Raw genomic sequence first — 144,179 nt, forward strand, 5'->3', positions numbered from 1 at the left:
AGGAATGACACCAAATGTCAACATCCCAGCAGTTTATACAAGAAACATGCTCTCACATGGGCAGTGCTGCAGAGGACCAGGGTAAAACAAACTAGATGGGTCATCCACAGGGGGAAGAGGCCACTTAAGGAAGATTATATAATACTTTTTTTTGTGGAACGTTAGTCATTCACACACAGCTTTCTCCAACCAAAATCAACACTTCCTTTCCCCCTCCCCCTTTGATTTGACCTTGCTCCCCAGCACACAGCATCCCTGATAAGCAGTTCTAAGACAGCGATGCAAGTTTCATTACTACCTACAGTTTTCAACAAGGCAAGATAAATGCACAGCTCAAATCCATACTACAGACTCTTGTAAGCTGCAACAGTCCTTCTGAGGGGCTTGGAGGTAAAGCAGTGTGATTTGGAGCATCACAATTTACATAGTTAATTTAGAACCAGTGGAAGCCTGAACTTCCACAGCATCACATCAGAGCTGACAGACACAGCAATGCTGCTATCTTAACCTTAAAGTAAACAGCATGGTACTTGAAGTCACTTTAGTCAGTGGCCAAGAAACTTTGCCTGGTTACTCAAAAAAGCCTATCTGGCCACACTGTCCCATCCACTTCCCAGCAAACAGAAGCCTGTTGTGCATGGCAAAGCAATCCTAGCAGACAAGATGCATACAGCTGCTGAAAAGCCCCCTGCACAAAGCCACCAGCACTATCTTTCAGCCCCACTGCCATACACACACTAGCACATGCTGTGCTGGGCATATCAGAGATGTCACAGCACAAACACACCAGGAAAATAAGCTGCATCTTCACCACCATAATTCTTATGGGGGAAACTACACAGCCTCTGTAGAGCAGCCTCTGTGGTGTTCAGGGTGTTATTTAAACACCAATGAGAAAAATCTATTAGACTGCCTGCTGATTTTACAGCAGATAAATATCTAGAAGCTCTCTAAAGGGTAAGTTTAGACTCTTCAATAAAATCTTTTTTTAATTTGCATAGAAATGCACAAAAAATTAATCTTCAATGGATCTGACATATATTCTTTTCAGATATCAATGTGAGGAAAGAAGCAACAGAGGCAGAATATGGAAAGCTGGTTGAAGGAAAAAAATAGTCATAACTTACCAGTGCCCTGTAAAACTTAAGTGAGACTTGGCCAAATCCATATTTTTGAGACAATCAAGATGAAGACGACACCAATGTTCTAGTAATCTCATAAAAGTCTGTATTGACATTTTTACAACAAGCATCTCGATATTTCCCAACTATTTGTACAAAAATAAATTATTAAAAAATAAGACAATTGTAAAAGGAAATAATTCCTATGCCAAATTTGCTTCTGCATTGGACTTGGAGAACTTCAAACTCTGTGATCTTGTTTTAAAATAGGAATGTTGCATCCTTTGCGATGCATTCTAATCATACAATCAAGTTTCAATAATAGAGCTTAGCAACTGTCAAAAAGCAAGCCAGCAGAAAAAATATCTCCCATTAAATTGCATGGGACAGTTGCTGTGGTGCAGATCCCTGTCTGACAGCAGATGATAACCGCAAGTCCCAGTCTCAGCACCGGGCTTAACAGGGTCTCAGAGATTCACCATGTTTACCAAGTGGGGGGAATGTCCCCCACAGCAGACCTCCAGAGTTCAGGTGCCTATTCTTTCTCTATGTAGTCTAACACTTGAAATCTGTCCTTACTTAGGCCTTTACCAAGCTTCTGACCAAAGCCAACTTCTCAGCAGAGCGCTTATCACCCCACACCAACCTACAGAGCTAGGCAGGAGAGGATGCTCAGTGCTCTACTGCTCTACCAGAGTAGCAGCTTGTGGCATCAGTCACAGCCCCAATCAGCAAGTGACACTAGAAGTGACATTAGATGCAGGGTGGCATCTAAAAGGGGGAAAAACCCTTATACAGTGAGGCTCAGAGGAAGCAAGTGGTGTAAAGTGGATTTTTTTTGGCAAAGGGATGAAGCTTGCTCTTGCCACTGCTGCTTATCCAAAGGCAAAGCTCTGCAGAACAGAGGCTGACTAAGCCTCCCAAATTCTCTCTGTGACTACAGGCAAGCTTTTTTTTTTTGGACTGGATTAAGAGTCTGAACACATGGCTGTGATCGGACACCATGCAGAGGGAGTATTTGTGCCTTAGGCAGCCCAGTGTTCTTCGGGTGAACAAAGAGCAAAGAAGCCTCTGTCTCCATGCTTCAAATGGTACAAAATATGTCCCCACTAACACTTACTCATTCTGGTCCTGGGGCTAGTGGCAGAGACTGCTTTTTCTACTTTTTGTGATCTTTGGAGAGGCTTGTGCCACTGACGACTTCGGGCTTCACGTTTAGATTATCCAGAGATTGAGTGTGTACTCAAATAATGCAGCAATAGGTGCAGATGTTAAGTAGCAGTGATTGCTCTGCTGTGACCAGAAAACCTGTCTTTAATCTGAGTGCAAACACTTGGTTTTATCAGTAATTCAGTTTAGCTAGTCCCTTCCCACTCAGAGATAACTTTTTTGAAAGAGAAAGAATCCTTACAATTCGTAACAGAAGTATTGTTCTTTTATCCAGCTTGATCCCAGGTTCCCACCTACCAGAATAAATCAGGAATTAGCCAGGCCCATTGAAAAAGAGGTCAAAAAGCAAATCTCTGCCTGCTTGCATTACTGCCATGCAAAAAACCCACTATAATTAGGTTTCTATATACACACATACCAAAAGGGTGTCATTATATCTGCTCCTCCCAAGAAGCCTTGGTACTATTCACTGGTTAATTGTCCATTTCTGCCTTCCCAAAAAATAAAGTGGTGGTTATAACAAGTATTTATCGTTCACCCACGGCTGCTTGACAAGGATTACTCAGTGCTTGAAAACGCAAGTTGAAGAGAATTAACAGTTGAACACCTTTTTTAATTATTATTTTTCATGTTGAAATGCCTTTAGGAGGCCCAATCTTTTCAGACTAGCCAGATGCTGCTTCTTTACAGTGCCTCAGACTTTCACTAAGCAACTTGAGGGGGCAAGAGTGAAGGAATGAGAACTGCCCACGCAGTAGGGGAGCATGAGCAATTTAATTTCTACTTGCAGACACAAGCTTCTATCTCCTCTGCTAAATACTAACTTTTACTGTAGAGAGGCAGCGAGCCACATCTATTCTTAAAGGACTTGTTTTGTGGTGGGCAGATGCAGGCTTTAACTTTAAAGAGAGAGAAAGTAATAAATATTTAAAAGCACCCACAGGTAGTTTGTGAATAGTGGTTAACGTCTGTTCAAGCTACAGAGGATGCTTCAGAGAGAAAAGACCATAGGCAGTTTGCCCTTCACCACTTGCACAACTTTCACTTCAAACACAAGATATTTCACTTATCTTCCCGCAGTTACATCTGCCAATATAATTTGTCTGTTTGGAATAGAGAAACAGCCCATCATCAATGCCTCATTAAATATTAAGAGCTGAAACTTCTGGCATGAGCCATTTAAAATGCAATTCCTCCTACTCTTGCAATAAGATTTAGGTCTACAAATTTGAGGTCTGAAGATATTAAAGATTTACTAACTAATACTACACAGGAACACACCCAAACTAAACCAAGCCCAAGCCTTTGACATATTCTAAGTGGCACACCCTTTCAAATTTACCTTATGGCCCAATCTCTATTCCAGGGGACTGCAAAAAAGCAAGTTAAACATGGGTGAAAATGAGCGGGAGAGCATCACATCAAGTGCTCAGTTGGTTTATTTAACTTTTTTTAGAGGCAGGAGAAATGGTTCTTATCTGTAGGTCCTGGAATCTTAACAGTGAAATGTCTGAGATTTGGATGTCATCTTGTGACTCTGGAAATTGATGCCTGACAATTGAAGGTCTGCCAGGCATAAGTGAGCTCCTAATAAAAATTCTCTCAGTTGGATTTGGATGCTTAAATAGTTTGGGAATATGAGTTCGAGATGAGGCTTTAACCTGCACTTGCTCAAGAGACCAAGTAAAGCAAGAAATGTTGCAAATTTTCACCAAAACACCACCCAGCCCTTAGAACTAGCTGAATGTCAAGTGAAAGGGAAGGGACACACAAAAGAGTAGCACTGAGGGAAGCTGTAATGCTTTCAGCAACTATCACAGCACAGTTGCAAGCAGTAGTTTGCGGTCCCGCCATACAGTTTGCCTGCTGCCCAGGACCCAAACACAAGGTAGCTACAAGAGCTACTGGGAAGGAAGAAACTAGTCAGTGGACTTAGCACCTCTGACTTGAAAGCTTGTCTGTACGGCAACATGTAAAATTTTGTTTAGATATAAACCATTGCTGATGGGTTTTATATGCACAGTGAGCTTCCTCGGGGTCGTTTAGAGAGCAACAGAATTTTTATGCGTGATTTGACCCCAGTAACATCCACAGACTAGAAATATGTGTACAGAATATACTATAGTGTATAGAAATAAAAGGCTTGGTGAAAAAAAAGGAGTTGCTGATGAGGTTGGCTACGTATGACCTTGCTTCCAGACATTGCAAAGCAGGAACAATGCTTAAATCAGAATCCACGAAGCCAGGCATTCATATGAAGAAAATGAGAGAGGCAGTTCTGATAAAAGAAGCTCTGCCATGACACATGCATGAAAGACCAGCTGATCATGCACATGCCCTTCCTGACCAGGTGAGACCAGAGGCACACTGCAAGTTTGCCATGTCTTCCCTCAGGATTGGATCTCCACCTGCTCCTGCAGCTATACTTTCTTCTTTGCAGGACCCCAACATGCATTTGAACTTCCAGCTTCCCTCTCACCAACTTGTCATGAAGCCTACTAGTCCCAGACCAAATATTTACAGTAGGAAAGTTCTCTGCAGCCTGGTCCCAGCCTACAAAACCAGATTAAAACAAGAGAGAGAAAAGCTTCTAATCTGGAGTCCCCTAACAAAAGACAGCCATTGCACAGAGCCCCCCCATCACATCTCTGGGCAGCGCACTGTGGGAGGCACTGGTCCAAGCTGTTATTGTGATTGATGCAAGAAAGTCTTTCCTGTTCCTCCAGTAGCGGCACGTCACCACTCCCAAAGAGGTTTTCCTGTGTTCACTTGGCACTGGATGTTTCATAACTAAGACACAAGCAATCTAAAAGACTGCTGTTTAGGTGATGCAAAACACAGCACAGATTTTGAGCTGGTGAACAGCACACTTTACCTATCACATTGTTGTCGCATCATAGATCCACCTTTCTGGCAGACTAATAATAAAACATTTACACAGTGCTTAGAAAATATAAAACAAGAAGCTACCATTATTCTGATAATGTGTTTCATACATGTTGAAAGCCTCTTTCAAAAACATTGCTATTTTGCCCATGGAATGCAAGAGTCTTTTTCCAGTGAAGCAAATGAAGACTGAGGGCTACTCTGGAACTAGTTCCCCCCCAAAATACGTCAACCCACATACCTAGTAGATGTACCCCTTCACTTTGAATAAAATGATTTCTGTGTTATCCTACTACTAAAAAAAGCCCAAAGATGAGGATTCAGTGATTGAACAGTTCGTTTATTCTTCCAAGTCATCTCAAGAGTGAAGGAAACTATTCAATGGATAAATTTGTCAGTGTGTGTCTAAGCTTACTGTATCATCTGCTTTTGGTTAGAATCTCATACCCAAACCATCTGGTCACCGAGATATAAGGCACAGCAAGGAAAGATAACCATGGACGCCAGAAGAGAGTGTCCTGTGAGTATACAGAGATCAGGTGGATAATGCAGTACTGAGCATTGTAGAACAGAAGTCAACACAGCGTTTTCCAAAACTTTTCCTTCTAGCTTGTTGGAGATTATAGGAGAGAAATACAACAGTTAATGTTTGTCACCTGTATTTCAACATTTTGCTCTGAAATAACAGTGTGACATATTTCAGAAACTTCAAGCTCTGCAATAGCTTGCTAGAATCACGTGGGAAAATACTTCTAAGGCTTTTTTCCAGGTTATCATATTTCATTTATTACAACAAATATGCTTCTCCATTTTCAGAATACTGATTGTGAGAAAATGAAGGGAAAAGGAGGCAGGAGAAGAGAAAAAGCAACTGTGAGTTCACCATAGTCACCAAATGCAGAAAACCTCAAGTGTTTTTAATCTAATGACAGCTTGCAGTGTAATTGCTTCTTCCACATTGACGGCTCACCACAATGACAGTAAGTGATGCTGACACAAGATCATAATCCACAGCAAAAGCAACTAACAAAAACAGAAAGAAAACCCTGGAAAAAGTGTAATTATTATAGTTCATTTTAATTGAGACACTGGAGTTGTCTTTAGATGGATATCCATCCTTTCACCAGGACACTCTGTCTTTTCTAATTAATTTTCATCCCCTTTGGTCTTTCACTTGCTGTGAGCACAGTGAAACGCAGACTAAAGAGCTCCACCAGGAGCTGGATGTATCTCGCAAGCTTCAGACCTGCTGACATTACCTCAGACAATTGCTGCAAAAAGAGGGCTGCACAGCATTAGAGCTCTGCCAGGGATCCCATATGCAGATGTTCAGTCAGGACACCTGCCTCCCCATGAGGCCATCAGCACTCACAGCACACGTCTCCACCTCACTGTGACAAGAACGAGGACAAGGACTCCTTTGATGAACCCAAGAACTCAGCAGAGCTGTGGGCATTTGTTTGTTGTCATTCTATTATTGATACTAATGACAAAAGCATAGTGGGGTTTGTGCTTTAAACTACGAATGTCAAAATGAGATGCAAAACCCCAAGTTCAGGTCTTCAAAGACATTCAACCATATAATTCCTAATGAATCCTGAGGCAGGACACTTGATTTTGAGGAACTGAACCAGTAAGGCTTTCACCTGAAGTTCGAGACTAAATCCTTAAGATGTCAGTGTAGCTGAAAAGTCAAGACTTGTACAAAAAAGAGGTACCATAAAAAAAAAAAAAACCAACAAAAATCCCCAAGCAACACAAGAAAATACCAGAGGAAAAGGGACACACTAAAACTCTGAACTACTGCACTTCTAATAGGACCTGTTATCCAGAAGTACTTGAAAAGTTATTTAGTACACACTTCTTCCAAAGAACAGTTTTACACGAAACAGCAATACAGAATTAAGAGGAGAATTTTGGTTGTAAAAGGTCTTTCCTCAAGCATAAACTGTGCAGTCTTCAGAGTCTAGAGCTAAATAATCCCTTAACACTGAAAGATGGTCAGTAATGATTTCAAACAACATTTATTTTACCTTTTGCCTAAAATCTCATATCCCCCAGAGCAAAAAGGTTCCCCATGGCTGAAAGCCTTGTTCGGTGCTCTAAATCAGGGACCTAGCAACATTTGTTCCTCTATCCTTGCCTTTGAAGTCTCCCACCCAAGCACAGATCTAGGCAAGCCATGATTACAATAGCTTGTGAAACCTGTCAGATCACAGAACAGGTGGGAATGAAGGCTGCAGATTTTCCTGACATGAAAAAAAAACCCCAACTGAGGGCATTAAAGGACATTTCTGGGGTTCCTGGGAACTCCCACAAGGACAAAGAGAATCTGCATGGGGACTAGGGCTCAATATCTCCTGGCAGGTAAGTGTTATATAAAATACAAACCTGACAAAAAAAAGAACCACCCCAAAAGCAAACCCAGCTCTAACGCATACTTGGAGTAAAAATTAGCAGCACTCATACAGCAGCCAAAGAGCTGAAAAAAAAAATTCAGATTGAGATAAAGATGCCAAGTTTCCCCACTAGTACCCTATGAGTTAGTATACCAAAATGTAATTAAATGATTTAGACAAACACCAAGTCCAATTTCTACTTCTTTCTTGGCAGATTAGAGAAATCGAACTCAAAGCAGCTTGTTAAGCAGTAAGTAACATTTAAAAAAAGGCATTTAACAATCTGTTCCTTATACAACTCCTTTCCAGCCAAATTGCACCCATAAAGTTCTACTGTAACTGCTTTAGAATGAAAAATGAGTTACATATTTTTATTACACACAAGGTAATTAGTGTATTACAATTCAATTAGCACATATATACATAGTTTTCTTTCAGTGCATTTGAAAACCTTTTTATATGTTTACAGTATGAAATTACATTTCAGTTTGGTATGCCTAATGTCAGGGAATTGACGTGCAGAGAATCATGAGTTTTACAGATTCACAGAATCGTAGGGGTTGGATGGGACCTCCAGAGACCATTGGGTCCAACTCCCCTGCCAAAGCAGGTTCACTAGGACAGGTCACATGGTAGGCATCCAGATGCATCTTGAATATCTCCAGAGAAGACTGCACAACTACCTGGGCAGCCTGTTCCAGTGAAGCTTTGCTCACCATCTTTGGACTGTTCTGTTCATTTAACCTTCCCACAGGTTTCTGGATACCCATTTTTTAAAATTAGGTTTCTGTTTTGAACTATTTTTTACCATGAAAAGCTGGTGTTTTCCAAAGCAGTGTCACTCACCCAGTTCTACATGCTGAGGGCAGGCTGAGCTTTACCACAGCATCACCTGCCAGCTGAATGCACACAGTCCCAGTGGCCAAACACAAAGGCAGAAGGCATTGCAGCAAGCTCTTCCCCTCCAGTGCTCTTGTTGGCCTGGGAAGAGCAGTAATGACCAGAGGAGCAGGGCTTGCAGCAGCTCTGCTGTTTAGTCCCATGGTCAAGTACACAGGCAGCACTAAGTTACACATTCGTTAACACTTTGCATTGTTGTTAAGACTAACCATTGCTGGCTCTTTCTTTCATAAAGGGTGACTGGTACCAGTGTAGTGCAGAGTCTGCCTCATGAGTAACCAAACTTCAGTTCCGTGCTTCTGCAGGCAATGCTCACAAAGGACAAGCAAATAATTCTTCCCTTCCTGAGATTTTTCAAAACAGTTTTGAGTAAACTTCCAATTGGATCCTTCATTCCAGTAGGAAACAATTTTTATTTGTGTTTAGGTGGCCATGTAGTTTTGCTTACTCACTTCAGGAGAGTGGTTGGAGAACAACCAGACTAAATCAGACTGTTAAAATCAAAGCAATCTTTGCATTATTGAAGCTTGTTGCCGTGCTTGTATCATCCAGCATAAATTATGAATTGACATTGTTGAAGCATTGGGTCACTGTTCTCATTTGCCCCCTAAATTAACTTGCAAGATAATCCTGAATGATCTGAAGACATCAGACATGCTCTTCCTCATGACCTTGTCTGTCCCTATCACTCAGTATGTGACAGCACAGCTGTTTTCAAAAGTTAAGTAGAAAGAACATACAGCTGTGTGGACAGAAGCACAGGCACCATCTTCCTGGACAAGTATAACGTGTACTGGATCTTTTGCCTTCGTAGCAGCAACAGCCTTGCAAAGCAAGCACCAGCAATGGCTTTCTTCCCAAACCCAAAGAATCAAATTGTTATGAAAACATATAAGCAGGAATAAAACACTAGTCCTTGTCTGAAACTTAAGGACACACTCTAAAGCAAAGAAAACTTCTCTACTCTTAAACTGCATGTGTAAAAGGCTTAGGGAATTACAGGATATGCAGGATCACAAAGCAGCTGTATTAGGGCTCCTCATTAAGTCAAGTTATTATTCAGCCCCCTTCAGCTAGGAACACGGGCCTGACAGACAGGTGCTCCAGGCATCAGAGATACCTGGCTGTTGAACACAGAAACACAGTCAGCCTCATAAGTGTATCCAGTCTAGGTCAAGTTTGGTTTCCCGGCGGTGAGGAGTGGGGTTCGGAGGCAAAAGAACTTAAGTACTTGAAAAAAATAAACAGGATATAAGGAAAAGTCTGGGCTGCTTTGCTAAACTGCTTTTTCCTCTGTCTATCTGAAAGATAATTTGTAATTTCAATCTTTTGACCTGCCAATTTAGGTACAATCGCTCTAATATTAATTCATCATAATTAGCAACACTCATCCTATTGGTATGTCTGTTGACTAACAAGTAACAGGAGTCAGCTTATTACTCACCTTGCTATTAAAAAGAAAGATCCAAGTGTTACAGCAGAAGTCTGAGCATCAAAATTTCACTGTTCCACTCATTTCTGTGGTAACGCAGACAGCATGGGTCATAAACCCAACCCCTTCCCCCCACGCCCCCCAGGGGAAGGGACACAATAGCTCTAAGGCAAAGTATTTCTGTACATTTTTGAGCCACTCTGAGTTTCACATCAATGATAAGCATGGTAAATATTATTACATGTAATTGTGGGTTTCCCAATCACCAGTCAGAAACCAGTTAACTCAGTTACAAACTTATTTTTATTAATTTAGCAGGTGGCAAATAAGCTTAGGCAGCGCTGCGCGGCCGGAGCATCTCAGCTCTACCAATGGCACGCAAGGTCCCCGTCCAAATTTAGGTTTTTATAGTCTTTTAGTTCCGGGTCCCAATTGTTTCACTGAGGCTTCTTCTGCACATGTGCCAGTTGTTGTTAGGGGGTTGTCTTCTACCTCCTGGTGGTCGACGGGATGAAGTTGCTCCTCTTCCTCACTTGTCCCTTAGTTAACCCCTCTCCCATATTTGGTCATCTTTAACAGCAATCTCATTCATTGGCTACTTAATTTCTATGGTTTCTACTTCTAAGTTACCTATAACTCAATTCTGTGCTTCGTTAGCAACTTACAATATACATTGCACAATCATTCTTACAAAATCAGAATGTTACAACCTGTTTCAAGGTACATGCGGTTTACTGAACAAAGGCTCATCTTTCACATCACATATCACTGGACATTTGCTTAGAGGAGCAACCAGCGTGTGTATATCACAGGTGAATTTCCAAGTAGGCAGTACTATGAAATTGCAATTTTGGATGTCTTATTATAAATACAAAATTACTAATCCAGCTTTCTGTAGTTTAGGCCAGGCAATGTCTTCTGAGCTGGCCTACCATGCAGAATTAGAATCTGGAGCAAGCTCCATGGGAGGGTACTGTACATTTTTAGCTGGGCTGATGTGAAACACTGGTGCCAGCCAGGGTGACACTGAAATAGCAGCAAAAAGAAAAAAGCAGCAAGCTTGTTAAACTTCAGGAAGATAGAGACTGACAGAAAGCCTATCAACCTGACATATATGTAAATGCCACTGGGCAATGTTTTTTCAAAGTTCTTACTTTATTTGAGAGAGAGTTTAAGATTCACACATATAGTATAATAAGTGTTAATTTGTTAGTGCTCGTCATCAGATTTTTGACGTTTATTATATTTATGATACTTGTAAGTATTTCATTGTTTTAGCCGAAAGCAGAAGCTAAGATAAAGGTGTGCAAAGAGGATAATTTGAACAAAATCCCCATTATAAAAAAGAACCAGCTCCTTTTCTCCCTGGGGCAGGGAAAGAAGACAAAAAAAATTCTGCCAGGAAGCCAGTCATTGTGCCCAAGAAGCAAACAGAAGTTCTTCATTCTCAGGCTGATGTTTCCCTAAGACTGGATACATGGCAAACGTCTCCAGCATAATTTTTCCTCTGGACTCCCATTTTAGGTTCCCTTTCCTTTACATCTCAGTATCTGACACATGGAAAAATCCAAAGTCTCATGAGATAAGAAAACAGCAGACACTGTTCCCTGATCTAGCATTGTGCATCCCTGCAGATGACATCAGGATGATTCATTTCTTGCTCGCTCAATAACAGGGGTGGAGTTTTCAGTACTCCATTATTTGACAGTGCTGCTTTACACTGTTCCTCCTGCATGAAGTTTCCCCAGCTTCACCGCCTGCAAGTCTGAGAATAGGTATTATGCCCAAAAATAGTCAGATATAATAATACATTTCCCTTGGTTCAGAACGCAAGGATGATGCTATGGACTGCATCAGTGTCCTCCCATTCTGCTCTATGCCCTACAAGAATGGCCATCACATTCATATGAAAAAGCCCTCAAACAAGAACAGAGAGAAGCAGAACTTAAAGAAATGTAACCATGTGCCTCAGTATTGTCATTGCACCCCGTTTCCAAGCAATGTCCTAATTCATCTGGAGATTGAGCACATAGTCAAGAACACGCCTACACGTCTTAATGCTTAAATGCATGCTTAAACACTGCAAAGTGACATTCAGATGAAGTTTAATTATATGATAACGCCATTTCATCACTGGTCAGAACTATAATAATTCATAACCTATATAACTTTATACTAGCATCTTCCAAACACTCCTAAGCCTTGATCCTCCAAAAGATCACTACCTTGATTCTCCAAGAGGTTAAAAAAGACAAAGGTCACATACAGATTAACACTGTTGTCTGAAAGTCTATATTAAGCCCAAGATAAGAGCAGTTCAACAGAATGCAACTACTTAAGTGAGCACCAGTTCTCTTTTAAATCAATACTCAATTAAATATTTCCTGCAGACTTAGCCATTAATCGCTTCACAGGAGAACAATTAACATTTTAACTACCTGTAGGCTGGTAACAAAACCCCACTTCCTTATTTTGTAACTTTCTTTTCCCGGCACCCTCACACTCCTTCCTTGCTCCTATCTAAACACATTGAAGGAATGAAAGAATGATATGATAACATATATAGAGATAGAAGATACACCTATACATTTTTCCTGGTTGAAAGATGTAAGTAATAAGTAGGAAAGGAGTGTCTGAGAAAGTGATAACTAATCAAAATAGCTCTTTTTTGTTGTGATTGTTGTTCTTTATCTGCAAAAGCATTGCAATCTGGCTTTCCTCCAAATTTGGGGGAAAATTATTTAGCTTTCATAACCATATTTTTTTGAACTATCGAAACTTCTTTTTATCTGGTTTGTAACTAATCTAGGGGTGATACCAGTAATATTAACTTCAAAACATTAGAGAGAGGTGGCTGGTGATGGGTGGTCACTATTCCAAAAGAAATACTTTGCATCCAAAGTTTCAAGTGCCCAAATCAGGGAAGAAGTTTGAAGTTGGCATCTTACTCCCCCAACTCACAGAAGTCAATATGCAGTGCTGGACTTTATTCACCTCCTATGAAAAGCATTAAAACATCTGTTCTGCCTGATACAGAAGGACTCTCTTTTTCCTTTAGAAAAATTTACATGTTCTCTGTGTCATAACACCACCTGTACAAACCTCTGCTTTTGGTTCTGCAGAAAGCTCTTGTGGAGGCTTTGGTTTCCCCTTTCCAGGAGCAGTTAAATACCCTCCTCTGGCTTCCACTGTTGCCATGTGCCACTCAGGCTTCAGAAACACATGGGCTAAAGCCATCAAACAGCTCCATTGCACCCTCCTTTGTTGAGATTAGTTTACTCCATGTTGTAAAGCCTGAGCAGATTTTTCGCAAGGACATCAGCTTCTGTACTTAATCCCTTCCCTCTCTGAAAATCAGCGCTCAGGGCCTTCTGCAGCCCTTATCTAGAATAACCTCTCCACAGTTCTCCACCTGACTTCATTACAGTAATAAATGAGTTGCAAACTACATTTAAAAGGACCACTCACGCTACTGCTGTTTCTTCTCTTATCCATAAAACAGGAATTAGGTTAGAACTGATGGCTTGATTTGACATTACAAAGGGTAACTAGCCCTGATAATACAGTATGCTGTTTAAATCCATTTTATTAAGAGCAGTGATAAACCGTAGAACTGATTCATAGAGCAAAGCTGCAACCTTACTCTAATGCTCAAGACTGGGCAAACTGTGACTGATGTTCCCCAGGTTTCAATGAAGACTGAGAAACCTGAAACCACCATTTATCCTACTTTAACTGATAAAGTTAGATTACAATTCATCACACTGTGTTGCAAGTGCAAGCTGCAGCACATGTGAAATTCGTATTTCTTCAAGTCTTCCTAATTAGGACTTTTTAAAGTTTCCCTGCAGCTGACATTCTTAAAAAAATAAAGTTCTACCTACTTATAAAATATTCTTGAATTAGTAATCACCAGGTAACTTCTGCACAAACACATAATGAAAATCCACTGAGCCTGCTTTCAGTGGGATGAGCTAACACAACTTTTTCCGGACTAACCTAACTTGCTTAAACTGATTGTTGCACAGTTTTCACTCCTGCCAGGTGCCGCAGCCTCAATCACATCCAAGATGAGAAAGGAAAGTTTCACATCAAAGCGCTCTTGTTGGGAACACAGAACTTATTCTGTAACTGAGGAAAGTCTGAGGTTCCAATTTAAATTTGAATTCTATTTTCTCACACTTTAAGACCATAATCAAGCATCCTCTTTAAACCTACTGATCTGTAAAACACTGGTAACTTCATAACTCTTATCCCTGGGCAGCTTTCAAAATACTTAGAACTGAAATGTTATAGAACTATTTCCATTCTCTGAAATGGCATAAAAACTGTTTTTAAATTATCATTATAAGCACATCACACAGTACACCATTTAAAGTACAAGTGACATGCTGCTATATAGCAAAAATTAAGTATAATACTTTACACAAAGTTCACACGAGCTGTTTTACAAGCAGCTAGAAGTAGGTACTTTGCAAAAATATTTTACCCTTTTGATTTTAGGGCTATTTTCCAATTATTGTGCGTAAAAAATATACACATTTTAAAGTTATTTTCATGTACAGGTTGTAAAATAAGAATAATTACAGTAAAACTGGGAAGAGGCTTCCATCTAAAGTAATCACAAAGTAGACAGCATAGCACCTGGAACGCTTAAAAGAAAAAGCAATGGCTTTAACAGAACTTCATTGTTTCTAGTGAATGCATCCTTGTGTAAAATTTAACTGGACAGACGCTGAGAGTAGAGCTCTCTGAAACCAAGAGGTAGGTACAGCTTGAGCAGCAAAAGCTTCCCATCAGCTCAACTCAGGCTCCTCTCAGGAAAGCACAATGTGTCATATAGGCTGATCTCTTAAGGCCAAAACAGAGGGGCAGATGCTTCTTTCCTCTAGATCAAAAATGCTTACACAAACAGTTCAGCTTCAAGTGCATTAGAAGTTTGTTTTGATAATATAATTCCAGATTAATTCCCCCAAAGATCCTCAAAACTTATTAAAAAAGGATTCTAAGCAAGCTGTTAGGATCAAAACCACATTTATAACTGTCCTCTATGAAATTTGCTTTGATGACTGTTTAAAAAAACCCAAACCCATAAAACAGTACATGATTTTGTAGCTACCTGGCTATGCTACTGAGAGAAAGTTTGAGTCACTGTATTCCAGTGAGCTTAAAGGAACACCTCTGACACAAGAAAGCAACAGCCTAGCTGTACTGAAAAGAAACTTACACGCTGAGGGGTTGTTTTGCGGTTTTTTACATGAAACAAAGTCTAAAAATGCGGAAATTAGAGAGGAAAAAAGGCATTGCAGTCTAAACAGGCAGCTTAATTTTCAGTGGCAAAGCACATCCTTTCAATGCAAGTTGTCACAGAAAGCTTTATTTCAGTACTTTCCACATTTTTGGGGCACAGCAGTACCTCGAGGAGCTGTGGGCTGGAAGTCCCACTCTTCAGCATGAGCAAGGCTTTTTGCTCACACCACATCTCCCACAAAACATTTTCTACTTCACAGCCCCCACGAAGAAAGAGTTTCCCACCAAGGGGGTAGTCACAAAAAAGGGTTCGGCTCAGATGGGAGACACTTCTTATTACACCCCGGTGTTAGCATACACCCTATCCAGACATCACAGGGTACCAGTTTCACACTGGTTTGCAGACTTACCTTCCTGAGGGTAAAAACCCACCCCACATTCAGAGTGAAAACTGCCCAGCAAATTTCTTACTACAAACACACTTTTGTTGGCTGAAAACAGTTGCCATGGTGCCACCTGTACTGCACTAATGCGCTGGTCCCTTGGGATAAATATGCCCATGGCTTGGGCCTCATAGCCAGGTTGTAAGGAAGAGTTATACAAGTGAAAATATTTCATCATAAAGTAATTTCACTAGTGGTGTTTTAAGATTAGAAAAAAAATTCTTATTAAACTGTACACATCACACTCGTAGGCCCAAGAACTGCCCAGGAGACAGTCTAGGTAACTGTAAGTCATCTACAATCTGAGGTGGAAAGATTTCTTAAGAATCTTTGTCCCATTACTTTTCTCCAGACCTGTGCAGGAAGATGAGTTACAATTCCTTAACATAAAGCTTACTGGATATCTGTTGGCATCTTGTCCACTCCTTCTAGTCTCTCAGATGCCCTGTGAAAACTGCAGAGATGAGCTGTCTCCACACATTGCTGCTTTTGCCAGCAAACTGACCACATGAAGCTAAAGTATTTATATTTTCTAAGAACTGGGCTCATCACTTCCTGCCCTACTCACCTACTGTTTGCAGAGCACGTCCATCCCACCTCCCAGCACTTTCTGCTCAGTGGTGAGATGTCTGTCAGTAGTGATTAGTTACATGCTGAATATTTAGACAAGGGCCTCATAGCTGCAATGGAATGTATTATCCTCACACAACACAATGGCTTTTACTGCCAGGATGGAATGCTGATTTATCACAAAAGTTTCTCCGGCCCACCACAAGTGCCCAGCCCCCAGGACTCTGTTCTGCAACAAGAGTGAGAGAGCTTTGCTGTGTGCCAGGTACATCACCTCACACCTGTTTCATGGGTGTGATTGAGGGACAATGCCCTCTGACACGCTCCTGATCGAGGACCTGGCTTACTAGCATTTTACAACTTGTGTTCACAGATAAAGGGGTACCTGGATAAAGAACAACCAGACCCCAGGGGCAGGTTTCTAATGAAAAATCCCTATGTCTGTAAAACATTTTTACAATATGTTTTACCGTGTCAGAACAAAGGGACAATAAGAAAAGTCAGGACAGATTTGCCATCCACACTAAGAACAGGATATAAAATTTTTCGATGAAAAATTTAGAGTCGATAGCTTAAAAAACAGTGTTTACACAGACTGCAAGGATTTCTATCGAAATAACCATCGGACCAATTACCACTCCAGCTTCAAAAGCAACAGTATATTCCTACCATGTGCATTTACACAACATGCTACTCATCGAGATAAACTCATTAGAGAGAAACACCTCCAGTAGTTTTCTGCAGGGTCCCACAAGGGTCAACAGTCACACAATGTTAATACAGAGTCTGTCCATGAAACACATGCAGCAGCATACACAAGGCTTGATCTAAAAAAGCCAAACAATACTTAGAGGTCAATATTCATGCTGTCTTTGCATTGACAGGTCTTGCAAGTCCCTCAGACCAGACAATTCTTCCTCATGCTCAACCTCAAAAAAACCTCATGCTCAACCTCAAAGCCTGCCAACCATAATCAGCTTGGGCTATGGACATTGTATAAGTTGACTATATCAAAAGAAGGTCATAATCACCTCCCCACTTCATAGAGTCTAATAGAAACAGATAAGTTACACAACATATTAAAGCAATTGAAACCAGCAAGGATACCAGCTACAAAACCCTGCCCAAGCTTGATACAAACCCCAGCTTTAAAGCATCACCAGCAGCTGTACTTCTAAATGGTAGCAGGTAAAGGCTTTTCAGCCATAAGCACTCTGGGGACCAGTGGCTGTGTTTTACCAGCCCCAGTTTGACACCTTACCTGGTGACCTTCCAATAACTTGGAAAGTCTTTCCCTAAAGTTTTTCTTTCATTGAGCAAGTATTAAAACAAACTTAATAACCTAGTGATCTTCCCCTCCTGCTAGCAACATTAGTGAAATCTAACCCATAATACTACTGACCTCTCTCCATCATCTTGCCATGGGGCCTGGAAATGAGAATCCAGAGGTCCCTGATATTACTCCTCCTGTCTGGAACAAGGACACACCACTTTCGGGGGGGGGGGGGGGGGGGGGGGGGGGGGGGGGGGACGGACACGGGACAGGACGGGACGGGGGGACGGGACAACACAGACAGCTTTCCTGTGAAGCTTTAAGAACTCCTTCATTTACACCCACAGCCAGAAACCACCAGCCCCATTTGCTGCTTATTTCACCTAGCCAATTAAAAAGCAGAGAACATGTACCCTTTAATTACTTAAAGCTGTATCAGGCTAGACTTGATCCCCACTTAAGCCATAGATGGGAAAGGATAATTGGTCTGCAGCTGATCAGCAGATTCCATTACTGCTGCTGGAGAGCACACAGGAATGTTTCACTTAGTTTAATTACACTAGGAATTGTACCACTGATGGAAAGGTTTTAATGAAACTTTAAAAAAAAAAGAGAGAAAAATTCCACTATGAACTTCTGAAGTCACCTGTGTGCCTGCTTTTCAAATATAAAAACATTCAACCAAAGTGTTAAAACACAAAGTCACTAATTCCAGTCCTCTGTGTCACTGTTCATCCTCACATCTCCATTACAGTTCTGATCAAAACCATACAGGAAAACAGCATTTAGCCTGTTGCTTTTTCTGGGAAGGGAAACACAGAGGAACTGACCTCCCAGGCTGCCTTTAGAGTCATTACCCCTTAAAGCTCATAAGCTTCAGAACACATTAGCTCCTTCTGGAGTGACAGACAAGCTCTGTTAGGCTGTTGACACCTCGATGTTGCCCACAAATACCCCAGTTTCTGGCTGTGGTGGGTATTTGCTGGCTGTCATCCTGAAGTTGTTCGGAGGGGATACTTGATTTGGATGCTCTTCTTAGTAACCTCTCACGGGCACATTGACAATTAGTCTTTAAGGAGGACAGTGGCATCTGCTCCTCACAGAAAGAAAGGGTAGATTGAGCAAAGCTGTAAATACTTAGCAATTTTTTCTTCACCAATTGCTAATACAAATTGTTTTAAAAGGCAATTTAAAGGTAATGGGAACCAGAAAACCTCTTAAAAACAAATCCAGCTTCACCTTTTCCATTAACTCATGTTTTTTATGTAGCTAAACCTCAGGTCACGTGCATAAGGGTAGTTAAGTAACATCAGTGAGCTGTTGGCAGAAGTGTGTCTTGCTCTTGACTGGAGAATGCAAAAATTTCAAGACTTCTTTTGGTTTTGGAGCATTGATAAGACATTGATTGCTTTCTCTTCACCTAATCTGGGAAAAATCCATCTTTGTTTTGTAGACAATGTGAAGGGAAATAAGACTTTTCTCTTTTCTAAATAATTCACCTGATGATAAGAAGCAGCCTCCAAATATTTATTTTTTTCCGCATGGAAAGTCTTCTGAGGACATTACGATGTTCTTTCTTCTAGATGCCCTATTTGTTCCATTTTGGATGGAAACCACCAGGAAAGTGCTTTGAATCCAGCCAGTACTGAACTTTGTTTACCCACAAATGTGGGAGAATAAATTCTGTATATATAATCTAGACTGTATGGTGACAAAAAGCACTCAGCATGGATTAGTTAAGAGCAAATAGGTCCAAATAAAGGTTACAGTAAGTTTTTGCTTCCGAAGAAGCTGCAGACAGCAAATAATAAATGTATCTGGTAGGCTGAAAATAAATAAATCTGAGTGGAAGATAATGGGAAGGAAGGTTTCCTACAGACAGCCTGAGAAATGCTAGTGTCAATAAATAGTAACATAATTCCGTTCCATAATGTCTATTAATACTCCTCCAGGAAGTAAGTCATGATAAATTAACATTCCCCTTTTCTAGAAAACTCTGAGAGAAATTGGTAAAATCCGTTGCCTTTTGTTGCACAGTTCCTGTTTGAATGAAGATAAAAAACCTGATACCTAAGTCAAGACTTTTACTAAATGTATTGATATTTTCTGTAGGTTTTTAGGTCTCATGAAAGGCCAATTTCTGAGAAAAAAATATAAAACCAGCCTAAACCTATGGTGTTCTGTGGTGAAAAGGAACCAAGCAAACCAAACCACAATAAATACAATGCAACAAATCAACAGTAAATCCAACCCGAAGTTACATCACTCTTCATAATGAAAAAGAGTTTCTCTAGAATAAAATGTAACTGTCTACCTTGACCATCTATTGATTAGTTTGGGTAATTGCATGCTGCCTCACTGTAGCCCCTAATATCTGTGTTCACTAGATGGCCATTCACTTTTGTATCAAAGAGTTGTCATGTTTTATCCTGCAGAATTCCTCACTTCAAGAGGGATGAACAGCACTTGTAGCGTGTGCAAATCTTTCCAAGTTTTTAAAGCTTCACAGGGCTACCTGCTCATTTGTTCCTTATAAAAGACACAAGGAAAATATATATAAAGGAAGATATACCTTCTTTGCTCAGGGATCATGTGGAAAATGCCCACTCTGCCACAATGACTGTTGCTGTATAATGTTAAAGTAACAGGTTGGTTATTCGTTCTTCCGTAGGACTGATAGTAAAGCTCCCAAGTAAACCCTAAAATGCCTCCAAATGGAAAAGATTCTGAAACTGTTCTATGTTATTTTGGATTTTTGAAACATTTCATCAACAACCTTCCCAATATAGCTTGTGGTAAATTAAATAAAATAGCCTTAGGTTTCCTGTAGTTTCATAACAGTCCCCGCCATGTCAGATCACTTGCAGCAAGAGCAAACACACGATCGTGATTTTCTTTTTTAAATAAGCCCTGACTGTTCAACAACAAAGACAGAAAAATATTTTCTATCTTATGTTTTGCAAAAAGACCAGGTTCTGATGCTTTGGCTCCTGCTAAGAACTCCTTCCTGCACAAACATTTAGTCTGACTTACATGTGGCTATGCAAACCCTTAAACTGGCAGGCAAACCTGAACTCTGGCATGTAAAGAAACCCCACTCAAGAAAATTGCCACTCTTAAATGTAAACATAGGCATAAATTTCTTGTTGATTTTTGCTTAAGATGATAGTAAGAACTGAAGAAATTAATTAGAATTGTATTTGAAGAATGTAACCCTCCAAAAGAAAAAAACACCCTTACTGTTTGTGTTTAAGATTAATAACTTGCTATCCAAAGACAATGAACCTGCATCTGGTGCTGACAAAATACTGCAATATAGATGTGAAACTTACTCTCTCTCTTAACTATCCTTTAAGAACATTGTAATTCTGAATTTAAATATTGGCACAAAGTTCTACAACATAATCCTTCTCCTAAGAACATAACTCTGGAGGGGCATGGTGGGTGTTTGGCCTCCAACCAGGGTCAAACCACCACAGGGCAAAACCATAAAATAAAAATTTATGGAGTTTTCCAAAGACTGTTAAGTGTAAGTAAACACAACCTGAGCAATGCATTGGTCATATGTAATAATTAGTAAAACTCAGAAAAAGTACATGACAGTAGACACAGTCTTTCTATTAAAGGCTATTGAACATGAGAGGTAAAAACCCTACAGTTGGGCATTAGCAGAATTTCCCTGTGGTCCATATTTCCCTTACAAATATAAGGCAGAACTAGTATTTTTGTGGCACATTGTCCCTTTCAGATGGGTGGAATGGAGAGGTACTCCCATCACAGCAGCCATCAGGCCACTGCAGAATGCGAAGGCAGCCTCAGGCCATGTTCTCCTGACCAACCTTGGGCTGAAGGAGCAAGTCTAAAAACACTTTCAAGGTGGTAGGTCTACATTTGTAAAAAAATCAGAAAGAATAATGCAATGGGCAACAAGAACAGTCAATATTCTAATAAGCCAATGTTCTTTTGCTAGCATGATATTTAGAATTTTTTAATATTTTTTTTTTTTGAGGAAAACCCTTGCTTTTCTGCCCCAGCAGTGTGGTCACTAAATCTAGTCCCTCCAAAGAGATTCACAAGCACAAGTCTTGCTCGCCTTGCTCAGCACAGAATAGCCTCTGCCAAATGCTGCCATAGGGGATGTAGCAGAGAAATCACAGGCTTGGGGACCACTTGCAGTGTCCCAGGGCAAGAGAAAATCTACCCCAGACTCTCTGATTAAGGCCCAAAAGAGGCACTTCTAATTCCTGCAATTTTTAAAATGAAACTATTCTGCCCTCTGGTCCTGAGACCTAACACAATGCTTTTCCCTTCTCTGCAGTCAGAGCACCCTGCTTCTTATCCCTTTAATGCTCTCCTCCCTGCCTCCCTCCCCCCCCCCCCCCCCCCCCCCCCCCCCCCATCCCTGGCACACAGCATATACCAAAGGATCCTTAATTTCCACGATGTCTGCACTAGCAGGAGTACCAGACCAAGGCTGACAGCATATGTATTTCGTTTCTGAGTCACATTCCGTTTCTCTCCCTGAGTTTTGACCTTCAAGCTCTCCATTAAAACTGTTGCTTTTGGCAGAAGCAAAAGCTCTTCACCACAAAGTAAGAAGGAGGAGGGAGCAGTGATGAAATGGAAAAAATAAGGCATCTGACCGGAATCTAGACTGTTGGGAGAATAACATTCCCAAGTTATTTTTCCCACCAGAAATGAGGGAAAGAAAGGCCACAGTAGCTTTTGATACTGTAAGCTGGAGGAATGGTGGGATTTGTGGTTTGAAAACAAAAAAGGAAACAGCAGTACTCGTACTTTGTCCAATGCTCCCTAAACTTTGCATGAAATGGAGAAGGGTTCACATTCCCCTAGGGATGCTCAGGAGATGAAGCAGTATCACAAACCAAGTCTGCCTGGTGATATTCTTTCATGCCTTCCCCTTCCCCACCTCATCCTGCCACCCTCCTTCTGTCCTCGTGGTAGCCAGGTGAGCACCTCCAAACATTGCAGCACCAGCCCAGGTCCCCTACCCCCTGCAAGGCACCTTCCCTGCTCACCAGGTATTCCCCCAGCAGGAGGGATGCTTTCAGGGAGTAAAATACATAGCTCTAGGCAATGCCTTATCCCAGCCTTGTCATTTCCTGACAGCAGATTCACCAAGAAGAGTCTTATGGGGGACATCAGCCAATGCCTCATTACGGTCAAATGGGTTTATCTCTGCGGGGAGAAAGTCAAGAAAGAGGAAAGGAAGGAGATCATACAAGCATGATTTTAAAAGATCACAGTCATCAGCCTGTCTCGCCAACCTCCTTTGACTTGTGCTGCTGTGGTCTTGCAGGCAGTTCTGCTCTGATCGTACCCTGCAGCGCTCACCGACTACTAAGGGTGGGGGGTGTGGACGTACCCATGTGCGTGTGGTTTCACCTTTTCAGGTGGCATGGAGCTGGTATACACACACCCCCCACACTCCCCCCCCCCAAAAAATATCCCACCCAAACAAAGCTACCAGCTAAGGAGGAACATCAGAAATAACAGCTTGGGAAAGGAACAGGCCACGCACTACTTTGAGTCTGAAACTGCCTGAAGTTAACAGCTCGCATAAGAAGAATAAACTGGCGGTGCTGTAATTGAATTTTTATGGAAATAAACAGGTGGCAGATTTACTGTGGCTGTGGGGATAGCAGGGGGTGAAACGCTGCAGTCACATTAACCTGTTTAATTTAATAGCCTCTCTACTCCAAGAGAAAAAAAAATAAAATTAAAAAAAAGATACTGTGCAGTTAGTTCAGTCAGCTGGATGCCAAATGTAAATAACTACAATTACCCTACTATGCCTATGTGCTGGATGGGAAAGGGACTGTGTGCCAACAACCACTTAGTTGTCATGTTTATTAATTAAGCTCCAGGAAGTTTCAAAAAAAAAAGCCCAAAAATTTTCATGAAAAATCAAGATGCACAGGAGAACATGCATCTGGCAGCAAACACAGGATTTACCTGGATCTTCTCTGCAGCATTTGCTCCTTAAACCCAGCACCGCAGCCTTACAGGCAGAGAGATCTGTGTTGATAGCTTCATGCCAGGCTACTACTACCTGCTGGGCTGTTGAAAACTGGTCAGCATTTAATAGCAACCTGTAATGCTCACAGAGAACCTGCATCAGGTTATCACTGGGAATCCAAAACCATTATGTGTTTATAATCAAGGTAATTGTATGGGGAGGGCTGGAAATATTAGATTTAGCTTCTTTCCCCTTAATTGCTGATGTGAAACAAAAATAGGCTGAGGCATTAGTGAAGCTATATTTGCATCCTGGCATGTTAGAAGTATACGAAAGAAATGCCACTATAATATTTGAAGAGGGCTCCAGGGCAGCCCTATAAAATTGCACATTAAGGGAACGGTGAAGCTGCACGGTTAGGCAGCTGCCAGCCAAAAATGGGTTCCAGGGCTCTGCCCCTTGTGCATATGGATGATGATGCAGTCTTTAAGTATATAATCAGCCTTTAATGGTGAAATATAGTAACAACACATTTCCTGGTGCACTGCTCTCAGTAAGTTTGTGTAACCCTCTACACACATGGATAAGTAGCCATTAAAATACTTCATACATAGTACTTCTTATAATTCCAGGAAATGAATGTACTTCTCCTGAAAACTGCTCTGTTCAAGAAAGGGAATCACGTTTTCTGTTAGTGTATACTGGCATTGGCTTTAATAAAGCTACAGCAATTTACAGGCATCAATGATCTGGTCCAAGTGATAACGTAATTAAAGTCTGCAGTGCAATTGCACCTCATTAGTATGGCTGAGATAAAGCTTTAATTTTGTCACTACCTGCATTGTGAGCAAAATATCTGGGTTTTTAACATACTCTCACTGTTAGTCCTTTTGCAATTTCCCAGCTGTCTTCAGAAGACTATGGCTGAAACCAAGAAGATCCTGTCATTTGAAACACTTCTTCAAGACACGACTGGAAAAAAGTGCACTTAGACCCATGTCTCATCAGATTTAGCTCTGTGCACTGTACAGACCACACAGCCAAGAATCTTTCCTTATTCCTTACTAATCTTCAGTAAATTATTGCCTTTTCTCATTTGTTCACGGACAAAACCCCTGCTTCCGCCCCTGAACATTTAACAGTTGACAGTCAGCTTACCAGGCAGCTTCAAAACCCTTCTCATAGCAGTGTTTTGCTACACCTGCCACTCTAAATTACCTAAAAGGGGCAGGAGGACAGCGAGAATGGGAAGGAGCTTTTAATGGAAAATGTCTTTTAAAACACAACATGTACCATTGGGCTTGGGAAACTGAAGCCCACATTTCTGTTCTTCTGGGCATCCTATAGATCCAAAGGAGAAAAGCAGGAGCTCCGTTTTAAAACTGTACTTTCTGGCAGAATACTGCTTTGGAGTAGTTGGGGTAAGAGAAGTATAAAACAAATGCAGAAGGGGGTTGGGGGGGAGGTTTTTTTGTCCCAAATAGGGACAAACCTTCACCTGAGTGAAGGTTGTGGATTGCAAACTGTAACTGCTGAAACACAGCTCGGTCTCAGACACTGGTGACCTTCCTCCTAGCTGTCATTCATCTTACACGTTGCAACACGCAATTAGGCTACGCAAAAGACAGAAGGTAATGAATCTGCCAGTAAATATCATTTTTAAAAATCTATGTTACAGAGATCATTCTTATTTCTCCTCTCAACATCCTGATTGGCATGCAGAAAGCCACCACGGCCACATCCCTCGCCCCGCGAGTCAGTCCAACCCCAAACCCCCAGTAAACGCCAGTGTGACCCTTCATGGTGCACACACCCCACACCACCCCCCTTCCTAGAAAGCACGGCAGAAGGAAGGAACCCCGACTCCTTCCTCACAAAAAGGCAAATCGTGACCACAGCGACATTTTGAAGACACACCGGGAGATGCCCACGGGAGAGCTGGAGTTCGCAGCTGGGAGGATGCTCCCACCTAGTGGGTATTGCTGGGAGAGCGGGACCGGGGCGGGGGCAGCTCCGCGAGCCCAGCTGAGCAGCAGCCCATCCCTACAAGCCTGCCAGTTGTCTGACACCACGGGGAAGAGGGTTAAATTAAAAGTGGGGGAAAGATACAGATTAGCATTCTTCTGGTGCTTGGTCCTTCTCAGGCAGGTCTTCAGCCCAGCGGTAAGACTTGCTGGAAAATGTTTTCTTTGAGCAAAAGGCTCTTTAAAAGCAGTCAGGGCTCTGGCGTGTTCTGATAGCAAAGGGTGATCTGTAGTTCTGTGTCTTTGGACTACAAGAAACAGCCTCCGGTCTGCAACCTGACAGGATCAGGATTCCTTGGCAATGAATGGCATCTCTGTGATCACGAACCTTTATCGCTGCGACCACAGACTCCGCCAGCTCATTTCTATTCCCATCAAACCTGAATTTTTAATTTTAGAAAAATTAAAAAGTGGTTTTGTTTTGTGTTTTTGTTGGGAGTTTTGTTTGTTTGTTTGTTTGTTTTGTTGGGTTTTTTTAACCCCTGAAGTTCTGCTGAGCTTCAGGAGAGTTGGTGTTCTGGAAGAAATATCTCCAGGCTCCCCAGTCCCTCACAGCACTAGGATTTAGCATGCAGGGAGAAGACATTTTTATAGGCAACGTTATGCAAAATATTGCATTGATAGGGACCTTCCTCCTGTGAAACCTGTGTCTAAACTGGCCACTACAAGCCATAAATGCGGGAAAATTATGTTACTTCTCACAGTGGTATAGGATAATGGAAGTGTTGAAGCTAGAAAAATATGATACAGGTATATATACACGTCTTGGGACTCTGAAGAAATCATAAACCACTCATGCTTTTCTCTTTTTACTATCAGAACCCCATAATGCCTACACAGTGTTTTATCACCAGTTTTTCCTCAGTTTCAGTTGGTTCTTTATATGCAATGGACACAAGTAACTCTCATAGGTGGTGGTGTAGTGTTCAGCTACGTAGTACTGGTAACCAAAATACTCATATTTTATTTCTTCTCAGGGAAAATGGTTGGGGGCTTTTTTTTGTTGTTGTTGCATTGTCATTGTTGCTGCTGCTGTGTGTTTTTAGTCCAGGTTACTCTTTGGTACACATGCATGAGAAATTAATATCCCTTTGAATGAACAAAAAATTTTAAAGTAAACCAAATAGCTTCTAAAATAATGTTGGAAAGACTCGCCGTTGACAGGATGATAAATACTGCAAAGAACCCAGCTCTACATACGTACAGGAATTATACAGTGTTCTGACATGCATTCAACAACGTAAACATAAAAAAACCCCACCACTGCAAAAACAAAAGCCAAAGGATCGTTTTTCGTTTGTGTGTATATCTATCAAATTCCTCAAATCTTTTTGCATCTTTTGTGCTGTTTTCTTGTCTTTTTCTCACTAGCTTTTTTGCTGTTGTTTCTGTGTTTTGTTATCGTCATGACAGCATCCAGGTCAAAGGAGGTGATCCTCCCCCTCTACTCTGCCCTGGTCAGGCCCCACCTGGAGTATTGTGTCCAGTTCTGGGCTCCTTGGTATAAAAAGGAGAGGAATCTCCTGGAGACAGTCCAGAGAATGGCTACAAAGATGATTAAGGGCCTGGAACATCTCCCCTATGAGGAAAGGCTGAGTGAGCTGAGACTGTTCAGTCTTGAGAAGAGAAGACTAAGGGGGGACCTAATTAATGTTTATAAATATCTTAAGCATGGGATGCAGGGGGAATTGGCCAGCCCCTTTTCAGTGGTCTGTGGAGACAGAACAAGGGGCAATGGCTGCAAGTTGGAGCACAGGAAATTCCACACCAACATGTGGAAGAACTTTTTCACAGTGAGGGTGGCAGAGCCCTGGGACAGGCTGCCCAGGGAGGTGGTGGAGTCTCCTTCTCTGGAGATATTCAAGGCCCGTCTGGACGCCTATCTGTGCAATATGAGCTAGGGAGCTGCTTTGGCAGGGGGGTTGGACCCGATGATCTCTCAAGGTCCCTTCCAACCCCTATGATTCTATGATTCTATGATCCTATGTTTATTTCCCAGAGCAGTATTTTCAGTCCAGGAAAATGTATGCAACTTATATTTAGATCTTTCGATATTGATTCTTCCTTCCTTTAGGTGGTTTTAATTTTTATTTTCTTACTTCCACAATGGCCTTTTTATAGGATTATGCTTCAAAACATGCTGCAATCTCACTTTCAGGAATACATCACCTTGCTTACATTTTTATGGGTGCACGAGGTCCATAGAATATTCTTCATTCTATCATTGTAGGAGCACTAAAAAGCTTGTGCATTTGGTTTAAGAGAGTTTTGTGTTGGTTTCACAGGGTTTTATGTAAAATGTTCTTTCAACTCTTATCTGCGTAAATGTGATATCCTTCAATCCCAAGCACATAAAGGATCTTATCCTAGTGAGATTCTGTATGAACTTGAGTCTAATCTGAATTCACACCACCTCGATCCAGAATCTTCACCCCTTCCCCCTCTCCCTGATATAGTAGTCCAAATTTTAAACCAGCTGAAACTCAACTTACACCCAACCCAACATCAGTACACAGTCACCTGAAACGTTTGGAAAACCCTTACAATGCTGAAGCAAGCATAACTTTATTTGTGGCTGTAAGCTCTATGACAACTTGAACAACAGACCACAATAAGTCCCATGGCTCTGGAACTTACTTCACAGCCTGAGTCTGGACCATCCCAACTGAAGCACTGCTGGAATTTCCATGCTTCCATTTGTTTGCAAATATATCCCACTGCTTTCCTTTTAAACCAACCCAGGTGTGTGAATGTAGGGCGTTAACTCCAAGGGCCAAGACTCCCTGCTTATCAAAATCTGTTGATGTTAGTTAAATTACACCATTAAACCGTCTGTCCCTCTGGCATTTTCTATCAACTACAGCTATAACAGCAGCTGAGTAGCTAAGCATAAAGTAATGGAGAGTGAATGCATGCAAAACAGTTGTACATTTTTATAATTAGAAAGTAAGAAATAGGTTTTCCAGGTAAAGCTCAGCTCTCTGGCACTAAAAGTGCCTTCACCTGAAACTTAGATGCTGAAAACACTGAGCTGCAATCTGCCTGTTGGCAGTAGAGAGGCCTATTGCAGGCTGGACACCCATAGACCTGCTCTGCACCCATGGCATGGCAAATCTCCTGGAGCATTCCTCATCAGACGCTTCCCTCAGCACCTAGGGACATCCTGAATTCCTCCTGCTGAAGGGATTCCACTCACAAAAATCGATTCAGTATTAAACCGATGAGGAACCGATGAGCAATCTGCGCAGAGAGTCAGCATCTCTCTTTTTCACAGCGGTGACAGAAATCCCCCGAGCCCTCAGAGAGCTCAGAGTGACACTGGTGGCCTCTCCAATGCTCATTTGACTTCTCTGTTTGGAGAGGGAGGCATTGAGCAGCCTTTGCCCCCGCCTCCTAGCCAGCCTTCACAGCTCTGAACCTTGAACGTACCTTTCCTCCCTGATTTCTGCATGAGGCATCTAAACCCTTCTTTTCATTTCTGCTGGTCAGGCTAAACAGCTCCCTGCTCAACAAGTTAGGGTTTATGAACCCCCCAGTCTTACATCTTTAGGGTGTATCCACAAAGCCGTGTGGTGATAGTCAAGTCAGCATGGGTATCAGAAAAGCTACGGCTCTGTTAGCACAGCACCCTCTGATAACTGGGCTGGGTAGTGTGTGCCCATGGAGGTTGTTGATTTAACACAACCCTGCTTCCTCTGGTACTCCATCCAGCTATCTGAGCAATGCAAACTGCCTCTCCCACTGCATCACCCCCGAGGCCTGCAAGTTTGATACAGCAGCACTAAGCCCACTGGGGAATCTAATCTTGGTTTTTTTGCAGCTGGAACAGGCTTATTGGCCTGTTGATGTGGCAGTAAGAAAACTGGTATTTTTTTGTTCTCTTTTGGGGACCTCAACCTAGACCTAAAAATCTTCCTCATGCTCCTGTCACCCCCTAAAATCTGTTCCACATATCCGCTGAAGCTGTTAGTCCCTGCTTCAGCAATGACACCAAAATACTGCCATCATCACCCAAAAGCCAGTCACTGCCGCCTTCTCAGTAGGGGAATAAAAAAGGGATCATTGATCTGAGCTAGTTATTCATCCTGCCCCACACGTACTACTACTGCTAAAAAACATAACACACCGGAGGGAGACTGCACTGTACTTCATGAGCATTCATTGCTGGCACTAAGGGACATGCATCCATCTGTTATTTGCTCTCAGCTTTGCTTACTGATAAAACAGGAAAGACAGCTTGCTGATGGGCTCTTTGAAGCAAAAGGCGTCCCTCTCTTTTTACAATTAAAGTCTATAAATTATTTTTTCAGTAGGCAGTATGCAGCCTACCCCAAATCAAAATTACTTCTATTAAAGTAAAATTAAGTATTTGGTACCTTTTGCATTTTGTTTTTTGTTTTTATTATGTGACTTTGAGTGATGGAAGCTTACAGCAGTGTAATGCTCCTTAAAATATATCGAATTGGACTTTTTCCCAGCACAACCTAGCTTTGTGTTGTCTGGGTTTCAAACATACGCTCTGGTATGTTTTTCAGCTATGCTCTCTCATAAAAACGTGCTTTCTGGCTCAGGGACCCAAGAAGGGATGAAGGGCAGAGGGCAGGCAGGAGGACGTAGCTGCTTGTAGGATTGAGGCTGTGACAGGGCTGTGTCCTCACAGAGGTTCTCTCTGCTTATTTTCTTGGACATTTCAGATCCCAAGAACATCCTGGTACTGAAGGCAGACAGGCTACTAACACATTGGGAGTGACCTTAGCTGTCGAACACGCCACACAAATCCCCTTCCAGGGATTACTGCATTCAGCAGACTATTGGAAGTTGTCTTCTATTTTGGACTCTCTTGACACAGCCAGGGACACCGGGGTATAGGAGGCCCTGTCATAGCAGGTTCATGAAGGTCCATGGGTCTTGCCATGATGAGCAGGCACCCCTGTCAGTTCATTTCTTTGCTTCTTGCTCACCATTCCCATGGCAAGTTTCTGCTCATGAAGGAACTGATCTCTACTGTGCAGAGAACAAACATAAAGGCATAAAACTGACACCACGAATGCACCTCCCAAAATACCACCATAAAAAACACCCTTTATTTTGTCATGCTTTGACTCTGCACATGCTCAGACACTTGAGTTACCTCAGGCTTTTTTCAGAAAGGCAGTATCTGAAAATTTCAGCACTTGAACAGGGATGGTTGTCACCTCCAGGAAAATGTAACCAGGGATAAAGCACAGTTGATGCACACGGGAATTCCATTTTCACAGTGAGACCCGGTCACTTCTCTTTGTTACTCATAATAATCACCACAGTGCCAACCACCATAAATCAGTGCATCAGCTCAGATTTAACACCCAAAACTATTATAAGTCCCCTAGAAAGCATCCAGTCTTTCCAAGCCAACACATAACCTGGCAGTGACCCATCTATCATGCGACACCCATGCCACCCTTCAGGTCCTGTCAATGGACTGCTGGCTGGGGACTGGTTCCTCTTTATTTGACACAGGAACATTTGGCAGTGACAGTGGTGAGGAACAGGAGCTGCTCAATGGAAAGGAACACCAGTGACAGATGAGATACAGTTTCTTTTGATATATAGTTCAAAGCAACATTTAAAGCTGTGTGTTGGAAAGTTAATTTTCTGACCGTATAAAGCCCACTGGTTTTCTACAACCAGGAGGCACAGAAAGAGCAATCCTCTGTGATTCACAGACAACATGCTCTGAGATTTCCAGATTTAGATGCGCCATCTAATGAAGTGCAACAGTTAGCAGCGTACTCTGTGCACTTCTCAAGATATTTGAGAACAACTAATTGTTCTGACAAGGTCAGTTCTACTGCTTGGACCAATTAAATGACTTAAAGATTAAAAAACAGACTGCCTGTTAGCACAAAAAAATGAGCTGTAGATTCAAGATATTTCAAAGTGCCTTAATAGTTCAGGATAAATAACCTTAAAATACTGGAACAAATTTGCTAACACAAACTTTTCTGCACAACCATATTAATTTTGTTAAATGGGATGACTATACAGAACGCCTGTAACAGAGTCCTGTTCAGCATCCACACATGAGATTCCCACATAACTAGACCAGCGATCATTCCCCATTCCCATTTCCCATGTATCTCCCCATTGTTCATAGCAACCTACAACACAGGAGCAGAATCCGAGGAGTGTTGACTGGTGAATTCCCGTTGCTTTGGGAGGTTGGAGGTCTGCACAAGCTGAGTCACTGTGCCACAGGTGTTGTCTTCACATATCCTAGGAAAACATTCAGGGAAGGACACCAATGCTTTCTGGTTGTATTGCTACTCTACCTTTCCTACACTGACAAGCCCTCAGAGAAGGCTGATAGAATCACAGGATTGTAGGGGCTGGAAGGGACCTCCAGAGATCATAAAGACCAACCTCCCTCCCCGCCAAAGCAGGTTCCCTAGAACAGGTCGCACAGGTAGGTATCCAGATGGGTCTTGAGTATCTCTAGAGAAGGAGACTCTACAACTCCCCGGGCAGCCTGTCCCAGTTCTCTGTCATCCTCACTGTGAAAAAGTTCTTCCACATATTGGTGTGGAACCTCCTATGCTCCACCTTAAGGCCATTGCCCCTTGTTGTATCCCCACAGACCACTGAGAAGAGGCTGGCCATTTCCCTCTGTCTCCCATGCTTCAGATATTTGTAAACATTAATCAGATCCCCTCTCAGTCTTCTTTTCTCAAGGCTGAACAACCTGACAAGCACTAAGTCACTAACACCTGTGAAGTGTTTGGAGATTCCCAATGGAAAGCATTGTTGTAGTGCACATCTCACAAGCAGCAGCAGGTTTGAGTCACCAGAGGCTGGCCACCAGAGCAGCTGAGCCAGCGCAGCCCCATAGTAACTGGAGTCTGCTGAGGACCTTTGCTGTGTTTCATGGAGGGGCAGGTGTCACAGCTGTGGGGGACAGGTTCTCCTGGTTCATGCTTACAAGCTGACTTGAGATGAGAGACATATGCAGGCAAACGCCATGCCAAGTGCAGTCACCCTGTTGTGTCCCTCCGGCTACAAGGAATTGGTTTGTCTAAACACACGGTACCAGTGGGTTACCTGGGATCAGCTGGACTTTGGGGTATAGATCAGTAGGTACAAAGTCAGGATAACCTCACCATGGGAAAAACTCAGCTGTGTTACTGCTTTGCCTGCAGCGATCGTTGTTATCTCTTCTGTAAGTGCATCTGTCACTGCTGCAGCAGAACATAATTACAGCAGCAATTTGTCTATGCTTGGAAAAAAAAAAAGGTGTAGTTTGCAATGGTGTGACCCGGCCATCGCAGACTGTCTTGGCTCTGTTGTTCTCCACACAGCATCTTTGTCACTTGCTTTTTGTTGTTGTTGGGTTTTTTTTTTCCCCTCTCAGGCAGAATAAACGGAGCCAGCACATAACAAAGTCTCAGAACAGGCCCGAGGATCTCCATCTTTACTCATGCAAACATGCCTTTGAAGCTCAACTGATGTGTGCCTGTGTTGAGAGGGACCAGTCGGAAAGGGCAGGCTGGTTTCTCCCTTCAGGGACTTCCCTGTTCAGGCCAGCCTGGGACACAGGCCTTCCTCTGGGAGCACTGGAAAAACAGTATGGGTATGCTCAGTAGTTACGGAGACAACCATCACCACTAAGCAGGAGGTCTCTGGATGTCCATCACCACTGAGTAGGTCTCTCTTAATGTTGCGGGTAACAGTGACCTTCCTCTTGAGACATTTTGAGGCCTCAGAAAACTGTTCCTCTCCCCAGAGGCAGAAAGGACAGCACCTCTCTCTCACAGTCCCACAGCATTTCCCAGGCACCAGCACAGAAAAAGGGTTTAGGTTGTGTCATGTCACGAAACCTCACATCATGTAGGAAGGGTGGCCTGCTATGTCCTTTTCTTCACTTAAGAAAATTAAAGGAGGGAAAGAAGGAAAGACAGACAGACATGCATACACACACAAAAAGTTTTTTTAAAAAAGTAGATTTAAAAAATAGGCAGAAATTCTTATACTTGTGCATTATTAATGACAGATTAACAAATGCTTCTCATCTGTAGCCATCTAAAACATGAAATAGACCCATCTTTTAGTAGGACCTGTAGTGATAGGACAAGGGGTAATGGTTTTAAACCAAAAAAGGGTGGACTTAGATTGGACACAAGGAAGACATTTTCTATCATGAGGGAGGTGAAACACTGGAACAGGTTGCCCAGAGAGGTGGTAGATGCCCCATCGCTGGAAACATTCAAGGTCAAGTTGGATGGGGCTCTGAGCAACCTGATTGAGTTGAAGATGTCCCTGCTCACTGAAGTGAGTTTGGACTAGATGACCTTTAAAGGTCCCTGCCAACCCAACCAAACTCTTTTAGGATTCTGTGATTGTTCTATGTATGTGTACACACACACACACACATATATTTTAGATATCTCTTGGTATAGCAAGTTCATTTGTTAGCCTGTTTTTATGCTGTTGAGAGCCTTCTGGAAGAAATACTAGGGATTTCAAAGATAGTTTGAACTTTTCATTCCTTCCTTTCAAACAAGGTCTATGGATTATTTATCCATTCCCTTCAAGTGTGAACACATTCTGTCGTACATTATTACCTGAAGCTACTTAGGGACTATATAATGCAATTAGATCCACTTCTGTCACCTTCTCTCTAGGCCTGGAGATATTGTACTCTCCAACACTCTTCTCATACATAACGCATTATTTAATTCCCTGTGGTACACATTTTGCCCTTCTCTGCGCTCCTTGCAGCATTTAAGTGCCACCTTCAAATTTTGGTTATGAGACTAGCCAACAAAACAGCACACAGGAATTAGTTTGATTTTTGGAGATGTAGAGGTTATTTTATTTTTCTTTGACTCACAGCACCGCTCTTCCTCGTCTTCTGGGAGCAAAATCCTTTGAGGAAAGGAACCTCAAAAGTATGCCATTTCTGAAAGAAAGCTACAGCTTGCTGCTTTCTTTGGTGCACTCCAGTCATTTTCAGGGCTGTACAGAGTACTCTAAGTTATACAATTTCCTTTTGCTGAAGCATGTCATCAGCATCTCGATTCTGTTCTGGTAGCGTTACAGTCAGCATACAAACAGTGCAGGCAATGAATTTCAAAATAGATATGCTGGAAGCTAAAGGGCATTTTCTTAGTTTTCAAAGTGTTGACATGAAGCACTAAAACCTTGAATACCTATCAGAAAGAATGAAACATCTGCTTATGAAAGCAAGGTTATAATTTGTAACAGTGAGAGTTCCTACTCTAAAAAAAATAATTTAAAAATAAATAAATAAAACTGAGGGAACAAAATCTCAATCCCCCATCAAACAACCCTCTGGAGAAATCAGCTATCTCCTTACAAGCAATACCACTTACAAGTGAAGCATTCTCCACTTTTCCTTCTCAAATGAATTTTGTGCTCAATAAAAGCATGAACGTGTGATTACATTATGCTCCTTACAGTTGCCAGTGCCTGACTATATTTAGTCTGCTTCTCATCCCTGTCAAGTTACATTTTTCCCATTGTTAAGTAGACTATTTTGTGCAGTTTGCGTCTTCTGCACAATAACGAGCGGACTGGTATGTGTCACTGCCATACCATTGTTAACAGCGGCCTGGAACAAGGCCATACATTGCTGGAGCAAAGCCAGACCACAAAAGTATCTTAATAAACACCAAAGCTTGTCTGGGAGAATACCCCAACCAGGGCGAGCCAGAAAATTTCCAGCACAATCAGTTTTCATTGAGATGCGTCAGGTCCCACAAACACAAAACCCTAAATAGGAACCTGCTGATTTCAGTGAGAGGGGCCCTGAGGAGTATGGCTGCTTTCCAGCCAGGTGGAGCAACCCTCTGGACCTCAGGGTCTGTCCTGGAAGCACCTTCGCTGTCCAGAGCTCAGCAGTTATTCCATGATTCGTAGCCCAGGAGCAGATCCCACTTGCAGGCTGCCACAAGTAAGTGTTTCCATTAATTTCTCAGAGGGGTTTTTTTCCTCAGGTTTTTTTTCCATTGGAAGTTTCACACACATACTTCTTTTTCTCCTAAAAAGTGAAAAAGTAAAAATACCCAGAGCTTCTGGCTTCTGACTACATCAGGACCATGAAAAGAAATCCACTAGCTCTGTTCTCCAACAATGACTTCTTCAGAGAGCTCATAATATGAAGTCCAGGCCTACACAATGCAACACTTGGGGAAATCCTATGCTTTAAATGTGTTTTCCCTACAGGCAGAGGAAAACCACAGTGATAGTGATGCAGTGCTGCTATATTTTCTATTTTTCACTCGAGTCACCAGAAACACCGTGCAGCCGCATAGGATGGGAAGTAGGCTCCTCAAAGAGTCAGCTTTGATTTAATGGTGGGTTTAATGGTCTAGCTAGTCTGCTCCTTTTCTTAATCTGAGTCTCATTAAGACTCGCCTGTGCGAAACGACATGAAGATCCAAACCAGAAGAATCAGTACTACTGCTGCAAAATGAGTTTAGCATTGAACTCTGGTCTTCTCACTAGTGTAGTGCAGCACGAGTGTAGGGATGAGTTATGAGGCAATTCCTCTGTATTAATTTAGATGACATGCTTTCCCCCTCAAAAATATCTTAGGCAGTCTTCTGCCCATGCTGCAAGTAGATTTTGCTGAGCCAGCGTTTAGCTAGCTCTTTATTTCAATACCATAAATTTCAACAACTGGTGATAAAATACATACGTTTTGTTGCTTGGGAGCACCAGAAGTTTAAGGTCTACGTTTCTCTAACTTTGTAGATGGGTTTGGTCATTACAGTGGTGCTGTAATTAACTGTTCCTGACCAACACTTTTCCATAAGAACAACTCACCATTTGTAGATATGAACGTACATGTGCCTGTGCCAGAAAAAAAAATGCTCTTAAACCAAAAACTGAAGAGATCTGAAAATTTGCCTTATAGTTAGGGGCAGGGGCGTGGTGCTGACAGCCATACTTACAAATGAAATTATACTTTCTTTTGGCTTTCATAGCCAAACTTGCCTTAACTGTTCTATTAGCAGTAGCATCTACATTTTGGGGTTTTTTTTAAGAATATCACTTATACATGCCAAGTTCCACAAGTAAGGTTTGATTTCACCACTACCCCAAGTCTTAGAGGGGTATGGGTTGCTATTTCTGCCATTTCAATCCTCTTATTTGCTGGCCACATTTGCCTGGCATGTGTGGCATCATGCTGTGCAGGGAGAGGGGCTTGCTTTCCTGGGAGGGTTGCAAACACCAGTTCACAGGCTCTTACTGGCAATAATTTCTAATGTCTTCAGTTCCCTGTCCTACTCACACACTCAGCATCAGCCTGTCAGCCAGATTTCAAGTCTAGACAGATTTTTATATCCTGTTGGCTTGGCAAGGACTAAAGGCAAGGGCTTTAGCTCTCTGTTCCATGGAGCACAGAGTGATCCCTGGGCTCGGATGGGCATTCAATCCTGTCAAAATGCTGTGCTGAAGGGACTGAGGACTCTGGTTTCTATGTACACATACCCACACACACATCTATAGGACCTCACTTCAGACTTTCTCTGTTCTCGTCTCTGGGTTCTCTCCAGTGCCACTTCCTGTGGTTCAATTATTGTTACTGCCTTTGATTCGCTTACCACAAGTCTTGTGTTGATTGCTGGGTAACAGAATGATTTGTGACCTGTGGCGGCTGGTGACAAGTAGAATAGATGTTTTTCAGACCCTTCTAAACTGGACACCAATAGCAGAGTTTTCTGTGATAGTGATCAGATGACTCCTGAAGTTCTAACACACTTGAGCAAATGCTAAATGCATCCTGCTCCTTCCTGCCCTTTGTTTTTTCTTCTTAAAACGTCATTTGTGAAGTTAGGCCTGTAATACAGAAAAATACCTGATTTATGGCTAGATTTGCCTTTGCTCATGAATATCTACCCTGCAGAGGAAAGGACTGTAGCACCTTGGAGGAAACACTGTAGTGAGTGTCCGAGGAAACAGTGAGAATCAAAACACACATGTTGAAGAAAATACATACCCAGTTTCACAAAAAACATCTGTCTGGATGGGTATGTTGAACTTTGCATTTAACTTAACGGGGAGAGCTTATTTTTGTTTTGCCTGTACATAGGAGGGACAGAGCCCAAAGGCACTGTCTCAGCTCATGGGTTGCAGATGTCCCTCTATTCTGTATCTCAGGCCTTGTAAGTAGGGTTGCTTGCTTGTTCCAAACCCCACTGCTGGAAATATCCCCCAGCATAGAAGTCTATAGTTAGTGTCTAAAGTTAATCTTTACAGCTATTCCAGTTTCAGCCTAAACTAGAAGCTTCAAATGATTGCAGACAACTGAAATTCAGATGTTGTACTGGAAACCATTCCTTCATTCAGAATTACGTTTCTTCCTCTCCAGTAGTTCAAATTTCATTTATCTCTGAAGTATTTGCTTCTCTTCCAATGTGATCTACCATTTTGGTCCTGTGGTCACGAAGACTGACAATAAGCTGGTCTGCACTGATAAGACTGGAGGCAGCAACTCAAGGTAGTGAGTCACTTCCTTCCCTATGGCCCTTCTGAGACTGCATCTCGAGTAGTGTGACCAATTTTGGGCTCCTTGATACCAGCAGGACACAGACATATTGGACCAAATCCAGCAAAGAGGTGTGAAGATAGTTGGGGGATCTGTGAGGAGAAGGCAAGGAAGCCACTCAGTGTGAAGAAGTTAAGAAGTCCTCAGATCTCCAGTGGGTGGTTTTACAGATGAGAAAACCACACGCTGCCTGGAGGGAGAACAGGGAAGAGACAAGAAGCGAAAGACACCAGCTGAGCCCAGGAATAGAATTTCACAACAAGGGCAGTCCAACGCTGACACAGACTGCCCAGAAAGGCTCTGCTATCTCCATCATTAGAGATCCTCACATCAAAACTCATCTCAGCAGGGTCCTGAACATCCTAGTCCAGCATAGAAGTTGTCCAGCTTCCAAAATGAGGCTGGACCAAATGTAGAGGTCCCTTCCAACCCAAATTTTTCTGTGATTCCAGTCTTCAAATCTAAAAGTCCTACACAGAAATGGAGCAACATGAGAATCAACAGGCAGAGGCCTGAAGAGAGGAAACCAGGGCAATTTTAATCCTGAGCTGAAGTCCTCTGACATTTGAGATGGTAAATAATTTCATAAACAAAACTAGGAAAGTGTCCAGTTCCCGAGGCCCGTTTATAAAATGCACTGACATTGAAAGAAGTCTTCCAGAACAGCATCCTTCCCCTCTCACAAAATGTGCTTGGATTTTTGATGACATTTCGCAGAGGGACTGCCAGCCCTTAGAGAGCTGATTAATTCCACTCCCTGTTCACCAGGGGTAGGTTAAAAGCTGGATTGCAGGCATCTAGCCTAGCAATACCAATTATAATAGTAAGATGACTAATGAGATGAGTAATGGAGGATATCATGGCTTAAAATTTCACCTTTCCCAGAGATGAAAGGTTGAGGAAGATAGTTGCATTTATACTCTAATTCCTCCCATATAGGGACCAGATGGCTTTTAGAACTGATTCCATTGATTTTCTTTTCTTTTTTTTTTTTCTCTTTTTTTATTTGACATTCTAGCAAGAGACCTCTTTCATAGCAGCTGTGTGACTTATCTTTGCATAGTCCAACAGCATTTCTTTCTTCCCCTTTCTTTTCCTAATCTGTGCTCTTTTTTTCCCCCTTTTTTTAAACCCAAAAAGCCAATTTTTCGAAGTTTAAACATAGCAGCAGTGCAGGACACATTACTCTTTTCTGGTTATTAACATGGTTTGTCACTTCTGCTAAACAAAAACTATGCCCTCAGAAAAAAGGTTCCAAGCAAGAGAGATAAATGCTGGCTTACTGTAGAGCAGGTTAAAATGTTTTGCCTTCGACTAGGCCCACACTCTGTCAAATATTGTGTGTCTAAGTCGCACCTGGAAAAGCACTTAAGAGCATACCTATTTATAGGTGGCAGAGGTGTTTTGCTAGCAAGGAATGGACTGCTCAGCTGGGGACTGCATTTGCAAATTGCACATTTATCAGCAAACCTGAGTGCGTATTGTAAGAGGAACCATCTGAATAGCGTGCATAGAGCGCAGAAATTGCCGTACCACCAGAGAGGAAATACACAGAGTGGTAATGATAATCACTATTATTAGTATTTTAATCAATGCAAATGATGAGTAACTCATAATAATGTACCACAGTGTTTTGATTTGAAAGGGTTTTTTGGTTGGGTTTTTTTTTCCTGAGATTAGGAGTTTCTCAAAAGTTTGCACTATAAAGGGCAATATTTCAAGGAAGAAGGCAGGCTCAGCGCCATGTTTGAGAGCCCCAGCTTGCCTGAGCATGATTTTGCAGGGCGTCACGAGGTGGCACTGCTAGACTCCATGCCAAGGAGGTCTCCTGCTCCCTGTGAATCTGTGACCAGTACTGACTGTGCTAAGGTCTATTGCTACTAAGGGTCTCTCCAAGGAGGATGAGGGTGTAGGAAAAGCAGGATATTTCACACTCTGCTTTATGTTCTTTGTCTATTGACGGCTACTGAGGTGAATAAGTAGCTTCCAAGGAATTTAGCATCTGCGTCAGCATCAGGCACTCCTGAAAAGCAAGGTTTCCCTACACTGTTTTACAAGCTTTGCAGCCCAGGCCTTAGCAATAAACAAGTTTGTTTCACAAGGAAACTCTGGCCTTTATATCCCCAACTTCCCTCTGATGAGAAGACAGCTTGCAAGATCTAAACATCTGCTGCCTCTTAGAAACAGGATGATGATATTGTCAGCCGTATTGCACAGGCAGAACACTCACATCCATGAAAATGCTGACAGCTGACCTCAGGGAGTTCACTGACCTCCTAGGACACTTAAACACTTTTGAGAGTCTTTCCCATCAGGTCAGATCCACCATTGCTCCCAGTCAGCTTTTTCCTCAGTGGAAAGCATGACAAATGTGTTCATAGTTTTTACTTCACAAAATGAGACAGTACACGGGCAGTACCAATTGTCTTTGGCAGGTGACTCAGAGCCTTAAAATTTCTGGTCAAGAGGTCTATCTTTCAATTTAGAAGGGTTATTTTATGTTTTCAATTTATTACTCTGAGTTACTCTCAGTTGAATGGAGATACTCAATTTAATGATTTGAATTTATAGGCCTTCTGCTAATAACTTCATCTGACTATGGAGTGCAAACAATAATGGTAGAGGCACAGAGTAGTCTTATAGCAAAATAGCTTTTGAAAAATTGAAGCCGAATTTATGCTAATATAGCTATAAATAAATGGAACTAGTCTATGACATCTCTACAGAGAAAAATATCGCAGCAGGGGTACTTCTAACAGCCTTTTGCACACCTCTTTTTGTGATTAGTCAATGACTTCAACTTCACGCACTTCAGAGCAGAAGTGCAGCCATGCCTAGTTCCCATGGCAGTACTAAAAAACTATTTCAAATTAACCAGGAGTGTAGTCTCCTGCCTGTGCACTTTTTTCTCCTGTTATTGGTGGCCACAAGAGGTACAGTCCTGATCCATGCAATGTTGATAGAAAATGTGTGAGTACGAGACATGAACCCTCACGTGTTTGGGTTGGGAGGGGCCAATACAGGTCATCTAGTCCAAACCCCCTGCAGTGAGCAGGGACATTTTCAACTCAGTCAGGCTGCTTGGAGCCCCATCCAACCTGACCTTGAGTGTATCCTGGGATGGGGCATCTACCACCTCTCTGGATATCCTGTTCCAGTGTTTCACCTCCCTCATCATAAAAAACTTCTTCCTTATCTCCAGTCCTTGTCTGAAAAAACCCAGCATGCTCAGCCTGTCCTCCCAGGAGAGATGCCCTAGCCCTTTTTCTATAGATCATTTTTAGTACAAAAAAGAAGGAATCATCCTCCTTCCTGACAGCAATGACTTTAACTTGCTCTTGATGTTTCTCCAGAGCTTAGAGCTACCTGTCCCCTTCTCCAGCCACCCTCTGCTCTCTTTTGGAAACATAAGGCCTTTAACATGTACAGCCCTTTCTGACTTGCAAATGGAGATTTCTCTGCAGTTGCAGTTAGAAAAGCTTCTGTTACTCAATTAACTTTTTCCTTCCATATCTATACTGCAGTTCAGCCACCAAAGTCTGATCCGACTGCAGTATCGGGAACTGAAGAAGCAAGAGGGAAAATTCATCGTGCAGGCATCTCCACTACATAAATATGCATGTGTGCATGCCCCTGTGCGCATCTGAGAGAGTGCACGAATGCACACACACCCCAATTGCTAAATTACACTTTTTTCATAACTCCAGTCTGAGACAAATGAGATCGCCTCCCCCTCACCCCCCAAAAAATAATGAAAGCCAAATTGATCTCCTAAGTGGATCAATAGAAGCTTAACTGAAATAGATAGGGGAGTTTATCAGACCTGATGTAGTAAAACACTAATAAGATCACTTCCAATTCACACATATAGGACTAAATTTTCAGCACAAATTGATCTCATCACCAAGGATGAATGGGAACCTTTAGTAACGGATTAGGCTGTAAAGCATTCTTTTTCCATACAAACAGTAGATTTTCCTCTTAACCTTACTGATTGCATGTTTTTAATGCTGCCTTTGTTCTGCACAAACCAGCAGATTTCTCTCTGAAATACGTATTTATTTCAGAAAACAAACTACCAGGTCATTGTCTGCACCTTTTTGCACTGAATATTACCCGAGAGTAAGAGTGTGGGAGTAAAAACTATCTGTGGCCATGAATGTAAAAGTGTTCCTCTCAGAACTCTTGGTGCTAGTCCTGCCTTCGGTGACCATGGAAAGATGATGTGGAGCCACCGTGGGAGAAGGGACAGGAAGAGTCCCCAACAGCACTGCAGAAGAGGGAAAGTCTGAGTGGCGCTGACCACTGGATATTTGGCACCTTCTCCTTTAAATACTTGGGTCTGATGTCTGCAAGAAAGAAAAAAACCCACCCTACTTTGACTATGAAATCTGCAGAAGGCAGTTCGCTCCCTGTGCCCCAGTGATGGGCACCCAGCCACCTTTTGGAGTGGGGCTGAAGTACCCCCTTCTCTGTATTCCCTGCGGCTAGTGAGATGCTCTCCTCCCACAGCACATTATCCTGGCCGCTTGCCCAGGCATACGTACCACTCGCTGGATGGATAATCTCATTGGGTTTATCACTACTACTTCAAAGAGTGGGATTTACCTCATCTATTTCCAGCTGCTCTAAAGCCCAAAGTGTAGCTTATGTTCTTCCATAGCCTAAGGCTATTCTCCATGGTCAATGGGGAAAAGCCAGGCTCCTTCAGAAGGAGCGATGAGAAAACCCACCGTACTCAAATGGCTGCTAGCTGAGACGTGTCAAAGAGTATTGGTGTGAAAGGCAGCAAAGTCCAACAGTACTGGAGACACAAGATAGTAAAACTTCACTAAAAGCAGAAGTCAGTCAGATGGAAATTCATCCTGCATAGACCAGAACAGCTCACATCACCTTCTGGAAGGGCCAGTTTCTCTCCAGTGAGATCTTCAACACTTGCACTGACTAAACACTTAGTGTTCTGACGGTTAGAGGCAAGTGAAATGAATATGGCTTTGAAGATCTGGCATCTACAGCTGTGAAGTTAGCTCTTCATCTGACCCTGTTTTTTAAATTATTTTCTGGAAGCCTGCTCTTGCAGCTAGAATATAATTTATTTGTAGCAAGTTGATCCATTTAAAGGAGAAGAGGAAAAAAAATTAAAAAGTAAAAGAGGAGCAGGAGTAAGCACTCCCCTTACCATTTTTAGCTATAGATATGTAAATAAACATATTCATGAAAGAGGTATCCCTTGCACAGCTTTACCTTTCTCTGTCAGGCTCCTAAAGTATAAAGAGAGAAAATAAAAGGAATTGCCAAGAGAGATCTTGTGCTACAGGACATGAATAAAAAGGTTTTTAAAAAGACAGAATAAAGTATGTAGATAAAAAAACAAACCTGAGCTTTGACTATGCAAAGGTTTGGTAATATTAAGAGCTTCTCTCTGCACCAGCAATTTCTGCCCCACTGCATATAGGAAACAGAGTTTTGTTGTACCACAGTCTGAAGCTAGAGTACAGACTCCAAAATGATACCTATCATTTTGGTACAGAGACATTCGGTAAGGAGCTTGGTATTCTCTGGAATTAGAGGATGCAGAAGACTTTCTGCACCACAGCGGGAAGATGGCTGAAAATTAATATCACCAGGTGACTCATTTAAGACAACTTCTAGGAAAAATACAGATGGAATTTTAACAGAGTGTAATAAGAGGCCTCTCCTCATTTTAAAAATAAAACTACATTTAACAAGACTATTTGTTCTTTTGAGTTGCAGAACCAGCTCTGTATCATTATGAAAACTGAATTAATAGATATTCACATTTATAAAGGTATTTTCCTGAGGCAATAATCGCTTTGTAAAGAAACCCTGAGGCAGCTTACAAGAGTATACACTGTCTACCAAGGAAATCAGAACAATACTAAAGATATCAGACAGTAAGACAACTGGGGACCAAATGCAGGACTGTCAGCATTACCAAATGCCACAAACAAACTTAAGGAGAACCAGGTAGAACTGAAGAAAGATAAGATTTCCTGGACCAGAACTCCTGAACATGAATTGCTGTCTGAAAGAAGCACATTGAATATGGCATATTATAATAGATGGGAAAACCAACTAAAGGGGAGTTACAATCAATTTTTGAAATAGCAGAAACATAAATAAAAGAGCAGCTGTATCATGATACCCATCGGACCTGCATTTTGTTAATGAGGAATAAAGGATTTCTGCAAAATAGGCTGTTAATGTAAAATCCATAGCTATGCCTAGACTTCAGATAGCAGTCTCTGGAGTGATAGCTCCTGGTCTGCATTGCCAAGAATGTAACAATATAAACTGCATCCAGATCGCAGACAAAAAAATGCCAAAACCTTTTTTTTTTTCAATGAAGAATATATTTTAGCAATGGACTTGAATTGCAGGCAAAAAATTCAAAAGACTTTTAGAATTCAATGAGTGATATGCACACTGTTCAGAGCAAAAAAATTAATCCAAATAGAGTCCACAACTTCTAAGTTAAGGCCATGGAATTTCCTCTTAAGCCTAAAAATCAAGCTCAGAAACTTAGCAAATTTGATGGTTCAAAAGAGAGACAACCAAAATTTCTTGTTGTCTTTTAATACTTTTTCTTATTACTTCGATTACTTTCATCCCTGGAGGTGTTCAAGGCCAGGTTGGATGGGGCCCTGGGCAGCCTTGTTTAGATCCAGGACGGGAGGTTGGTGGCCCTGCCTGTGGCAGGTGGATTGGAACTCCATGATCCTTGGGGTCCCTTCCAACCCAGACCATTCTGTGATTCTATGATTCTATGATCACATAATTGCAACTGAAGCACATTGTGAATGCCTTTTCCGTTATCACTTGAACATAGATGTCCTGGCAGAACAGAAATAATACTATGTGCCTGTCTTAACTAACCACAGCCATTTTATGGTTATAATTCCTTAACTGGAGAATAAAGAATTCAAAACAATATTTCTCAAATAGACCTAATGACTCTCAGGGAACCACAACTTGTTAATTGATACAATATTAGCAGAAAAACACAGCTATCAAAATAGTAATTAAAAAAATATATATCATCCATGTATTAGGAAGAAACCACATCAAGCACTTAATTTGCATTAGATATGTGCACATTGAAGGCAGGACGGAGAGCCACAGATTTTACCAGCTTAAATTACCATGGTGAAGACAGGCAGGACAGAGGCAATTTACTCACCCAGGGTAGGCAGTGCACTTGTAAAAGTGAAGAGAGAGGTGACTTGCAGACCATTTCCAAAGCACCTGCAGAGGAATATGGTGGGTGCCTGATCGACGAACATCCCATCTTGGGCCAAGTGTCACCTTTGTCATCTGAATTAAGTGTGTCTTGTGTGAGTACCTGCAGACAGTTCATGTCCACCCATGAGAGCACCCCTTCCTTCTTCATCTCCTACTGGAACATTTCATGTGGTAGAGTGACCAACTCTGGACAAGTGGTGGTCACTGTGGCAGACAGAGCAACCCGCCACGGACAGGCATTTTGTGAGGGCTGTCTCAGCCATTTCAGAGTCTGAAGAGGAACCTTTTAGTGAGAATGTTTCAGTGGGTTCTCATTAACACTCCATCACTTCATTAAAACCCTTTGTGTATGGCACAGGAATCTGTTAGGTGTCTCTCCTTTAACCAGAGTCAAAGTAGCATCTATTACACAACGTGTTAAAAGGTGCTGCTGCTCTCATGAAACTTGGCAACATGTGGTTTGTCCTAGTGATTAGTTCTGACTGGGAAGAAAATTAAAGCAAATCAAACAAACAAACAAACAAACAAAAAACCAACCTAAAAAACCAACCCAAACTCCCAATCTATTATTCTTTGTACTACACAGTAAAAGCACAAACAAAAAAAAAGGCTTTATAACTTTCTTCCTAGATGGAATCACAGAATGTTAGGGGTTGGAAGGGACCTTGAAAGATTTTCTAGTCCAACCCCTCTGCCAGAGCAGGATCACCTAGATTAGGTCATACAAGAACATGTCCAGGCATCTTTGGAATAGGTTATAAAATGTGAGCATGCTTATTTTTTGAGGCCATGTTCCTCACAGCTATTAAACACCCTAGTCCAGATTTAGTCCCTGGTTCAGAGAGTCCTTTCCCACTCCTCCCACCCCCTCCCACCGCCATTGGGAAGTAAGTCAGGCAGGAGATGTCTGTCCCAGAAAGTCTGATACTTTTTCTTCTCAGAAGAAAAGCCACAGGCAGGGAAAGGACACTAGATTATACGTACCTTTGCTCTCAGCCTATTCAGCATCTCTTATATTCACAAACCTGTATCAACCACTTGCCTTATTTAGGCAAAAAAAGGAAAAAGAGAAAAGGTTAGATTGCACAGAGTACACAAACCACCTCCTGGGTGTCAATTTCTTGGCTGTTTTGCTCAGTGCCTGGGGGCTCTTGGGATACACATAAAGCAGAACCAGGCTTCGCAGTAGAGTCACCCAAAGTCAAATACATTTCTTGCCTGAATATAAATAAGGGCAAAAATAGAGAAAGCAAATCAGAGAACTTGAAAGGTCTATTTGAACGTTCACTCCGTAGTCACACAAATTTACGCCATACCACTCTGGGCCGCTTTTCAGCTCAGTCCCAGTCAATATAACTTGTCCCAGGCATGCCTCTTACCTGCCCTCAGGTCATTGGTTTTCTCTGGCAAGGAGAGAGAGGTCGGTCTCTGCCACCCTCCTTCAGGAGGACTTCAAGCCTGTAGTCACCTCTTCAAGCCACCCTAACTTGTAATTCACAGGGACAAAGCTCTGCCCTCCCCTCTGCATGGGCAGTGACTTTGTCAGTGTGCTGCCCTGATCACCAGTTTAGCCTGTCTCCTCCCTGCTGTAACTTTTCTCTTGAAATAAGACAGTCTTCGCAAATGGAAATTAAGATGCTTTTTTTTTTTTTTAATAGCTGTTCTTACCTCTCCAGGGAGCTTAATTAATTATTCCCTAAGAAGCAGGAACCCAAAAACACGCACAGCACTGGTAGCACTGATAAGTTTGATTTGGAGGCCTATTTCTTTTATTCAGCCTGTTGTAGCTAGGTATAAAAGACCTGATGGTCTGTAAGCTTCCAGTATCCTTCATTTGTCCCAGCCAGTTTCTGGGTGGGCTCTCCAAAGCCATCTGCTTTTTTCCCTACACCTCGCTCTTATTAAACTCAACAGTCCCCCTGGGTGTGGCAAGATCAGGAACCAAGCGGCATGGGTCATGCACCATCCATCCTGGGGCTGATGGCACAGTGATGATCTGCAGCTCCTGCTGATGTTCCGCAGCTCCTGCTGATGTTCTGCAGCTCCTACCTCCCATTGCCTGCACCCAGCTGGGGAAAAAAAACCCGCTTCATCCAAATTTCTTCATGGTGTCAGGACCTGGAATCACTCAGGAGGAAAGGTGTGAATATTGGAGTGCTGTCTCAAAATTGCGGCAGCACAACTCTCTCACTGCAGCATTCATTCCTTCCCCTCAGCATTAGTACACAGGGCATGGCTCTTCCATGCTGCTTCTTCCCGTAATGCCTTATTCCCTCTCTCACACACACCCTTCCCCCATCCACTTTCATTAGATTAAAAAGGTTTTATATAAGTCTGGAGGGTTGGCTTTTATTTTTAAAATGTTTGCAGTTGTACTTCTGAAGCGTCCCTATCATCTGGCAAAAAAAGGAAATGTAATGCAAAACCATATTTCAGTTGCTCTGCTAATGCTGCTGCTTCTCCAACAGAAATTGTTTTATTGAATCTGATCTTTTTGAAATGAATTCAGTATTCATGAAGAAGCTTGGACTGATAGCTTGGAAAGCACTGGTCATATTTCCAGGCAGAGCCCAGGTAGCAAAACTGATTTCAGACCCACTGCAATCTCTGTTTGAAGCAGCTCTGGTTTGAAAGGGATTTGGTTCAGCTGGGGTTTTGGTTCTGACCCGCAGAGAAACATTTCACCCATGTGCACAGCATCATGCATGGCAGCATTCCCATTGACACCCAGGCTTTGTCCCAGGCTCATTTTAATGGCCTGTCCCCAGATTCAGGCTCTGTCAAAGAGCTAGCTCCCACACACACACACACTTTGGTGCTTTGGGAAGCAGCATAATGACAGACAGTGGGCAATAATATGGTCAAACAGTGATTCGAACAACTGATCCAACATCAAAAAGCTGATTTATTACCTGACAGACTCAATCTTCTCTTTCATCAGTTTAGTTAGAAAGAAAGGAAATGGGTGTATTTTAAGAGTGATGTTGAAAAATATGGTACGGATGAAATCAGAAGTAGAAAACTTTTTCTTTCTTAGAGTATCGGAGGAGATGACCCAAGCCCTTACACCAGTGGTTGCATTCTCCAAAGGACTTCAAAGTTTGCAGCAGCTTTTATATCTGTCCAAGTTCACATGACCCGACAGGCACAGCCACTTTGATATCAGCAAACACAGGTGCATATTTGCATCAATCAAAAAAGAAAAAATAATCTGTGTTACGTTTTTCCAGTAGCTCCCTTTTATTATCTTCTCCATTTCCATCTAGCTTTGTTCCAAGTTCAAAATAACAAGCCTTCACCTCATGCACAGTTGCAGCATTTGGCAAACCAGGGGCTGGCGTCATAACTTACGAATAAAGATGCTCCCCTTGTAAGGAAAAGAGAGTCCATTGTGTTCAGTGTCACTTATACTGGGCAAAACCAGATCCTAAAGTACTGTAGATTTATTATGGAGAGCTTGAAAGAGCCTCCTAATTATTATTCGCCGCTTTATAGATCACTGTTAGAAGTGTTAATTTCAATTATCTAAATGTTTTTCTGGCTTGTATGTCATTTGCAGTAAAATTACTAGGGCCAGATTTACTGGTGTAACACCATTTGCCGTGTGCGGTTCCAGCCTCGGGTTTACGACTGCTTTGTGTTGCTGGAGTGGTGCGCTGAGCTTTCTAATGATCCTGGCTTATTGCCTTTTCCCCGCACATTCCATATCAATTTATTATTCCATGGTGGATGGTTATGTGCTTTCTGCAATTTACTTTAGAAATTGTATTAAAAATGAAGTTGACATGCATTAAATAATACTTTATTGATTTTTCTTAAACTTGCGACACAGGAACGCACCTCTGCATCACTGGCTCCAACCCGTATATACATACGTATATACATACCGAAACCTACATCTACCATATAAGAGACAGCCAGATGAAAGCCATACAAGTTGAACCTAAATAGATCTCAGATGGCATCTTGAAAAATTGTGAGAAAAAAGCAACACTGTACAGCACAAACCTGTGTTTTGTATGCAGGCACATTTGTAACACAAAGGAAATACAATTTCTCCGTGGGTGCAGCTTTCCGAAGGAGCCACATTGTTACAGTGGCTGCACAAATCACTCACCAGCAAGCCCAGGAAGGGGAGACAGCCACATACCACTCCCTCTTTCCCCCCTCTGCCCAGGGAAGTCATTGGGTTTCAGACAATATCTCAAGTACAGAGTTTTGGAGCAGACATCCATCGTCAATAGCCAAACGGGAACAAATCAAATCCAAATCTGTAGGACTAGGCTGTTTCTGTACTTGGTTAGACAGGGTTTTCTATAGCAGGAGTGTTTGGGTGACCACCTAACCTTTAGACTAACACATAACGACTTCATTTCCAAAGGCAGCGACTCCAAGTGAGCATGAATACTTGGCGTTTTATTACCACATGTGTCTGCTTTAGATAAAGGCTTTACATAGCCTTTTTGGAAAGGATTTTGAAAACAATTTTTGTTTAAAATATGGGTAAAGGAATAAAAATGGGTCAAGGTGTACTCAACACAAGAGATAATTATTAACATGAGCTACAGCCTGAAGCATTTTAGAGTACACATGCCACTAGATAAATATGATGCTGGTGCAGCACTGTATGCTATCTTCTAAGCTAGCATGCTTTTCATCATCCAGATGCCTTTGTATGATCTAAAGTAGAGCTGCATGAGACCCGCAGTCAAATGCGGTGCTGTCAGAAAGGTATGATCAATCATCTCTGCCAAGCTGACAGTATAGGATCTGATTTATCCTGCCTCTGACTCGTATATTTATCATAAAATCAAAGGTAGCTAGAGTTTAGCATCAGTACGAAGTGCTGGAGTTTTGTTCTACAGTGAGCTGGTGCCTGTGGAACAAGGATCAAATCTCCTGGCATTCAATGATTCATTTTAAATATATCTGGCACATGAATTAGCAAACAGAGCTGTGAAATCCTAACAGCAGCCAAAAGTAATTTATGAATATTGAATCGCACTGTGCAGTATGTCAAGTAAAAATACAGCAAGAACTCCCTTAAAAGCTTCTTTGCGTGTCCCAGCTTCCTGGTAATCAGAACATGCAAGAACTGGGCTGAATGTGATGCTCCAAATTAAAACAAAATTTTAAAAGGGGGGAAAATAAAGGAAAGTAAACAAACCCAGGAAACCTGAAATGTCCCCCTAGAAACTGATAGCAGATATTTTGTAATGAAGCTGCTGCTAATTGAAAATATGCAAGTAATTAAGTATACAGAGATAGCTAATCATAAATTTCACCACTGCGCACACAGTCTTTCAGTTTATCCCAACCTATTGATGTCCCCATGGAGTTTTGGTAGCCTCTAGCAGGACTTGTAATCTGTCCAAATTTTCTAACACAAGTTGGTCATGTCAGGACCTCTAATGGGGTGTTGGAGTGGAAGTGCAAGGATTCTATTGAAACACCGCAGAGCATCCGGGATATCCCAGAGGAGCTGCGTATTTGGCACGATAAGCTTTAAGATCCTCTGGCTGCAATCCGCAAACAAAACTATGCGAGCTTGTAAGGGAGGAGCTGCTCGGAAAGGCTTTACATCCTTACGTGACCGTAACTCGTGATCATGTTACTTCTTAAGAGTATTGTTACAGCCTGGAAAACTGGTTTAACTATGACATGACACTTTTCAGATGAGGAAAAATAGGAGACCTAAAAAAAAAAAAAAAAGAAGTAAAAATGGAAAGTGGATGGGCAAGAATAGCACCCAGTTTACAATGAAACACAGATGTCTCAAAAGGCTGGCTTGCAGAGGAGACGCTGAGAGGAAATGCTTTCAGTGAAAAGTTATTTGTAACCTTCAGTCAGGGCGAATGTAGGAGACAGCACTGGGTAAAGAAGCAGCATCTGCCCAGGACTTCATATATATCCCTTACAATTTTCCTCGTTTTCTCCCAGGAATTTGCCAAGGGCAGCAGAACAGACGCACTGACATGGGCCAAAACACCTTGGCTTTGCATACACCATTTCCCAGGCTGTGTCACAAGCCCTTTGGAAAGCCCCCAACCACTTTAAGCTGGATATCGTGCCTTGATGCTTTTAAACAGCTTGAAATGTAGGTACCGCATAAGCTCACGTTCTTGTGAAGACTTGTTCAGCCGTACCAGTCTCCCTAATATGGTATGCATATTCATTGATTAGTATCCTTAGAAATCAGCTGGATGTCATAATTAAGACAAGCCAGCATTGCTAGCAGCAAATTATACATGTACTTTAGGTCCAATTACACTGTAATGACTGAGAGGCAGAGAGATATTGGCAGCTAAAACTGCATCAAATGGCTTTCTTGAGGCAGAGCCAACAGTATGGGGTCAAAAGAGAAAACTACCCCATAATGTTTAAACTTCTCGTAACAAACAGAGATGGGGTGGGAGGGGGTAATAGGGGGGTGGGCAGGAAACACCACCAAAATTCCTAGGTAGCAGTTCTGAAAAGATTGTAAGATTATAAGTGCAAGAACAGGGGAGTAATTGCAAAAGTTACCTGCTTTATGAAACCCACGACTCCAGCTACCCCTGAAGACAACAAGCTCTGGGCTCAGCCTGCAGCTCCGGTCACTTGTTAACATCCAAAGCACCAACTCAAGCTGGTGAGCTGCACCCCAAAGGAAGGGATTGTGCTTCCCTTTGAAAGGAGAATTCCAGTGGAATTCCTGGAAGCAGAAAAGGACCCTCAGGAAAGCTTAGCAGTGGGAAAGTTTTGTAGCTTGCGCTTTGAGAAAAGAACGAGCTACAGAAGCATAAACCCCCATTGTAGGCACAGCACTTTTATAACCATGTTGGATCACCATCAATACAGTATTTAGAAAATATCAAAGCCTTGGTGTAGATCACAACAACGTAGCTGTTCCTGTTACAGGGAACGTAAAAAGGATCCAAACTCACTCTTGATAAAGTCAAGCCTTTGTTGAAAAAGGTGTTTTATCCATTTGGGTCTCTGCGCTTCAAGCAAAAAAAAAATCATTACAAAAATTCCTTTGAATAAAAAGGAAACAAGAAAGCAAACGTAAACAGAATTGGTGTGTCAATTGTAGACATGCTTCCCAGCAGCTCCTTGGCAAAAAGACAATAACAGAAAACAAATTAAACATGGACTAACATGCAAGAAAAACACACAGGCTTCTGAAGACAAGCAGGAAATTCCACATCAGTTTGCCAAGTCTCAACGTGTCAGCAGTAGGTGTTTAAGGCAAGGAGACTTTTCCCAAGGTACTCCAGGCTCATCCCTGCAGAAAACGGGATAAAGGAGTGTGTGTGTCAGGGGGTGCAGGGGGGAGGCGGGGAGGGTGTCCATCTTCTGCAAATAGGAGCTCCTATCTGGGCACAGGGAAATCAATCCTGCCAGCTCCCTTTGGCAGCACCAGCCTTTTCATCCTGCCAGGGGGAGAGCGCCGGGCTGAGTGGGGAGTCTGCAGCACCTTAGGTGGGACACAGGCTGGGCACAAGGACAGTCTCTTAGGACTGTTATCCTCTCTACTGTTATGAGGCTTACACAAAAACCCCCACCTTTATAGGCCATAAAATAGAGTGTGAGTAAGTTTAAGAGTGTAGGTAGGTCAGTTCCAGTGTCTCAAGGTCCAGCAGTATTCCTGAAGCAGAGTTTGTTCCCAGCCTTACCTGTGCCAGCAGCTGTACGGATGCTGCAGGAAAGACCCAAGTCTCTGGAAGCAGCCCTATAACTGGACAGTGGTCATCACATGTTGTCCTGCATATCCCCTTGACCACTTCCTCCTAGGTTCCAAATGCCAGACTGCCATCTGCACCCTTCTCAGGCATAAATACAGCCTTTGTGCTGGATTTAAGCATGTTCCCTGCTCCAGGCTCTGTTATACGAGCCATCTGTGCTCTGCTGGTCATTAAACACAATGCTTGATAGGTATGTGGGAAAAATGAAATATCTGCTTCCTCCCACAGAAAGACCAACACTCATTTTTCTAAGACTTATACTGATTAAAATCTGTCTGGATCCTGATATATCTCTAATGCTTGAACCAAAATTCTAGAGGTATTGAGCATTATGAAAAGTCCTTTTCATCTTCTTGTTTCAACACAATTAGCTACCTACCTTGTGGATAACTTCTATCTTTTTCTCTACAGAGAATGTTTGAAATATATTCTTAAATTGAAGGCTGATTTTCCTCTAAAAATAAGCAGGAGCATACACATTCAGCCAAAAAGTCATATTTTTATATATATATATAGTCAAAGGCAGATTAACATCTTTCTTGTAAGCAAAGTGTCTGGTCTTGTTTTAATTCAAATTGGAAAAATCTGGAAAAAGTAATGTGTTCTACTCAAAGGAAATCTCTATTGCAATTTGAATTGAAAATAAGTAATTCTTAGGGGGTGATTATGATCCCCAGTATTAATCAGTTTAGAAGTTAAGGGCTTCTAGTAATTTCATTATACTGGCTGCAGTAACTTAGGGTTCATTTCACTCCTGCTCAGCTAACATGTTAAATGTGCCTAAAGCAGTCATCCCGTCTCCTCCTCCAAGGAAAACACAGCTGTGAGCAATTCCAGAGATGAATTCATCTCACCTACCTTAAATGCTTGCCTTAGCATGGGATGCATCACCTCCTGGGGCAGCTTGGTTTTCTCAGGCTTGACTTTCTCTAACCCAGCTTGGCCCTTAGTTTGTGATAGAATCGGATGTATATATATATCAAATCAGATTAATCGCCTTTGTTACCATACACTAGCATTAAAGGACAACTCTTGAAATGTGCACGTGAGCGTAAAATTAAGCAACAATTCCCATATCAAGTAAAAAATATCTCCAAAATTTAAAAAAGTGGCATAAAAGTTGACATAAAAGTGGCATATGACAGGTGCTTCACTTTAAACAGCTTTTCCAAAAGTATTTTTTTCTTATAAAGACATAACTTGAACAGGTCATGGCAATATATACATACACACACTCTCCTACGAGATATTAGACCTTCAGCTGCTCAAGCAGAGGCTCAGAGCTACCTACCTCTCTCCACTGTGGAGAGGCTCCTAAAACACTGTGATAGATGGCGCAGTATTTTAAGGCAGACCAGAATCAATGGAGGTTAACTTAAAACACCACACGGCAAACTGCAGCAGCCCGGGAGCTGACTGACAAGGCAGGGAGCTGGGGACAGGCATTGCGCCAAAACATCTGTGCCCCTCGGCCGCAGCTGGAAGCCACGATGTCCCTGGGAGGCTTGCTGCCCGTCATGTTTGCACTACTGCTTCGCAAACCCCACAGCACCAAGACAAACAGCACCCCTAAAAGTTTGCAGCTGCTGGTCATGTCAGAGACTTCAGTGTATTTTGTCTTGTACTGAAAATTTTCCCATGCACGATGACACAACAAAGAATAGTCCTTATGAAAAGCTCTATAGGGTGGATCTGGAAGTATTCCACATGACACGCACGGTTCAGGTTTTATCAGACCATGAGCTCCTTCCTTAAAAATGACATTTCTTTCTCAACTGCCTTGATTCCTGTGTGTCAAAGAGACCATCTGGAGTGGCAGAAGCAAATCATAAAAACTCTAGGTCCAGACAAGGAATGTGTTGCTGATGTAGGGAAGGAAGAGGGGACCCTCTGACTGCCATCCGACAGCCCCTCAGAAGCCACAGCAGACTCCTGGGCTGGAAGGGGGCAGCAGGGACAAACCCGCAGCACATGCCACCAGAGAAAATGTCTGTGCCCATGCAGAGCTGGGAGCAGGTTGCGGAAATCAGGACGTGCCCCTCTGATAAAATTATGCCTCAGGCCACATAACAGTCCAGATGAGGAGGTGCAAAGATAGGCCAGCATCTTCAGAGGCCTCAGGTGCTCAGCTGTTTCTCCAAGAGGTGTTGCACTAAACCTCATTGGTATTTGCTACTCATGTAAAATGTTCATTCCTGTTGCCTTTGGTGACACTTCTGCCTATAGCCCAGGAAAGAAATAAACTCAAAGAAGAATAACAGCAGTATCCACCTAAACAACAACAACAAAAAAATTAAAATGATTTGACAGAGTCTGGTTGACAAAAAGATGAAAAAGGCAACCAAAAAAAAAAAATTAAGGATCCCTAAAGTTCTCCAGAGAAGTAGTTTCATTGGCCTGATCACCTCAAGCTCTAATAAAAATATTTATATATCAAGTTTATCCTTTATTCTAGAATTTCCTTTATGACTCTGAAGACTATATGCTTAAAAAACCCCAAACAACTTGATGCTTAAAAAATAATGTTGTAACCTGTTTTTCCTCCATTTGTTCAGATATGCTTCATTTCCAGGTGTAATACAAGTCCTTAATACTGACTTTTATAACACACTGGAAACCCAATTACAATATTTTGTACCTGCTACAGAAGCTAAACCTGAAATTAGAATCTTCATGTATTTTCAAAAAAAAAAAACAAAAGTTTTTTGTTCTGCAGGTAATGTGTTTTTCTTCCTAAAATATATAGTTCTACAATCACTGAGTCAGGATTTCTCTTGGGACAGGATTTCTCTTGGGACAAATTAACCCCTTACATGATACAAACCTTGTAAAATGTGGTCATTGAATCAGGCTTCAGAAACATTCTAAACTTAAAAGTCCACAACGGGGAAATAAAGCAACATTCAGTTGTATTTACAGAGCCCATTTATTTCTACAAGTTAACACTGCCTACATTAAACATTCAAGTAACATGGCACAACAGGAGTGGATACATGGAATGAAACAGTGCTGAAAACTCAGCATCCCCACTTTGGACTAGCTCCAGTGGGATCAACATAAAAAACTCTCTCAGTATGTGTGCCTAAAAAAGTTTCAAATAGCACTTTTAAGTTACTGTGAACAGAAAACATTTAAAGGAAAAAAAAAATATTTGTTTGCAAAATGTTTTCTGTGTCTTAAATTACCTCTCTTCTCCAAAATCAGTTACCCCCTTTTCCCTACTTCTACAGAATTCCACCACAGAAACACAAGAAAGGAAAAGCATGTCTAATTTTAACACATTTTGCTGTACATCCTTAAACCAGTAGATATTCTGGATATATACAACATATATACAATACACAGTCTCCCTTTACTGTAGTGGTCTGGCTACTAGTTGTGCTTTTCTCCCAAATTTAGGAAGTTTAACGTTGCTTAGCTCCATAAAAGTTTTCAAGAAAACATATGACTTGCAAACAGCTCAAAAAGTAGTGCATTCAATATTTTAGCATTGTATTCTTAACAGAGTGATAACAAACCTTAATCTTAAGGTTGAGTAGTCTTCGACTAACAATATAAAACTGAATTTCTAAGCATTAAAAAATGTCTTTATCTACAGCCATCTTTAAAAAAGGGCAAAACTTCAGCTCATATTTGAGCTAAATCTCAGCTCAAACATCATTCTGAAAATGAATTCCATTCGACTTTATCAGGTTTGATGGCCTTTCTCTGTTTCTGCTGAGATTAAATACTGGGAAGAAGACACTGGCAGAGCTCCTGTTCATTGGTGTTTCAAGGCACAGTTAATTGGAGTGTGCTTGAATGAAAAGCCCACAGATTAGGTCCATATCTTACTGAAATCAGCAAACCACTGTAGCTTGCCTTACACCTTGTTCATAAAAAAGGCACTGCATTTATTGCTGTGTCTATACAGTATTCTCACCAGTGACTATTATTTATTTCTACCTGCTGAGAGTGAGTCAGTTTGCCTGACCGATAACTGCCAGGTCCATACACTTCTGGACATACAGCAGCAGAGGAAGTCTCTTTCAAACTCTTTGACTCAGTTGAAGGTGATTACTCAGCCTCTGTATCTCCTATATGTACGTACACCAAGAAACATTCATAAAAACAATAATAATTTCCAGACTGGAAGAAACTTTAACTTCCTGCCCTGCTGGGAGAAATATTAACCCTCAGAAGATGTTCCTATCAGCTGTGGATATCTTCTGGAATGAAGAAACTCTGAACGCGCCACCACAAATATGCGGAAACAGCTGTGCTTCTGCATCAGTGTGCTGGTGTTCCCAGACAGTCAGAAGTCGTCAAAAAACAGGCTGCCAAACGGAGTGACGGGAAGAACGTTAGTAAGTGAAAGTCAGCAGCTTTCTCTCACCCTTCCCCTGGTGAGAGTTGGGCTCTTCAGAGACAGAAAGCAGGGTACGTCCTTCACAGTACACCCGACTAGTAACGTACACACTGCTTAAACCTATTTTCAGTGACAACACAACCAAAAATCTTACTTAGACAAACCTACAGTTTGTTAAAATATGACACTGCAACAAAAGAAATAGTGAAGAGATGAGTACCCTCAAAGTACAAGTTCTTTCTTTCTATATATAAACCAACCACACTAAAAAAACCAAATAGTAAAATTGCGACATGTTAAAATAACAGTTCTGGAAACTGACTTGCTCGGTATCCATCTCAGCTGTGATTTGTTCTTCCAGTTGGCAGAAGGTTAGGAAGGGGAAGAAGTCTCCCTGCCCTCTTCCTCAGGTTGAAATGAAGCACCAAGCCAAAAGCTGTACGTGAAGATCATGATTCCTGGTCTTCCTCTGGTGGGACAACTTCCAAGAGGATTTGCAATGCTATAGTTAACTTGTCTGCAAAGACAAAAAGCATACACATGGGAAATTGTGGTGGGAATGGAGAAGGCAGAAGCAGCCAGGAAAAATGGTCTTAGCAGCTATACAGCCTATTTGCACATATAGATTCCCAGCGGTCACATATGCCAGGAATATCAGTACATGTCTGATCATTTTTATTTATTATTTTTCTTTTTGATTATGTTTTCTTTTCCTCTGATCCAACCCTATGCGTACACAACAATATTGTGAGGGTCTGGAGGAATTAACTTTCAATAAAGGTCTGCATGCATTTAAAGGCTGCCTTAAAGCTTGGCTACTCTGCACAACTGCTTAGTTCTAATAAAGTTGCAATGTCAAAATAAAATTCTGAAAGAGTTCAAACAAGTTAATTCAGCTATGCCAAGACCTGTGGAAAAAGGAAAGAGGAGGAAACAACAATTACAAAGCTTCACAGGTCTTAGAAAGTCACACATCCACAGCAAATTCACACTGTCTTTTCTTCACTCTGGACATTTATTTCCTCCTGGTGTTCTCAGAGGTGTTTGGGGTTTTTTTTGGGGGGTGGGTACTGATTCATAAATGGCACAGTTAATTTACACATAGAATAATAAAAGAACATTAGGCTTTTTTTGCAACCCATTTTAAACAAGCAAGGGTTGTTGCAAGAGAAAGTTCTGATCTTCCTTGTCTAGCATGATGTTGACAGGCATTTACACTAATGTAGAGCAAGGAGGGTAAACCAGCGCAACTCACAGCAGAGGTGAACCAAAGCTACTTGCCTGCTCCCCCATCTAAGGCAGACTCTACCGGCTTTGCTCTTCTCTCTAGAGGTCACCAGTTCTGTGCAAAGTCATGTTGCCCTCAGACTATAAACTGACAGGGTCAGAGGGGCTGAGAGTCAACAGAGACTGTATTTTCCTCTCATCTTCCCCCCCTCCCCGTAGTGGGGGTTTCAGAGCTGGGCTGAGCACGGCCAGGGCGAAGGGCAGGAAAAACACTAGCAGCTGGAAGCCGGCATGACTTCACCCCTGATGTCCCACCCCTTCTACGTTGGAGGCTGAGCAAAGCCAGAACAAAAACAGATTTTCTGTCAAGTTGAGCTATGGTTTAACAGCTCTTGGAAAAGGGCACAGCAGCAGAGGGGAAGCCTGGGCATCTCTCAAGCTGGCTGTGATTTTAAAGTCCTGTTTGACAAACTGGACAGAGCCACCCTGCAGCAAAAGCAGGTCCTCAGTGGGGCAGGAGGCAGCTGCCACTCCTCCAATTCCACAGGGCAGTTTTGGTCTGTGCTGGGATGAAGCAGTGGAAGAGCAATCAGACGAATTTGGTGGCTGGAGTGCTTGCTTGGGTTTTCTCGGTTGCAATATATGTAAGACAGTCTGAGGAGTATTTTCTTCCCCAAAATGTTCCAGTCTGTCTCCTGTCAGGATCTCTACATTGCCTGCTTTGAGCAGTACCCGGAGTTACAGGACTAGCTCCACATTCATAACAAGACAACACATCATGACAGTAAAGATGGCTTCCCCATACACACACTTTAAACCCCAGTTTTCCCTTTCCAGAGGATTCACTGTCTGGGGGGACAATCTTCATAAAAAACCCAGACCCAGTACCTAGATAAGCACCATATCAAGCATAGGTGAAGAAAGAAATATATATATATGACTGGACACAAAATCTGTGACAGCAAAATGCTGAGATGATTTCCCACAGATCCCAACATCTCAAACCGAAGTAAACTGAACATGTAACACTGTATCCTGAGTGACCAAGGGTCATCTCTGCTGTTTGTAAATAACCCCAAAAGATACATTTTGCTGTATAAACAGATCTCTCTTCCAACATTGGCTGACTATGAAGAAAGCAGGATTCAGCCTGTAAGCCTCTTGCAATTCAATCCACTGGAAACAAACAGATGTTCTAAATATGAGTCTAAGGTCGGGATTTCAGCTGAGGCAGAGCAAGTGGAAGCATTCTGGTGCTGGTGCAACATGCTTTTACACACCAGTTTGATTCATAGGATTTACTAGGCTTATTTTTTTTCATTTTCACATTAGTTCTACACAAAAAGCAAGAAAGCGGAGGTCAAGTGAAGCCTGTACTAGCTGAAAATTATTTTCTCCTAGCACATCTGGTGCTACAGCAAAATTTCTTTGAAAAAGGAGAGAACAAAACATTATGCTCACCTCAAAATACCACACAGGCCCTACTAACCCCACAAACTGCAAAGTTACCCTTTGTTCAATCCAGCAGCTGGGTGAGGAGAATGGGCAATGCAAATGCCATTACAGACAGTCAAAACAAATAGAACAAAGATGTTCAGAACCCAACAGGATTCTTAGGTGATCCATTCCAGGATTTCAGGTAACCACTCTTGTTCAGGTGCCAAGCTGCACAGATGACGCAGCCTGGGAACAGCCTCATTAGCATTGTGCTATGTTCAGACTAACAGGCTTTGACTCCTCCTATGGTACTACATGAAATGTTTTGTAGAAGCCCAAATAGATTGGATCTATCATGTCCTCCTTGCCTAGAAAAATCAGTTAGCTCCCCCAATAAAGTTGCCCAGTTAATCCGACAAAAACCTACCTCTTAAATGACAATCCCATTTTTTCATGTTGTCCATTTACCTTGTGGCTGGACTTGCTCTTTCATGCCTTTGCACATCTAGTACATATTGTTTCAAGGTTAGAGTATCAAGCCTACAGCTGCCCAATGACTTTTCTGTTCTATATCTCGCAGAGGTACCTTAAGTGAATTTATCTCATTCAATGCCTTTTGAAAATACTCTCAGGCTCACACAATGGCGCTCCCTTAACACTCACAAAATAATGCCAGTTTAATGACTCCATGCAGAAGGTTTATTTCTTCTCCTGAGGGAAAAAAAATCTCTTTTTTTTTTTTTGTAACAGGTAAATCTACACTCTGCTCCACCCCAAAACTGTCGGCATCAGGTTTTCGTCATTACTGTTGGTATTTCAGGAACAGTAATTGCAAAGCAAACAAGCTGTTTTCACCTACTGACTGGCTTCCGCTGCTTCCCCCTCGGAGCCAGTACACTGTGTCCATCCATAGGTATTACACAGGCACCATGCTTTATTTCTAGGAGGAGAATTTTGTGTTAACTGAAAAGCTAGAAGATTCACCTTCATTGTCACAGCTGGCAGAAAAAGCCTCACATCTACCCGGTCTACCTTAAAGAGAATATTTTTTCCTCTCACCCAAGTAACGCAGTTCAACACTGGCATCCTGTGGCCAGAGATTCAAGTAACTCTATTCCAAAACCTCTGAGACTTCACAGAAAATGACAAAAACCTCCTGGGTTTGATAAGGAAAAATTTCCTAGACCCTAAACATCAAGGCTGAGAAATTATAAACAGACAATACCCCCAACCATTTAACAGAATGCCCTTTTGCATACAACCATTTTCATTTGCACCAGAGGTCTCTACACATTCCCAGGACACTGCAAGTGATGTATAACTTTATGGATATAAAATTAAGACAGACAGAGGGTGCTAGCCTTAAACTAACATTTTTTTCTGTAAATAGGTTTTGCCCTGTTGCTTCAAATAACCCTTCTCCAACACACCAGAATTTCCACAAATGCTTTCAAGAACTTTCGGTATGAAAACGATTCCTGGTGTATTTCAGGTGTGAAATACTACAGCCCAGTCACACAGATGTCCTTTTTCATGAAGCACAGAAACATAAGATGTGTCAGGCATGATATATTTTGCTATATTTTGCTATTATTTCATCTAGAGCCACCACTACGGACAACCGAGCCTGGTCAAACCTGGCCCATTCCAAATACTACTCAGTGGTCCAGAGATGTACAGTCTCAGCAGAGAGCGCCAAGCCCATCCTGTCATCACAACTGTGATAAGTTTCCAAAAAGATTCTCCTACAAGCGTAATGCTGCCTCTATTGGCGTAGGCCAACAGCCCCAGGGAGGGAGATGGATGATTAAAAAGGAATCAGATGTATTCCCTCCATCAGGGGATGGAGGGAATACAAGGCAGGCAGAGGGAGAGGCATCCAGTTATTTAAAGTCAATAGCTAGCTGAAGAATAGGCTTGCTGTAAGCGTATCTCATTAGTTAACGGACATTGATTGTAACCGGCAGAGCAATTCTGTAGCACGCGCCAAAAAGAAACTTGCATTGTCATCCCCAGCTCAGAGCAGCCGAGAGGATCGATCGGAAAGGATCTCACAACTCAGGGAGCCCTGAGAAATTCCCGGAGTCAGCACGAAGGAGAGGAGTCCCACCGGGACTTACCGAGGAGCTTTCTGAACCACTTTGGCTTGTTGTCCCACACAATAAAGAGGTAGTAGGCAGGAACTCCAGTCAGGGTTATTGCAAATCCAATCCCCGTATTCACCGGATCAGAGTAAAGTGACAGTGCAACCATGAAGAGGCAGGTGAAGGAAAACAAGGCTGGAATAAATAGAGGCACCTGAAACACAATTGCACAAAGAACCATTACTTTACATTGACCTTGTTACTGAATGGCCATGGCATTTAATGTTCCATGAAGTGTAAATTGGACAAAACCCAGCGGTACAGGAAAGTTCTCGGAAAATATCAGTATCTAGAACGTGTACGCAAAATGTCATAGACCGCAGAAACCAAGCCGTGCAGAGTGCTACGCAGCACCTCCCATAGGAGTCTTTTAATTACACACTGAAACACTACAGTGTTTTACGTCCTTTAAAACGTAAGGGCTGTAAATAAGTTATATTGCGAAAGTCCTTTCTCTAATCTCCCAGCAGATAAGTAAGGCGCACTAACTGCAGTAAAGATTTCCTCTTTGATAATTACCTATTAGAAAACATTTTAAAACACAACCAGGAGCTCAAGTCACCTTTTAGAACTATTAAGAACATATTGATTTTCTTCCTAAGGTAAAAATCAAAATCTAGCAGGAAGAGAACAAATTAAACACCAATTTGAGTAGTGATAAAGATATTTGATAGCATTATGCAACTGATAGCCCCTGAAAAAGCACTTTCTGACTGTATGACTGATAGCATTATCAGTGTCACTGTTGAAAGTACAGAAAATAATAACAGTGGATTAATTCTCTCAATTTTCAGGAGCACCACTGCAATCACCGCGCTAGGACCTCTCTCAAAGAAACGCCTACAGGCATGGCTTGTGAGATATTTGGTCTAAAAGAGAATTGGAAAATTCCTTGGAGATTATTCTCTTCCTTTCATGCCTTGAAGCAATTCTGTTCCTTTTTTGTGCACTGTCAAAGCATTTTTACTTTTTTTAATCAAAGCAAAATAGGTTCTGCTGTTGACCTTCTTATTTACAGATGTACCAACAAGAATGCAACGGCACATGTTCTTAGTTGTTCACAAAATAGGCTTCCTGGCAATATATAAATAGGAATAGATGCCTCCATTTCTTTATCTTTCCAGATACACAATGGGACAACTTACTTTGTAAGATGTTACTTAAAACAAGGAAGAATGGCAGAACCAAGGCCAAAACATGTACTGCTAATTGGGCCAGACAATGAGCATTTTCATTCTGAGTTCACAATAACTGGGTCTGCAAATCCATTCCAAGTCCCAAATATCATAACAGAGCTAGCAACATACCTGCACATCAAATTGGCATGTTTGATACTGGATATGAAATAAGTGTTTAATATTAACGCTTGTGTATGACATGAATTAATCAGGCCTTTATCAAAGGAGACATTAAATTGAGAACTGGCTCTAAAATCAGGTTGGGATGTATAACGTGTAACCCCAATGTTTGTAGTTTGAACCCTGTGTGACTACACAAGACTAGAGGTATTTTCACACAGCTTGCATCGTGCTGCCTCAACACAGCAGACAGGCAAAACTGAGCAAAATACCTTTTGCTTTGGCACAGCAGGCTCAGACACTGCCCCCCAAGCACAAGGGGAAAGGCAAGTATTACCTTTCAGAAGGGGACACAGCTGGGGTAACGCCGGGGAGCTTGCAGGAAAACACTTGGAGACCCTTCAGTGCAAAAGACTATTTTCTACTAACTCTGTTTTTCTCAACAAAGAGGTTAGCTTTCTACATCAGAAAATGCTCCTTTACTGTCTGGCTGCACAATAGATGGTAGGGAGAAGGATTCATTTAAAACAGCAGAGAGCGGAGGTTACCTTGAAAGGACGAGGCATATCAGGACGTTTATATCTGAGATAAATCAGCCCAGCAACTACTAGTCCAATAAAAAGCCACCTGGCAAAACTGAGGAAATTCAGGAGGCTGTAGAGATCCCCGTTGAATAACATTATCATTGTGAGAGGATGCTGCAAAAGAAATTCAGAGCGTAAGAGGGGTTTAGTGGATTGATCTCTATTATTTTACAGCAGTGATGTCAAATTTCTCCACAGGGACAAGCAGCGCAGCCTTTCGCAGACACCTGAGAGCCACAGATGCCAGGCTTGCCTTTGTCATGCAATCAGGTGTGTGATTGATACCTAGCTGTCCCCTGAGACCACATTCGATCAATATATATTTGTCTCGGGTGGCCGCACATGACCAATACATATCTGGCCCCTCTGACCCAGACAAATACACAGCCCACACTGAAAGAGTTGAGCATCCTGGGCACCGTTCTCGCGGGACCCGACAAATTTATTAACCCACTGCAGTTTTACTTGCTCATCAAGGATGCAAATAACAAGAGCAGCTAAATTTTGGTTGCATCTGATCATATGAAAGTGGATGTTTCTAGATGTCGTGTGGAAGGAAAAAGCCTTGTGGTTCCAGCAGAGGAACCCAGCAAAGAGGGCAGGGTAAGGGCTAGCTACACACTGTGGGATGCCAGCTGGGCACACCAGGATGCCACCAGCCTGGTTGTATGGTACGCCTTTCAAGCTTCCAGGGTGTAGGCTTATTACACATCAGAAATGCAAATATTTCCAAGGAGAGAGAAGCATTTAGATGTCACTCACATGGCTACGGCACAGCAAGGAGGAGAGGGGATGTTAGAATAAATACATTTCCTCCTTAAAAAGCTGGTCTGAGATTTAAAGCTTCTGTGAGGCTGGCAAAAGCTGATACGTAGAGTGTTACACCTTGGGTTAGATGATTAGCATGGGCTACAGGGATCTATTGTAGGGAGATCTCCAGACAAACGCAGAATATTTGTATCTTGGATCAACTCTGCAGGGTAGTCCCATGTGCAAGCCTATGCCCACAATGACACACTCCTTGCATTCAGGGATGCAGGAACAAGTTGACTTCATTGCAGCCCTTATTGTTCAGTGAGGGAGAAGATTCTGGCAGCAACAGCCTCTCTAGCTCTGTAACAAGGCAACAGGTGAAATCAGCTGCAGACACGGTATAACACTGGGCTAAGGAAAACTGACTTTTATTAGTTATCGAGACAACTTCGCGCTCTCTTTTCTCTTTTCCTAAAGCAGCAAAGACAGCACGGATTTGAACCAGAAGGATCAATATTTCATATATGGGTCTGTGGCTTCCAGCCTCTAATGACTTACAAAGTGCTTGGCTCTTTACACACCAATATTAAGCAAACTCCTTCTCTGTAAAGGTCAAAGGAAATTTTACCACTGAATTATATTCAGCAAAATTTCTTCTATATAGACTCAGCCCCTAAAAGTTTAAAACCCCTGTTACGAGCATGAGAATGCAAGAAAAGGCCACAGACACTGAAGGGGAGCTATCAAGAAACAAAATCAAGTAGCATTGCAATCAGATCACATGATTTCTTGGAGTTGCTACACAGATGTCTGTCAAACAACAGGGCATACATATCAGTTTGCTTAATTGCTAAAAATGCTTTTTATTTAACAAGCCTCAAACATGGAACATGCTCATTTTCCCTTTCTCCTCAAGAGCACTTTCCTTCCCTACAGCATGTAGACCTTGTCGGAAAATGTTAAAGCACGAGCTACTGATGCAGAATATATCCTATAACAAGTCTAGCTGCAATAAAATAAAATAAAATAAAATAAAATAAAATAAAATAAAATAATAAAAAATAAAAAATAAAAAAATAAAATAAAATAATAAAATAAAATAAAATAAAATAAAATAAAATAAAATAAAATAAAATAAAATAAAATATATATAAAAATATTTGTGGTCTTTGGAGGAAAGCCATCTTCTTATGAAAATCAGACCTTTTCAATGGAAATCAAAGCACTGGTGTAACAGGACCAAATGCAATAGCAGAAAACATTTTTCAGGAAAAAAATTAATCAATTTTGCTAATTTCATTCCACAGAAAACAGCCAACGCAATTTTCAAAATGTGGATGCATATGTGTGTGCACATATAGAACTCACCACCTCAGCTGACGCTTCAGAAGCGAGTTTATAGGCATCTGTAGCAAAAACCGATCAAATTCCAGTACAAGCATCTGATCCCACTAGTGCACACTCCTAGATGCTCACACATCTTCTGCTGTGACTTGAACTCCCCACCGCAGCAGAGGTCTGTCCAGATACATTACAGCCACTGGTCCCAAAAAAGGGGCTTAGCACCCCCACTAATGAAGACTGCAAGTTAAGTGGAAATCTCCTTGGCGCTATGCAACCTGAGGTTTGAGGTTGGTGTTTTGACATTTTGTCCTAACATTTTACCATACAAATTAGTCTGCAATGCAAACACAGTCAACATTTAGCTCTGCTGCGATCTTAGAAGTCAGTAATAGGATTTCCACTAGAATACTGGTGGTTTTCCTTAGACAATTCACAGACTATTGCCCAGGCTCACGTTCTCTCATTTTTTTAATCACCGCTACACTGCACTGCTGAGGGTTCCCCTTCCATTATCTTAGTGCATAATCGTTTGCATTTTTCACTATAAGGTGGTATAATGAGCCTTGAGGGTGCTCCCAGATGCTGGTGTTTAGCTGCACTTTCAGTTAAATGAATCCCTTTCTTTCTTTGTTTGTTTAACTAGAATTTGTTTCTCTGAAAGGGAACCAGCTCGTCACTAGCAGGCCCTTAGAAATAAAGGGCAATAAGACATGAATTCGGCTGCAGAGATTGGCAGTCAAGTGCGACTGACAAGACAGCAAGGAGACAACAGAATAAGAACAACTCCCAAATCTCTTTCCTCTCTTCACTGTCCTCTGCCCTGCCCAAAGCCCACGTACACATTAATAAATGAGACTCAAGCAGTGCCCAAATTCTGTTTGAATCCTCCAGAGCAAGACTGTAATACGAATTCTTGTGCAGGAACATTTGTTTGTATGATTTACCAAAACAATGACAGCTGGCAGAGGAGTGTGCTTGCGGACATGAATCATGGAGAGAATTTCCGGAAGGTGACCCTCGCGGGATGCAACGAAGAACATCCTGGTGGGAAATAAATGTGGACAGACTTTAAATGTGCTCATTACTGTGACTAGGCAAAGTGGCTCATGAAAGTCACAGAGCACAGCGGCACTTCTTAGGCTTGTTTGAGGTATTCTGAGTGAAAAGACTAGGAAAACAAGCCCATATGCAGAAATTAAAGTCATCTCTGAAGGTGTCCCCTCCTTAGCTTACACTATGCTTGGTGTTTGGAATTAGTTAATGTTTTCCCTCCAATTTCCCTCCTTCCCATGAAACAAAGCAGCCATTAATTAAGCACTAGGCTCGTAAAGATCCATTTCCAAACCATTCAAAGGGGTTTAACAATAAGATACTAAACTCAAGAGGAGTGAGGTGAGAAAAAGCCCCACACCTGGTGAACATTGCAGGCTTTTATCTTCTCCTGCTAGGAATGAATGCTATATTCTCCCTTCCCCTTGCTTCCTCACTTTTGGTGCATACCCCATCCCCTTCACCCCCTGTAATATTAGCAGTGCTTACCTGGAGACTGCAAAAATGCCACCATTCATAGATCCAAAGCAGGAGAGAGCAACAAACACTGGCACAGCTAAAGAAAAGTTGCCCATTAGTCGTTCAGCAAAGGTCTGTTAGAAGAGAGACAAACACAGTGATTTTTTCAGAAAACACAATGGTAGTTTTACTCTATTAACAGTTTAATTAATAAGCATGGTGACATTTATTTGTACCCCTTTTCTGCATCCCGCACTGCAAGTTGCACTGCACACTTGTTGCCTCTTATTTTGTGACACCAAAGCTACCACAGATGAGGTCTCCCCTTCCCTTACTCCTGTCCGCATGCGGAAGATCACCAGTCAAGGGAAAGCTGTGGAGGTGGAACCAGGCCCTGATTTCAGTCAATTTAGACCACTATGGCTCAAAAAAAAAAAGAAAAAAAAGATGACCCAGTCTGAATGGATCAAGCTCTGCTCTGCATACCTAATATTTTTTACAGACTTCATTTTACTTAGCTGATGCTACCCAGCAGTATAGTCCTCCATCCATTCACACTTGATTGGTCCAGGTTACCAGAAAAGCTTTAATTGGAGTTTTGGGCACCACAGGAGACATGTGCAGTTTTCTTCAGGTTTGCAAAATGTTTTGTATCTAAATCTCCCAAGAGCTAGGGATTTTGGTGATTTTTTAAAATGGAAAATGAATGAAATTTTTATTTCCTCATTGTGAGTCAGATACCACAAATATTAAAATCAGCGGCATCACCACAATTCAGCAGAGGTATTTCCAACCCAGGTTGCCTTGCAACTTGTTCCCAAATGATCTCCAGTATTTTCAGCAACCCCTTTCCAAAGTACTCAAGAAACACGGTGTGTAGAGGCAGTGTTACCACTTCTTGCTACAAAGAACAGTTCAGAGCCTCCACCTCCACAAATATCTATGTTTCCCACTTCCTGGGAGTTCAGCCTACAATTTAACACAGAATTTTTCAAGCATGGACTCTGCTTTTAAGTCCTATTGACTTTGTTACACCAGGTAAATAAACACAGTCTAACAGTACATTTCAAATGCTATCAATCCCACTTGTCAGACAAAAATCAGACCAAGTTCACCAGGATGTTAATATGTGGTGTGAAAGAGGAGTCATAGAAAAGCCTGGTTGGACATGTCCCACCATTTTTTTTTTACCCTACAAATAAGAATATATCAACAAACAGAACTGCAGCAGGGATACAGCTTTGTATTTTTCTTCCATAACTTACCACTGCTACAGCTTTTGAAAGCAGCAATTCCCCAGCACTGATTGTAGTGAAATAAGCCACGTTTGTTAACACATAGCCAACTGTGACGATAATCATTGAAATGCATATTGCGAGGGGTATGTTTCTGAAATACACAAGGTAGCTCATTATTTTGCAATCTGCTTGCTATTCCCTGAACATGAAACAAATAACATAAGAAGCAGCCACTAATGATGGTGAATGCACATTTGGTGATCCCAAAATATTGCAATTAGAAGCCACCAGTAAAAAATAATATATCTAAGCAAAACCATCCAGACAAAGCAAATAGGTTTATAATGAAGAGGTGAGAAACCATTTGAGGAACAGAGTCCGTTGGGAGTACCAAGAGGTTGTAGTGCCTTCACTTCCCCTATGAGAAGTATGGCCCATTTGAGCTGCCTGCCCGTGTTGACTCTCAAGCTAAGCCCAACAGGAGGGCAGCAGGTACCAGTGCTTGAACCAGCAATAAGGCAGATGACAGATGCAGGTGATTCAGCTCTTGATCTATCAGGAGAGCAATCACAGTGGCATCTCCACCGTACCCACCGGCACTCAATGACTGCCCTCCTGGAGGCAGCTCGGTATCTTCCCCTGGATGCCAGAATGTCTAGCACGTGAAACACTGTCTTCTCCTCCTCTGTGCAATTCTTCTCTCACACACCTTACCGCATCCCAATTATCTTGCTCGCTATTCAGGGGTACATGAGGGCAGAATATGACACAGAAATAGGAACAGCACAAACCTGTACTTTTAGCACAGCACAAATAGCACTGAGCAGTACAAAACCCCTGTCATCTCAGGTTAAAGGCAGAACAATAACACGCAAATAAATAGCAACACTGAACTTGCATGTAGCATGTCCTCCCAGTCAGCAAAGCAGAAAAGCAAAATTATTTCTATTTTGAAGAGGAACAGAGGCACAGCGAATTCATCCCAAGCCACACTGCAGCCAAATGTTGGAGTTAGGAATGAAACTCAGATACTTCAAGCATTACTTTAGTCTCTTTCCACTTGATATCATTGCTTGATATCATTGATATCTGCATCGCACCAAGAAGAGACTCGGCTGTGACACCAATGTTTGGTTGGACCTTTAAAGCTGAGAGCTGCAGTTGGAAAGTCGCAGCATGTATGCTCCCTCTGAAGAGAGCCAGGAGGTCCTGCTTCAAGGTTGGTGCCCTCCAGCTGCCTACATTCAGATTGCTTTTGAAGAGATGCAAAGGTTACCACATTGAGAGAACTTTGCGGTGAAGGTCACACCCTGTCAGGTGGGAGGAAAGAAACACACAATGTGGAATTCTGGTGTCCCAGAAGACACCGCAAGCACAGTCCTAAAGGAGTATTGCAGTTACTTCTAATGAGGAAAAAAAAACCCAAAAAACCCAGATCCCTCATTTCCTGATTTATGTATTTATTTATTTTCCTCAAAGAAACACAGCTGGGACAGAATTTAAGGATCCTCTTCAGTACCAATTCTTATTTCTCAAAGAAAGCCTTGACGTCCCTCTGCCTGTACAGAGCTGAAAACACTCTGAACTGAGACTAAATAAATAAAGCAGGTCAGTATCGCTGCTACACATCTTGTCTACCTCAGAAACCATGGTGTCAAAGACCATTGTTAACCCAGACTCACAGGTAGGTAAGAGGATCATGCCATATCACAGCACCAAATCCAGGGAGATGCAATGATACCGCATTAACCTACTGCTACCTACCACACACATCTCAAGGAAAGAAGCTGGAAGGAGGGGAGTCAGTCAGCTTGTGGGATGTGCTTGGCAGTGTATCGCTGGAAAAACCACGGAACTACCCACTCAAGAAATACAGCAGAACTACGTGTTGATAATATGCCCATGCAAAAAGTGGGTTTGTAGGTCAGTTCCCAGTTATTTTTAAGCCTAAAATTTGGTTAAGTTTCTTACCTGACCTAGGTGCAAATTGTGTATGATCCCCTTAGCATCTTATTCAAAGTAGGGATACGTGGTTTCAAAGGCTCTCAGAACAGAGATTTTCAATATTATCTTCTGTATTACAGATAAAAACTTCAACCTGCAAGCTACTGTATAAATCAGCACTTACTCCACCCTTTAAAAAATGGTCTACAGCCAAAAGATAGCAAATCTGTACTATTTTCACAAATACCATTTGAACAAAACCACATCATTAAACTGCCTTTGTCCATTCTCTTACCAAACACCTGCCTGCTGTATTCGCTTCTAACTTAAATCTCTGTCTAATTTCCTCTAAAACAAATTGGCATTTCAAAACTAAGCGGGGGGGGGGGGGGAAATATCTCGTGCTTCCAAACATGATGATTTCCCTAGCACAGCAGGTCCTGCCCTGTAATGCTGAAGAGTGCTAACACCCTTGGATTGTAATACTAACAACAAACAATCAGGAGAAGGAAAAAAAACCACAAAACCCCAAACAAAAAAAAAGGAAAAGCCAGAACTGGTCAGCAAAAATTATTCATTAAAAAGTCTGCTGATCATAAGTCCCACCTGGAGTGGCACGAGGGCTGCTGAGGCTTCTAAGCTCCTGAACACCCATCTTCTGACCAAAGCAAGCGCTCCTTTTGTCTCCAGGCAGGAGCAGGCCTTCAGAGGGCTGCCAGGCCTTCAGAGGGCTGCCAGGCCTGCAGAGGGCTGCCAGGCCTTCGCAAAGAGCCCCGCCAGGTGCTGTTTGTTAGGCACTGCTTTCAATGTGACAGATTTAGACAGAAATGAAAGGCCAGTTTCGAGATTCCAGGGATGGGCAATACGTAACAGTTCATTTTTGTCACTGAAACCTCAGTGCAGATTTACACTCCTTCCTTGAATCACGTGAAAGCACAGACTGGTGCGAAACCCTATGTAGAACCACTAAGTGAGATCTTTAATCATGTCTTTCCTATCCATCCAATGTAAGAGGCAGTTCCAAATTTGCAGCAGTGTCCCATTATCAAACCATGAACTACAGTTACCGCACTGGAATAAAAACTGTAATGCCAGTACCAATAAAGTTGACCTCATCTCCTTGGAGGATCACTGTACCAATTTTCCTGTATTTCAGATACTCTCCTAGACTCCCAGATCTTCTCTCCAAATCAGGAAAAAAGCATACCTAAGTTCTATTCTGTGATTAAATTGCCTCTATTGATGAAGATTCCACCTTTCCATTTCTGCATCCTGCATATCGAACACAACACAGGGTGTCAGCACGTTGATGAGCCATATGTCTGATATAATGCAAATTTGCAACCGCCACACAACTACCTGGGAGTTTTGGACTAGAGACTAGTTTTGGAGTCAGAAAATTCAAGAAAAAACCCACATTTTTCTCTTGAAGATTTTGATTGACTGAAGCTAAAACTTCTGATGGAAATCTCGATTACTACAGCATAACACTTCTTAGGAAACAAACGTCAGAACCAAGGCAGAAAAATTGTCCAGCCAGTAAAGACCTCAGGACAGCCAGTGGCTGAAAACCCATAGTGTTGTGCTCAAATACCGGAAATCGCAATATTTTATTCACTTAAAGCAGGCCCATGGCTTGAACCTTTATTGAGGTTTCTACTGTCTACTGTAGGGCTGTGCTTTCCTTTTGCACTTTATCTCATTGGATTTCAAAAATCAAGGAAAACTCTTTTCAGATCAGCTGCTTTTCTGAGCAGACCTTGAGGTGTCGATGTTTGCCCCAAACCTGTACAGCGATTTGGAAGTGTCTCGTGCATTATTGCCAAGGTGATATTCTAATAGGCTGCTCCTTGGGCAGAAGAGGAACTGACTGCAAAGAAGGTGTTGTATAATATTCCTCTCTTCTCTCAGAACTTCGAATAAAATGAGTATCCAAAGGGAAAAAAAAATTATGTGAGACCTAAATCAGGAAAATATTGACAATATAATTAAAATGTCTTTATAAAATCAGCTGAGAGGCAGTTAAGGTACCTTCTAAGCATCCGAATGCTGATGAAAATTGAATTGAATCTTCACGCATTTTAAGATTTACCCACCCCTAGCTACTGTTCCAAGCCAAATCTTCTCTTTCTGTCCTATATACAAAGCAATAGCAATGAAGAATCAGAACAGCTTCAACGAAAAGCACATCTACCTTGCGCTTCCAGAAAAAGAGCGACTGAGGATTCTGCCATCACAGAGAAACTCAGCATAAGGGATACAGCTAGTCCATCCTGTGGCTACACAGGGCTGCAATGCCTTGCCAAGCTATGCTCTATATGGCTTGGAAGCAGATTTTCTCCTTCTAGAGCCTGTAAAGGGACCCAGAGCCAGGGCACAGGGTTCAGTTAATCAGGACATCCGCTGGGTTTTGAATTTGACCTTCGGTGTTGCAGAATCATAGATCTTCTGATAATCTGCTCTTGTACTGCTCTACCTCCTACAAATATTTCTGAGAGAAAAAGCGCTGAGTAGACTGAGTAAGAGAAGGCGGAGGGAGGGGAGGGAGGAAAAAGAGAAATAAAGCCAGAGCAAGAACCTGGGGATAAGAACAATATCAATAAATCAGCTGAGGAACATTCCCAGAAGTCTACAGCTCATATCCCAGCTTAATGACAACTTTTATAACAACAAACAGCAAGTGCTAAGAGCTGTGACCACTGCAGGCTGCTCTTCCTACAAAACAACAAGCACACAGTCAAATAATGCCCCATGGAGCCAGCAGAGTTCACAAGCACAAATCTCCTTGCCACCACATCCTCTGCTTTTACAAGCCATGCCAAAATAATTTCCTTGTGTCCGTGTCAGTTCCAGATTTTGGAAATGCTCAAAGTCAGCTGTCCTGGAAAAAGTTGCGCTGGTGGGACCCAGCTGAGAAACATAAATAAGAAGGTCTAAACAAATTAATTACTGGTAAAGTTAGGTGAGCTAAACCACATCTTTACTGTGCTATGGAAATTGTAAAAAATACTGTTACATTTAAAGTAACTTTTAAAAAAGGAAAAAGGTAAAAAGGATAAATGGAAAGTCCTAATTCCTTCACAAGGCTTACAGGCAAGAATTTGTTTGGTTTTTGTGTGCAAGAGCCTGTGCATGCTATCTTTCTTTAGCTGAAAATGTACCACTACAGGAGTTTCAAGATCCTTTGCAAAAGTTCCCTTGTGCAATAATTTATTCGCCATTTGCAATCTGTTAAGTGATTTTACAACTGAACTGTTTCCAGAGTTTGGCACTGTCTAAAAAAATCTAATCATCAATTGCACTGCCCATAGGGCCAAAGCTTGGCAGGAGAAGTCACAAGTGCAAATTTATCCAAATAACCTGATGTTGGAAAAATTAACCAAACACAATATAGAAAGCTGCAAGAGACCCCATGCCATTTAATATTCCCAGGAGTTCAGTGCAAGATCAGATGATGTATAGGCTTGGCTTAGCAAGCATGGCATTCCAGAGCCTAGCCTATATTTCTCGCTGTTCCCAGGCAGTCATTCTGCAAGCTGTGGCAATTCCAAGCCCTGCACAGCAAAGCAGTACATTTTGATGTAAACTTACTTATCTGATGCATGTTTTTCATGCAAAACGCAGCCTACAAGACAGCTCATTACACTGAAGGGATCAAAAGTTTTTCATCATATCAAGGTGTGAAAAAAAAATGATGATCTCACCCATCTGTCAGGAGAAAAGGAAGACACAAAACTTTAAAGGAGGCCACCTCCCAGGCCAAAATCAAAGCCAGGCATAGAGAGACAAAAGGGATGGAAATCATCACAGCACCTCTCAGATGCATGCATTTGTAAATGCTAATAGGGGTCTTGGCAATGACTGAATTTAGCAAAGAGCTGTTACTGTTTATCATGGTGAAGGTTCTCCTCAGCATACCACCACTTCTCCCCCTCCACTGCCTCCCAATATGTTCCAGCCTTATGTTCCAGCCCAGAGATGCTGTTTGCGGGCTTGCAGCTTAGACACTATTAAATTGCGTGACTTCTCTTCATCTTCTTTTGATTGTGATTTTCCAGGAGAGAAACAAAAAAAAAAAAAAGGGTGAGGGAAGACTAGCTATGAAGCTGTGATCTCATTTACACCAACACATGCTCCACTGATTTTACTGACAGAGTGAACATTAAAGAGCTCCCTTTGCCATTCTGATGCATTGGTTCTTGACATCTGCAGAGACACAGCACCACAACAATGGGACAAACAGAGGGAAGAATCAGGCCGCAGCCTGCATTTAAAAACCTTCTTGCTGTCTCTCCCCTAGCAAGAGAAGAAAAGAGCTTCTACTCTGTGCCTAATTACTTGCTTTCTTCCTAGCGTTTGACTTCACTGGTTTGGATTATAATTGGTTACAGTTCATAAAAGGGGTCTTCTAGGACCAACTGACCTTAAAAGGTGCTACAAGTGGGCTGGGAAAGGCAGCAGGTTTTATTACTTCTCAAGTGGTTTTGAATAGCCTTTCCAGCAGGCTTTCCTAAAAAGTGAATTAGCAAGAATTCTCTCTTGGCTAAAACTTAAGCCCTAGGAAGAATCACAGAATCACAGAATTGTAGGGGTTGGAAGGGACCTCAAGTGATCACCGAGCCCAACTCCTAAAGACACCAGTTGCACTGGTTAACACTTCTCCATAACATCTCCTGCAGCTGAACCCTAGCAGGAAATTCCAAGCAGAAGCAGATCTTTCAACAAGCCTGGAGAGACTAAGGCTATTTGTTTCACTTGCAAGGTGATTTGCTTCATTCTCACAGAGATCTGAAACTGGCTGCAGTCACATTGTGTACCAAGTCAGGTCAGCAAGCTGGATCTCACCAGTGCACCATATTCATTTACATCACAGCCCAAGCCCTGACTTGTCAAGCCAATGCTTTTTATGAAACACTTTTCTTTGAAGAGCGCAATGGATTGCTCCAAAACTTGGACAACCCAGCTAAAGAGAGCCATCATGCTCAAGAAGGATCCTGAATCTTTTTGTGTTTATTGGATAGCATTCCTGGCATTCCCAAAGAAAACAAAGCTCAGACAGCAGATATTAAAGATGATAGATTAAATCCACAAAGGACTTTTGAGGTTACAACATTTAATATTAGTCACACTCTCTCTGCTTAGCCATGCGTGTTTCTTGTACAGCAAGTGTGTGAGCTCTGTTAGGAGCCAGAAAGGGAGCAGCAGACGCAGTATGCAAAGCTGCTGAAATAATATGAAATGCAAGTAAAAAGGGGAGCTTAATTTTTAAAAATATCTCTTTAGGAAATAGAACACAGGCTTGAAACATAAGATACAGATCATCCCTTGTGACTCCCAAGTCAACTCTTCGATAAACTATTTCCAGACATCCATCAAGTACCAGTATCCAATGTCCTCCTTACTTCACTTGCAAACTTATTGTACTTAGTTTATGAATGTTTCCAAGTGATGCATGAATAACGAGACCTGACTTCTATTTTCCACTGTAACTTGACCCCAAGTCATACCCCTCCCGAGGAACTCAAGGTCCCCAGGACTTAAACTGGCTTTTGTTTCCTGCTGCAATGGTGAGGCCTAGCCGCTGCTGCACAGAGTTAGGCTTGCCCTGGAAACTCAAGTGTGCTTGTCCTCAAAGAGCCTGGGAGGCTTCCCTGGAGAAAAGCCAGGTGCCTGAAAACCTGGGCAGCAGCTAAGCAGGATGTCTAGCAAAGAACGTGCAGTAACCACTTCAGCATCTAAAAGTGACAGTGAAATTACCTGGGTGAAGATATTGCAACTAAGGTGTGGTTTAGGTTGGACCTGGAATTAAAACACTGTCTGACACACTCTTTCACAAAAGCTTACCTTTTAAAAAGCAATGTAGTCTAAATTCAGAGGGTTCAGATTCAAATATATCATCACTCCTGTGTCTGATGAATCACTTTCAAGCTTCAACCTCACATCAGCGTTGTGACATCCTCCCAGTATTTAATTTGTGGGAAATTTTCATATATATTCTAGGAAGTTTGTGACCTTTTCCACCAGACAGACAAAAACTCAGATTTGACTTTTACTGCCCGGCTCCTGTTCGACCAGGAGATGAAGGGAGCACCTCTGCTCTTTCACAAGCTCCAGCATTTTATTTTCTTCTGAGGCCTATTTGCTGGAAGTGCTCACAGCACTGCCAGTAGCGTAGATTACGGTGAGAAGCAACAGTAAATCATGATGCTTGCTTGGGGGCAGGGAAGCTACAACCGCAAACTTGACATGGGGCTGTAAAAACAAAACACCTGCCTGCACCAAACTGGCATAGGGAAATGAGGGGGAGTGGGACAGAGGCCTGATTCAAAGCACTTCCTTCAGGCTGCCCTATTTAGCACAGGATCACAGGGTAAATTCCTCTTAACTGCTCTGAGCAGACACATACCTCACTGCCAGATATAAAGCAAGTGTAAAAAGGTTACGAAGAAATTGTGTATTAATAGTATTTTTTTTTTTATTATGTTAGGGTCTCCTGGGAATTCAAAATTATTAGTTCCCTGAACCCCATTTATCAACAGCGTGTACTTTCCCCAGGCAGAATCGCTTTTCGTAGGAAAGACGCTGTCCCCTGAAGCTCCCCACAGACATACAAGCCGGCAGAGCTGCTGTCCTGAATGGCCACTTTCCTGCAAAGCACAAAGACAGTAGCCAGCAGAGCACTGGCAGAAGTTGGGGGCAGTATTTAGTTGAGGGGCCTGAGGTGGGAATGAGCAGGTCAGGCCTTGTAGCTGGGAAACCTAAGCCAGCAGACAGCAGCTACCACACAACAATAAAGTCACAGCCAGGGAAAGAGATTACAGTGCTTGCAAAAGGAATCCCCCAAAAAGCCACACTGCCTGTCACAGCACCCTTCCATACCACTGCAGGACCCGGAGCGTTTGCGGGCAGCAGGGCTGGGGTGGGAGCAGAGCCGTGCCTTGATCGGTATGTATTTCTATTGTCTATACCGAGGACGTATGTTTCTGATTTATGACACGGCAAACAGCAAAGCGACACTTTGAGTAATGCAAGGGAGCAGGCTGGCGAGGCTGCTATCATTCCCAAAATGAGCTGCTTGAGTTCAGAGGCAGGCAACAAGCCACCTGAATACAAAACACCCTGCTCAGCTCCAGCTGAGGGTACAGGAGGGAACGCCACCCCCTCAGCCCCACAGCTGAACTTTTTAGGAAGCATCACTGGTAGCATATTAATGAGTCCTTACTGTCACACAGGAAGATGAATGCTTAGGTGCAGAGAGGGATGGAGGGAGGAGCATGTATCTCTGTGTGTGTGTGCGCATAAAAGGAGCCAGATTTTTTATACTTGTTAAATTCCTTGACATTTAATTCTGAGCAGGAGAGTTTCCACAATGCCAAGGATCATAAAGGAACAATTTGCTGCTGTACGTTACCATTGATATTTCGGCATGAATGAAAATTGCAGCATTCGGTGATGAAAAGAGCAGCTACTTGTAATAAGAAGCACCATGGAAACTGAAATATCATTTACCAAGCAAGGTTCTTCTGAAGGAATTCAAAATGAGAAAAACGGTAACTTGCAGGTGCATTGAAGCATTAGCATTTTAAAAGACGTAAAAGGGTTTAAATGGAATTAAAAGGAGATGTCTTAACAATACTGCACTGCTGTGAAGGGGGCTGTCTGGCAAATAAATAGTTTTCCCTGCAGAAAGCCAGGAATGGAGGCTCTTGCTAAGGACAGCCCAGCAGTCTGGCTACAGACATGGGACAGCCCACACAGCACGCTGAAATCACTCCATAAGAAATACTAAGTACCGACACCGAAGAGAAATGCAGAAAACTCCAAGTGTGAGCTGAAATATGCCTTTGTAGTGTGCAGTAACTGGAGGCACTTGAATAGAGTTCAAATGGGAATATCAACTTTTTCTTCTTTATTACCTTCAGTGCTTCAAGAAAGGAAGTATCACTAACCTGAAATTCTCTCTCACTAAAACTTCATGATACCTGAACTACAATCACATGCATAGGAGAAAAGCATTTTTTTTTCCTTTTTCTTTTTTTATGAAGCGATGAAGTGATGTTGTGAAGAGAAATACACAAAATTTTCAAATTCACCAGTAAGGCTGGATTTTCCTTTTTCTCTGTCCAAGCTGAGAAATCTTCAACATAACCCTTCCACAAATCAAGTTCTTTCCAGTTTGGATAGTAACATGAAATAGCCAGAATTATTAAACTTTTTCAATAATCTTGGGCAGTATGGCCAATGAGACTTGGGATTTTAAGGCTGATTCCCCTTTGCAATCGCATACTGTTCAGTGTATTCTCTGTCTATGACTTACTACTTTTTCATGCCAAAATCTTAAAATGAAAGCGGTAATGAGGGTTCATACAGAATTTTCCACAATATCTCTTATTCTGACTCAAAATCAACCTATTAAAAGCCACACACTGGTGCCACCAAAAAGCCCTGCAGCCTGGCACTCCACAGCACACTGCCCAGCATTAGCCTCCCTGACCTGCGCCTGAAAGTAAGCCTGGATAAAACACCAACTCTGTGGAGCAGGACAAATTTGTATCCTAGTTCAGCAAAAGTGCTTGCAAGACTTGTTTCATTAATAAAAATAAGCACAAAGAAGGTGGCAGGGTTCGGGTCATTGCGGGGCAAAGTATTTTCTTAGGAGCAGAGAAAATACATAATTTGGGGATTGGACTTGATGATTTATGGAGGTCCCCTCCAACCCCTACAATTCTGTGAATCTGTAATTCATTACATCCCAGAGTAGTTCCTCTCAGACAGCATTCTGACTCTGACAACACCATGCCCAGATGGCCTACAGTTGGGACCTACTTGTGCCCAGGATGGCCCACAACTAAAAAAGAGACTCTCCTCATGACCTTTGCAAGCACAAAACAAGAATCCTAAAGTGATTTTGTTTCTTTTTCACATCTACAGAAACATTTTATTCTTAGACCCACAAGAAGCTCATCCTCTAGTGAAGTTCAGCCCAAGGAAAAGGGATTTCATGGTCTTCTGTGCTCTTTGTGTATAAACCTTTACTTTTATCTGGTTTTGCTTAGCAGCTGCTTTTTTCCTGTAACAAACAGATCTGAAAAAGTAGAGGCACCTGTCATTCCTTCACTGCAGGATGAATCTAATTCTTCTGCTCTCTAAAATAACCCCACGCAGAAGTTAAATCTCCTGTCAGACCAGAATGCTCCTATTCTCTATCCATTCTCATGATCTATGGAGGAGGTGTCTCCATTACTGTTAGATCTTTTCAAATGATGACATCAAAAATACTCCTCTCAGGGACATTTCATTCCATCATACTTCAAAAAATTAAATACTGTTATTATATGGTCCAAGTTTCACAATGAACAAAACATAATAACAAGGCAAAGATGCAAATCACAGTACTTGCTCAACAAGTGCTACAAGTGAATGAGGATTGACAGAATAGACCACAGCAGTGCGACTTGTAAAATGCAGATCACTCACTTCACAGCTCCTCTGGAGCTGTTATAATCTTATATATATCCTCCTAGTTTATAGCCCATAGATATAGGCTCTACTGTAATTTAAATGACTGAAAACCTTTATGGGTTCAATAGTTAACAATATTCTTTTCTTAAATAAAATATCACTGCCACTCTGTATTTAAAATTCCAGCACACTGACAGCCTAAAGTGTAAGCTACTCTGTAAGCAACCCACTCCCAGAACATCAGTAAACCCAGAAGCGGACACGTAAAGCAGCTACCCTTAGCTGTTGGAGGGGCTGTGCAGGGGAGTAGGAGTCTCAGCACTCACTGGCTGAGGACCGGCAGCCTCCTCTGATAGAAGTACAGTGACCACATGGAAGGGGATATACTCAGCAAGGAAAGATGCACTAAACAAAACTGTCTTGATTAGAAATGACTCTCACACATCTTAAAAACAAGTCAGCAATTTCACTACTTATTGAAGCCATACAATCAAATAAGATGACTCCACTGGATTCCTCATCCAAAAAGACTGTGTCAAAGTTGAGTAAGTTATTCTGCCAGCTGAACCGAGCAGAATCTATTCCTTCTCTTGTGTATAATAATATCATTACTATTGATATTTCAACCATCCTGTTCTAAAGGATAAGTACTTTTGATGACATGTCAGGTGTTAATAACTGTTTTTTCTGTTATAAAGCCCCAATCTGATGCACATGAGTACAATAAAGAACCTACTACCCTTGCAATTTCAGGAGCCCGTTCCTTTATTTGTATTTTATTCTCCCATTTTGTATTTCATACCAGTAAACAATGCTCTCTCACCTTCTCGATCAGTTAGTTGCCAGTGCCAGCCTACACAAGTTTTAGATGGTGCCCTAAGAAAAGGTTACTGTTAATGGCACACAGGATCCTGCAACGGCTCTTGGTACAACACTGCGCCCACCTAACACCAGACTAGCACTCTGCACATCGTCATTTCTGAGGCTCAGCTTTAAAGGGAAAAGGAAATAAAAGGGGCACAAAGAGGCTCATCCTGTTCTGCAGCCAGGGCAGGATGCGCCATGGCACAGATCAGAACATCGCACTGTGAACCGACCTAGCAGGCTCTGCCATATATAAAAACCCATGGATAGTGGGGGTTGGCTTGTTTTTCCAAGCAGCAGGAAAAACAACTGTGAGACTCACCTGTTTTCTACACACAAGATGCAACCAACATTGACAGTACCCTGAGCAAAGACTGCTCTACACCTATGCAACTTTGTAAGGAATTTCTTGGCTTCTTCTGGGTTTTTCAGTGAGATTTCCATGTTATGTGAAACCCAGATTTAAATCTCAGACTGAGACATTAAGGTGAGTGCTCAGAATCGCCTCCATCACAGCTAATGCTGTCGGTAAATAAGGAAATAAAAGCACCAGCATCAGAAGAAACCAAGCTCCTGTTTTAAAGTGGGAAGGGGAAAACCCAGGAGAGGCTTACCTATGCTGCTGAGCAGCATCAGCACCAAAAGCTGTGTAAACCACACAAGCTCTCTTTCACAAAGAGGTTAACTCCCACAGGGCCCAGGGTGATAAACATGGAGGTCTGTGGGGATGCCGCAGTGACTGTGTATCAAAAGGCAGGCTCTAAGCCACCTTACCTGGACACAGCTTTGTCACCTCATCCAGCTGTTAGCCCAAGGCACAGGCTGATAGCGGTTATCAGGCCAGTGCAATCGGGGGTTTCGGGCACTGTGTTAGCGCACAAAGAACCGACACATCATAGTTACATGAAAAAACTGCTTCTCGAGCCAGTAATACTTACGTAGAAAAAACATTTGCTGATTTGGCAGGGTATGCTTGGCACAAAGCACTCGGTGCCATGGGTGGCAGTGTAAGTATATAGCTACAACTTTATCTCATCCCTACTTGGGCGATTTTTTAATTATTCTTTATTTATTTTACCTCATCTGTTTCTAACTGACCTGGTGAGCCTACTGACTTCTCTATCTACCACCAATGCCCGGCTGTCTCACCTCTTCTACAGTAAATTCAGTCAGGCTACCTGCTTATGAACTACTGAAAAAGAACAAAAATACCTAACAATAGCCTGGGACCTTTGCTGCAGCTGAGAGAGGAGCTAGCTTAGCCCTGGGAGACCCATGATCTCGCCAGAAACATACAGTATGTTTTACAGCTCTGGGCCTTCAGCAGTACATCAGTCTTGCAAGAGCTTTTTTATTCCTGCAACGTATATTCTGCTGAGCAGCTCAGGGTTCCCATAAAGAGGATACCGTCATCCTTCTGTACAGGCACTGCCACGTCCCTCAGTGCAAGAGGAATGGATGTCAGAGCAGTCTCGCATGTATTTCAGGTGGCATAACGAAGGAGAACTCAAGAAGCTTCAAAGGTTACATTGGTTTGTTGTTACATTACATTAGCCTACTGGTAAAGCAGATTAGGCTTTTGCCAACTATCCAGGGAGGCTGTGAGTAAGTGTTTGTTTTACTTCCTTAACAGGACTGATTCATAGTAACAACGATTCACGTAAACAAACAGAAAAAAAGAGAAAGAAAAAAAAAAGAATAGGGAAAGCAAACACGCCTTGCACTCAGCAGGTTATCACATCAGTAAGCAAACCAAGCCACAAGGGCTGGGAGGGAGCAACTTGCTCTGTGGCAATGTGATGCTGTGTGAGGGAAACAAAACAGCCACAGCAGTGACAGTCAGGCAGCCATTACCCTGAGCCGCAGCCAGCACGTAGGTCTTATCATACACTTACACCGCAGAGCCATCAAAGCTCTGTCAAACCCTGAGCCAGAGGTGCTGCAAGACTCTCAGTGACAGCCAGCCAGATCCCACAAACCTGCAGGATGCGTGGTACCCTTGGGAGCCACCTCCACCACTATGGAAGAGGAGGGAGGGTGGGAAGCTCCAGCTGAGTTCATTGAACTTTGCCTCCTCAAAAGAGGGGCCATGGGCTTGGCCGAGGATGAGATACCTGTCTGGGGGTTTTTGCCTCTTAGGCATCTGCTTCCATGCAGACATTTGACTCATCTGTGTATGCTCCAGGAAATAACCCGTACCTGGGCACAGCATCTTACATCACCAGCATTAAAATGACAAAGGCAGTTACTTATAAAAACCAAAATGTTGAAATACCCACATCCCCCGCAGAAGAGATCAGTCCAGATCCCTTCCCTCCACTACTCTTGATCAGCAAAAACATGGCTAAACATCACGGCAGCTTATGTGCCTGCTTGTCCGCCTTCCCCAATGGTCAGCCCCAGGAAGTTCTCTTGCTCCAGCAGAGCTCTCCGAGGTGTCTGCTGGAGCTGAGAGCTTCCTGGGAGCCTGCCCAAACGGTGCATTTTCAGAGCTACAAGTAAACTTCAAAAAAGTCTCAAGCGCTTCCAGAATTCCGAGAGATTTTTGTTCATTTTCATTTCAAGTTGGGCCTTTTATCTTAAACCACAGAGCCCTCCGTAAACAGAAACAAACATATCAAAGCGATGGCTTCTGAAGTGTTGCCTTAATGGAGGGAGAGCATCATGCGGGCAGGCTGCCTTACCCTCATCCCTCCTGGCAGCTCGGACAGGAACAGAACTACTGCTAACCCCGCGCCCCTGCATATATCAGCAGGGTATAATGGCCTCTGCCTTTGCTATTTATCTTTCCCCCCCTCTCTTTTTCCCCTCCATCCTCCAGCTATGTCTGTTGAATATCTTTGATTTTTCAGGCAGCTGACTACCTTCCAGATTTCTGTGCTAACGTCCTTGCAATGTCTCTATTAAATTCTTGAGGCATAAAAGGAATCGGGATCGGATCCTATGTCAGACAATAGGAGAAAAAGAATAGTGATAGCGTTATCACTTGCAATACACTTCTCCACTGTTAAAGCCCACCACAGCAATACCGGTTTCACCCTGCACCCACGGCATTCATTTTTGTTCTTCCTTAAACACCAGTCCCAGGCATGTGCTCAAAGTTGACTTTGATCATATGAAATATTAAATAATACTACAAAAATCAAATAGAACAAATTAATAAAGACAACTACGCTTTTTTTTTCTCCTCCCAGTGTTCCCTCAAAGCTGGAATCTGTATTTCCTAGTCCTGAATATTTCCCTGTTCATCAGCTCAACTTTTGTGTAAGTAGGACCTTTTTATACAAGGAATATAAATGTTTGAACAGGTAATTATGTAAGTGACCTTGCCTTTCTTCATTCAAAACTGAATTACTAGTCTCCTCAACTGTAATTTTATGAGACATCCTTATTGTCTTAATTAATGATCAAGGTACAGCTTTGAAACTTTTGCAGACACTATAGATTCCACCAGTCTCCTTTCTAATTTACACATATTGACTGGCATATCGCTTTAAACCCTGTCACAGGTAGCTCTTCACTGCAGCCAACTGCTAAATATAACATAGCAATTTTTTTAACATTAAAATAAAAGGATAATAAAGGGGAAGCAAGAGGTAGAAAGAAGTCAGCAGAGCGAATACAAATGCTAAATTGGTGTTTAGAAAGCAGCAGTGAATGACAAAGTTGCTGGTGCCTGACAACTGCACCAGTGGATCACCTCTCTCTCTCTCGTGGTGTGGAATTGCATCACGGACTCAGAGCTGATATAAGCAGCAGAAAATATTGGGGTGGGGGGGAGGGCAGAGTGGAAAGAAAGAAACTGCACAGGGGAGAAAAAAGAAATAGTAACATGCTGAATGTGTCAGATACAGATTCCTGAACATTTTAGACCGTGATACCATCCACCAGGCCAGTCCCTAACTAAATGCACAAGGAAAATGCAGCCGCTGGAAAGTGGTCTGCACCCGCAGCAGCTGCCTCTGACCGTCTGCTGAGGTAAGGAAGAGGGATAGCGCCCAGTGAGATCTGCAGCCTTTTTGTTATCCCTGCTGCTGCATCCCTTGCTCTATACTCCAGATGACAGGTGAATTAATGTGGCGAGAGTCATCTTCCCAGCCCCTCTGCTGTTGGCATATACTGCTCTGATGGATTCAAAGCACAGCTCAGACACAAACCACACATGTCAAAGACAAGGCGGGGGATTCAGGCTCACAGAGTGACTTTCTGTGCACGTCTGGATCACGGAACACATTTTTTTCCAGCTGTGCTCTGTTTCCTCTCCCTTATGACACAATGCTGCTGTTGAGGAGGACCTGCTGTGCCCATGGGGTGAGGGACATCCCGGTGTGGTGGGAGAATTTTGTGCTCAACAGCCTAGAGTGGGGAAATAAGAACTAAACAACTGAATCTGCATCCTCGTGTGATACCAGTTATAGGTAGTGTGCTGGAACTCTCACCATGTGTGGTGACAAAGGAAAGTCTGCACTGCAAGAGTCCAGGGTAACCCACATTATCCAAGCCAATATGCTAGTTTACTGTAACTGACGTTTTTAAAAAAAAGGAGGGGGTGAGAAGAACCCAATTACTTGGGCTTTAATTTGGGTTACCAATTCAACTCCAATTCTTCTCCCTGTTTTAACTCAAGCTGCTAAGACTCTTAGAATCACAGTTTCCCCTGTTCCCCCTGTTCCCTCTACCTGGTTGGAAATAAGTTGTGGATTCAGTGACCCTCACCAAATTCCATCACAGACAGACTCCTAGGTATGACTCCACAAGCACATTGCAGCCCTCAAAAGGTTTGCAAGTCTCACATGTGGCTCCATCCTTGGCAGAACCAAGAGATTATCAGTGTCAGGGCGTAGACTGCACATCTCACGAGGAGTGGGATGGAGAGGGGAGAAAGAAGGAGAAGCTGGAGCCAGAACTCGGCTGAACCTGCCACAGCTTCTGCTGATCCAACATGGACTTTTCCCTCACAATCCTTTAGCTTGTGACTCTCAGAGTTCCACTCACTGACAAGCAGGGCAGCACAGCCACCAAAGCATTAAGTCCTGAAGGAAGTTCAGCAGCTTTTTACAAAAGCTTATTATTCCTTATTGATTTACTGGCATGCCCATTAGGAATTTGGGTTTGTAATCCAAGCTGCCCAAAACTATCATCAAACATTAGCCGAGATCAGATGCAAAATTAAGTAATAATTACTCCTTCCTATCAGCAAGTTGTATTTACAAAGCATATCATATCACAGCTGATGACAACATTGCCTCCCATATGCAACTTTGTCAAGCAATTCTCAGCCTGATGTCATACCCATAGTCTTTGAATGACATGGCTGGGGAAACCACAGTGTACCAAACTGTAGGACAATTAAAATCTGCCAAACCAGGAGTTTTAGTGTTAAAAAGATTATAAATAACAACAAAGCAACTCAGAACATTTGGATGCCACTCTTACGATATTTTCCATCTTGTAGCAAGACAAGAAGCGGCATCCTTTAGTTATTTTTTTCCCCATGAAATGCAAAAAATTAGTGCCTATAACTGAGATTTCAGAAAACCGAACCCACCAAAAAAAAAAATGCATCTGAGACCGAAACACTTTGTTTCATAAGTGAATTATCTATCAGTCCTTTATGAAAACTATAACGAGTGAACTGGCAGTGTGAGGCATGCAAAGCAGTAAGCAGCCAGCAAGGTTAGTGAGACAGCAACAGTGAAGGGAAGTTCATTTTATTGAGAACACTCCCAGGCTGGTGAGCCAGCTCCCCTGCGAGCTAGAAATTGTGTCAGAGGGAGAAGTAGACACACAGATACTACCGAACTGCATTCCCAACAAAACGCTTTTTCACATGATTTACAAACAGCAAAACCCCAGCTTGGTTTGTTTAACCATATTTGGTCGAGTGAATTAATTTGTTTTCTTTATTTGGCAGATTCAGCTGCCCATTAAAGGATTTTATTGTTCTGAAGACATGATTGTGAATCTATCATTTTATCCCTCACACAGGGCACAATTAAACAGTGGAAAGTGATGTTGGATTCACCAGTGTTTGGACACCTCATCTTCTGGGATGCATAGCAGGTATCTGAGGTAGCCTGTTGCAATGTTAGATACAGCAAAATTTAGAAAGAATAAGATTTCTATTGAGGGGACGGATTAAAATAGCTTTTAGGAGGGTAATTAGAACATCCTCATTCTACAGTGGTAAATAGACAAATAGAAAAAAAACCCAAGAAATAAGTAGTACCTTGAATAAGAAATGGAAATACTCACTTTACTGACCCAACTTTCCCTTTAATGTAACCTGCTGAATCCACATGAGCAAATTGGCTTTAAATATTTGAGAGATTAGCATTCGTCTCTTTTGGTTATCTTCAGATAAAATATCACAAGATAATCCCATAATTTCTTTACTGAGTATTTGGCACTGTAGCCTCACATGAAGAAAATGAATTGGTGTTAAGGGTATCTTTTACCAGTAAGTGGAACAGAAAAACTCAAGGAAGGTTTCCAATTCTGCTTTTTAGCTAGACAGGACACTCACATCCAGTGTCAGGCTTGAAAGTTGGGAGCTGCATAGACGCCCAGCTACTTTGTGAAAAAGGCTTGTCCAACATTTATTTAAAAATAAGGTTGTTTCCCCATGGGGAGCACCCGCAGGGACCTACACAGGCATCCTTGTTCCATGGAGACTTTACTGGGACCTACAGAAGCCGCATTCAGGATTTAATAAATCTGCTAAAGCCTTCAGTTCAAGGAATAGGGGCTTATATTTTTAAATCCAAATAGAATTTTTGTTCCTCGTAGCCTCTGGCTTACCCTCAACCTTGGAAGGACATAAATACTCAAAAAAAAATGAAACCATGAGGTGATACCTCCCACTCCAGAAAGTGGATAGGAAAAAGAAGGGGATGAGAGAAAGGAGGGAATCAGGAGGAGAAGAGATGAAGTAAACCAGCCTCTACCCTCACAGCAAGCTTGTGCCTGGGCCAGATCTCTTGAGTCCCGGTTCAGTGCTCCAACTACACCATCTGTCTTTCCTGAATAAAAGCAGTGATGAGGTGCGTTTGACGTGACAGACAGCATAGCCGCAGGGAGATGAACTCCCAACTTCATTCGTTTTCAGATGCCTAAGATAATCAATATCAATATTAATACTCCTCTTCAGAGTAAAGCCTGCCATTAAATCATAAAATCACAAAAATGAACAGAGAACCAGAGAGGCAGAGGTGGCAAAGGAAGGCTTGCATCCTCTCAATTAACATTAAAATATTTGTCATTGTTCTGATCACTAGAAATAATTAGTCAGGCTCTAGATCGGTGGTGAGCAGCAGTACAACTCAAGTTTCTGATTGGTTTTTGGAAGGGTGGGGTGCATCCTCATTTGAAGTGCCAAAAATCAGATGGCTGCAAACACCTGGGGAGATGGAAGTTTTACTGTCTAAGCCACCAGTCCCCTCCATCTACATCTCGATGCTGCTTGGACACCCTGAAAAAGCCTGACCTAATGCCGCATTTCTCTCGCTCAGTCTTCATAGAGGCCAAGTGTGATTTTAAGCATTAATTAATACAAATGGGCCGTACATATTAGATTAATTAGACATGGGACTTGCAATATTTAAACCCAATATAAACCAGATTAAATCAAACATTGTGATATCCTGATTTTACAAAGCATCTGACGACACCAGGCATTGGCGGCTCGCTATACATCTACTGCTTCTCGGTTCCTTAGAAAAGGAGGAATAAATGAAGTGAGAAGAACACTGGAAAAATCTAATAGATGAACTGACTAATCTCAGACCCCAAGGTCATAGCAAAGCAATTCATTTCTCGGCTTTTCAACAGAACAAGACATGATTTATCAATCTGAGACCAGGCTTATAAACACTATACATCTCAATAATATGTTCTTTGCACTGTGTAACTTTTTAAACAAAGACAGATTGCCTGGGCTGGGCCAAAGTTATTTTACAAACAGAAACAGAATATTTGCAAATGAAATGGCCCAAGGGGGGGGGGGGGGAAGAGGAGGGGGAGGAGGGTGAAAAAGGAATAAGAAGAAAGGATTATGCCAAACAGCAGCTATACTTAACTGTAACTGCAAAGGAATCTAACTTTGTGCCGTAAAATATTTCCAGAATCCACACCTTTTAAAAATCCCCTATCGATTTATAGAGCTAAAACTGAAGAGCACTGAAGGAAAAAATATTTCATAAACTCAACAACACAAACTAAAACTTACACTGCCAAAGAACCAATATGATTTTGAGTTAAAGGAGGCCTGTGAACCTAGAGTGCTGATCCTGGACTCTGCTCTGCCTGGGAAGGGGGGAGGGAAGTGCTGTCTGGGCACAAGCTGCTTTTAGGGTCTTGATTGAAAAAGCCTGGTCTGTTTCTTGAGAGTACAGAGTGGATGCTCAAGAATACAGATGAGCTCAAAGACTATGTATAAGAAATGAGTTTGAAAGTTCAACATGCTTGATTTCCAGTCCTCTAAATTTACTGCTCCAGGCAACACAGCTCCTGTCAATTTTCAGGTGACAAATTCTGAGAGACCCGGCTGTTCCTTCACTCACTTATTATTTAGACAATACAATACGACCTCAGTTTGAGTAGGGCTGATCCTTATAATGTAAGAAAATCAAAAAGATCAAAGCTGCACGTGATGTGGCTGCAGGAGGTTATTTTAGTGAAGCTCTGCTTCAAGGGTTATTCAGATATTCCATTTCAACCTGCAATCGCCGTGGACCCAGCACATGTATGCAAAGCACCATTTTCAAACGTAAAAGAAACTTGTTATTACGCTTCAAGGTTGTTCCATGTATTCTTGATAATAAAATTATTTCAGGCTCTTTTTAAAAGGGGAAAAAAAAAGTACATTAAAGCAGCTGAACACTACAACCACATCAACCTCATGTTGCTTCAGGTCCTACTAATGCTCTATGAAGGAAGCACTTGAACAAAGAGGAATAAAGAAATGAGTCCAGGCTTAAAAATGAGACATCAAAAGGGGGTTTAGCAGGAGATAGAAGCAGCTACTTTTACATCTTACAATAATGGGGGCTGTAATAATGTCTCTTTTATACAAAGGATGGACTGTGACATTTCCAAACTGAGAATTCAACACTACTTCCAAAAAATCTGTTCACAAAGCAGTGGTGTTTGTGTTCGGATTTTTTCCCTCTTCCTTTTTCCATTCTCCCTTCTATAATTTAAAGGGCGCTCCTCTCTGCTTGGCTTCTTTCCACTGTCTGCATCAGCTCACTCTATCTAGTCTTTCATATCTCCAAGGTATCTCAAAATGCCTCAGGCCTGTAGTATTTATCCTATTTATAGTCCAAAATCTGCAATTTATTGCACCTGGGCAGCCCAGTGCACCTACATATACTCCCACAGCCTTCAGGAGCCCTTTCTGCCCGTACCAGCAGGATCGCCAGAGCACAAAGGCAGCTTTCAGCTGAGCAAGGTCACAAGCATCCCCCCTTCCTCTCTTTCTCCCCCACATTCCCAATGGCACTTGCTGTACTCCAGGAAGGTTTCCCTAGTGCCGCACACACCACAGCAAACAAAGCAATCCCTGTCTGGAAAAGTTTAATGTCTGAAATTCAATGTTTCCATCTGCCTGCGCATTTCAGGATATATTCTAGTGCCCTGACATCTCTCTCACCCTCTGCAACACCACAAAAATGGAGAATGAGTCCAGGACTCATTAAGTAAAGAGGTGCTTAAAGCCAGGTCTCCACAAACGTGGGCCCTCAGCAGCTCTGCTGCACCTCCTCTCTCTGCTAGGGCACCCCTGCATCCACCCTGCTGTAACTGCAATATGCTCAACTCCTGCAGTATGCTTCCCCACAGGTTTGCAGCAGGCTGGCTAACCTGGGGCCGATGCTGATCATTTATTGCAGCAACAGCTGTCAGATACTTTGAAAAGGTGCCGCACACCTGGAAATCTGCAACTGTGACGGATTCACAGACAAACATTTGCCTTGGCACGCACCGTGCAGCAGGCATCCCCGCGCTCACCTCTGCTGCTGTAAGTAATCTGCATCCCCTGCCATCGGCAGGCCTTACAACTTGCATGCCTGGAGCTGCTACAGGCTCTGTAAGTGCAAGCCTGTACTTCCCCTTTAAAAGCAGCTACGTGATACCTCCGCAGCAGCGTGTGCCACCTTTAACATAAGGCATACAACCAGAGGGAAAGACAGCATTTTTGTTTAAAAACAGTGAATAGTAAATGCCTACAAGGGTAGTATGGTTAGTGAGCAGGTCACCTCATGCCTACACTGAGTTTGGTGTGTGCTGAGGCAGCTGCCCCTGGAAACAGCCCACACTATTACCTGACCCCATATTTTTGGGGGAACAGTGGTGGAGCAGAGCAGTACAGCCTCCCACCATTCACTGGTGGCATATGGATAAAACAAATCTCCCAACTGTTTCATTTAACAGCTTGTTTCGGGTTAAGAGTCCAGAATCCCCACTCAGAGGTGGTGCAGAGGTCTCCATCAGCAGAGCCGGTAGCAGTCCATTCGCTCTGCCATCACTTGCCCCTTGCTTAGCAATGTTTAAAACCCCAATCTCTCCTTCTATACATTTTTACCTTTGGGTGGAGACTGTGATCCCAGGCAGCTGGCTGTAAACAGTGGGCATCTTCCTTTCTCATCCTCTCAGGCACAACCCCAAGAAGGAGAGCTTTAACAGCTTTGCGACAACATTGTGCACATAACACTGAGCTGTTTTTTCCAGAGCTGTTCTGGAACACACTGAAGCAGCCAGGCTACGTGGCTTACTCCCTAGGTCTGCATCCACACTAGCAGCACAATTAATTTCTGCAGCTCTCCAAGGGTAACCTGGAGAACAGAGAATTTCTCCTGAGGTGGAGGCAGCAAAGAGAATGCCTCTCTCCCCCTCCCTCCCAGTCTAGTTGCAATGAAGCAAACCCCCAAATCAAACCCACACCACTTTTCTTAGCTGTGATACCAGATGCTTCAATGGGTACATAGTTTAAAAAGAAACAGAAAAGAAAAAGAAAAGGAAAAAAGGTAACTATACCTTCCTGTCCTACACAGCAGAGGGCAACATGGTAAAAAACAGTGCACTCCTCTGACACAAATCACTAGGAAAAAAGTCAAACTAAAACAGCTGCAATGAAAATTGCCATTAATTACCATACAGTAAAGAACAGTGCAGAGACACATAAGAGTATGGAAAGTCCCAAAGAGCAGTAGCACGTGTGTGTTCTAAAACATCAGACAGTATTGATGGTAACCAAATGATATTGCTTCTAACAAATGCTTTGATCATGCCATCAAGACTCTGGTTCCTAACATATCTCCCCAGAATTTCCTGAAGCAGTAGAAGTCTTGGATCAAAATTACTTCACTCCTTTATTTAGTTTCACATTTCTTTTCAAGTCAGTCTATCGTAGAATGATTTTTCAAAAGTAAAAAAGGGGTGTGTGTGTATGTTTTGTTGTTTGTTGTTGTTTTTTTTTTTAAATGTCTGCATCCCCAGACTTTACAAAGCACACAGATCACAGATCCTCAGTAGTTAAGCCCAGGTTTGCTACTAGATCACCTAGCCTGGGCTCCTGTGTGCCCCTGGGAAAGGTCAGCCTGCTGCTCTCCATCAACCCAAATGATTTGTGTTTTACTAAAGCATGGCTTCTAAAATGGTGTCCTGTCCAAACTGGTGACTACCAACGAAAAACCCAATCATACATAGGTATCTGTGCTAATGATTAGCCAGCCACCTGAAATATTCATGCTGTATTTTCTACCTGCACTTGCCTGGTTTCAGGTTCCAGTCATGCATTCCTCAATATACATATCCTCAGACCCCTCACAAGCACCAAAACTATAGAAATCTGAGGGTCCTTCTGCCATCCTCATGTTTTATCATCTATTTCTCTAAAATTATTTTCAGGTCTCTGAAGAAAATACTGAACAGTACCAGGCTCAGTTAAGACTTTGAAGAAACCAACTAAAAACCTTCTGCATACTCCCCATCAATGGCTGTTTGGTTGGGGTTTTTTCATTGTCCACATATCTCAGATAAGTAGCTTCATATTATGAGTGTAGTGTGCTGGGGGTCTTTTTAAACAGTAAGTTATTTGGTACCCAGCTGAGTATCTTAAAAACCTAAGAAAATTATATATGCATTTTGTTATTCAAGCAAATTGCTAATATCCTCAAAGAACACAATTTGATTTGAAAAGGCTAATATTGTTTTATCTAATTTTTAGAAAAGGCTAATATTAGTTTATTTAATTCTTAGAAAAGGCTAATATTGGTTTATTACTGGCGACATGTACCAAAACATATCTACCTAAATAGATCTGCCAAATCAAACTCTCCCTAACAGGATAGCTTTTACAGGCACTGTGAGAGTATTCATCTCGGGCTTGAAACAGGCTCCCACCAATATCCCCTGCTCGGCTTAATTGGATCGGATGCTGTGCCACATTTATTCAAGATCCTGTAACTCTGAGACATCTAAAACAAGTAGAACTAAGTATTTGATTAATATTTAAACATAGCAAAACTGCCAAATATTGCAGCAAAGTTTCTTGGGCAAGATTTCCCTGACAGGAGACCAGTAACTTCCACTGAAAGGAGGCACTGATAGTTACTTGTATCCTGAGGGGGAGAATCGGAGCCCTGGAGATCTACTTAGTTTTCTGCTTTCTGTGCACATAAAAGCAGAATACATAACAAGGTCACGACAGGCCAAAAATAGCAAATCTTCAAGTGGTTGCAATTCAAATAGATACCAGATCTGCTGGAAAGCAAGCAACTTGAGCAGCATGCAGAATCTCTGAAGATCACTACTTTTATAGTATTTCAAATTTTACGACCATTTTTCAAATATTAAGAAAAACATTCGGTACATACTTTTCAGGGTTTTCCACTTCTTCAGTAACAAAATTGAGGTAAAACCTAGAAGAGAGTTATAAAATGCATTATAAGGGCTTGGTAGATTTTGATTCTGTATTTCTTCCCCGAAGAAAGAGCTGCTTCTAGTTAAATACTGCTATTAATTACAGTAGACATTGCAGACCCATGTTTAGACTAAGAAGAGTGTGAGATTTAACCTTCCCTCATCCCCACGCCCAGGAAGGGAATTCTCAGAAAAGACAACAAAGCAGAAAAAAGACAAAACCTATTTAATATCATTGTGGGATTATTTTTTTTCCCCTTGACATGCTAGGTAAATTATGGTTTGCACTAATCCTACACACAAATGCACCCACACCCCCTTGAGCTTTGTTTTCCATTTGTGGCTGTAGCCTTTTACAGTTTTAGGTCGTATTGATAAAAATGGTCACCAGGGTACTCAGCAAGGACTTCCTAACAATAAAAATAAATGAAGCCTCAAGAAGAACCCTCTTAAACCTAGGATTTTGACACTCATGTGCCGTGTATGATCACAAACCCAGTCTGCTAATCCTGCGTGCACAACCTCCGGTATTCTGGTCATATTCCAGCAGAGCACAAGAGACAGCTACACGTGGGAATTCATAGGAACTACCAGCCAGGCACAGCCCTGCATACAAAGCAATCGTAAACCTCAAGGTCACTGAACCCTCTGTTCTGCATTTATTAGCACTAGATGTGAGCTTCTCTGGATCACACAGATGTGCCTGGCTCAGATATGGGCACAGTCACATCCTGGTTAATTAAACAGAAGAGTCAATACAGCACTTATGCTGGCTTTCTACTTCTGTACAGGAAGACAAATGGTATCTGACCCAACAGTGCTACAGTGAATAAACAAACGGTACCTGATCTGACAGAAAGTCTGGGAACTTTTCTCCATCACAAGTCCTGGACCAGACCCAGGTCAGTGGAATGAGTTAGCACTGGCTCGTGGGGTTTTTTTAAAAAAATGGGATTTTTGTGACCAAGCACGAATTTCTGTAAAACTACATCTGCCATTCTATACAAAACCTCAGTACGTGTGTTCTAAAGATGCTAGTGTGCAGAAGGCAAACAAAACCACTGGGACAATTCAAAGGAGAAATTGTTTCTTATGAGTAAGAGGTTCCAGCTGCTTCTTCCTGGTCTTAGTCCTGCTTCTTGACAGAAGTCATCAACTGCCCTGCATCCGCGTCTTTATTGATGCAAACACACACACTTCCTTGCATGTGTTTCTCTACTTGTCCCTTTTCCTCCAGCATTTTATGAGCCCAATAGTCCACGCTTGCTTTTCATAGGACAAACCCAGACATATAGGAGACACTACCCTTCATTTTGTTCTCAAAGCTGTATCATTAAAAGTTAGTAGTCTCATCAGCTGTGAGTAACATTCTACCTGCGTCCCAGGACACAACAGCAACACTCAAACACTCCTTCAGGTTCAGCTTATTGGGCTGATTTAGCCCCATGAAACTGATAGCGCGAGGGTATTGACACTCCACTTAATGGTCTGCTCTTCTGTGCTCTGAGACAATCAATTTGAGCTGGTGACAAAGACAAATAGGCAGCTGAGAAGAACTAGTAGCCAAATTAGGTCTTTTCCTGCTAATTCCTTTTGTAAGTGGCAAATAAAGACCTTGAAATAGAAATCAGAAGATGTAAAGGGAAAAGAGAGATTATTTTTACTGTAGTGGTTTGAAATGTTAGGTGGAAAACAGAAAGAAATGGAAAAGCAGCAGAATATCAGTATTTTTGACATAGTGGTTTACAGTAAACATTCTGCCTCAATGATGAGCAATATTAAAGAGTTCTTAAATTTGCTTTCATACAAAAAAACATAGAGTCTGGTTAATACTCTAAAAGTGAGAAACCATCTCATGTATGGATATGAGAGACAGAAGCAGTTATACGAGAGATGGAAGGTAGAGACTGTCTGCATGATGAGTTCAATTTCTTTGAGGCTTCAAAATGACAGGCTCTTTTCTTATATATATCTATCAAAGATAAAGGCTTTAGGCTCTCTTGGGTTCCCCGTTCCCCCCCTATTTAATATAAAAGTTTTGTTCAGTACTTGAGTGGACATGTTTATAATGCTCCTGCAACCAGGGAGTTACAGACAAGCAGGGAACTCAAATGCTCAGCCCATTGTCCCTCGGAATTAAATAAATAAACCCCTTATCTCTCAGCCCTCGCCTTTTGTGTGAGGTAAAGAACTTTTCTGCCTGTGAGGCTATGGAAAGGAAAGGGAAGACATGCAGACAAAGCTATCTCAAAACAAGCCCACTCTGCGCATTGTAGTCTTTTCTTTTCCCCTCTCACTCCTGCTGCAAAAGCACGCTGGCTCCGTGCAATGCGATGTGGAGCCCTCACTAAGCGCGAATAAACCGTAAGGCAGATTCTGAGAGCAGCGGCGCCTTTCAAACCAGCTGCTGTATCCTTTGGTGGGAGGGAGAGGGAAAGAACTTGAAAGAAACTTCTGAGCAGGATACTTGAAGGCAGATTCTCATAACTTTGCTCACAGTGAATAGCACTTGACTTCGATGGAAGCCAGTTGCAATTCTTTTTAAGTGAGGCCCAATTCTCTTTGAGCAAGAGGAATAAGAATTTAGGTTTTTACGTCGTTCTGTGGTCTATATTGATGTTATCACCGTTCATTTCTTAATCTTCAAATACCACTTCTTCAGAGCAAAAGCTGAGGTCCACACAACTATGCAACAGCTCATAGATTTCTCATGTAATTACTGACTTGCTCAACTAAAACTAAAGCTTCATTATTCCCTTTTATCAAAATACATAATGAAAATTTAAGTTCTTGCCACGTTTATTTCTAGTCCTGAGAACAGAAATGAAAGTCTGATTTTCTTAGCGTTCAGTGCATGTTTACCTATTGTACCCTGCAAGAGAAAAATCTTTCCTTTGTTGAGTTACTTGTGGAATGACTCCTGAGCATACAGAACAATGGAGAGATCTACCGTTACATCATGATGTAGTTCGGCAAAAGATGTAAACCGTGCTACTCTTTGTTAGAGCATATTAGTGTTTGTTTCCAGCACATATGCTTATGGGCTTCAACAACTTACCAGCCTGAATAGGCATACATTCCTGAATAGAAAGCAAGTGGTAATCCCATAACGCTGGCATCGTTCCCCGCGAAGGCATTTTTAAAGTGCCGTGTTTCTCCTGCAACATCAACAAAAACCATACTGAAAAACAAGTTCTGTGGCCACCTACCACTCTAAAACAAATAAATATATCACATCATGGAACATTTAATCACCCAACTGTTCACTCACTTCAAGCTCTGCCCTTGACCTTTATTTCTGACCCAACCCTCACAGCAGCAATCTGCCAGCAATTGTAAAAGGTCTTGTGGCATCCCTCATCATGCAATAGCAGAATTTGATCTATTATGGGATCATTTTTTTTCAAAGCATTCTGAGCTTGATGATATTCACTGCAGTCATCTCCAGCAGTGAGTTACTCATCAAAATGAAAGAGCTGAATGAGGTCTGTAGTTTTTGCTGTGGAAAATTTCACTTAACATTTTAATCAGAAGAAACACTGCTAGCATTTCGCTCACAAGCAACATTTTTAAAGTAAACAAAACCAGCACCTTCAACATTTCTACCGCTGAAAAATTTATTAACTTCCTGCCACGTTACAGCCAGTCCTATATTAACATTACCCTAAGTAAAAGTCACATATCTATAAATGCAACCCCCTAAGAGCCACGTTAATGTTCTTACTGATTGACAACGGGTTCTATGGTTCGTAACACCTCCTCTACAATATCCCAAATTTCCCAATCCTCCACAGAAAAAGAGCAGGAAGAAGCAGAATTCATTCAGCCTTAAATTAGAAACGGGTCTATCATTTACCGAGCCCTCAGTCAAAATTCCCACTGTGGCCAGAGAAAAGTCCCAGTGGGGAACCAGGGACTCTGAGCTTCTGAAGGGCAGCAGACCCCCATCCAAACCTGGGTATGACCTGCTCCAAAGGTCTAGGGAAAATGGGGCTAGCTTTTGCAGAGAGAGAGGTTTCACATAGGAAAGGAGGTGGGGGCAGAGGCATCGCAACTGCCAGAGAGGAAGTGAAAAAACATGAAAACAGTGAATCAGCAGTGGGTGCTTCACAGGAAAACTTCAGAGACTATTGCCAGCCACAGAGAGCTGCCTGTCCCGGAGACACTGAGCTCACAGCAGAGCCTAATGCTCTGCTCTTGGCTATGATGGGAGGCTTTGTGAAGCATCATAAAAGAGCATCCCCAGGGACAAAGCCAACAACTCTGATAGTTTCTGTTAGATACAATCTGCCACCAATTCATTAAAAAGCGCTCTCTCTGTTTTGCCCCTCCATGCTGAATGGCTCCTCGGGCTTTGTGCAGTTATTGTCTTGCGTTATTGTAACAAGAGTGAGCTGGGGCTTGTCACCATCGCGCACCCGCTGCTGATAGGGCTGTAATGGAAAAGCCTCTCAGGGTAGCTGAGCATATGTCAGTGAAAAGAGTTTCTCTGCCAGCTTGGCTTTACCCCCAAATGATGTCCCAAGAGCCAACGGCCTGCACAGCCACGTCCGTGCTGGGTGCTGCTGGGGAGAACAAAGGTGTGTTTTCACACTCCTTGCTTACGCAGCAACGTTGATGAGGTCTGTAGAGCAATTCTGGCCCCCTGAACATTTCTGCTTTCTTTTCCTACACTTGGGTTAGCCCTAGACTATTACCTTTAGCTGTACACTTTAATTTTTCACTCAGAAGGAGGAAAGCATGCCTGCAGCAGTGAGCATACAGGACTTCCAGGCAGGAAGCCCATGAAAGCAATCGCCAACTACAGTTTCTCTTGCCAGAACAGCAGCTTTAACTTCCCAATTCACATCGCCAAAGGGGTAAGAACAGGATCCATGGTTCTGTTCTGTTCACAAATTCCCCGATTCTGAGCCCCATCCGTCAACACATACCCACCACTGCATAAGATTAGGCACTAACCCAGGCAAGGGGGACGCATCCTTCCTGGACCTGGCAAGTGCTTTTGGGAGGGGTTTGCCTAACTGTCATTAAAACCCATTCTTCCCCTTTCTCAAAGTTCACACCAAAGGCAAATTTTAGAGAAGAGCAACCCCGTCGTGCATTTGAAAACCAAGTATGATCTCAATAGACTCATTGGCATGCTGAAGGAAATACCAGTTCATCCCAGTGTAGTTCCACTTCTAATCAATTACATGACAGTACAGAGCTTCAGTTAAACAAGCACAGGCTAATTAAGAGATTTTGCTGCTATAAGCATTATTTGGTGAAGGCAGGTGGGGAAAGACTGGGGAGGGTAAAGATAAAAGCACTTTAAAAGCATTTACTTTTCATTTCATACCTTTAATTAGCTGGATAACTCCAGGGACTATAATTATCAGAATTGCTACAAGCTTGCAAAAGGTAAGGAAAATCTGAATGCGGGCACTCCAGCTGACACTCGTGCTATTCAGGACCATCACCAGCGCTGCAAGGAGAAAAGAAAAGTCAGAAAAAAAATACTCATGCACGGAAATTGCCCCCAAACTCTCTGCTAGCAGAGAGGCCACACAGAGAATAGAACCTGATGCATTAAATGAAATACACCCTGATAACCTTCTCCAGCTGCTGCCCTCCCACTTCTCACATTCCCCTTCCAGAAGCCACATGAAACGCTTGAGCTGAGCCCCTCTGTCTGACCCACTGCGCAGCCCATCCGTCTCTCCCTTCAGTGCCTGGCTCCCTCTACACCAAATTACAGCTCCGTTTACCCTGAGTCGTTAGCTGTTGGTAGACAATGGGCTGGCGGGATCCTGCCTTGGATGAACAAAATTAATTGCACAACCTCTGTCAGTCCAGATTTCTGTATCAGTGCCAGTTTCAGTAGAGATTTGCATTTCCAGAAAAAAAATAACAATTAATACTCACATTAAACTTTCTCACCCCCATTTAGGCCCTGCATAAATTTGTCACTCACTACCTTATTTACAACCCACTCCTCTTTTCCATTCTTTCTCCTCTCTTGTTGCTGTATCACCAGACATGCAGGAGGAGTGAGTAGGAACACAAGGAACAAATTCATCCTCATTGGGATGTGGTGAAGAAACAGAGAATTTCTACTTCTTGAAAGCAAAGGCTAGGTCTGTACCTCACCAACATGCAGAGAGGCAAGTGAGGAGGACTTTTACATCCTGCCTGCATGGCTCACATCTCCTCCTAGGTCAGGGAGGGCATCTTCTGGCTTTTACTACAGAACTGACTGACAGGAGGATGGTAGGCCTTACCATTTGCAGGCCAGTTACTCTAGTTTATTTAAACAATTACCCTGGCCAAAAAGAATCAATCAAGAAGGCTAGATATAAAAAAAATAACAAAATTACATAAAGAATGGAAAATGTGAATCATTTCATTAAATGAAAAGTCCCTTTCCCTCTCTGTTGTAATTAGCTCCTCATCACAGTCCTCCCATACTTCAAACTCTCTCAAGATCACCACTTTGTATCATCAACAATATCACATACTTGGGGTGGATAAAAACTCAGGTTGCTGTTCCCCACTAGAGTCTGGGAGCTAGTTTCTATGAGCTAGCACTCTTGCATGGTACCAACTCTCTGGCAGATAAAAACACTGATTTACCCCAGGTCTTTTTATACAGATTCTGTTCACTGGCAAGGCCAAAAAACATATTGTTAAACATTCTTCTCAGTTTCAACCAAAAGTTGTTTTGGTTTAATGGAAAAGGGAGAAAATTCAGAGTAATGTGGATTCCAGCATAGCTTTTAGATATTTTTAGTAAAATAAAAAATCCAGGAGAAAAATAAAATACTTTATGAAATTTTTATTTGGGACAAAGAGGGCTGCCCCACTCTCAAATAAACAATTTACTAAAGTCAACATAAACTTTCAAAACCATTTAATGTGAATTTCTCACTAAAAACCTCTAAAAATGTTCTGCATTTTGCCATATTTCAGAACTGGGGAATTCTTTTCCAAGTCACAAAGAATCACTTGGACTTCTGTGAAGTATCACTTGAGATCGAAATACTTGTTTTTTGCTTTATTGCTTCAGTGTATATCTACACTTGCCAGGAAACATAATGTCCCAGGGGCCTGATTCATTATTCTGTTGTCCCAATATTACGCTGACACATCTTCACTTATTTAAATGTTGAAAGATCCCATTGGGTTGCTGCTGAACATTAGGACTGATTGAGGTTTCTCCTCTTTTCCTAGAGCTTGATTCCCGGGAAGGTCAATGACTGTCATTTAAGCAAAATATATTTAAAAATATTCATTTGACCAAAGGCATTTAAGTTATAAAGAAAATACAGTGCCATAAGCAAGCATTGGCTTATTTCAAATTTCCTAGAAAGCTGAGCACATCATACTTTTCTTACCCAGAAGATGAAACCCAAACAGGGACCAGGCCACATGAAAACATCAAGGAAGAGTTTTATGTATGATAAAGTGACCGCAATTTGGCATCCAGATTATTAATGGCACCAAGCTGTGCCAGGGCAGGTTCAGATTAGATGTTAGGAAAAAATTTTTCACTTAAAGAGTTGTCAGGCCTGGCACAGGCTGCCCAGGGATGTGGTTGAGTCACCTTCCCTGGATGTGTTTAAAAAAAAGGGTAGATGAGGTACTTAGGGATATGGTTTAGTATAGTACAGGAATGGTTGGACTCGATGATCTTAAAGGTCTTTACCAACCTTATGATTCTGTGTTTCAGAGTTGAAGATGACAGCAGCAATCTGCTTGTTGCCTTACACAGAGTCAGAGCAGGTAATGTGAGTATCCTCCCTGTAGAAAATCCTCCTCAAGGTTTTCCAAAGCAACAGTTTTACCTTCCTGATACACATACGAGAATGTTTCTGGATGGTAAACTAGTACAAATCCTAATGTCAACTCACATGGAACCTCATAGCCTTCCTTGCTGGCCAGTCACACACAAATCATAAGCCCTAAATGTGTGTAAGAGTTACGCTGTCCTGAGTGGAAAAAGACAAACCCACAGGCTGCTATTTTCATGAAGACATGAAAACACATGAAGACAAAGCTTGTGTTCAAACCTTCTCCATCCCCATCTAGAGTTCAAGCCAGAAAAATGTTTCATTTAAAGTTTTTCTAACCAAATAGCAAAAGGGACACTGCAAGGACCTTCATTTAATGGGGAAACCAGGAAGCTGAAAGGATGTTACCTCTCCTGTCAGTCCAGTGCATGTGCTGCTAGTTTTGATGGTCCCCTCTAAGAGAAAGTCCATTGCAGACCTGTACAACTGCACAAACGTAGTAGTTCACATTGCCAGGCTAAGACTTAACATTCTTCAAAAATTTGAGACCAATTACATTTTTCTTGAAATTTATTTTTTTTGGAGTTGACAGGCCGTAAGAATTTACAATCATCCTAATATTTAGTTTTAGTGGTGCTATGTGCGTAACAGACATATAGGGATGTAGGTCTTGCACTGCTGTCAGGTACCAGCATAAACTGGTTGTGTTGGCAACTGGATAGTGAAAGGGCAATGGAGGAGTCATTCACAGAACTGTAGGGGCTGGAAGAGACCTCCAGAGATCATTGAATCCAACTCCCAAGTCACAAAGAAAGCTGCTAAAGAGCAGGAATAGAATACAAGTGTGCTAGGACTGAAGAAGGTAATTGTATCTTGGGACTACAGTCACAATTCAACACCTCTCTTCTATGAATGGCCTTACAGAGATACTTTGAGAAACTGATGTCAGATACTTAGAGACAAAATCACAGCAAAGATCAGAAGCAGCAACTCCCCAGACAAGAGAACAGTGAAAGGAGGACTCACCTCTAACTCGCCTAACTAAAAGCCAGGCATCTAGTGTAGGTGCATTCTGAAGAGACAGTTACCCTCAGAGGATGAATAAGACCTCTCCCAGATGCCTACCTCAGGTGAGATGAGTTGCCTTCAAGAAGCATCTCTTTCCCTCATCCACCACTAAGGGGAGCATAGACAAACACCTTAAACTAAACACCTAACCAAGAGCGAGATGAATCCTGAGGGAACTATGGAAAGAGAAAAAAAATCAGGTTTGTGAACAATCAAACCCAATGGCAACATTGACCATGTTGCTTTTCACAACTTCTTTCCTTTACACAGCCACACCTAAAGATGGATAATGAAATCTAATGGAAGATCAGCAGTAAGCATTACAACCTGGCCTACTTTTCATGAGTATAGACATATCTGTACCCTTACCTCCGTGGGAAATCACAGAAACTGCCCTCCTCTAACTTGTCAGGATTTTACAGCCAAGGCATTCACACAATGCAAAACATACCCACCATTTGCACACCCCAGTGCATCAAGGAAAAGGAAGTCATGGGAAGCACAAGAGCATCCATTGCAACAGCTTTTGTTACACCTGCAAGCCAAGGGAAGACTTAATTTGAACTGTTTGCCTGAAAATTGTCAGTAGTAGAGAACGAGGGCTGCGACATCTGCCATGACAGAAAAAATTAGGCCACTAACTATAGACTCACATAGACACCAAATTATGCCAATAAAGCTTTGGGTTGGAGCATTTGCCAGCAAGCACTGATAGATCTGTACAGCTGACCTTGGTTTTGAAGCATAATATCACTTCTAACAACCACAGTTTGGGGTATTTGAGGGTTTTTTGGCAGACCTCCAAAAAGGGAAAAATTTATACATTACTGCAGCATAAAATGCCCAAAATACACATGAATGAGTGTAAAAACTTTAAAAACAAGTGCAGGTCGGTAACTTGCTTTCAGTCTCACAGTTTTTAATAGCTGAAACCTGTTTATCTGCTTTCTGATATGGAGGCCACGTGAACAGATTAGAAAAGGCTCAGTTAACACTGCATATCTATTCAGGTTACATATTGATAGCACAGTTCAATACCTTTGCACAAAATAATTTTTCTCTTCCTGTTACCAATATATTTAAGCTTACCATTAGGAGAAGAATTAAAGCTACAAATGAAGCGGGGTATGAATATAGGGGGTTTTGCAATGGTGGTAGGAAGTTTCTCCATTGGAAAAAACAATAAATACAGAGAAGTCTACCAGCTTTCACTTAAAAATTCATTTCTCTAAATCTTTCTCCTAGAAAGACTATCTTCAGCATTGGAACAAAGGCAGATAGCATCTCCGCTGTTTTGTATGTTTGGGCCGTTATATCCAGCTCAAGCAAAGCTGGGCATTTAGAAGGCCTCTTCTCTCATTTTTAATTTCTTCTGCTCTCCTTCCCCAACATATCCAAGTTCTCTCTCCTCTACCTGGCCACTTATTTTCATTAAAATTATAGTAACAAGATATCCTTGAGATGTCTGCTCTTCTCACAGGTGCAGTTAAATGGACTGAGATTAGAAAAAGTTTATGGCAGGCTGGCAAGATAGACTAAAATATGCGTATCCAACATTTGCTTTTCTCCTTGCGGAGATTCGCTTAAGAAATACCTAGTGGATTAAAGTGATTTCTAAGCTCGAAAAGAACAGGCAGCCTTTGCTCCAGAGATTCAGAAAGCTGGGGTATCTGAAGAGAACCTCCACACAAGCATCCTTCTCTCTACCAAGCCACTGAAACACATAGACTTTTAAGTTGTTTTTATTTTTAACAAATAAAAAAAATTAAAATGAAGGCACCATATCGTGGAACAGAAAATGTTCTTCTACTAATTGTTCAAAATTGCTCAGATGTGACTTCAAGGGGAATTTTGTGGCTAGGACATGCTTTTTTCCTATGAATAAAAAAACCCCAAACCCAACTCATTCTTGGTTCACCACCTCCAGTAGTTTATTTTAGCTCTCATCTGATCAACATCTCTGCAGCCTCAGCATTCCTTTCTCACCGCAACGGCACTGAGGTGGAAGTGCAGGGACCGGAACAGGCTTACAGCCCCTCTACAAGAAGTATTTGTTTGCAGCTGGTAGAGAAGCAACAGCATTTGCCACTCCCTACCAATATCCCGGTTGCTCCCATCTCAGACAATCTCCCAGCAATAGGCTTAAAATGCAGAGAAGGAGGCTTAGGTGAGGGGGGGGGGGAAGGAGAAAAGTTGTCTTGTGACAAGAATAGAAAAAACTAGGCTACAGTATTAGGTGATGCTTTAGAAACTACCTCTCTGGAGGTTCTAAGACCAGTTCAGACAAATATCTGTCAGAAACTGTTTAAATATACTGATTGTGTTTGGGGGCAGGGGATCACCCAGAGATTTTTCAAGATCTCTTCCTGCCCTTTCTTACATGATCAGAAACGACAAGGTAAAACTACAGAAGAAAGTCTTAGCTGAGGACAGGGTTTAATGGGGCTTCCCACTACCTTTCCCCCCATGCAACAAAGGCAGACATGCATCAAGCACTGTCATCAGACGCAGGAGGGAGAAGGGAACAGGGGTGGATAAGAAAACAAAAGGCACATCAGTTCACGTTTTGATTAACTTAAAACTTCCAGTGGAAGCAAATACTACCTTTGGCACCATTAAATTGGATTATGGGATTTTCAGGGCTCCCGTGTGTCTGTTCTGCTCAACACCACCTTAATCTTGCCCATCGCTCTCCTTACACACACAAACCAAAACATCTGTAACGATTACCACCACAGCAACTGCTCCTTTCCATACAAGAACAGCAGTCATACACCCTGAGGTCCCTGAGCTTAAGCGTGGTGTATGATAAAACACTACCACACATGAAACTCTGCCATGAACCACAAGGCAGAAAGGCAAAGCCTCAGTCCAACGCGGCACTGTTTTCCCCAGCACTGTTGCATCTGCCATGTCCAACTTCCCACAAGAAACCCTTCTTTTGGGGAAGGGACAGTTCAGCCTACCTGCGCCGTACAGACCCACGCTCACCATCGTGCTGTGAACTCCTCTCTCCCTTTAGGCTGTAATTATTTCAGCATAACTCCACAACAGCCTCCCCCCCCCCACCCCCCCCCAACATCCCTTCCCGCCCCGCAAATGCTACTTCTTTGTTTAATTACTTTGTGAAGCCTTGGATTATCACGCAGATTTTCAATTAAAATAAAAGCAATAAAAACCTATTTCAAATTGTTCGCTTATTGTGCTGAAATCACATGCACTTAACAAAATGCTTGGATGGAATCCCTACTTAACATTCCTTCTGTCTCAGTGACCTTGAAGTTACTGAACATCTGTTTCACCCTTATCTTCCACTGAAATATTTTAGACAGATGTAGCCATAAAAAGTCATTGACCTCAAAATCTGAGCCCTTAATTCAATTATTCCTATGAAACCTATAGTTTGTGCATAATTAAATCAGAAAGAAATGCGGTCGCATACTGATTTTTCTAACGCTCCTGGCAGAGGGGCACTCTTATCCAGAGAGCTCCACAAAAAGCCACAGTAACCTGGAGACAAGAAATTTCAATGCCAATTGAACTCCTTACCCCAAAGGAAGAAAAAGTCAACTGAACCTATTATTGTGCAAAACTGAAGGGGGTCTTTGATCCTTTTGCATGTCTTAATTCCTTTTTCCAGTCCTTTCCTTTCTGACACATGCACTGACCAAATCAAAAGGAACAATCTGTTAGTAATTACTCAGGTCTACTCTGTGCTCTCCATCCAGCATAGCTGGATATGTATGTGTGTAGGTGTGCAAGGAGCATCCTCACCAGTGACCAGACAGCACAGGAAACGAGCTTCCAATGCTACAGGCGTGTGGCTCCAGGGTCCTGTTCCCATCCGGATTTGCGTCTTCCCATTCCATACAGCCTCCCACACCAGCTTTGTAAAGCTCCTGGGGTCCCAGGGTAGCCTCTACCAGCAATTAGCATTTCTCTGTAGCCCTACATGGTCTCTTTTACACAAACTGCAAAGCTAGCAGGAGTAGAACAAGCTGCTGGTTAGATGTGCGTTTTCAGCCTGCTCCCAAAGCCATCAGTTGGGTTCCTGCTTCCTGAACTGCAAGTGCCTCGATAAGTTTACTGCTATGAAGGACAGAGCAGAACTAGGGAAGATGATCTCATGTTGCCTGCGCTCCACTCAAGAGAACTACATTTCTTCATGGCATCATACTTGGCACTCGATTGCCTCCTAAAACAGAGGTAGAGCAAAGCACTTAAAATCAGGTAATCATTCTTCCATATCTCTGGCACTGGCTCACCATCTCGCAGGGACTGAAATTGCTTCCACAGAAGTAATGAGAGTTCTGCTATTAATTCAAGTGGCAACAGAATCAGGCTTGGCAATAGATTTTCCCTGCCATTAATAAAGCCTGCTATTCTTTTTACTACTGCATATGTTCACAAACACATATACCCAGGCAAAGAGTCACGCTGATGCCCTTGGCAGTAGGTACACGGTCATTTTGTAATGATTCACATCAAATGACTACCTGTTCAGTGTGTGATTACTTTTTTTTTTTTATTCCTTTCCAATTTACATCATCTTTACCCTTCCCTGAAACCCAAAATTGGATACTTACTGATGCCAACGGCCGTAATAAGTTTAATCGCAAGTTCTGGGATTTCACACTGCATAAAGAAAGGCTCCAAAATGTAACGTCCAAATGCCAGCGATATCACTGCTGTGGCAGCAGGGCTAGAGTAAAAACAACAACAAAAATCAGAAAATTAATCTGCAGTAGTGCATAGATTATATTCTTACAGGATTGCGCTGTAACTTTACTGCCACAGAACTGTTAACTGAACTTAATTTTGGTGCCTGCTTGTAACTGTGCTGCCGGGCAGCATGATTTCCCAGTGCAGCTGGAAAACACGAGCCATTTAGCTTTGCTCGGTGGTTCTGATCTTGACAGGAACACCTCTTACCAGGACTGCTTTTACAACTTCCATGTCATGAAGCAGCCTCAAACAGAAAGGAAAAGTATCCTCATTCGCTCGCTTGGAGCAAACATAGCCGGGATTAGATCACCCTGAGTGGAAGGAGCTGAGCACTGAATTTTAGTGGCCAAGTAGATCTCGCCCCTTGGAGACACAAGCAAATTAATTTCAGCCAAACTGAGAATTCTGCTTTGCTAAGTATCCAAAAATCTACCCAAGCCTGTTATTAAAATCTGCAAAAAATGAAGGAAAGTGGGATTTCCTAAAACAAACAGAACTTGTCCCTTTTATCGGATAACCACCTCTCCTCAGCCGTGGGCAAAGTGAGAGCAAAAACCCTCATAGAGCAGAGAGCACCTACCACAAGAGAGAGAAACGTGAAGGCAGGCATGCAGGCAGTTGGTGCATGGACAAACAGGATATACTCATAAGGTTCATATGGCCTCTCTGAGACAGGTAACACATTTGCCAGGCACTGGCACAGGTTAATGGTGAACCACTCTGCGCCTCACGTCAGATGCTATCTGTGTATTAAAGTTCCAGTGGTCTGCTTGTGTTTGGGAGGACACTTTCACCCTTCTTAGGGTGACAGCTGGTGGCATCTCTGCTTCATCTCCCACACAGTAACAACAAAGGGACATCTGATTCAGTCTCAAAGGATTTCCAAGTTAAACAAGAGTCCATGTAAATTTCTTGTGGAAAAAAAATTATCTATAGCATATAATAAAATAATGCCTCATCTCACGGTTTAATAAAAAATATAGTTGCTAAAAATACTATGGAACAGTGTAAACTGTTGTTACTGTTATCCAACGACTGATAAAGAAATTTTCCACAGGAGACTTCAAGCCTGGGAACAAACCCCACTTCCTCAGCATAACAGCTCAAGCCCATTGTGCTGGAAACCACAGAGCAGAAATGAACAGAAGCATCTTCCTTACATCATCTGCATGGACAAGCAAGGGCTGCTACTCATGTATCTCTCATGCATGGGGACTGCTCTTTTCATGGGCCAACAGTTGGCTTTGCCACTTTTGCCTTCACTCAGGCACCACACGTCCTCCACGCTAGATTTACACAGACGTTTACTGACTTTACCTCCACGCAATATTTCTGATACCTAAAATCATCAGGCTTCTAGCTTTTAAACACTGCAGCCTGCCAAAAGTAGTTTGAAGTGTCCTAGATCAGATGAAAGAGGAGATCTTTGGAGCTTTCCCAGACCTTTTTCTTCAGCCCCAGCTCCTTTTTCCAGAACTTGGGTTTTTCCTTCTCATTTTAAGAAAAGCCTTTTTTAAAGAGGCAGTCGTTGCTGTCCACGCCATTATGTTTTTAGGTCCTAAATTATACCCCTAACAGGTAGCCGTGTCCGTCACACTGCTGCATTTGGGGGGCTGTTGCTGGCAGCATAGTCCCTCAGTGGAGGTGGAAGCAGAAGGAATGAGGAATCAGTGGCAGCCAATTCCTTTTGACTGCAATCCTAATGAGAGACTGGCAGCTCCCTACACACAGCCATGCATACAGGAGTGGACAGAAAGCATGCTAGCAGCTCTGCTTGAAGGGCAAGGAGCACAAGAAGTCACCAGGAAAGGAGCAGGTACAGTGAGTGCCCCCACATATAGAAAGGGGTGAGTCAGTCACCTGGCAGCAGCACTCTCACCCAACTTGTGGTTAGTAAACACCACAGCGAAGCACTACAGATCATGCATTCACACAGTCATCTTCACTTGTTTGAAAACCAGCCTTTTTTTTTTCCCTTTTTTAAATGTGTGCCATATACCTGGCACAGTTTAATCAGCATGTGGGCAGAGTTTAAGCACATCCTAGACTGTAAAATAGTTGCTGAAAAGACATACGAGAGCAGGATGTGTTTATTTTCGTTGCGGCTGCTCCAGCAGCCCATGGGTGTGATAATCCTTCAATCTTTCAGAGGAAAAAATGGCTTAGCTGAGAAGTGTGTCTGCAACTTCACCTACTGAAAAAAGAACCCCTAGGTACATATTAGGTCTCCACTTCTTTGATAGCAGCAGCCAATTAGTTTACCTATGCAGGAGTCAGATGTAAAACTCTACACAGAGTTTCGGCAGCGCCGTTCAGATCATCGCAAGTTATAACAAGTACGCCTCCCTTACTGCCTCTCAGGTTTGATGATTAAAGAATCCAGTGACGTTCCTTCCCATGCAAGGTGATTATTTTCTGGGCGTGGGGCAGATGATGATGACTAAGAGTGTTTTCGCGATGCTCCCGAGACACTGTCACACGTAGAAAAATAATAATCTTGCAAGGAGAGGAATTTACGAAGCCTGGTTCCTTGTGGGTGTTTGTGCCTGGGTTAATGAGGTTCCCCTGCCTGGTGAGGTACAGGTTAAGCAGGGGATTTCTAACACTACTCTCTTTGTTTGAGTCTCCGATGTGCTACGTTCGCAGCACCGTGTTTCTCCTTATGAAAACACAGGTCTGCTTCTTCTGTCAGCTGCTCTTTTCTTATCAAAAAGTTAATACAGTTGAAGTGTCTGTTCTTTCATTGTGTTTGATGGAAATGAAGCAGTTAATTCAAAGGTTGCACATGGGTGGGGAGGCTGTAAGGTACCATCTGACATACACAATGATTTCCTCCGGAAACAAGATAAGGATTTATGGATTCATAATGACTCAGCACTGTCAGTGCTTTAAACTCAACAGTCTATGCTAGAACTTGTCAATATTATGTAAACATAGTTGTGATTTGAAGTGAGGCTTCTGCCTTTGTGACTAATTTGCTGGTTGCGGAAGAGAGGGGGAAGGAGTGCTAACTAGCCTGAGGCAGGAATGGAGCACTCCCACGTCAGTTCACATAACCGAGCTGCCCTGTTCCACATGTAAGAAGTTCCCTAGCCTCAGTAATTCTCTAAAAAAAACCCACAATAACAAGAAAATAATTCAAAGGGCCATATTTGATACAAAGATCCAGTTACGTTAAGAAAATTCATTTGCCATGATTTGATGATTCCACGTCTCCATATTATAAACCCAGGGCTGCAGAAGCCACAGGCTTACACACCAAAACAACACCTGGACATTTTAGATATGTGAGGACTTAAAGTTGCTTCATTTGGCCAGTTAGTGCATTTCATAGCAATCAAAAGCCAAGTTCTCCAGCATCCCACAAAAAAAAAATAAAAATATGGGGACCTAAACTGGCATATTGAGAATGCACGGTGTCCCAAACCTGAAAAGGACTGGGCAGGAGTTGTTTCTGTATCACAGACAACTGCAACCGCTCAAAGAGCTCAAGGCCAAGATAGAGACAGCATAGAGATGCCTACCCTCTTCTACTACACTATATATATAGGCACGGGCATTAGCACTGTAAGTTCTTAATGGATATGGTGAGCTTAGAAAAATTAGCTGAATTGGTGTTGCAGGTAGTTTTCTTCAAATCTTTTTTTCTCCCCCATACATGCATATATGTCTTCTTGAACATTTCAATGCTGATGAGCAAACTAACATTGTTAAATTATCTGAAGCAACCATACTAAATGATCACAGCTCATTGGTCAAAGTATATTTGATTGGTTTTCACCAATCATGTATTGGATATTTTTCTTTGTGACTGAGAAGTATGCTACCATCAGAAAGGAAGCACAGAAAAAGGCCACTTACCGAATGATGAGCAATTCAACCCAGACTCTCACAAAAGCAGGTAATGGGCCAAAGGCCTCCAGGATGTAGGTGTAGTGGCCACCAGATTTCTTAATGCACGTTCCCAGTTCAGCATAGCAGAGGGCACCTGTGAGAATCAAACAGTGGCATCACAAGAGATATCCAAAGATACCTTTCCAACCATTTATAAGCTAAACAATGGAGCTGCTGTTACATCACAACTACTCCTGACATGTTTTGATCTTTTTTTCAAGCAATTTTGTAAATTTTAATCCATTCATCCAGTATTGCAGTTAACTGAACTGTACATATATCCATTTACATTTACACATAAAACCACTGAGAAATGCTTTGCTGTCAATGTGTTTCATCACTCATTCGTATCTCGTGAAGAAGGACAACACAAAGCCCTGTGTCATGCCAGCTACCCCAGCTCCCCAGTCAGCCTGTCTGCACCGCTAAGTGAAAGCCTCCTGACACATCTCCTTGTTATCAAATGATGATCTGCTCCTGTCAGCCTTAGAGATGTCTGGCTCAGCCTCTGAAGAAATGCCAGAAAATTGTATTACCTCTCCACAGCCACGGGCAAAGCAACTGACTGGGCAAAATCTGGAAGCAGGAATTGCAGTTTAAGAATTTTCCTTGATAGTACTTCAAAGATCTTATATACAAAATCTGGGGAACAGCTCAGCCCTGGCTTTTCAGAGAATGATAGGGGTTGGGAGGGACCTCAGGAGATCATCTAGTCCAACACAATGAAAATTCAGTTTGTTTCTACATCACTTAAATACAGACCACTTCACAGTTCCATAGCAGGAGGTTCATTTCATCCTTTGGTGTATTAATAAAACCCCAACAAACCACAAACCCCCAAAATGAAAACCAAAGCATCACCACCCTGCTGCATTAGTTCATGGAGAAGCGGCTCAGGCTCCTTTGGAGAAAATGCCAATGGCATCCCCAGCTCCCTGAGAACTTCCCAAGGCGGCTGCCAGGACAATGTACAGCCTCTGCCATTACAGAGCAGGCAACTGCATGCTCCAGCTATGATGTCCTGCATGAAGCCTCCTTCACCCATGCATCATCTGCTACCGCTGCTTAATGAGCCATCACCCAGCGGTTTCATAGCTCCATGGGTAGACCACATCCACAGAGACATGAACCACATGTAACAAGCGTAGGCGGTTCTTTTATCCATCTGATAAAAGTTTTTGGTTTGTGTTGGTTTTTTTTTACAGACTTTACTTCACAGCCAGAAAATTACTGCTATAAAAAATAACTACAGCCAAAAAAAATGCAATGCTTAAGCAAATTCTGTTTTGATTAAATCTAAAGCCCAAGGTCTTCTGACAGGGTTACAAATTGTACCCAAGGTCTTTCTTTACAGGGGAATTTTGCTTACAGGGAGGACTTCCACATTTGTACGACAACAGATCATGCTGCACGGTGTACCAATGCACTTAACATTTAACCAAAAGAGATCCTCACTCACTTGTGCTCTCTGTTTGGTTTGGGTGGGCTTAGCCTGTAAACAGTCCCTGTTTCTTTTCAGCTTGGAGCCAATTTACACAAGGTGGCATTTGCCTGTTCCACCTATTAAGCAGACACGTGTTAGTCTGTGTTTGTCCTCCTCACCTCCTGCCAGAAAATAAGTTATTTCTGTTTTAAATAAAGGCAATATTCATGTTAGCTCTTCAGTTTATTTGAGATTAACTCATTAAACAGGTCAAGGGACCCTCTGTCCCACAGAGGCCAGGGTGGGGTTTTCCACCCTGAATGCGAACTTTGTGTCCAGAACAAATAAACTGGCATTCTTCAGCATTCAATCTCTTAAAAAAAACCCACAGAAAATTGCTAGAAACTGTCATGACAGACAGGCCAGCAATGAAACTCGCACAACAAATTTGTTTCCATCACCCTGTTTTTAGCAGCACGCTCTTTCAAAGCAACACGAGAGAGGTATGAAGTGAAGAGCAGTAATACAGGACCAGGGAAGAGGGATTATTAGAGTTATTACATCCTTTTTTTCCTCCCTTCCATGCCGATACAGCTTACGTACAGTGGAAATTATTCCTCTCAGACCTTGCTCTACCCTCCAGGGAACTAAGTTGAGCTGTCTAAACACTTCACCAGTTTGAGCTGAGTGACCCGTGTCCCCAGCTGCTGGGGGCCTTACAAGCAAAGCCAGAAGAAAAGCATTATGCAGACAGCAAATGATATAGCATAAAAGGGAGGTTTTCTTTTCCTGTTCCTTTCGTGACCCATAAGAAACTATAATTTACGCTTCCAATCGTTAGAGACCAGCACTGGGGGGGACAGGGGTTGCATACCTCTGTGCTATCCTCACAACCTATCATGCAGCAAAATCCTTCTGCAGCCCTATTGGTCCTCAAGCTCCAGCCTGTGCCTCACTATCCAATGGCAAAATCAGACAAATAGTAGCAATAATCTGCCAGCCGCCCCTCTGGACCAATTAGAAACTTTGAAGGGACTTACCGAAGAGCGAGAGGATGCCACACACTGTCCAGACAGTCAAGGACATGCCCACGCTGCCTGTGTTCTTCAGGATGCCTTTGGGAGAGATGAAGATGCCAGCTCCAATGATAGTGCCAATTATGATGGATATCCCCCTCAAAAGTGTCACTTTCTTCTTCAGCACTACTTTTCCCTCCTGGGCTGGGTGTCCACTGTCCATAGAGGGCAACCTGCCATTAGCTTGCCCCTGCAAGTAGCTTCCATTAGAGACGGCGGTTACAGCAGCTTTCCTGAGCATGCTACAGTGCCACCAGCACACCAACAGCAAGCTCAGGCAAATGAGTTTGTTTGCAGCAGCAACTCAAGGTTCGTTGCCGTTTGGTTTCTCCCCCCCCCACCCCCGCCGCCTCCCGAGTAGCCAACTACTTAGTCTTTTCCCTCTGCCCTCTCTTATCTTCCCAGCTGCTGCTACGCACAGGTAAGCAAGCTCCTAAAAGTGTGTTTGAGCCTTTTACTGCGATCTGAGCAGCGCTAGGGAACACCTGCGCTTTCCCACTGCGAGCTGGTACTGCCCTATCATTGGAAACCAGCTCAGCTTCCGCGTGGACTTGTATTTAAGCTCTTGTCATACCAAGTTACTCCAGCTGAATGATGATGCAAATTCTCCAGGTTTGCATCAGCCATTTGAGAAACCTCTGGCATTACTCAGCATTTTTTTTTTTTTTTTTTTTTTTTTCTCCTCCTTTCCCCTTCTCTCTGAGCGGTAGGGGCATGTTGCACAACTGACCTGAGGCTGATGGGAAGAACACAAAGCGCCTGCAAGGAAGCCGAGCCAATCAAGGTAAGCACATCGCCCTCAACACCCCGAGACACGCTCCCAAATGATTTTTTTTTTTTTTTTAAAGCAACTTGGAGCCAGAAACAAAAGCCTGCCTAAACACAAAGCTCGTCAGAGCGCAAGGGGAAAAGAAATCAAGCAGGATACGTCATCCCTGGTTCTAATCCAATTTATTTCCTGAAAAACTCCTCTTAACAAAAGTTAAGTTTGCTGGGGCTTAACTTCTTGCTCTGCAGTTGATCAGCCTCTCCAACCTCCAACGTTAGTTACCCGGAAATCTCTCCGGGGACGACTTGTACCTACCTAAAAGAAATATACAACCCCCTCGTTACCCCAAGTTGCCTAGCAACACACCCAAATCAGCCTAATGAAAACTCGGGGTTATTTCCCCGGAACAGTAATTTTCATACATGCAGTGCGTTTCTGGGATGTGGGCAAGCAACACAGCAACGACACTTCCCCTTAAGAAACACTGTTAAGGTTTACAGCCACTTCGCATGTGTGTTCTGGCAAGAGGAGGACAACACCCCAGAGCACAGGATCTCCAGCAGCTCCGTAATCCAAAAGGGAGTTTGGTGTTACCGTAGAGCTTTCCTGACCAGATAAACCAGGTAAATCAGATGCGTAAATACTTTTTCTTTCACGACCCAAATGTTCAGATTCAAAACTGAGGGATTAAACTGTTAAAAAGAGGAGCGTTCTCATAAAACAGAGCAAAAATCAATAGCCTTCAAGCACTTGTAAACTAATCAAGGGACAGCCTGTGCAGTATATGCCAAAGGGGAAAAATCCTTCGTAGCGTAACTATCGCAGCTGCTCGTGGCTTCAGATTAGATCAGTGCAAAGAGAAATGATTACTGCAGTTACTGCTCTTACAGTTACTGCTTAATGAGGACCTAGGATTGAGGGGGGTGGAAGAAAAAAAAAAAAAAAAAGATAGGCGTTAAAACGTTTTATCATTTGAAAAGTCAGCACTGAGCTCAGAGCACTACTGTGCTTTCAAATTTATGTGAGAAAAAGGAGATCCCAGAGTATCAATACACCGCAGATGTAAAACTTCAGTGTTTCTAAAGCCTTGTATTTTCGGTTATAACTCACCCATTTGCACTGAGATAAAAGAAAGCATTAAAAAAAAAAAAAAAACAAACAGTAAAAGCTTGTCTGGTTTAAATGCACACAGGTAAAAAACAGAGCAAAGGTAGCTTTTTGGCTCCACACTTGCAGCAGTTGCCTGTTTTCTGAACACATCCCACTTCTCCCTCCATCTGCTGATCCTTCCCTTCTCCATATAGTTCATGCTCCCTGTCTCACTTCAGGTTGGGGACGTGATGCCCCTTCAGCATGTGCCATAGAGATCTATGTAGGCAGGATGTCATCTGGCCACACTGCACAGCCCAAGCCAGGCTGGACAAGCACAGTACCAGCTAGGTGCAAAGCCACAAGTAGGCAGTGTGCTGGGCGGAGGTGTTTTCCCCTAACGTATGTTTCATAGACTGCCCCCAAGTAAGGTCATAAATGCCTGAAGTAACTAAACTAGATCAAGCCAAACCAAGAAAAAGCATTAACCACAGAACGGGGTTGGGCTGACAGCTTTTCTTTTTAATTTTCAAAAACCATTTAATGAAGAAGCACATGACATCTTAAAACATCTAATGCTTTAGGGTATTCATTCTTAACTAATGCTTACCCCTTAGTTACACAGGAAGATGGTTCCAAGATCAAACCAAAAGCTCAGTAACCTCCCAGACAATCCCGAGACAGCTCCCAGGAATCCAGCTGTCTTCATCGGCTGTTCCATAATAATGCTGCGTGGTATAAAGTTTTTCAAATTCCATTTGACCACTAGCCAGAAGAATGCATGTTTGGCCTTCAGACATAGCTGTTAATGCTCTCCCACGCAGGTTAAAGGGTGCTTGCTACTTCTGCGGTGTAGGAATAACACTCACGCAAGGTTTAGGACCACATGAAATTGCCAGTGAAATTTCTAGGGTGGGAAACTAAGGAAGGCTGGATACAGAAAACTCTCTTTCCTAAATCCTGGCAGCTTGCTAGCAATCATGCTATTTCAGCCTTCCCAGTGAGCACTGTTGTGTATGCTGCTTCTCAACGCTATCCGTTAAACAAAAATAATAGGAGCACATGTTCTCCTTTGAGCTAAATCCCTACTTCAAATTGCCAGTTCCATGCTGAAAAGGGAATACTTACCTGGTTTTGGAGAACTATCTATTATATTCTGGAAGTTTCATGAGAATTCCATCGCCTGAGCCCAGTCCTGAGGAGGGCAGGAAGCTGGAAAAGGCCCGTTACTGTCTGCTGCCCCCCTGTTACACACTATACTCACAAAATCTGTTCTGATCAGTTGTAGCCCACCAGCCGCTTTCATTTGAATTATTCATCACAGAGCAAGGACTGTGGTATCACTATGCAACCGCAACACACAATGCTCAGCGTCTTTTCAGAGAGCTCTTCTGAAAGTGCAGGGCTTAACCTGTCCAACTCTCAGAACATCCCTGTTCTTCCATAAAAATCCACTCTGAAAACAGAACAAAAAGGTATAAGGTGCAATTTTCTTTAGACCGGCAAAATTATTTGAAGAAATATTTCTAAGACCGATGCTCCAAAAATAAACCTCCAACCTTTAATGGCAGCTGGCACTGTACACAGCCTTTCATTGTTTCTCTTTGGTTGGTTGTTGTGGGTTTTTTTTTCCTCAATTCATAGGCATTTCCTCTTGAACAAACATTTTAAAGCATAACAGAGATCATTACTGTGAAACAGCTTCCTTTTGAGTCTCACCATCAGCCCTGAACTCCCCGACCGGCTGTGTGTTTCAAACAAATCTTTACCTACGCCTACGCTCTGCAAAGCCCTAACCCTTGAGCCGAAGGCACCAGCTCCCCATGCCCCTCGCCTGCTGCCATCGGTGGGATCTGGCAACCAGAACCAGCTGCGCTGTTGGGACCTCGCATGCTGTGTAAACTGTAACCTCCCTCTCAGCAATTTAAATACTGAAGCATCATGGGGGAAAACTATACACCACAGGGCTTGAAAGGCTGAACGTGCCTGAGACAGGGGCACCCCTGCTTTGCACTCTAGCAGAACCTGTGTCAAATACCTGGATGCAGCTGTACCTCTGATTCCAAGGAAGCTACAGTTTTGATATTTCCTTCAGGGGGTGCTGTGAAACACACACACAGCATTCCCCTCGATGGGAACTCTACAACACGCACTCGCAGCAAAGCGAAGGACCGAAAAATTCAAGCCTGGACCTGAGTTTCCACTTCTCAAGCCCACAAAATCTCCTTAATTTCTAGGTGTAGCAAGCGTACCTTGACGATCCTTCCAGGCATCTGCGTATCAGCTTGTTGCATTGAGCAAACCCAAGGAGTCACAAGCCGAGCCTACAGGCCACACATTGCCACACCGACTAGAGACACTGGAATAAAAAAGGAAGTATATCAAGGCCGAAGAGGCAAGGAAAGCCCCAAATCCTTTCATGTGGGCGGCACGCTATGAAAAAATTCCTTAGAAAAAATCAAGCTGAGTATTCTTTTTGTAATGCCGAGCTGTTTGTGAGCCTCAGAAAGCAGCCCTGTAGGAAGGTGGTTGTCTGGTTTCAAATGTCAAAGGAGGGCAAAATACCTAAAAGTATGTGTTTCATATAGATAATCTAGCATTGAGAAGTTGTGAGTGGGGATTTTCTGCTCCTTTTGTACTGCTGAGAAAGTTTCACTACTGTTTGGGGTTGGGGGGTAAGGGGGAAGCAATGTGAGAACTCAGTTGACATGGAAGATTAAGTGAGGATAGCGTCATCACAAAGCATACAAACATTTTGGGGGATTGGGACAGGATTTTAAGTTACAATGCAAACCTAGAACAGTGAGAAGATGAAAACAGTTTATTTTTACCTCTACTACAGGCCAAATGTTTAACTAAACATGGAATTACTGAGAACATTGGGGGAGTGTGATTTTGTAGTGAGAGACGCACAAATTACATATTTAATTATTTTGCATTCCACTTTGTGCCAGGAAGATATTTCAAAGGACCAAAAAAAAAAAGCAGCAATGAAATAAACATCAGCTCAGAGGCTTTAAAAATAAAACACAGAAATCCAAAAGCAATTCAAAAATATTATTTCTTGTTTTTTCAGAAAAAAGCTTCCCACAACATGCCTATGCAGTCAGCAAATAGAAACCTGGTTCCAAGAAGACTGCAGACAGCAACGGCAGTTCAGAAGGCACATACTTCTGAAAGTTTGCCTGTCTCAAATTTACTGATAGCTGCCAGTCAGTTTTTAGCTGGAAAAGAAAAAGGAAAAAAAAAAAAAAAAGGAGGGAATATTTCAGAAATAAAAATCCCTCCTATTTTTCCCCGCTATTAAAAGCTTTATTTCAAGAGGTATGGTGATTTTTGGCTGAACTGTTTAACATTCTAATAATTTTTCTTTTCAAGCACACAAGAATTGTTAGTGCCTGGTACCAAGGAAGAAAGTTCCACATGATACAAAGCCAATTCTTACTGAAGTCCTGCATATGTGAAAACACCACTGTACCTTATACCATTTCATCTTTCATATTCAGGGTACTCACAATTGGTACCTAAGCAGTGCTGTGTATCAGATTATTCCTGAGTTTTCTGTATTTGCATTTCTCATCAATGGAACAAGAGAGTTTTCAGAGTCACACTGTTATTGTTCCTTAGGTTTTGGATGCAAAGATTGAGATTGCCCACAGCTTTCAAGAAATCAAGACCTCTGGGTAGATTTCTGTCAAAGCTGCATGTGCCAGATACCTGGCACAATGGCAAGATTGCTGTCAGCTTCAGGGAGTCAGGATCTTACCTGAGCTGTCTCAGGCTAGGCTGGGCATGTGAACAGAATTAAGTCAGCACTGCTGAAATAAAAATGGGATTTCTCAAAAATATCAAGACAGACACACAGTTTCAAATTGCACCAGGGAAGATTTCGGTTGGATATCAGGAAGAATTTCTTTACTGGAAGGACTGTCAAGCATTGGAACAGGCTGCCCAGGGAAGCGGTGGAGTCACCATCCCTGCAGGTATTTAAAAGGCATGTAGATGTGGTGCTTGAAGACATGGTCTAGAGGTGGAGTAGGTAGGGTTAGGCTGTGGTTGGACTAGATCTTGAAGGTCTCTTCCAACCCAAGTGATTCTATAATTCTATGAATTAGCACCAAGAATGTTTTCTTTCCCATCTTATTTCTCACTTTTCCTGATGAGCATTCTTCACACTAGATAAAAAGCTTAGGATGTGAAGAAATCATCAGTCAATGGCCTAGATTATCAAATTTAGACTTGGCTACTTAATTACTTCCTATTTACCTCTTTTTATTTCTTTTTTTTCCATACAATTTCTACAGTATCATGTATAAAAGGAACAGAATCCTGGGGCATTTGCTTTACTCCTCTGTTTGGCCAGGCACTGTACTTTATGTGAATCATGTTTTTTTACCATAAATCAATCTTCCTTCCTTTTTTTTTTTTATTTTTTGGAAAAGGGTCAATGATACTTACCCCCATTCACAGATGTTACAGATTCAGCAGAATTCTGCTACCGAAATAATCTATCCAAAATCTCAGAAAGGGGAACTTCAAGAACTTAAGCAAAGTTTTAATTTACTGCCTACTCCATGGGGAAATCTTACACACCGCTCGTCTTAATCTGAACTTCAGTTCCCTATTCTCACCCTTAGCAAAAGGTCACCCTTCTTTCCCACCAGGTTTAGCAGCTCATTCCCCTCCTGTTGCATATAACTTAGACTAGATGGAGCATACAGCCAAAGTTATTTGATGTTTTCTGAAACAGAAAACTACGCTCTTACCCAAGAATAATTGTAATGGGATTTTTAGTTCCCTGCTCATTCCTCTCTCAATTGCCAGATACTGCAATAGTTGCATCTATAAATTTCTCTTTTGGCTCATTTAATGTAGGTTTTTGTCTGGAGACCAAACAAGCCTTGGCTACGGCCTTCTGCAGGTCATGAACGCAATAAGGTCAGGCTCCAGTCAATACATTGCCAGGTGCTTGGGGCTTCTTTAGCATCAGCAGCAATGGCACAACACATGCATTGAGAGAGAGGGGGATAGAAGCATCTCAATTAAGGGTTGAAGTGGTGACAGAGCTTACCACAAGGAGGGATTAGACTGCAGAAAAGCAAAAGTACGCGTGTGCAGAAATGCTTCACTGGCGATCGGCAGTCAATCATTCATGCTGTCATCGTAATTTAGCATTGAAATGCAGCCAGTGGATCCTATGGGGAATCATTTTATTGGCATCTAAATGCGCATACTATGTCTTCTTGAAGTATTAAAAACTCCATCAGAAAGGGCACTCGTTTGGAGCACTGCCAAGATGCTTGTACTAGTGCAGCTCCATAGATTATTCCCACATTTCAATCTCAAGGAGCACCTTAGTGCTGAGGTCAGCCTCTGTTTCTTCTTTGAAAGCAAAGTTCCTCTTTTCCACACTGACAATATATTCTTCAGAGACACTGCCTATTCAAGCGTAGTAATTTTATCATGTTTTCTGACAGCAAGATTACAAAGCCAATGTATGGCAGCCACTTGCAGCATGTGGGGACGATGCGAGCATCTCTTTCTTGTCTTCTCTATACTTTAAAATTTTGTGCAAAACAGCTACCATGTCAGAAATCTGCCCTCTTCCCCCTCACCACATTTGCAAGGAGGTACAGGCTATCCAGAGCCTCAGAAGTCGAGCCTCCAGGAGAACAAGAATTAGTGACATGGATTCCTAAAGTACATTTCAAACTCATGTTTCACATACAAGCTTACAAACAGCCAACTGCTCAACCCCCTCTGCATATGACATGCCACTTCTAGCCTTTTTCCATCCCTCCCACACCTAGTCTAATCCAAAAATTAAGAGAGAAAGCTCTCCCACAAAATGCCTCCACTTTTATCGTAAGCTCTTTTACAACAAAACGGACTCTAACTACAGTGTTTTATTCTTTGTTAGTATCTTCTTTGTACTTCAAGGAAGAGTTGGGAGTACTCAGTAATAGTACACTCTGAGAACACCCACCTTAAAATAAATTGATGCAATCAGCATTGCTCACAGTTTTCCAGAGGGTCCAGCCCCCTCACTGTACGTAGGGTGTCAGAGAAGGGTTCAATGGGGCAAAAGACTCCCACTCCTCTCTCATATACACACTCCTGAAATTTGGGGTTGGTACACAGAGTAGAAAACATATGTAGCCAGATGCCTCTATAGCAAAAGAAAATCCTACACACTATGTAACCTCTCACACACAGCAGGAACCTTCCCCTTAGAGGTTTACAAACCTGAGTATATAGGTATCTACATTACAGGGTATCCCGATGGCTTTGTAAGTCAAAGTATGAGTTATATTTGGGTAAAAACAGTTAACTTTGTCCTTTGCAAGTAGCCCAGTACCTCCCTGTAAAGTACTCCTGCGTACAGGCCTGAAGACAGATGCTTTACTGTAAATCACACGAACACTTCTGAGAAAATAGGTCAAAGGAGCACAGAAACTTAAGCCAGGGGAAACTTGACCTGCTCCTGTATCAATTTCTAGTCAGGTTACACAGTGCAGGCTTTTATTTTTTCTTAATTTAAACAAAAAATCTGAACAACTGTTTATTTGGACAGAAGTGGTCTAAGCAGAGGGATCATGATAATTATCTGAGTGTATATTTTTATTAATAATTAATTAACTTCAATTCATTGAACCCTTTCAGAGAAACTAGGGAAATATTCCAATTTGGTTTCCTGAAAACAACGTAGATTTAAAGGCATCTCCTCAGATAGGACAGTAACGAGTTCGGTAGATGAGAGATCCCTTGCTATTAGCTGTCACTTAATTTTCTTTTAGTCTTTATTTCTTACCTTTCTCACACTTTCAGCACACTCTCTAAATTCTGCGCTAAAGTAGGAGCCATTCAGAATTTCTACTCATTTTTCTGTATGTTACCATACCTCTTCCCAGGGGGACAAAAATGCCCAAGTCTCAATGAATCTCCATGAATAATTCAGAAGTCCCTCTTTGATCCAGGTACCCATCATTATCCCAGATAGCTCAGGAAAGCAAAGCAGGTTATCCCAGGCCTTTCATTGTTCCGCCTGCCCCTCAGGCTCTGCCAGCCTTGCAGAGGGGAGGAGGACTCCACCAGCCAGCTGAGCTAGCCTTGCGGATCCATGCCAGTGCACAACCATACAGAAACCTCTGTGAGGGAACAGCAGTCACCAGATGGCTTTTTGGCAGTGGTGCCATTTCTTGAGCTAGGCTGGGGGCTGCCACAGCTGCTTCCCTCCAGTGCAGAGTCAATTCAACTCAGGGCATGAAGACATGGATTTCTTCTGTTTGTCTCTAGACAACATAGCAAGAACAAGCAATATTGTTAAAACTGTAGCTTCTCTGTTACAGGTAACTTGGGACTGACTCCACTGGTCCACCCCTTACAAATGGAAAAAAGCTTCACTGCTCTGTCATCAAGGACAAACGGAAGAGGCACAAACACTCAAAAAATGCCAACAGGTCCTGTAGCCAGAGTAGAGAGTTTTTTGATGGGCTCTCCCCTTTGTACGGGCAGCCTTGATTATCTTCACAGAGCAGAAGATATCACCATGAAGTACAGTGCAAAGGACTGAAAGGTCAGAATAGGAAAGAATTTTATATTATAGAACATATTTCTCATTATATTTCGAATATCACTTCTGACAAAAGGTATTCTGAACACACTGGGAAACAATACAGAAATTCAACCTCCTGGCAATTACTCTGTCAGAGAACTGGAAATCAGAAAGAATGCTCTGAGACGTTGAGCCCTTCATGGGTAGAAGATAGACAATGTCCAGTTTTCCCTTCCCTTTTGCCTTCTGCATGGCATACACATGCAACCATGTATTTGGGAACCTATTCTCCAACGCAGTGGTCTCTTCAAGACTTAGGAAAGCTTTTTGCACACCCTGTTTTAATTTTATCTTGTGAGCTTATCCTACCCCAGCCTTGTCTATCCAGATATACAAAACACACCTCTACAAGCTTCAGGATCTCCTAATAAGTGAATGCATCTCATTCAATTTGAAAATGAAGTAATGTTCCCACTCCAAACAGCCCAACTTATCATCTGCTTAGTCAGTACATTTTCTTTTGATTTAAACGAACAATACACATACAGTTTTCAATCACTTCAGCTAAGAGTGAAGCTAAAACACCTCAACCTAGCATGCAACGGGGGCAGAACTTCATCCATCACCTCTCATGCTATGCTGAGCATAATAAACTCAAATGACATGAAATCGCACTACACCTTGTCAGAAAGCAAGCTGCAACTCCTTGGGGTAAAAGAGCTGCACATTTTTGTTTCCTCTCACCTGACCTTGCCTTTACTTTCCTTTCTCAGATTCTGATAATTACTGGCTTGGGAGGGTGGAGAGATAAATATGGGGAGAGAGCCAGGAGTTCTGCTTTGAAAAAGTTGGTTTCTTGTCAATTTTGGCAGTAAAATTTTGCATTAGTTTTCTTGCATTCTGTGACCGTAGCTATCACCAGCTTAAGGGGGGAAACTGTCAGAGTATGCAAAAGTAATTCCAAAGTTAAAAAGCAGGAATGCTCTAGCCTCTATATTCTGAATTTTCATATGTCTATTGGCAGTTTCCATAATTGAAGCAGCAGATTCCAAACCCAGCACCACAAAATATACAGTGAGGTGTAACGGTACAAAAGTTTGCGGGGTTAAAAGCAGACTCAAAACTATTTTGTTCAGCAAATAAAGACTGAAAGTAAAAAAATTAATAATAATCTGGAAACAAAACCAAATATGCATTGGTTTGTTTTCTTTTCTTGAAAATAAATGTTCAGGTGCTTAGCTATCACCCAGAGTGCAAACATTTTGGCACAGCAGGGCATATGTGAACCCTAATGAAGGGATTTTTGGCTCTTTCCTCTGCAACCACTTGACAGGCTATATAGTGTATAGTGCCTGTATTTTAAGAGAGCCTAGGGACTGCATGACCTTGCCCCTGTTCAGATGTGCAAAGGGCCAGCCATACCTGAGGCACTGCTGCAAGGACTGCAAGACAGAAACAGCAGGCAAAATGGCAGTCAAGCACCAACATGACTCCAGCACCACCACTGCAAACACAAGAGAAAACAACGTCTGTCTTGGCAGTTGCCTTGTGGTGTAGCCTATCAACTTCACGTAGGGAATCTGCCCCTGCATAAGCACTGACCTGTGGACAAAATCTATCGCGCTGAGAAAGGGACACTTCCTTCCTCCAGACAAGACAGATGTGCAGTTTAAACCTTTTGGTTACCAAAATCTCCTATCCACCCAGCTGCCAGCTAAACTAGTCAGTTTTGCACAATAGCCTGATCACATGAAGGAGAGTACATCTCTGATATTTAAAATGATGTTACTTAACTTTATCTACATGGCTTATGTGCCTCCATACTCCTCTTGTGATTTGAAATTACAGAAGTTTGTTTCCATCCAGGGCTCCTCACCACATTCTTTTTGGTTCTTTTCCTGTTCATCAGAAGGATATTTTCATCTTCTAGAGTCTGACAACCTCCTGAAGAGCAAAACATTATAAACAGATTACAAGCAGTGCACATTCAAATAAATTACATATTTAAATGTGTCAGTTAAATTATAATGCTCAATTAGACACCTAATTATGTTGAAAATGCAGTTGTGTGCATAAATTGATGGCCACTCCCCCAGCCTGCCTGGCTGCTTTCATTCATATATTGTCATATATAAATTTTATCCTTCACATACCACTTGGAAGGTTTATCTAAGAGCAGTCACACAAAGTAACTCTACTGTTACTTCATTTTAAAAAAAACCAAAAATTTCAAATACGATTCAAGATTTGCACCAAGTTTTACTACCTGCCATCAGTATTTTAGTGGCAGTTGGATTTGTGGACCATGTTCCCCTACTTCTCAGGGTCACATTCCCAAAGGGCTTTCCCTCTGTTTATGATATCTCACTTTCCAGGATGCTTTTTAATGACCCTTACTGCATCATTTCAGAAGGAAAACTAAATTTCTTTTAAATTTACTTGCGCAGGTGAATTTTACAGATGACCTTTAGAGTTAGCAAAGGAGCTGTGCCGTACTGGACACACTGATATTTATAAAACCCTGTATTAAAATTTCCATCGGACTCATTAATACAAGTTAAGACCTAGAATTCAAAAAGTATCCATCAGGGCCAGGTCATCAAAATTTGATTCAAGGATACTACCTTGGTGTGACAAAATACATCCTCATATGTATTCATGACACCTCCTCCCACAATCATCATACCAAATAGATCTTTTTAGATATAGTCTCCAGGTTTCACCAGTTTCATTGGCAACCAATCTTACTGAAGCATTTATACACAGCAAAATTCAAGCTCTCATAACTGATATCTGCGAAGAGTTAAATGTCTTGTTTGGTGTTTCCAGGGAGCTACATACCTAATTTCTTACAATATAAAAGGAATTGTCAATAAAGTTCCACAGTATCACTGCGTTAAAGATTTAGGCAAAATACAGTACAAGGCACTGAAGAGGTAAAAAATTAACTCAGCTCAAGCTCAGCATACAGTAGCATTTCAGGCAGCCAGCTGTTCTTTTCAGTTCTTATGCTGAGATAACACAGAAAGATTGGAGAGGAACAGTGCAAGCCTCACCAGAATACTTTCTTGTCTTGCTTTTAGTTTTTTCTTCTGCATTGTCAGAAGTTTTATTTTAAGGTCGAGAACCCCTGTCATACAGTTTTTCTCCAGACTGTCAGGCTGTGCAAGCCATAATTATTTGTGGAAGTGTCCTCAGTCAGCCCATATTTCCTGATAATCCATTCAAGATACCTCCTAGTAAAGAAAAAACAACAGAAATAACTCAGTGTCTGTAGCTCTGGGCATACATGGTAGTAAAATCCAGTTCCTTGAGACATCTAAAATTAATCTGGGTAAGTACTGCAAATGACAATGCATGAGCCTACTCCAACTTTGACAACGCAAGAGACAAAAATTATTATTTTAAAATTACTTATTTATTACCTCTATGGTCATTCAAGAGGGAAAGCCTTGATAATTATGTTCTGCATTGTCCTTTCAAAACAGCTATTGCAAGAACTGAAACCAGGGAATTGTAGGGGGTTTTGTATTGCACATGCTACAAATTATTAAATTCCATTTTGAAACAAAATATTCTGTTTATGTCTCTTCAAAAAGGGCATTAAAATCCACACATCAACCTTAGACATGTCACTTTGAACCACTAGTCACGGTACAACAGACTATCTGAAATATATAGAAGCAGGGTTATCATTTATCATTTGGTCCTAGGTCTCTGAGCAGCACCAGTCTGCCAGCCTACAGAATCAGAGTGACACTGAGAGTGGCTACAAACTACTTAGAGATTATTTTTTTTAAAATGTTCTTATGACTGTCACTAAGCTCACTGCTCCACAACAGATTGAAAAATGTGAGAGGTTTTCCAGCTGGAGTCACGTGTGTGTTAAAGAGGATTAACATGAACAGCCAACTAGCAAATGCCAGTTTCTTTCTTTCAGCTTTTTTAATCCTTTCTTTCTATTGTGCAATAAAACCTTTTCTTTCCCCCACCTCCCTTCCTATTCTGTATATTTTCCCACTTTTGGAATAAGGCTTAAAGGAAGCTGGATGTCATTTAACATGCATCTAGCGCAACCAAATTCTGTGCTACAGACTCTGAGGATGCAAACTGCTTAGTAAATCTCACTCAAAGCAGAGAGTTTTACATCACAGAACCACTGGAACAGCTCAGGGTCACAACTGCTCATTTGCACAGTTCAGTTGTGGTATGCTTATCTCTGCATTTTGTCCTCTCCCCAGCATGTATATCAACAAAACCCCTTCAGCCAGAAAGACAACTTTGTGTTAGCATCCAAAGCAAAGAAATAAAACAGAAAGGCAGAACTCAACACCACTGCTTTTGGACATTGTGCAGCACCGTCCCATCAGCTGGCCAGCTTTCACCTTCATCTACATCTCCAAAACATTAATGACATCACAGTTTGGCACTGATCTAGAATTACTATTCACACACAGTAGGTTGGCTAAGCTTGCCAAGGAACTTGGAGAAACAAACATCGTAACTAACAGATCTCACCATTTTCCCAGGTTTGAATAGCATAATCAATTTGTTGTATACTACTTCATATTGAAGCCTTTCCACAACAACCTGGTGTGTTCCCTTGGTGTGTTCTCAAATAAAACTTCAGGGAAAGAACAAATACAGAAGGCAGTTGTTTTTTTTTCTAGTGGAAAAAAGTGAAACCAGAGGTCTGTGGTTAATACTGAGCCAGTATTATTCATCTTTCTCTTCTAGGAACATTTCTTTTCACAACAAAGAAGCAATTTCTGGTTACCTCGTTAACTGTCACCACCACAGCAGTTCTTCGAGGACTGGCAAACAGGGTTGCCCAACTGACTCCATCTGCCTGCAGGCCATGGAGAGCTAACCACAGCTCCAAGATTTCTTGTCACAAATGTTGCATCTGAATTATCACTACCTTAATTGCCAAAAAAAATTCCTCCATTGGGAATTTGAATAAGCCCTTTTCAGACATACTTAACTCCAGAGAAAAAGAGATGTCTACTTTTGCTTGATACTTTTTTTTCAGACCATCCACTCCCATAAAATAAAAAAAATTTAAAACCCCACAAAAAACTTCCCCCAAAAAATCCCAAAACCAAACAAATGACACTGTGTTCTTTCAATTCCTTGCTTTCAGTTTAGAAGGAAGTTTTTTAAGATGTGTTTTGACACAACAACTTTAATGAAATATAGAAAAAAAAAAACCAACAAATCTCAGCCTTCACTAATTTCTATCATAGGGTTGTTTTTTTATTAATATTGTTGTATATCATTCACAAAGCAGTTTGACATCTGTATGCACTTAAACTATGACCATCTCAACATTTCCCTTTTAAATTCCTCAGGAAGTAGCGGTCAGATTTAAATGCCAAAGACAAGGAAGATAAATTTCTGAATGGTACCTCTGAGAGACAGATTATAGCACATTGTAACTATTACGTTAACTTTACTCCAGGTAGAAAAAAAAAAGCAAAAGGTATAGGAGACCCCTGGGTCTCTTACACTGTTCATTTAGGTCAGAAACCTTTGTAGCACTTGAATATTTCAAACTAATTACCCCAGAAAAAAGCCTCAAACAAGTAGCATTTCACTTTTAAAGTAAAACACTCTCATAAGTACAAAGTTGGCTGAGCCTGTCTGAGATGTCGATAGAAGTGGTACGTTAGCACAGTGAGAAACTTATCACGCTATCCTTATAAACCAAGAGACTAATGCTGTTGTGCAATATATTCCTCTTGTGCCTTTTTGTGACTGAATTTGATTTGAGCTAACTGCTCTCACGTATGAGTCAAGAAGTGGGTTAATTTGGGTATCATTATAAAATAAGCAGATTTTTTTTTCCACCTTATTTGTTAAATTTCTTATAAATCCTATATTCTTTGTTCCATTGCCTTACACTAGAGAGTCTATCTATGTTTCAGACCTTAAGGAGCACATAATACCCTTTAAGAAATACCTGTTTGCAGTGTTTAAGACATTAACTGTTTGAATGTTATTCAGTTCTTAAAGAGATCTTAAACTCCTGCTTATTCTAGCCATAAAAAGCACCACTGCAGCACATTATCAGCCATGAACTTTTTCAACATATACCTAATAGCAGATTCATGGATCATGTTTGGCAGATCTGCATTTTGAAGCAAGCAACACTGAAATTGGTAACTACTGCTACTCCCAGTATGTAGGTTACATGTGAAAAACAGATAAACCAAATTAAAGGGAAGAAATTTGGTTGTGTACTCTCTTGGGAGAAGAAGAGGATGAGGGTCCATACGCATCTTCTTGCATCCAGTTGATCATAGAAATGTGCGTTGGCCACATGACAACCTCAGTCTTGAGCCATCAAGAAAAAGATCCACTGTGAAAGTAACTCTCCCAGCTGGCAGCAGCAATCAGGAACAGAGTAAATTTATTTATCATACTACACAAGCCACACGAATGAAACGGGGAAGCAATCATTAGATTTACTTTCTGCACAGCAGTGCAAAAGGAAACACATGGCCAGGTCTTATGTGATGTCACTACGCTCTATCCCAGAGTCTTGTCCACTGAAGTAATCACTGACTGAGCTCAGCATGTAACTAAAGAGAAACTAATGGTACTGAAGGTTTTATTTTTACATGGCTATCAAGCAATTTGTTTTGCTTTAAATAGAAAGCAGTCCCCCCTCCTCTGTCTGCTTGGTTTGGTATGCCCATTATTAACATGCAATTTGCTTCTATTGCTTTTTTCGTAACTTTCATCATAATCTTATGTTTCTGACATCACTTTTTGCTGTGAAAATCATTACAGATTAGTAAGTTATAAAAACCAAAATAAGCTTATTTTAGAGTACACACCAGGCTTGCTAATGTAAAATTTTGGTAATTTTCTCAAGAATTTCCCCACATGAGAAACAAACAAGAGGGAATTTTTCACCATGCTATTAAAATGAGCAAAACAGTTTATAGCCTCCAAATGACTGTGGACCATGGGAGGGTGCTGGGACTTCTGTTTTCACCACCTGCCACTTCCCCTTTCTTGTATTCACAAGTTCCACTGCCAACCCAGCAACTCCTATGCTTAACTTTAATCTGCTAAGCAGTCCCATGTACTTCAATAAGATTTAGGCTTTAAGGCAATGATTGGATTTTTAATTTACAAATATAAACCAACCTAAATGAGAGAAGGGGCTCAAATCACTTTGTACACAGACACACAGGCAGCTTCTCACCCTGGGTACTCATGCTGCCGTAACTACTCCAGTGTCACTCTCCATCCACACCAGCTCCTTGATGTGGCAGGCATCTCTAGTATAAACACACCGACAAGCCTGGGTCAGATCTCAAAAGCCAGCTGGACCCAGTTCTATGGAAAATAAGGCTACCTGGTACAACATGCTTCCTTGCCCAGCTCTACTGATTGACCAGAACCAGAGACTTTCTCCTAACGTGAGAAGATGAACAAGATCATCACTGCTTCAATAAAATTGTCACAATCAGCTATGTAAAGATGAACAAGTAGTAAAGCCTGTGTTAGCCTCTCTCTCATTCCCCAAATCTTGTGAGATGTGTAAGAGCGACTCTGACTGCTGTAGTTCCTATAGTTTTGAGAGGAATTCCTATTCTTTTGAGAAGACATTGTCTATATAACAAGGTTCTTCATCAAAACTACACCCATTGGCAGTGGAGGGGAATAAATCCCTTTGTCAACCTAAGCAAAGATAGCAAAATCCCTGATGTAGAAAGATTCGCTAACAGACAAGTACTTTTGCAGGCTTAGGTTATGCCATTCGTCCTTTTTTGTACTATGCAAATAGTCTGCACCCCTGCAAGACTGCATCTCCACCATGTTAACATCATGACATATGCTAACATACGTTACCACAGCCATTCCAGTGCTGGCAAGGTCAGCATGAATGCTCAGCAACTCCAATTTTATTTTAGTGGGGCATGTCAGGTTTTTTTTTAACTTTCCATTTACATCTTTTCCAGGAGGAACAGAAACCCTTTCCTGAAGAAGCTGGATTCATTACAGTACTTCTTTTCTTCTTCCTGGTATGGGTTGTCACAGGCAGACAGGGGTTAGACTGGGCTCGTAAAAAGATGCAGAACATGCAAAGCGTGCTGCAAGAACTGTCTCATTTTCACCCCTTGCCCTGTTCTAAGTTAATATGAAAACTATGCATGATTAATTTTTTAAAAATTGGAAAAGATGATGCCTAAGGCATCTCTAATCAACTTGCTGGCAAGGTATGTACAATTCTGCTGCAGTCCTGCATGGCAAATAAGCTACATAGAATTTTAATACAGCAATTACCACCTGCCACTTCAAGATAATGATTGCCTACCTACCCATATAAGACATGTGTGTATGTGCATCAACAAGAGGGATAAATTGCAAGCTTCTTCAGAAAGAGATTTTAAACCAGGTGAACCGCCCTATCACACTCAAGGAGGCTAAGAGGAGTCATCTAGGTGAGGCAGGCTTACAATAGAGTGACGCCGCTACAAGGCTGCTTCACAATACTCCAGGGTCAGATACTGGCAGCATAAGAAACAAACAACAAAGGAAACAGGACCACACACCCATGTCACCACACCCAGCGTTAAAGTAAAGCCAGTAATCTGCCCAATATATTGGCATGGACAGATTTTTGGGAGGCAAATTGTTGATAACTGAGCAAATAGCACTGGGAGAAGTGGAAAAGAGGGTTTGAGATGTTCAGGAAGGATATTCTAAAGCACATCTACTGCAGGGAAAAGAGAAACTTGAAAAAATGGCATCATTTCCCTCTCCTCTGCCTGTCTTTCTGACCTGTCCCTGAGCGTCTCTGCTTTTCTGACACATCCATATAATCCTTTGGGGCCATAAAAGGCTCTCTCAACAAAAAGTGCTGTAGTTCCACTGCTTATCTAGCATTACACAGCCCAGCTTTAAACCAAGTGCAGCCAGATGGAGAGTCAGAGGTCACCGGTTATTTTTAAGCTCCATCTCTCCAGGAAAAGCTTTTCCCATGGACCTTGACTATCAGTTGAAGTAATTTCATGTACTCTAGTGTACGTCAAGAAATTATTATGCTAGATCCAATCTACTGCAACCGTGTCTCTAGCTACACAACAGTAACACTGCATTATTATGACATAGGGATGGACAAAATTTGTCAGAAAATCTTGTTTAAGGCAGAAAAATGCAAGGAGCTGCCCCTAGACCAAAGAAATCCCCCCAATCATTACCCATATAAACACAGCTAGGCACAATTTGCTAACAATTGGGACGAGTGGACCCTGGGAACACAAAAGGAATCACAGAAGAAACAACTTCTTGCTTGATGCCTCCACCCCAGTCAAGCAAGGGAGCAGGTAGCTTTGAAAAACAGCCCAGGTTTCTAATGAGCTTTACAATAGCACATAGATTTATTCAGAAAAACAAGAGGTGACAGTGAGAAACATTGCAATGTATCAGAAAACTGCAGGGTTTCTGCCCCTGTGGGTAGATGCTGAGATAATAAATTTGCTGCAGTTAGTCTCTCCCTGTGCTTTGTTTTCAGAATATGAACCCAACATGTGCTCAAAATTCAACCAAAACATTTGACTCTTGGCACTTTATATGGAATATATATGTATATATAAGCACACAACTCTAGACCACTTAAGATTAGCAGGATGACAACCATTTGGAGCTGTAGATGACATGAAAATGCCTACACAGGAATTTTCACTCAAAATTTCTGAGCATGAGACTTATGAGATTTGTCCTCCTCCTCTAGACAACTGCAAGGAATTCCTAAAACAAAAATAGATTTGGATTTTCAAAAAGATTTTTACAGATGTTTCTTGTTCAATGCAATGAAGTAACTTCAGTAATTAAGAAAAATAAAAGGAAGATTCCATTACAGATTAAAAAGTGAAAGGGCTTTTTAAGGGTGAAGACTATTGAGTTACAATATACACAATGGAACTGTAATAACACTTGTGTTCTTTGCTGCATTTATTGGTGAAGTGGGCAATGGGGTAAAACAGGGAAAAATTGCTGTTGAGACAGAAGTATTAAGAATTCTAAGAAAAAAAATTCTAAAGTCATAGTAATGCTGAAGTATGGGGCAATATGGTGCCAGATGAAACTAGGTCTAAGCAAAGGCCATCTATGAACAGAAACATCTTTTGATTTGCCACATTTGAAACACCTCAGGTCAAATAAATGAGAAAAACTAAGGAGCTACTGAGGACTAGTAGGGGCTTCTGCTCAATGCATAAAAGAGATCAGAGGAAGATTATTCAATGACATACTTTATCCTTCCTGAACATCTCAAAAAATACACTTGTTAATACCATTTACAGCTTTATAAAGACTTGGAACTTCATTCCTTGATCTCATATATGCAATCACATACTGCCTGGCTCCCAGCATTGCAAAGAGTCCTTGGCTCTGCTCACTTTAACAGTTCTGCACTCACCAGCCTGTTGTCCTCAGAGCGTGCCACCCATGACATCAGAAGTCAATGCAAGCATTGCTGACTTCAGAGGAGTTACACAAGCACACACAGGATCTGAGACAGCAAGTAGCATTCAGTTAACAAACCTGTTGACCATTTTGACCATACAACATGGCACATCTTCCCAAGATGAGTCACTTGTGAGGGGTAGCAGGACTTTCTGCTAAAATGGACTTCTGTTTTGTTTCCCCTTAGAGACAGCACATAGGACTCTGAATACCTAACATTACTTTGTAGAACAGATCTTCTGCCTGAAGCCTGGTTCTGCCTGTGTTTAAGTCTAACAGCAACACATAATATAGATGGGCAGTCAACACTATATTCTACTGAAAGGCTGGAGTTCGATGTACAACTTCTGTACTGCTGAAAATTCTCTATTTGGAGTCAGTGCCGCTGAAAATTCTCTGTATCAGTCAGCATGGGAGATAGACATTTCACAAGGTTGGAGCACAATATGATACATGATACAGGCCTGCATTCCTCGCTCTCTCCTGACAGCTACCTCACACTCAGGTCTTCTTTCTTGAGATTGCATATCACTGCATGTCATGAATGTCAAGTCAAAAACATTTGAGGTTGATAAGGAAGCACTTCTACCTGTTCTGACTTTGCTGTTGGCACTTCTTTGTCCATCACTTGAGCATACTTAAAACCAAAATGGGGTGTTATTGGATTATTCATAATCTTTACAGGTATTTAAACAATACTGTACGTGGGTTGTTTGTTTTTAGTTTTACCTCCACCTCATGTTCTTCAAGATTAATATTTTCTTTCTCATAGAAACATTTTCACTAATTTATAGCAAAGCAAGAGGAAATCTTAAGAATATTTGTCATGGCCACATTCCTAGCTCTTGATCTTTCAGTACTTAAAATCATCTCCCAAAAGCCAGCAGTATGCCTAAAGAAGAGGAAAATAAAACCAGAATAGAACACCAAAAAAACCAAGGATCAACTGAGGTTGAAACATTCAGCAACTTAAAATGTAATAGCTACAGTAAAAGATATGGAAAAACCCATCATGCAAGGGAATCTTTAGCCACATCTGAATGAAAAGGCTAAGCTGTGCAGTCACCTTGCCTCTGTGCCCAGGGATGCCAATGCTAGGTGCCTTGCTGAATAGGAAACTGCTGAAGAACAGCCTTTATGGTGAAGACACAGCAGGAAGTACTTCTAAAATTTGTGTCCAACCAATATCTTTTGATGATGGACTCTCTAAAATGATTGGCTGTGCCTTTGGGTTGGCTTTTGGGGGTTTTGATTTTGGTTTCTTTTTAATTATGATGTTTACTATGGCAGGCAGTGATTTTTTTGTGTGTTAACAGTGACATCTGGCAATATGTCACCAGTACTTCTAGGTGTAGGACAGCAGAAAATTGTAAAGCCATTGACATTCTGCTTCAATGTAACATAGAGATTAGTGCTAGACAACAGACACCACCAGTAGCTTCAAAACCAAATAATTACACAGTTAGCTACCCTTTAAAATCCGTTCCACAACTTATACAATCTGCTAAAAATAGAATCATGGAATGTGTAAGGTTGGAAGGAACCTTTAGAGGTCATCTAGCCCAACGTCCCCGCAGTAAGCAGGGACATCTTCACTAGATCAGGTTGCTTAGAGCCCCATCAAGCCTGACCTTGAATATCTCCAGGGATGGATCCTCCACTCTGTCTCTGTGCAACCTGTTCCAGTGATCTATCACCCTCATATTGAAGAACCTTTTCCTAATATCCAACCTAAATCTCCCCTCTTTGAGTTTTAAATCACTACCCCTTGTCCTCTTGCTACATGCAGTATAAATAAATTTCTGCAACAAAAAGTTTCTCTGAAAGTGACCAACCAAAACAGGCCTGATACCCCTTCAGCCCCACTTTTAAATTTCAAAAATGATGCTATAGGTCAATTACATTACTCTTCTGATAACATAACAGGAGATGAGGGTGGGGATTAAGTCATTACTCAAGTCTGCAGTTGCACCTCAGTTATAACATGGGGAAAACTGGTGTCGCTTCTAAAATCCAACACAGAAAGATGGAAAAATTCTGATTATTCCCAAGTGCACAAAAAACAGAGGAGGCTGTTTAGGTCTGAAGTTTCTATTATCAGGCTTATAATAGAAGACCAAAACAAGGCATAAAAATAAATGTAGCTTTATGTGAGTAAAAATTACTACACAAATATAACAAAATCCCCATGGAGAATAAAAGAGATGCATTTCTTCCTAAAAGGAAGGTCTTTCACTGGTCTAAATGGATGTGCTAATCTCATACCTGCAGAAAAACAAAGCAGCCTCCATGCATATTAATTGAAGGGTTGATTTAACAAGTGAATCTCCTAGAGTTTTCGTGGTGCCCAGAGACGGTAATTTGAGCCCAGCAAGACTTCTGTTCTTACCACAAAAATGAAAGCCTGTTGAAGATGAACAAATACATGTGCTTGCTTTCATTTTGCAGGGTTGTAAACAGGCTGATAGCAGCACAGGAACAATTTCTGAAAAACTACTGCCCACATACCTGAGGGATGTGATGAGTCAAGAGACAAACTTCCTGCCTTCCACAAACTTCTGTAGAGTTACCCAACAGCATCTCTTTGCTATCATAGAGGTAGTTTTTTACCACGAAAATAAGGGAAAGAACAGTGTCTTATCAAGAGAGAAAACTGGATCTGTCTATTGTCCACACAAATGATGCAAGATCATATGTCTCTGGAACACTTCCCCATCGTAAAGCCACCACCTAGGCTCATTCCAAATAGCACTTCATAGGCACTACATAAAATAGCTGGTCTTTCAAAGGGAACAGTAAATTCAGAGTTCCATTAGGATCAATAACTATTGGGTAGAAGCTTTATAAAACTAACTTTGCTAGTGACAGCACCCTAATTAAGTTTCTACTCAGGTAATCGTGGTTCAATGACCATCAGCTCCTGTGGGCCCCCTGCTCCCCTCCCTTCCCACCTTCTCCATTTCCTCTATGAAACTTGTCAATGCAGTCTCAAAGAGACTTGCACTTTGGGGGTGGTCACAGTTACCTTTGAGCAGCTCAGTCTTTTGATCTACTGCAGAGACTAATTTAAAATGAGCACACTATATGAGGCTTTTCTCTCAGAAGACAGCATAAACACTTGAAGGGATGACTTTATTTTCTTTAGACTGTCCTGGGGACAACTTTTCCCTTTCTAAATTCAAAACTTTTCAATAAGAGAAGAAAAATTCCCAACAGGATAACTTGCATCAAATTATACTGTATGTTTTTCTTAACATTGCCTATCTTACTTTACAAATAGACTTTCTTGGGCTCCAGGCAGGAAAGCTTATGAGCTCCTAGCACATCCCAGTTCCTGTGGGCTTCACAGATTATTCATGTCTACACACCCCCTCCTATCTAGCTGCTAAACATCACCACAGGCACACTAAAGAAAGGTACATAAACTGAAAAAGTTTAACTGTAGCATCTATAATCCAGGCTCACCAATACTCTGTTCTGCTTTTTCTGTATTACATTTGTTTTGGTTTATAAGAGAGGCAAAAGTCCTTTCTTACATCAAAGTTACCCTGAAGTAAATCCACTGAAACCTGTGTGGACATAGCACCTCCTGATCTGAAATCAGACTGAAGTCCAAAGTCAGGATTTATAAACCTTGTGGCAAAATTTACGGCAGCACTTAAAAATGACACAGTTTAATTAACATGAGAAATGCTAGGGTGGATTTTTTTTTTCCTTTTTATAGTTTCATAGCCAGACTGCTGCAGTAATTGAGGACTCATCTAATTATTATGATCTTCATCATAATTATTTTTCTTTGTTTAATGTTCAAACAAAGTTTCGTTTGCATGTTCCATTTCATTTTACAGATTTTGATCTTACTAGCAGCCTGGAGAGCCTTGTTTAATTCTCATACATGTTAGGACCAAAGAAGAGAGCTAATTAAAAAGAAAAACTGGGAAGTACAAAGACAGTTGGGGGGGGGGGGGGTGAGGGGAAGGGAAGCAGTACAACAACTGCTAATAGATGTACACAGAATAAGTGAGATTTTATTCCAAGCAGTATTCTCTTACCCAAGTAGTTCTGACTTCCCTTACTAGGTCTGGAAGTGAGCTTCTAACCATATTTTCATGAGGCAACTCACACATCTAAATTTCTTGGATGATGACTTTAGGCCACATTGTGCCTTACAGGAGTCTTCACAATAAGAGTTTGTCCAAGCCCAGACATTATTTTTGTCACAGTTTCCCCTCTTTCCCTGAAAAATTTCACCTAGCTCTCCAGTCTTGCAAGACTAAATCCTTATCATGCAAGGCACTGCTGGAACTTAAGTGATACATTACCAGTTCACATCTTCCATTCACTTCTGCACATCCATCTTGCCCTAAGGGGGACAATGGATGCTGTATCTAGGGAAGCAGTATATTCGCTATTTTCATTTCTATATAAAATAGTTCATTTGAAAATGGGCATAAATTTGTACATGTTTCTCTGAAAATAAAATGGAATCATTTGCTTGGACAACACAAAGGTGTAAATTCTTATGTTAGCCATGCACTTAAAATCTAGCAACCCTCTGTGGCAGTCAGTATTTCATGATCAGTAGTTAATTGCTGCATAGGTACGAAGGCAACTTGTGACCCTTTTTCTGTACCATAGCTTGTACGTTTTTATCAGCTGTAGCAGCTGTCATTTTATAAGGCAGATTTTATATAACATGGTACCAAAGAAGTGCTTGTTTAAACAAATTCTGGGAACCTTACTGAAATATTTTCCTATCTGTTCACTTACATTCATCTTAAGAAAAGCCACAGAACAATTTAAAGAGCATGCAGCCCCTCTTTGTGAGCTGAAAAACAGGAAAACCTATTTATTACAGAAATGGAGAGTTCTGAGTATGAATTATGCAAAAGTTAAAAAGTGTCAACCCAGCTATCCTTCCCTTACAATGGTGATCCCAAAATGTTATCCCCAAATTTGACCTTGCTGACTTTCTAAAACAAATGATTGCAGACAAAGTACTACTCTGCCCATAAGGGAAGAGGAGAGCAGAACCTGCCATACTAAGGAGCTTAATAAAGCAGAAGGGACAGGAGGTCATTGTCAAATTCTCACCACTTTGAAAGGAATTCAGGTGCCTAGACAGAGGTGTCTAGTCTATTTGTGGTCCTTTTGGGTGTCTTCCTGTTCCAGCTTGGCACAGATATCCTGTGGATCCTGTATCACACATCTGTCAAACATACAGAGGTTATATCAGCAGGTATAGATGTCTACTACAGTTAAGTACCTGAATCATTTCTATTTTGTCAGTCTTTCACTGCCTGCAAACTATAAACTTGTAAAAACATTCCTTGTAGCAGCACTGCTCCTGATACTGTGTCATCCATCACAGTCCATCGGCACTTAGACACTCAATATTTTATCTTAGAAAAAGGTCAGATTTCCTCCTGCACTTGTATAATACAGTATACCCAAAAGGCATGCAGCATTTAAGCAGATGGAAGTTAGACTACGCTTGAGATCAAGTATATTTAATTCTCAAATTTATAGATCAGATGGAAAACTGGGACAGATCACATTGCAAGGCACTTCAGAACAAGGCATAATTTGAAGAATCAAATTGCAGTTTCCATGCCCGTGGTCCAACTGCACCCCTACTCCACCCAAAGGAAATCTGAACACTTGGATTAGCCAGAGGCTGTGGCACATTCCCCCCAGCATCTCAAAAGGGGATCCACAGCTCCAAGGTATGCCGCAGACTTCCTCTGCAAGTTACCTAGGTGTCACTGTTTGTAATACTCAAAGTGTATTTCCTCTCTAAAATTAACCCTGACTGCTGTGTTTAGAAGGAATAAGAAGAAAGCAAAAATAGAATTTAGAGAACAACCAGAATTATTCTCCCTAACCATTGGGGTTTCAAGAGACTCTGCCAGAAATTACTGGCAGAGACACTTGCCTTGAATTACAGAGAGCAACAGGGAGACGGACTTGTTAAGCTTTCAAAATCGCTTTCGTTTCATTTACACCAAAGAAATCACACAGTGCTCAACAGTTCTAATTTTCAATCACAGCTAGCCAGCCTTGATCCCATGGTCTCTTATTAATTTTCCCCTCTCACAGTCCCAAGCAGTTATATTAGCTCGCCGTTTTAACACGCCTCTGTCCTGCATGATTTAGATTCCAACGGCCAGAGAACTTCTATTACAGGTATCACTTAAATTGCATTAGGGGCTTCAGACCACTTTCTGTTAACTGAGAGCAGTTGATCATTTATTAGTGAAATCATTTTATCTACCATTTGAGACACTGCTGCTGTTTTGCACCTAAGAGGCAATTCGGATTTCTTAACATTGCCCAGGGTTGAGAGGTCAATACGCAAGAGCTGCGTTATGACATACGTGATGTCACACAGATGCAAATACTGTTCCACAGCGCATCCTGAAATGGAGTGCCCCTTAGACTTTTTTCTTTAGATGGTGCTATTTATGACCAATTCCTTACTTACACTTTCAAAGACAGTGAAGAGGTATTAAATATTATATTCTTTTTACAGAACAAGGGTACATTCAGAAGTAGCTATTGCAGAAATTAATATCCTATTGTCCTGTAGGCATTGGCAGTGACGCACATGGAAATCAGGATTAATATGTCAGGTTTTGTATTGTTATCTTTAACGGCCAGTGCAAAGAGAGGAAGATTTGTCATACCTCGATTGTTTTTTTCTGATATGGCTGTGGGCCTGGTTTGCCTCACGGAAAACACAAAATCTTTGCTATTGAAAACCATTATTATCGTACTTTACAAGATGAGAAACTGAGAAAAGCCAGTGTTTTCAAGCAAGCCTTGACCTCATGTAGGTGGAGTATTCATGCTTTCTGCTCCTTGGGCTACTATTTCTCCTGGGTTTATGACCATTCTGAACTCCCCCCAAAACAGGTATTTGACTGCCAACGTTTAGGTTTAGATGACTAAGCCTTGGCAGGTTATGTAAGGCAAGCTTCATAACATTCAACTGTAGGTTGCACCATAGGCTCTTTTTATAGACAGCAGAGAAAAAGGCATTTTTAGGGCCAGGGTCATCTTACCTCTTTCACATACCTACCTCCAAAATAAGATCAGTCATGACCCAGTTGTTTATCCTTTTTCACACTGACTGCAAATACAGCCTAGCAGTTTCCTCAGATGGAGACACACCACAGAGGGCTACATCTGAGCATAACGATCCCAGCCAAAGAGGCTCAGTGGTGATCGAGCTGGCATGCAGACAGACAGCAGCAGAGAGCCACACAGCAAAACTAGTCTGGGACCCATGAGTGGTGGAGTGCTGCACCCAGGTCACTAAGTTCTGCTTGCAAACCCACCTACACAAGGAACGCTCCTCTCTATCAGCAGAGAGTACCTGCCTATTTGCTGAATATAAACAACCTGATACTATTCAGCTTCCAGTGAGGCCCACTAACAGCACTAATCATAATGACTACTTGCTCTCAGGCACATATTTGAGGTTTGATTATATTTTACGTGTCCAGAAAAAAATATAACTCATAATACTAAAAAATATGCAACAAGAAATTGTAAATAAATGTCCCTTGCACTGCAGAATGGGACTTTTTTAAAACCTGGTGCAAAATCTGTTTTTCAGTATCTAGAGAGTTAAGAATAAACAACAGTTTCTCTTTTTTTTTTTAAATGTCTAATGCCTGACAACTTGTTAACTTCACAGCAATAGATGATCATAAATCTAAAACAGTGTTCTGCAATCCTACATGTCACTATATAAAAATGCAATTTAGTCTACAAGACCTCACATTTAAAGGGGTTTGGAAGTGAATTTAAAAAAAATATATTACCAAAACCAACAACAACTAAAAACTTTCCTGCAATAAAAGTCCCTATCAGTAAATATTGGAAATTAGCAAATCACCCTCTCACATTAGACAACTAAATAAAGCCTTTCAAATGAAGAAAAAAAAAATTACTTAACTTACTGAGAGTCTACCCGTGTGCTTGCATGCACTTTAAAAAGGAAACCCTGTGTAACTGGCGACTTCAACAGAAAAGGTTTTGCTGATCCTCTCCCTGTGGTACTTAAGAGCCTCATTTCTAGTTGCTTTAGGTGCTAATAGGGGTAAGAACAAGTTCTTAACAAGGACTTACTTGAGGATCTTTATTAGAGCAGCGGGTGCTTTTCTTTTTAAAAAAGTACTTGAGTTTCAAAGTTAAAGTTACTAATAACTCGTGAACAAAAGGTCCTTTCGCTGTATTTGTTTCCTATAGTTAGTGAGTGCCTTTTCAGGGAATATGTTTTAGAAGTGACAGCATGTAAAAATCTAGACAGCATTTTCTTTGGGAATGTCTCCAAATTGTAACGAATTTACTGCAAGACAAAATCTCTTTGGAAGTTAATGCCTGCAGTTGCATTGAGATTTTACTTAGAAAATGAACTTCAGAAGTTGTTGAGACCTATGTCAGCAGTTTCCAGGACAAGTCTGATCACTCCACAAACAACACTACATCTGTAGACACCGTCAGCCCTATACATTTAGCCTTGGGCATTAGAACTCAAGCATAAAAGTCACATATTTTGTTCCCAGCACAACACCAAAAAAGAATCGGTTGTGCCCAACATCTCTGGAGGAGATACAGAATCATAGTCCTGCTTGATACCCTCGAGGTCTGACACCACACATCAGCACACTCGGATAACCATTAGGATTAGCTTCTCATATGTGGAAGGATTAAATTTTAAGAATTTAGGAGAAACATGTCTGACAATAACAGAGAACAGGAAAATGCATTTAACTTCCTGCCCACAGCCCACAGGCTCAAGGGGGGCTGCCTGACTTCATTCTGCTAAACTGCTTCTGGTCTCACAGAGAAGCTGGGGTTGATCACAGTTACAGCCTGCATGCTCCTCTGGAAGCTTGAACCCTTAAGATATCAGAACAAAGTATAACAGCCGCTCTGGAAAACAATCCCCACCTGGCAGAAGGAGAAATTTTATAGATTCATCAAAGGGGTTGGGTTGGTCCTGGGATGCCTAGGACAGAGGAATCCAGTTTTGCCTACATTTCTGAGAGCATCACAAGGAGAGGAAGAATATCCTCTATCAAAAAAATGAAGCTCATTTAAAACCTGAAATTTGTCTTAGATAAGAAATCTCACTGCACTGCAACTGCTTCACACTTGAGGATTTCTTTCTTCCATGAACAATGTACAATAGTTTCCCTAAAAATTAATAAACCACTCACTCTTGCCTTTTCTATACTCTTCTCCATTTCTTTGAAATATGGGTGATCCACCTAGGATGTAGTTCAAAATGCATAACATAAGTGCCATACTTTATAACAGGATCCATTCAAAACAAGTAATGCTTTTGTCAAAAAAGAAAAAATAATGATCTATCTGTGCTGCTTTTATCTTAATTTCCTGAACTTACCTTTGAAGATTTATGGATATAAAAGGTGAACAGCTAGAAAATACAGCAGGTGACAACTGTAATTCTTCATTATTTTAATGGGAAATATGTCACAGCAAGGCAAGCACTAACCACTTTCTGGGTTTTCTTTTTCCTAGGGGACTGTCTTGTTCTAGAATACACAAAGGATTCTGGTTTGCTTTTTTCTAAAAGGAGCAATGAATTCTGCTGTTTGGATCATTAGTGACATATTACCAAATCTGATGGGTTTGCTATCATTTGTGTATCTGTTATTTGGCCATCAGTATCTTCAAGCAAACAGAGTAAATAATTTGACATCTTGCCGTAACGGGTGGGGGGAAGGTGTGAAAGGTAGTTACCCAACCAGGACTGCACAGACATAAATGTCTCAGTGACAAATTTCCAAGCTTCTGAAAAGGGGTTAGCTTAGTTTGAAGGGTGACCGAATTTTTGACATACTTCTCCTTTTACCAATCTGACCATAATAAGCCAATAAGGCACGTATGAAGACCATAACCTGCACAACACATTTTTGAGCTGGGCACGGTATCTGCATGCAGAGAAAGCTCTAAGCCACTGAGTGACAGCAGCTATTGCAGCCACTCATCCTTAAAGAAAACATATTTTCTGTTAATGCCCACAAGTGCTCTGCTAACAGGAATTTCCAAAATCTGGAATTATAATGTCTTCAACATGCTTTATTGATCTATATTTTTTCTTTGTTGGAGTGTGGCTAGAAGCTAGATGATCTGTTTTATATAATGTCCTGACCTTCCCCTAAGCTTGGCAAAATCTCCGGCACAGCTGAAAGTATGGATGTCATGTAAAAAATAGATTTTAAAAAGGC

General features: G+C 41.9%; 1 protein-coding gene across 1 annotated transcript; it reads right to left on the reverse strand.

Annotated features, from left to right (window-relative positions):
• Positions 1 to 57,785: 57,785 nt before the first annotated feature.
• On the reverse strand, positions 57,786 to 114,257 carry SLC7A11 (solute carrier family 7 member 11; the record flags this gene model as incomplete). The annotated part of the gene is made up of 12 exons (XM_084263736.1): positions 57,786 to 57,853; positions 62,121 to 62,298; positions 63,991 to 64,140; positions 67,068 to 67,164; positions 67,663 to 67,766; positions 68,898 to 69,021; positions 94,016 to 94,060; positions 97,120 to 97,219; positions 99,400 to 99,525; positions 107,485 to 107,600; positions 111,485 to 111,611; positions 113,981 to 114,257. The coding sequence occupies 12 exons, from the start codon at positions 114,255 to 114,257 to the stop codon at positions 57,786 to 57,788; spliced, it is 1,512 nt and encodes a 503-aa protein (XP_084119862.1).
• Between the last annotated feature and the right edge of the window lie 29,922 nt (positions 114,258 to 144,179).

The sequence above is a fragment of the Gallinula chloropus genome (genome assembly GCF_964237585.1).
Source record: "Gallinula chloropus genome assembly, chromosome: 4".
In the NCBI taxonomy this organism is placed as follows: domain Eukaryota; kingdom Metazoa; phylum Chordata; class Aves; order Gruiformes; family Rallidae; genus Gallinula; species Gallinula chloropus.